The sequence below is a fragment of the Alosa pseudoharengus genome, unplaced genomic scaffold (assembly GCF_046254945.1).
Source record: "Alosa pseudoharengus isolate Yale_2024_CS ecotype anadromous, Long Island Sound unplaced genomic scaffold, YU_APseudo_1.1 YU_APseudo_1.1_scf_3, whole genome shotgun sequence".
Taxonomy (NCBI): domain Eukaryota; kingdom Metazoa; phylum Chordata; class Actinopteri; order Clupeiformes; family Clupeidae; genus Alosa; species Alosa pseudoharengus.
The window spans coordinates 7301847-7446025 of NW_027468718.1; the positions used below are offsets into that span (position 1 = coordinate 7301847).

At 41.7% G+C, this 144179-nt stretch overlaps 9 protein-coding genes across 9 annotated transcripts in view; 4 read left to right on the forward strand and 5 right to left on the reverse strand.

The window, feature by feature from the left end:
• The first annotated feature begins 1151 nt into the window (after positions 1–1151).
• Positions 1152–6738, forward strand: LOC143100117 (zinc-binding protein A33-like). Its single transcript, XM_076263061.1, has 6 exons — positions 1152–1775; positions 1898–1993; positions 2614–2844; positions 5204–5226; positions 5318–5436; positions 5931–6738. Exons 1-6 carry the CDS (start codon positions 1374–1376, stop codon positions 6470–6472), a joined length of 1413 nt encoding a protein of 470 aa, XP_076119176.1. The 5' UTR covers positions 1152–1373; the 3' UTR covers positions 6473–6738.
• A 674-nt stretch (positions 6739–7412) lies between these two features.
• On the forward strand, positions 7413–17062 carry LOC143100118 (E3 ubiquitin-protein ligase TRIM35-like). The gene is made up of 6 exons (XM_076263062.1): positions 7413–10486; positions 10609–10704; positions 11437–11667; positions 13665–13687; positions 13777–13895; positions 15176–17062. The coding sequence occupies exons 1-6, from the start codon at positions 10085–10087 to the stop codon at positions 15709–15711; spliced, it is 1407 nt and encodes a 468-aa protein (XP_076119177.1). The 5' UTR covers positions 7413–10084; the 3' UTR covers positions 15712–17062.
• Positions 17063–43506: 26444 nt separating this feature from the next.
• On the reverse strand, positions 43507–49263 carry LOC143100114 (zinc-alpha-2-glycoprotein-like). The gene is made up of 6 exons (XM_076263058.1): positions 48994–49263; positions 47719–47979; positions 46611–46877; positions 45278–45547; positions 45073–45189; positions 43507–44984 (listed from the first exon to the last, which is right to left on the reverse strand). Exons 1-6 carry the CDS (start codon positions 49085–49087, stop codon positions 44890–44892), a joined length of 1104 nt encoding a protein of 367 aa, XP_076119173.1. The 5' UTR covers positions 49088–49263; the 3' UTR covers positions 43507–44889.
• Positions 49264–55449: 6186 nt separating this feature from the next.
• On the reverse strand, positions 55450–62424 carry LOC143100120 (major histocompatibility complex class I-related protein 1-like). Its single transcript, XM_076263063.1, has 6 exons — positions 62019–62424; positions 58510–58770; positions 58088–58375; positions 57579–57854; positions 57335–57484; positions 55450–57090 (listed from the first exon to the last, which is right to left on the reverse strand). The coding sequence occupies exons 1-6, from the start codon at positions 62140–62142 to the stop codon at positions 56948–56950; spliced, it is 1242 nt and encodes a 413-aa protein (XP_076119178.1). The 5' UTR covers positions 62143–62424; the 3' UTR covers positions 55450–56947.
• Positions 62425–65545: 3121 nt separating this feature from the next.
• Positions 65546–70940, forward strand: LOC143100115 (E3 ubiquitin-protein ligase TRIM35-like). Its single transcript, XM_076263060.1, has 6 exons — positions 65546–66481; positions 66604–66699; positions 67313–67543; positions 68533–68555; positions 68643–68761; positions 70095–70940. The coding sequence occupies exons 1-6, from the start codon at positions 66080–66082 to the stop codon at positions 70634–70636; spliced, it is 1413 nt and encodes a 470-aa protein (XP_076119175.1). The 5' UTR covers positions 65546–66079; the 3' UTR covers positions 70637–70940.
• An 11685-nt stretch (positions 70941–82625) lies between these two features.
• On the forward strand, positions 82626–102439 carry LOC143099517 (zinc-binding protein A33-like). The gene is made up of 11 exons (XM_076262479.1): positions 82626–83468; positions 83695–83790; positions 83877–84107; positions 84406–84429; positions 84537–84636; positions 86296–86696; positions 95992–96399; positions 96626–96721; positions 96808–97038; positions 97624–97795; positions 98837–102439. Exons 1-11 carry the CDS (start codon positions 83064–83066, stop codon positions 99391–99393), a joined length of 2721 nt encoding a protein of 906 aa, XP_076118594.1. The 5' UTR covers positions 82626–83063; the 3' UTR covers positions 99394–102439.
• Positions 102440–105026: 2587 nt separating this feature from the next.
• Positions 105027–111582, reverse strand: LOC143099518 (E3 ubiquitin-protein ligase TRIM35-like). Its single transcript, XM_076262480.1, has 6 exons — positions 111170–111582; positions 110905–111000; positions 106115–106348; positions 105827–105918; positions 105626–105739; positions 105027–105102 (listed from the first exon to the last, which is right to left on the reverse strand). The coding sequence occupies exons 1-6, from the start codon at positions 111377–111379 to the stop codon at positions 105027–105029; spliced, it is 822 nt and encodes a 273-aa protein (XP_076118595.1). The 5' UTR covers positions 111380–111582.
• A 2137-nt stretch (positions 111583–113719) lies between these two features.
• On the reverse strand, positions 113720–117876 carry LOC143100122 (E3 ubiquitin-protein ligase TRIM35-like). Its single transcript, XM_076263066.1, has 6 exons — positions 117218–117876; positions 116490–116585; positions 116173–116403; positions 115267–115289; positions 115061–115179; positions 113720–114517 (listed from the first exon to the last, which is right to left on the reverse strand). Exons 1-6 carry the CDS (start codon positions 117617–117619, stop codon positions 113970–113972), a joined length of 1419 nt encoding a protein of 472 aa, XP_076119181.1. The 5' UTR covers positions 117620–117876; the 3' UTR covers positions 113720–113969.
• A 22707-nt stretch (positions 117877–140583) lies between these two features.
• The window catches only part of LOC143100121 (zinc-binding protein A33-like), an 11445-nt gene continuing 7849 nt past the window's right edge, over positions 140584–144179 (reverse strand). Inside the window, exon 6 of the mRNA XM_076263064.1 lies at positions 140584–144179. This exon is cut by the window's right edge and continues 1263 nt beyond it. The gene's annotated coding sequence lies outside the window, so the exon portion shown is untranslated.

Genomic DNA, 144179 nt, shown 5'->3' on the forward strand with positions numbered 1-144179 from the left:
AATTATTGTATCTTACCACAGCGTGCACAGGTGCTAAAGGGTCATTGCAATAGCTTGCCACTAGCTACCCAGGATAAAGGGTCATTGCAATAGCATGCCACTAGCTACCCAGGATAAAGGGTCATTGCAATAGCATGCTACTAGCTACCCAGGATAAAGGGTCATTGCATGCCACTAGCTACCCAGGATAAAGGGTCATTGCAATAGCATGGGGTCATTGCAATGGCTTACCACAGTCACAGGTGCTACCTGGTCCTTACTGCAGTAGCATACTAAAGTCTACCCAGCCTAAAGGGTGTGTCGCCAAAGTCCAACGTACATCTCAGTACAATGTTCAATACTGACTGTAAGTGTAATAATAAAAAAAAATACTTAATGCTGTAGAATAGTAGGAAGTACCCACTCTCGTAATTATTCCACAAGTACCCACTCTCGTAAGTATTCCACAGGGGACAACCTCCTTCATCAGTGCTTCAGTCATATGTGTCCCACAACGCGCCCAGAGGGCTAATCAGTCCAAGTCATGTTGCAGATGCAGCTCCAAAAGTTCTTTCTGACACCTAATTCTGCTAATCTTTTGTAAACTTGCCGGACTCATAATCTTGACTAAGATACCAGTTCCTACCTCCCCCCCCCCCTCTTGAGAACAATCTGTACAACAAGGCAATTGTGGGTTTTCCTTTTTACCTTAGTTCAAAGAAATGATCATTTATGCTGACAAAATGGATCTGCTGATTGGTTTATTTCAATGCAAGCCAAATTAACCAAGTAATATCCTTCAATTCAAATAATTCTGACGTGTGAAAGGAAAAGAAGAAAACAATTACAATATTATTGGTTAAATGCTTTTGTGTGTTTGCAATGATTTTATGGATGAATTTGTAGGCTTTGCACTTTCTCTAAATAACCAACTGCTGTGTTCCTTTATTCATGGAGAAGATTTAAAGGAAGAAATTAAGGGCCATTAAAAATCATCCCACCTGTGAGTAAACTATAACATGAAATGTCAAGTTATTCATACCTGTCAATCATCAGAACAGGAGTTTCACTCCCTATAGCAAAACTGGCCAATCAGAATCCTCTTCGGCCAAAGTCCCTCCCTCTGGCTCAACTCAACCTTGTTCAACAAGGAAGTGGGGAACTGAGGAAGATCGACTGGCAGATTGTTTTTCTGTGAACTTTGAACAGGTACAAGGGTACTGGATACTTTTATATTCAATTAACAAACCAAATACATGCCTCAAATGCATGTAGATGGACATGACAGCCTTGTGGATTTACAATTCATGTTGTAACTAACAGGATCTTCAAGCTAATTTATAAGTGAAAGCAAATTGTGTAAACAGCAATCAGTAAGTATTCAGTATTCTACTATGGCATCGGAATCTTTTTCCGAAGAGGACTTCACCTGTCCTGTGTGCTGTGACGTCTTCAAGGACCCTGTTGTCCTCTCATGCAGTCATAGTATCTGTAAAGTCTGTCTGCAGCAGTTCTGGGGAACTAAAGGGTCCAGAGAATGTCCCGTCTGCAGGCGAAGGTCATCAAAGGAACATCCTCCTCGTAACCTCCACTTAAAAAACCTGTGTGAGACCTACTTACAGAAGAGAATTCAGAGAGCTTCAGCAGGGTCTGAGGTGCTCTGCAGTCTGCACAGTGAGAAACTCAAGCTCTTCTGTGTGGACGATAAACAGCGTGTGTGTCTGGTGTGTAGAGACTCCATAAAACACACTGGCCACAAATTTCACCCTGTTGATGAAGCAGCCCTTGACCGTAAGGTAAGATGTTTTTCGTCTTGATCATGATATGAGATTTAATCACCTGATTAATTGGAGATTAATGAACAACTGGTGTAAGAAAAGATGATGCCATATTCACTGAAGTCTGTTATTCATTCCAGGAAGAGCTCAAGATCAAACTGCAGCCCTTACAGAAGAAACTGAAGACCTTTGAGAAAACTAAAGTCACCTGTGATCAAACAGCAAAACACATCAAGGTAAGTAGAGGCACATTTTATGTAACATCTGTAGAGAATGTGAATCATGTAAGATGTACCTGTCAGCTCATTATTTGTGATGAGTTGGGTTTTACATAATTGACTAGCTGTAATGATGCAATTTGTTGCATAGAATCAGCAGAGATGTGAGTCACATGCACTTGTCATTACAAAATATTCTTAAAGGAACTGTGTGTAGTTTTTCCACTGTCATGTTTGCATTGGTTTGTGTGCAGTCCTCATATACTCCTCAAATTCATGTTGAAACAAAATACTCCAAGTTGGAACAAAATAGTCAGATGTCCCCCACTGCTGTATAGCCTGTTTTGTGCACAGATGCCCTCTGTTCATGGAGCTTGAACTCAAACAGCTGGCTACACCAGACACGAGACACTGCACACGGTAGAACAAATTAGACCAGTCTACTAAAATTTATTTGTACAGTCCGTGAACAGAAAACTTCACAACTGATATAGACCCCACCATGATGTTCTATCATGTTCCAGTGCACTTACCACTGCTCTGCACTTCTGATGCCACTCTATGTCAGGCTGACTGAAGTAGTGTTGTGCTGTGCTTATTCTTTTTCTAAATGAGTAAACAGCATGAATATTATTCAGACTCAGGTCCTAAACACGGAGAGGCAAATCAAGGAGGAGTTTGAGAAGCTTCATCGGTTTCTATGTGATGAAGAGGCAACCAGGATAACTGCACTGAGGGAGGAAGAGGAGCAGAAGAGTCAGATGATGAAGGAGAAGATTGAGAAGATGAGCAGAGAGATCTCATCTCTTTCAGACACAATCAGAGTCATAGAAGAGCAGATGGGAACTGATGACATCACATTCCTGCAGGTAAGAACCATCCACTGACTGTAATGGTGTTAAATCTGAACATCTGATTACTGGTTTACTGTAATGGTTACTGGTTTACTGTAATGATTACCAGTTTACTGTAGTGGTCAGGTGGTTCAGTGGTCAGTGGTCATATTTGTTATTATGACAGAGTGCTGCAGGAACATGTCATTCTATTAGCCATCATTCTACACATCATGTTATTAACATTACATTACATTACATTACATTACATTTGGCTGACGCATTTTTAGCCAAAGCGACTAACAACATGGTAAACAGTTTAAGTTTAGAGCAATTCTCAACAATATTAGGACAATTTAAAAAACATTAGAGTACAGTAAGAATAAGTGCATCAGTGAGTGCTGTTTTTAACAGTTACGTGTCAGTTTAAGACGGCTGGTGAGTGCAAGGATCAGCAAGACTTGTTGTAAGTGTTGCTATGAGAGGAGATGTTCTCTAAAGAGCTGGGTCTTCAGGAGTTTTTTGAAAATGGAGAGGGATGTCCCTGCCCTTGTAGGAACTGGCAGTGTGTTCCACCAGCGAGGAACAACAGATGAGAAAAGTTTGGATTGGCCTGAGCGTACCGGAGGTAGAGCTAGACGTCGTTCGTCTGAGGAGCGCAGCGGTCTGGAGGTAGAGTATGTCTGTATGAAGGCATTCAAGTAGGTGGGAGCAGAACCGGAGACTACTTTGTAGGCAAGCGTTAGAGCCTTGAATTTGATGCGGGCCGCCATAGGTAGCCAATGTAGCTGGATGAGTAGCGGGGTAACATGTGCCCTCTTGGGTTGGTTGTAGACCAGGCGCGCCGCCGCGTTCTGGATCATCTGAAGTGGTTTCACTGCGCAGGCTGGGAGACCTGTCAGGAGGGCGTTGCAGTAGTCGAGTCGTGAGATGACTATTGCCTGAACCAGAAGTTGGGTGGCATCTTGATTTAAGTAAGTCCTGATTTTCCGTATATTGTAGAGTGCGAAACGGCATGACCGGGCGACTGAGGCAACATGATCTGAGAAGTTTAGTTGGTTGTCGAGAACAACTCCTAGATTTCTTGCAGTCCTGGTAGGTGAAACAGACAGAGAGTCAAATTTGATGTTGATGTCGTGGTGTATGGTAGGTTTAGCTGGGAGGACCAGCAGTTCAGTCTTTGAGAGGTTCAGCTGGAGGTGGTGTGCCTTCATCCATGTAGCTATGTCTGAGAGGCAATCCGAGATCCGTGCTGAAACCAAGGGGTCATCAGGTGGAAAGGACAGATAGAGCTGTGTGTCGTCTGCATAGCACATGTGTCGTCTGCATTAACCACATACTGCAGGCCTATTCAATATGATCTTTCCACTCACTACTAGCCAGCTTGCCTCATTGATTTTGAACATGATTCTAGAGCCTAAATGGCAGAATGGATGAAAGAGCTGCATTAGTGTTCCTTCTTACATGATGGATGCAGCAGTCTGATGCTAAAGGAGCTGTTAAGTAAGGGATAACGGCCGCCGAGGTGTCCTGTTATACGGAATTAATGGAATTAATGGACGGGGGCGAGGGGCAAAGAACTCCCCGATGCACAGCGGCGCGCAGGTCAACCGTCGTCCTACTATCGTTGTTATAGTTACCATTCATAAGCATTGATATGGAACGGCGATTAAACTTTTTTTACCAGATCTACTTCATAGGTGTCCCGTTATTCAGAATTAAAATCCACCCCACCAGCCAATCAGAAAAGAGTATTTCTTCTCTCCGGGTGATAAGCGCTCCTACTGTCCTGTGCAGGGATTGGCCATGATGGAGGCCAGTGTGTCCAACATCCTCCTCTGATCTGAAGTCCAGATAGCAGCCCAGGACAGAGCCAGCTTATTCAGCCTCAATGTAGTCCAGAGAGCAGCCAAGGACAGTAGTATTGTCACATACTGTGGTCTGTTAGTGAGGTAGTTGGTCTTACATGCAGCCAGGTGTCAGTCCACTTCTAGTTCTGTTTCACCTTCACCCAGAATGCTGAATTGTATTGAAACGTTTGAAAAGGTCTCTCACGTGACGTCAGCATGTGGCTTATTAGCCATATATGGTATGCATATTTCAGTTATTTCTGGCCTGTTTGCCTCACTGATTAATTATAATTACCATATCATTGGATTTACTGTATATTAGGACATTTATGGCTTGTGTGTTTCTTTGATCTTTATAACACTTATTACATACCTGTTTGCCTCACTCTTTAATTGTATGTATTAACCAGAAACTGTGTATAATATAATATGAATGTGTGTGTGTGTGTGTGTGTGTGTGTGTGTGTGTGTGTGTGTGTGTGTGTGTGTTTGGTTGTATTAAATATTCCCTTGTTTATTACATTTCACTCTTTATATTTTTCCAGAACTACAAGATCACAGTGGAAAGGTGAGTGATCTGCCTCCTGTCTCTCTCTCTCTCTTCTCTGTGGTTCTGAACCCAAACCCACAGCAGCACTGACTCCTGAATGTTATTCCAGAGCCCAGTGCACACTGCAGGATCCAGAGAGGGTTTCAGGAGCTCTGATCAATGTGGCAAAGCACCTGGGCAACCTGAAGTTCAGAGTCTGGGAGAAAATGCAGGACATTGCTCAGTACAGTGAGTAAAACAAAAACACACAAACTGTGTGTGTGTGTGTGTGTGTGTGTGTGTGTGTGTGTGTGTGTGTGTGTGTGTGTGTGTGCATGTGTGTGTGTGTGTGTGTGTGTGTGCGTGCGTGTGTGTTAAATCAGTAAGAATGTGACTATTGTTGAGATATTCTGATATTCTGTATATCAGAATGTATATGGACACTTTGACTTGTATATGGGCAACAACTCCAAGCTGTTAAAATAGCTCGAACCATACACACACTCACACACACACACACACACACACACACACACACACACACTCACACACACATACTCTCTTACACATACAAGTACACTCACACACACACTCTCTCTCTCACTCCACACATACACACACTCAGACACATTTTTGTTTAGCTGTTGGTGTGTGTGTATGTAGCTGTGTCTCTGTGTGTGTGTGTGTGTGTGTGTGTGTGTGTGTTCTCTTTTCACTCAGACCATTCTCGTTCCTCTCTGCAGCTCCTGTGACTCTGGATCCCAACACTGCAAACCCACGACTCCTCCTGTCTGAGGATCTGACCAGTGTGAGATGGGGTGATGAGGAGCAGCAGCTTCCTGATAACCCAGAGAGATTTGATTGGGCTGCCAGTGTCCTGGGCTCTGAGGGCTTTAACTCAGGTACTCACTGCTGGGATGTGGAGGTTGGAGAGAACACAGTGTGGCATGTGGGTGTGATGGCAGAGTCTCTCCAGAGGAAGGGAGACTTTAGATCCATGAGTGGACAGTGGCGTGTGGGGTGTACTGGTGCTGCATATGCAGCATGTGCTCCTCCTCGTGCCCCCACTCGCCTCACAGTGCAGCAGAAACTCCAGAGGATCAGAGTGCAGCTGGACTGGGACAGAGGAAAGCTGTCATTCTCTGACCCTGATAATAACACACACCTACACACTTTCACACACACTTTCACTGAGAGAGTGTTTCCATACTTTAATAGCTGTAGGATGTCTCCTCTGAGGATCTTACCAGTGAAGGTCTCAGTTAGAGCCGAGCAGCCCAGTTAGAGCTGATAGTGTCTCTGTGTGGACCAGAACTGATCAGCATGAGGAGATGAATCAGTTAGAGGAGACTCTGAGGACTGAGAGAACACAAACATGAGACAAACTGACTTTTTTTTAAATTCTCAATTTGTTGTATGGATGTCACTGTATAAAATATGTTTAAAGGGCTAAAGGTTTAATAATATGTAAGCAAATGATTAACACTATGGAAACGTTTAGTCATTTAACTCATAAATGCTGTTTCAAATAAATTTACCTAATCACAGAGATCATTCAAATGTTGCTAATAATGAATTGCCCCCCCCCCCGACACACATTTTAAAAAATACATTTTTATAGCCTATAATTTAGTATCAAAAGTATTTGTTTTTAAATATCAATTGCTTAAAAATACTGCTAATTTGATGCTGTTTAACAATGTATAAATTGTGCACTGTCGCATTAAGACAGTCGCTTTAATTCACGTTTATTTCTCAATGATCTTCTGCCCGCTCCGCTATGGCTGTGCCCTCTCACAGTTTTTAAATGGTCAGTAGTGGGAACTACTGTTGCCTTCATTATTTCCTTTTAAAAGTTTCTTATAAGGAGATATCAATTATCAACAATGACAAGCCAGCTGGAACCTGTCGTTCTCTCTCCCTCTCATGAGTGCAGTTGCGTTCCCAATTAAATGGATCGCATAATGTTCACGTTAGATCTGCTGCAAAGGAGATAACAAAGAGTAGGCCTATCATCTCTATTTAATGATGTTTTGACATTGACATTGTAAACGTTATCTAAGGAGAGTGAAAAGCAGTTTGCAGTAAAGCTAACCAACGTCGTCTCTATCGCAGGAAAGAAATAGCGAGCAGCCTGATAACCTAATTAAATGCTCGGCGGGCCTCAATAAAGTGCTTGGTGGGCCGGATCCGGCCCGCGGGCCGCAGTCTGCCCACCCCTGTTCTATAATAACGATAGATAGATAGATAGATAGATAGATAGATAGATACTTCATTGATCCCCAAGTGGAAATTCAAGATCTCAGTAGCATACAGACATCACACACAACATTACAGCAGAAAGGATAAATATAAGTATATACATATAACCAAACTTCACTGTACAATAGAGACAGTAGAAGATAAGAAAAACTAACAAAACTAAATACTAAATATACTATATAAATTAAATTAAAAAATCCACAGTGTGCTTGAGGGTGATCAAGCATGAGACGCTTGCAGTGACAGGGCCGGGACTGGGCCTGTAATTCTGTGTGCATGGTAAGGTGCTCAAGAGAGGGAGTGTCATGGTGAAGGTGCAAAAAGTAGCCCAACAGTAGTCCAACAGTGCAACAGTGCAAGAATAAGGTCTAGAGACCAGCATAAATAATATGGACAAATAAGAGAGTAAAGTATAAAGTAGACAAGGTAATATAAAAAAACTATAAAAAACTATGTCAGTGCAAGAATAGGTTGAGGTAATAGGGTTACAGCCATTCAGTATTGTAGCAGAAGCCATTGGTCATGTGTGCTAATATAGCATGAAAAACAGTAGCAGTAAAACAGTAGTAAAACATTAGGCTGTGGACAGTAGTAAAACAGTAGTAAAACAGTAGTGGGCAGTCAGTACTCAAACATGGAGAGGGTGGAGAGGCAGACAGACTATGCAGAGAAGTCTATCTCTCCTCTTCCCTTTAGTGAAGCATTGAACAGTTCAATGACCCTGGGGACAAATGACTTCCTCAGCCTTTCAGTTGTGCATGGCAGTGAGCGCAGTCTCTTGATCAAGCTCTTTTGCTTTATAATAGTGCTGTGGAGTGGATGACATTCATTGTCCAAGATGTTGATCAGTTTGCTCAGGGTCCTTTTATCTGATATTGAAGTGATGCACTCCAGTTCAGCTCCCACGACAGAGCCAGCTTTCCTTACTAGCCTGTCTAGTCGCCCAGCATCCTTCTAATTTGTGCTTCCTCCCATTCTATGTCATCTTTAAGAGAACACTGCTCTCCTGGCCAGCTGAATAATATTCACCCTCTTTCATGTAGTCCAACAACACTTCCACACATTTTCACAAATAAGCCAATTAGCTGCCATATTACTGGTGGACACAACAGTATGCTGCCATATTACTGGAGGACATAACAGTATGCTGCCATATAATGTTATCTCACTTTATTGTGAAATTGTATCCGGAAGTGAACACCACAATAGGTTTTGACCATAAATATTTCTGCATATAGTTACTCATTGAGAGACCAATTAGGAACATAAGATCAGTCAAAAACAATTGTTTCAAATATAGTTGCACTGCTGCTTTATTTGGTATTTCCACGTGTCACACTAGTTCACCTGCACATAGTCAGAAGCAAGAGGACAATCTCACTTCATAAGAGAACTGAACATTCGGACACACTTACAGGGAGGAGATGTTCTATAACGCCACAGCAGCTCCAACGTCCATGAGTCAAGCAGGAGGAAATGGGCCAACAGTCACTGTCTGCAACCTGCAGATTACCACAAGGGGGCAGCAGAGTGCTACACACTACAGTCCTCTGCAGAGATGGACTTTTGCCCCATAATCTCGTACCACATGGACCTTCACAATGATGTGTCCCACCTCTTGAGAACAATTTGAACTACAAGGCAATTGTGGGTTTTCCTTTTTATTTCAGTGCAAAGAAAGGATAATTTATGCTGACAAAATGGATCAGCTAATAATTATTGGTTAATTTCAATGCATTTAGCCAAGTAATCTCATTAAATTCAAATAATTCTAACATGCAATTGGGGGTAACACTTTACTTGAAGGTATCTACAGAAGAGTGACAAGACACTGTCATGACTCATGAACCCTAACCCTAACTTGTCATGACGAAAACCGAATGACACTTGAGGGAAATTTGGTCTCTGCATTTACCACAATCCGTAAATTCAGCACACAGTGAACACACAGTGAGGTGAAGCACACACTAAATAGAAGTAGAAATTAAGGGCCATTACAAATCATCCCACCTGTGAGTAAACTGTGAGTAAACTATAACATGAAATGCCAAGTTAATTCATACATACATCAGCCGTGGCCTACTGGTTAGCGCTTCGGACTTGTAACCAGAGGGTTGCCGGTTCGAACCCCGACTGGTAGGCCACGGCTGAAGTGCCCTTGAGCAAGGCACCTAACCCCTCACTGCTCCCCGAGCGCTGCTGTTGTTGCAGGCAGCTCACTGCGCTGGGATTAGTGTGTGTTCACTGTGTGCAGTGTGTTTCACTAATTCATGGATTGGGATAAATGCAGAGACCAAATTTCCCTCACGGGATCAAAAGGGTATATATACTATACATGTCAATCAGCAGAACAGGATTTTCTCTGTTTCACTTCCTCTAGCTAAACTAGCCAATCAGAATCCTCTTTGGCCAAATTCCCTCTCTCTGACTCACCTCAACCTGTTAAACAAGAAAGTGGGGAATTGACGGAGATGGACTGGCAGACTGTTTTTCCGTGAACTTTGAACAGGTACAAGGGTACTGAATACTTTTATTTTCAACTAACTAAACACATGTATCAAATCACATGTTAATTTTAAAGTGAAAGCAAATTGTGTATACAGCTATTCAGTAAGTATTCAGCATTTTTTCTACTATGGCATCAAAATCTTTTTCGGAAGAGGACTTCACCTGTCCAGTGTGCTGTGACGTCTTCAAGGACCCTGTTGTCCTGTCATGCAGCCATAGTATCTGTAAAGTCTGTCTGCAGCAGTTCTGGGAAACCAAAGGGTCCAGAGAATGTCCAGTGTGCAGGCGAAGGTCATCAAAGGATCATCCTCCCTTTAACCTTCATTTAAGGAACCTGTGTGAGATCTTCTTACAGGAGAGAAGTCAGAGAGCTTCAGCAGGGTCTGAGGTGCTCTGCAGTCTGCACGGTGAGAAACTCAAGCTCTTCTGTCTGGAGGATAAACAGCCTGTGTGTTTGGTGTGTAGAGACTCCAAAAGACACACTGGCCACAAATTTCAGCCTGTTGATGAAGCAGCTCTTGACCGTAAGGTAAGATGTTTTTCCTCTTGATTATGATATGAGATTTTATCACCCGATTAATTGGAGATTAATGAACAACTGGTGTAAGAAAAGATGATGCCATATTCCCTGAAGTCTGTTATTCATTCCAGGAGGAGCTCAAGATCAAACTGCAGCTCTTACAGAAGAAGCTGAAGACCTTTGAGGAGGCTAAAGTCACCTGTGATCAAACAGCAACACACATCAAGGTGAGTAGGGTAGGGCCACATTTCATGTAGCATCTGTAGAGAGTGTGAATCATGTCAGATGTACCTGTCATCTCATTCTTTGTGATGTGTTGGTTTTTACATAATTGACTAGCTGCAATGATGCAATTTGTTGCATATAATCAGCAGAGATGTGAATCACCTGTCATTTCAAAATATTCTTAAAGGAATTGTGTGTAGTTTTTCACCATCATGTTAACATTGGTTTGTGTTCTTTACAATCCTCATATATTCCTCAAATTCATGTTGACGGTTGAAACAAAATAATTAAATATGCCAAGTTGGAACAAAATGTCCCCCCATGTATAGCCTGTCTTGTGCACAGTTGAAGCACTCTGTTCATGGAGCCTGTCCTGAAACAGCTGGTTACACCAGACACGAGAGCACTGCGCATAAAAAATTAGACCAGTCTACTAAAATGTGTTTTTACGCTGCGTGAACAGAACACTTCTCTTGTGCACCTGATGTAGACCCCACCTGTCATCATGTTCCAGTACACTACTACCACTACTCTTTGAATTTCCCCTTGGGGATCAATAAAGTATCTATCTATCTATCTATCTATCTATCTATATATGTATATCTATCTATCTGTTTATCTATCTAGAAATCTACTCTGCTCTTCTGATGCCACTCTATGTCAGTCTGACTGAAGTAGTGTTGAGCTGTGATTATTCTCTTTCTAAATGAGTAAACAGCATGAATATTATTCAGACTCAGGCCCTAAACACGGAGAGGCAAATCAAGAAGGTTTTTGAGAAACTTCATCGGTTTCTATGTGATGAAGAGGCAGCCAGGATAGCTGCACTGAGGGAGGAAGAGGAGCAGAAGAGTCAGATGATGAAGAAGCAGATTGAGAAAATGAACAGAGAGATCTCATCTCTCTCAGACACAATCAGAGCCATAGAAGAGAAGATGAAAGCTGATGACATCTCATTCCTGCAGGTAAGAACCATCCATTGTCTATACGGGTGTTAAATCTATCGCCATTAAATCTATCTTAAGCAGTGTTTCCGCTAGATTTTTTTTTAACAGTGGCGGCAGCAATATTTTCATCTCCCCTAATTCTGAAGCAGTGGCACCGCTAAATGAATGCTTTAAATAGGCTACATCAATACAATATATAATATGTGAACTGAAACTGGACGGGCCATAATAACCTCTGACTAGTTTAGGCTACTTATTGTTAAATTGCAATGTGAGCGGCAGCCAGCAGGGGAGGATACGTCGCAGGATTATTTAAAAAGCAAATGTGCGTCTGCCCTGATTCTGATACCGTGGCGGTATTAATTAAACCGTGGGGGGCCGCCATGCTGAAATAAACGTATTGTATTCAATATGATCTTTCGGTTACACTTTACTTGACAGTATCGACACAAGTGACATGACACTGTCATGAATGCGTCATAAACAAGTCATAAACTTTTATACCATAACGCTTCTGTTATTAAGTGACATTCGTTTTTTGTCATAACAATTTAGGGTTAGAGTTAGGGTTAGGGTTAGGATTAGGGTTAGAGGTTGGGATTAGGGTTAGGGTTCATGTGTCATGACAGTGTCATGTGTTCATGACAGTGTCATGTCACTCTTATGTCGATACTGTCAAGTAAAATGTTACCGGCCTTTCTACTTATTACTGGTCTGCTTGTCTCATTGATTTTGAACAAATGATTATAGAGCCTAAATGGCAGAATGGATGAAAGACTTGCATTAGTGTTCCTTCTTACATGATGAATGCAGCAGTCTGATGCTAAAGGAGCTGTTAAGCGCTCCTACTGTCCTGTGCAGGGATTGGCCATGATGGAGGCCAGTGTGTCCAACATCCTCCTCTGACCCACAGTCACAAAGTGTCACAGTTTAGTGAGGTAGTCCATGCAGCCAGATGACAGTCCACCTCTAGCTCTTCCCACCTTCTCCCTGAGCAGTGCTGCTGAATTGTATTGAAAGCTTTGAAAATGTCACTCACAGTCAGTGTGCGGTTTATTAGCCATATAAGATATGAGCGTTCCAGTTATTTCTGGCTTGTTTGCCTAACTGATTCATTGCATTTACTATAATTGTATTTACTGTGTATAATATGCCATTTCTGGCATGTGTGTTTCTGTGATCTTTATGAGTGAGTGTGTTGCTGGTGTGTTGTGTCTTGCATGTAGCCTGGCTAACGTCAGACCTCATCTCATTGAGATGGGGTCTGGGAACTAGACATTCATTTTCTCGTATTTGAAACGTGGTTTACGAATGCCCTGAGCCGTTTATTGGGCGCTACGAATGTCTATCAAATGCGTCTGTACGTAGCTCATAACGGCTTTGGTGTGTCGTCATCGTCTTGCTGCCCTCCCTCCGTTCTGTGATTGGTCCCCTAACTGAGGCGAAAATTTGCTCCATTAAAATCCAGGCTGCCTAGCAGCGTGAATAAAATTGCGCGCGTAAGGCAGCATGGGAAAACCCAGGCTATCTGGCATGTGTTTTTCTGTGATCTTTATGAGTGAGTGTGTTGCTGGTGTGTTGTGTCTGGCATGTGTGTTTCTGTGATCTTTATGAGTGAGTGTGTTGCTGGTGTGTTTGTGGGCCTGTGGAACCATGTGGTGTGTGGTGACATGTTCCGTCTGGAAGGTGAACCAGGTGAACAAATAATGAGGGACACAGAGAAACACTGATGAGTGTGTGTGTGTGTGTGTGTGTGTGTGTGTGTGAGTGTGTGTGTCTGTGTGTGTGTGTGAGTGTGTGTCTGTGTGTGAGTGTGTGTGTGTACATCTGTGTGTGTGTGTGTGTGTGTGTCTGTGTGTGTCTATGTGTGAGTGTGTGGCTGTGTCTGTGTCTGTGTGTGTGAGTGTGTGTGTGTGTGTGACAGTGTGTCTGTGTGTGAGTGTGTGTGTGTGTGTGTGTTCAATGTCAAAGAAGTATGCAGAGTTTAATACTTTTCATCTTTTCTTATTTCACAGAACTACAAGAGCACAGTGGAAAGGTGAGTGATCTGCCTCCTGTCTCTCTCTCTCTTCTCTGTGGTTCTGAACCCAAACCCACAACAGCACTGACTCCTGAATGTTATTCCAGAACCCAGTACACACTGCAGGATCCAGAGAGGGTTTCAGGAGCTCTGATCAATGTGGCAAAGCACCTGGGCAACCTGAAGTTCAGAGTCTGGGAGAAGATGCAGGACACTGTTCAGTACAGTGAGTGAAACACAAACTGTGTGTGTGTGGGTGTGTGTGTGTGTGTGTGTGTGTGTGTGTGTGTGTGTGTGTGTATTCAGGAGGGAACAACATAATGAAAACATAATGAAAACACAAACAATATATTCCAAATACCCCAAACATCACCATCATAGATACAGTATGACTTGTAAAAATGTGACTATTGTTGAGATGTTCTGAAATTATTTTAATTTGTGTATGAACACTTTGACTTGTATATGGACAACAACTCCAAGCAGTTAAAATACCTCGTACCATACACACACACTCTCACACACATTTTGTACACCACACATGCGTGCACATACAAACACATACACTTACACAGTTAAACTCACAATCATACTCTCACACTCCCACTCCCACACTCTCACACACACACACACACACACGCACACACTCTCTCTCTCTCTTTCACATACAACTACACTCACACACATACTGTACTCTCTCTCTAGCCTGTGAACCTCTGATTTTCAAAGGGGAATCACGGCCAACGCAGGGGGCAACTCTTCTCTTCAATTTCCCTTCCAAATTACTTTTTATTGTCTGAAGACATCGATCGCAAGAATCTAACATTCTTAGCAACAGCAAAGCAACTTCACTTGCATTTGTAGGTTAGGCCTACTACAAATCTCAAGCTAACCAAAGTGCAGTCGGTTCTCCCGCCATGGTTTTGGAAATCACACACCTGCTGCATCTGAAGGCCCACGCATAATAAGGCCTAGGCTATGACTATCACTCTACACGCCCCCTGTTGCACGTCACATTTTAATTTGCTAGCTGATCCTGCCTTCTGGCTCCCCAAAATGCCGCATCATGTGAACAGATCAGCAGGCCGGCAAATTTTCACCTCGTTTTCAGACACGCGTTGCGGCAAAAAGACGCCTTCTCTTCCCGCAAATTTAACGTGATCTCTGTGTGAAAAGGCCTTCTCTCTCTCTCTTTCTCTCACACACACACATACACACATCTGGGACAGGAGTGGGCAGGAGTCCGTCTTTGCATGAGGATTGCTGTAGTGTGCAGGCCTTGTGGCTATCTGGAGGTTGGATCCAATGACTGTCATCCCCAAGAACACACCTCCTCCTCCACAGGGCCTACTGTATACACACACACACACACACTCTTACACATACAAGTACTCTCTCTCTCTCTCTCTCTCTCTCTCTCTCTCTCATACACACACTCAGACACACTTTTGTTTAGTCGCATGTGTGTGTTCTCTTTTCACTCAGACCATTCTTGTTTCTCTGCAGCTCCTGTGATTCTGGATCCCAACACTGCAAAACCCAATCTCATTCTGTCTGAGGACCTGACCAGTGTGAGAAAGAGGAATGAGGAGCAGCAGCTTCCTGATAACCCAGAGAGATTTTATCATTTTGCCTGTGTTCTGGGCTCTGAGGGCTTTAACTCAGGGACTCACTGCTGGGATGTGGAGGTTGGAGAGAACACAGTGTGGAATGTGGGTGTGATGACAGAGTCTCTCCCAAGGAAGGGAGACTTATCCTCCATGAGAGGACTGTGGTATGTGGGGTATACTGGTGATGTATATGTAGCATGTACTCCACCTCATGTGTCCACTTTCCTCACAGTGCAGCAGAAACTCCAGAGGATCAGAGTGCAGCTGGACTGGGACAGAGGAAAGCTGTCATTTTCTAACCCTGATAATAACACACACATACACACTCTCAAACACACTTTCACTGAGAGAGTGTTTCCATACTTTAATACTGCCTTTCCACTGAGGATCTCACCAGTGAAGACTGCAGTTACTGTAGAGCCGCTCAGGTAGAGTTCACACACCTGCTGCAGTATCAGTAGAGCAGCTCAGGTAGATTTCACACACCTGCTGCTGTTTTAGGCAACTGGATGTTTGATGCAACTGGACACAATTATTTTTATTTTAATTTTATAGATTTATAGTCATTGTATAGTAGTTGTTTGTACTTTCATTTTAAATCTTTATCTTTCATTTATTTTCATTTAATTAAAAACAGTCTGTTATTCCGTATGGAATGTGAGTGGTAGACAAGAGGCGATTGCTCTCATCAGCATCCTCTAAAAATATCACAGAAAATCGCATCAAAAAACACTATTACATTAGCTTCTAGAATAATATTCTAACTAGAACATGCTGAAAACATGTTCATCTTCATGGCTAGTTTGTTCAGCAATACGGTTTTGCCGGTCATTTATCGTGCTTTCGTACCCGTAATACATTGCTGTGACGACACAATCCATCAAAAAAATATGCAAAAAACCCATAGACGCTCAGCTTCACTGGACTTTCAATGGCACTACAGAGTGGGCTGATCTCAGTGCAGAAAACCTAGACGTTTATTGGACAAGCGCCACAAAATCATCATTTCCAGGGAAGCCCGGCATCTCTGGGAGTGAATGGGACAGTGGGATGGCCCGGACGCCGAGCTTCTGTATGATGATTGGAGGAACTGTCATAGAGGCTGGACTCTTTTTGATTGACAACATATGTCGCGATCTGACTGGAAATGGTTCAAGTTCAAGGAATGCGTTAACGTTAGTGTTGGCAGGTGAAGTCGAGAGGCAAGGCAAGTTGCAGCTCAAATTCTCATAATTTGTGAGCAATACAGTCGGTTTCTATTTGTCTTTGTAAATAGCATACTGTAAATAAAACCGTAATGTGGAGTTACAGGGTTTGTGACTTACTTTTGTTCAGTGGTGGAATGTAACGAAGTACAAATACTTCGTTACTGTACTTGTATTTGTACTTTACTTAAGTAGAATCTATAGTGCATACTTTTGACTTTTACTTCGTTACATTTTGTTCTGTGCCCTGAGTATATGCTTGCCTTTCTCTGTCTATTATCTGCAGCGTTAGGGCCTCCTCTCCGATGAGATTGCTAGTCTGCAGAGCAGCGAAGTTACAGGCTATGCCCAATGTTTCTGTCACACGTCTGATCGTTTGCGGCACAAATGAATGGTAGACTATTATAGAACCGCTGGCCGAAAAAAACTAAACATTTTCTAGATTAGGAAATATTTCTTAATTGTGTGTGATCAAATAAAGAGGCATAGCCTAGGGCAGAGGTGGAAAAAGTACGAAAATATTGTACTCAAGTAAAAGTACCAATACCTTGATGAAATATTACTCAAGTACAAGTTAAAATACCGATCTGAAAATTTACTCAAGTAAAAGTAAAAAGTAGTTCATTTAAAATGTACTTTAAATAAAAGTTACTTAGTTACTTTTTTTTTGGGGGGGGGGGGGGGGTACCAGAACAACCAGTTTTACCAAAGACTTTCTAATGAGGAGATACAGCACTCAAAAAATCCTCCATAGTAATGCATGGGGTTAGTTTGTAACGCCAATATGGCAGTTGTCTACACATCATATGTCTACACATATCACAACCCTTCCGCGGCAAAACGTCGACATGTGAATACATTGAGCCAATCATGTGGTGTGCTGTGAAGACATCGTGTCAATCATCTGTTGTGATCTCGCTGCTGGAGCAAGATTGGTGTCGTGAAGCCTTACGCACACGCATTTCTGCTGAAATAGATGCACGATAAGTGCCCAAAAAGTGTTGCAATATGGCCGCCGAGTGGAGGTACTTGCCTGAAAAGGACATTGAGAAATGGAGATCTATGTGAAAAATCACCGGAGTTTTCCTTTAAGTTTGAGCAGTAGTTGATTTTCAAAGTTAGTTGCACTCATCCTTGTCTCACTTTGCAGTGAACAGTAATCCAGCACAACTGAAAAGCCCCTCACAGGCAGCTGAGGCAGGCAGGCCAATATTGAGTTGCAGAGAGTTTTTTTTATATTTGTAAACGAGCAGAAGGTTCAGCAGATTAAAGGGCTTCGTACTGGGGGGAAAGTGGGAAGTATAGGGCCCCAATGGAGGAGAGGGCCCGTGAAAAGTGGAATACAGGGGGCACAACATTTTCACCAGGCATTAGTAATAACTCAGGTAATCCACACATAAAAAATCCAAACAACTCCATAAGTAGAGTCATGTAATGAAGTGGAATAACACAGGGGAAAAGTATTAAACACGCTACAAAAAAGCACTAAGGCAAGGAAAGGGAAGGAACGAGCTGGAATCTGTATAGAGTAGTTATCCTTTCTATCTGTGCAACTTAATATAAGCTTGGTTAGTAGCCTACATATTGATGGGCTATAAAAAAAAGTTTTTCATTACCAAGGTGTCACACAAAAGACATTTCATAATGGATAAAAGCAAAAAGCTCTCCCAAGACCTTTGCAACCTTATTGTTGCAAAACATATCAATGAAACTGGTTACAGATGCATTTCAAAACATCAGAATCTTCCAGTAAGCAGCATGGGAGCCATTATCTGCAAGTGGAAGAAACATCACTGCATCATCAACCGGCCATGCACAGGATCTCCTCGTAATATTTCTGACCAGGGAGTCAGAAGGATAGTCAATTCCAAGAGCCAAGGACCACTCGGAGAAAGCTCCAGAAAGACTTGAAGGCAGCCAATTCAATTAAATTCAATTAAGCAGTTCTGGAAGTAACTAAAGATCAGGATTCACAAGAGGGACCCCTGGAATCTGTTTAGAACAATGGGCCAAAATCAGACCTGATACTGCGACCAATAAGTTTTGTCATACAGGAAATGTCTTGAAGCTGTCTTTACAAACAAAGGCTTTTCCACAAAGTATTGAAGAAATTTCAGTAGGCACGTTCAATACTTTTTTCCTGTGCCATTCCACTTTAATACACAAAACTCTTATGTTTGGATTTTTTTATATGTGTGTTAATATATGTGTGGTAAAAATTTCGAATAGACTCACTGGAAGTTTAGGCTAATTACTGGAAAAAAAAAAAGCGTTCAATACTTATTTCCACCATATATTTATTTTACCTGAATATTTTAACTTCCAAATTAAATTTCAAAATTAATGTCAGACGAAATTTTGAAAAGTTTGACTGACTGGATTTTGTATACAAAACATAGTGACAACTGTGTAAGGTCACTCTCACTGTCCCTTGCTAAAGAGCTAAATGGTTTAGTCCGCCTGCACGATTCATAGGTAGTCTATCTTTTGTTTATTTAGTTGAGCATCGCTAGTAGTGGACCGCTAATTGTTTTGCTGCTGGTGCAATGTCTTTCTCCAAGAAAGCCAAGTCAGGTTACTAAAAACAAAGGCCAAAACAGGAAAAAGAGAGACATCAAAATGAGGGGAAACAACTGCTAATAAACTTCTTTCCAAAGAAAGGTGAGCACAAACGTCAAAACACGAAATCCCATGGTGTTTGCTTAAATATCTCTGCAATCATTAGTGCTAAAACGAACTGAGACAACCGATTGGAATAGCGGAAAATACACTTTCATAGGTTAGGCTAATCTGATGCATTTCGTGATCCAGTCTCCATATCACTTTCAGAAAGACTGCATGGCGCCAGCTTGATTCATGTCCTGTTGTAGGCTACATGCTGATCATTATCACTAGGCTAGTGGTTTAGGGCGCGATTTTTTTCTCTCCCTTTCCGTTTTCGTTAGTCTTTTTCTGAATTCATGTTGATTTTTTTTTTCTGAAACAATTAATATGAATCAGCGATTTTTACTCAAGTAACGGATGGGATTTTTGATGTAGCGAAGTACAATACTTCACTCAAAATGTAATCAAGTAAAATTTAAAATACCGATTTTATAAACTACTTAAAAAATACAAAATACACAGAAAAACTACTCAATACAGTAACGTGAGTAAATGTATTTCGTTACTTTCCACCTCTGGCCGAGGGGTATGTGAGCGCTCATTCAATTTCTATGCGCGTCTATTCTGGGTTTTGGGATAATTTTTGCCCTCAAAGAACAATATAGCACATTAATAATTGTGATGGTCGCCATAGCGGCCACACACCAAAGGCACTAACTCTCCCCTTTTCATTAAATCTTACATTGCTTTTTCATAATTATATGCTCACACATTTTGATGTCCACATATCTACATTCATATTCAAACGTATATTCACAGACTTTATTGCTTAATTTAATGGTACATAATTGTGTGGTTGAGTGCACACAACTTATTGATTGTGTTCTGTTACTTATACGTTTAAGTTTGTTATTTAACGTTATTTGTTTGATTTACCATGCATCATGTTCGCGGTGTTCCAGTTTGAGTGCATCGACTCCGGGAGCTGTGTGCATCATGGCATTTGGTCCGGGCAAACTTCCTGACTGTCAAGACAGAGTGGCACTTCCGCTGGTTTAAATGATCTATGGCCACATCCATTTCACGTCTATGCCATGGGGAAAAGGAGGAGCATTTTGTGTTTATATTGGAGCTTTCTGGTTGGATTATTTTGTGTTTATTCCCAAATGTCTTTTTGTGTAGTTTATTTTTTTGCTAGCAAATGTGTGGTCTCTTTATCTTTCTGAATGTGTTGGTCTGAAAGTTAATTGATTTTGTCGTGTTCCCCTTTTAGTTATTCATGGTCTGGCCAGTCTGTATTTAAGTTCCCCTTTGTCAGTTCTTGCTGTGTGTTCATGTCGGAGGTTTGCATCAGAGGTTAATGTTTATTCTGTTTAAATACCCTTATTTTGGGCACAGAACTTTATTTAAATAAGTCATTTATTGATTTTTGGTAATAAAACTATCAAAACAATCCTGTATCCCTGTGTCGACTGCTCGATCCCTCACATAGCAAGAAGCGTCTGTGTGTCTGTCTGTCCTGATGTCTGTGGCACGCATATCTCGCTGAACATTTGTCAAACTGATTTCAAACTTGACAGGTGTCTTGCTACGGGCATGAGTAAGTGCAGTGCCAAATTTGACGTTGTTTAACCCATTTAGGCCTAAAACGCCTGGAAAAAATGCCTGTAAAACCTAAGGCTGATTTCAGAAAACCCCCCTAAAACCTGAAGTTTTTCTGGAAATTCAGCAATTGTGTCAACACCTACTGAATGATTGATTTCTCAGCCTCTGTAGCAGATAGGAACAAAATGTAAAAAGTATTTGAGAGCTTATACCTGTGGCTTTGCTAAGAAATTGGGTTTATTTAGTTACACCTTCACAAAAATAAAACGTGTAATGTGTCAGTGCAGGAACAGCACTATTTTACCAGAAACCAGTGCACTTTCCACAGCTTGTCATTCTGGTTGACATCTACTGCCTGGTTATATGTATTATTGGTATGTTCAGAAATGACTGATAGGCCTACACAAGCTGAAATAGTTTCAAAAAGTGTAACTGTGTTTATTATATTACAAAAACATAGGCAAATTGGGGCCACCACCACCTTGACACTTATCAGTAATAATGAATACTGTGATTATTCACAGTAGTGGTGATCCTAGTCTCTGCTCAACCCTCCATACACACACAAAATGATGGCTTGTCATGTTTCTATTTCATATTTTGAATTCATAAACTTTATATATTTTGTATTTTATGATCTGCATAATTACTTATAGCTAAAAATATTCAGTAATTTGAATACATATTGATTTTTAAACTATTGCACTTGTCTTTAATGACATTACAGTGGTAATATGTAGGTCTAATTGAGTGCCTGTCACTTTAAGAAAAAAACGTGAAAGTAATTAGCTTTCATTCTCAAGGTTGTAGGCTAGAGGAAAATAATCGCTCAGTCCCAGGATATGTTTTCATTATTATTCTCTCTGTCGTTAGATAAAATAAATGTTCGAAAAACTAACAAGCCAAAAAAAAATATTTTTGAGATCATAGAAGAGATAAGTGTCTTGCAATGTTAATTTCTATGATTTTGGTGAGCACTAATGATAAGACATGACGCACAACCTAACAGAATAGTTACCTAGAAGGAACTCTTTCAAGATGTAAAAGTTTGCCAATAGGTTTTGTAGCTTATTTCGGAATTGGCATTAAACCCAAAAGTAGGCCTAAACAAACTAAATTCCATAGCCTAGGTAGGTTACCGTGGCATTGTGTGTTGTCCCATTGACTACGGGCTATGTGCTTATATCTTAACTTACCCTACCATAACTTGGAGTTTGCTATTTCTGTTATTTTGATCCAATGAGTGAGACCTAGAAAGTGCTCAAAATAAAACTTTACGGTATTCTCTTGATAACGTTAGTGAAATGGATTTAATGTGAACGTGCACATAAAAAGACGCAGAGTGGCTACATAATACAGCGCACGTTTTGCAGTGATGTTCCGCCTTCTAAAAGCAGGTGTAGCCTAATCCGAATCGGGGTTAAATCCATCAATTAGACAAACAGAATCAGTAGGGTACAAGTTTTGTAGCCTACCAGGGCTATGTCAAAAGCAGGCAACATTAGGGAGGGGAGAGCGCGTTCAAAGTCATCAGCAATAATGTCATCGAAGCTGAGAATCTCCTTAAAATCATACCTTCCGAAATCTCCTCGCTATCAAAGTCCTCCACGCTTGCTCGAAGAAATTTCAAAACAATGTCACGAGGACGACACTCTCTCGTGTGACGACACTCCCTCATGTCTATTCTGATGCATTTTATTGGCCCAGAGGCCGATAATTGGTGCAAAAAAAACCTTATACGCGGAAATTGACGTATACGCTTTCCCAGCCTCAATGGTAGAATTACGCAACAGCGCTCCTGGCTTTAATGGTAGAAATGCGCCAATGCTTTCCCGGCCTAAATGGGTTAAATAAGAAATGCAAAAGATATCGTTAAATATATCGGAAAAAGAAGCACATTGGCTTTCGCCGCTAGCCACTCCCCCTCCCACATAAAAAATGATGTGCAACGAACGTAAATGACGCAAATGACGTAAAAAATGATGTGCAACAAACGTACACTTCCAATAGCCCAGGCTACTTTGGACTGTCTTTAGACTTTGAATAAGCAAACGACAATTCCAACTGCAAGGTCCTAAATTGAAACAAGCGATAATGGTCCCGAATTAAAGAACGTCTCAGAATGCCACACATGCAAAGCATAACCAGCGACAAGCAACGAGTGGCAGACAGAGTGTGATGTCACTTATAGGCCACCAGAGACTGTTTTTGAGTCACACCGTTGCAAATTTCATATGATGATGCATCATTTTACAAAATGGTTTGTTTTCTCTATCATCAAGTTATTCAATAGGCTAAGCATATAGCCTTGACTCAAAACAGCTGTTAGGATTATGTCATTTTGATTTGTAAAAAATGTCACATGCAGCTATGCTCACTTCACATTTATTATGTTATTATATTATCTGTATTCATTATTGAGTGCTTACCTGGAATTATGTTTTTCCCTATGTTTTTCCCTATCATCCTATTTTTAAAGCAGGCCTACCTGCAGGCATGTAATTGGGCTACAGGAATAGCATGTTTGAACGGGCACTACACTAGTAATATTAATTTAATAATTTACCATTTTTATCAGAGCTTCCCCTATTCCAATGAGCAGCAACCATCACTGGTGGTAGAATATCACTGCAGCACTGATCCTCCATAGATACATGGATGGATGGATGGATGGATGGATAGATGGATGGATGGATTGGGTATCATGGTGCACGTGTAGCATACAGAGCACATGCTCCTCCTCATGAGCCCACTATTCTCACAGTGCAGCAGAAACTCCAGAGGATCAGAGTGCAGCTGGACTGAGACAGAGGAGAGCTGTCATTCTCTGACCCTAATAATAACACACACCTACTGTACACACTCTCACTCCTCTGAGGATCTTACCAGTGAAGGTCTCAGTGAGAGTAGAGCATCCCAGTTAGAGCTATTTGTAATGTCTGCTCTTAGAGCTCCGCCTAGTGGCCACATTAGGTAGCAGTTAGAATAAGCTGTGTTGTTTTCGTAGTTAAGGTTACGGCATCCATATGTTTGAGTGCTGAATTCAAGTAAAACACTGGAGATTACACATCTTTGGTTCCGGCTTCTTCAGTAATCAGACTTCTGTTTAGCTATCTGTCGAGTTGTGAATGTGACGTCCACAAAAATGTTACCTTTGTTTTGTGAATTGTAATTTACTTTAAATATATTTTTCTGTGAATACAAGGTAATGTTTTATTTTGGTGTAACAATGGTTGCTGAAAAATACATGTAAAATGTATGCATTTAAAAAGTGTGATTTCCTTTGTAAAATGGACTTGTCGTACTCGTTCCATACCAGCAGGGGGCAGACTTGCGGTAGCGATTTCCCTGTGCATTGTTTGAAAATTCTCATAACTCCAGAGACTTCGAACGTATCAAGAAGCTGTTGCCCTGTCTCATCCTTCTTTCCTGATTTTCAGGTTGGTAAAGTGTTACACAACACTAAAATAGTATGAAACCATGTTAGAATGTTAGCTAACTACTCTGGCCAAGTAGTTTTGTAATAAGAAGGTGGTTTTGTCTATGTTTGGTATCCTGAAACGGAAATGCTAATTCTAAATGATTGGAGCTAGCAAAGGACGTTGATGCATTCACTTTAATAGTACGGATTGCTATCGTGGCGCACACGTGTTCTCCCACTTTGTTCATGAATATAAATATGTGCCTTGTGGTTAATGTTAGCGCGGCTCGCGCATGAAGCCTTTTGTTAAGCGTGCAAATGTGTATGTGAGTTTATGTTAAGATGGTCAGTAGTTAATACGGCCATTACATGTATGAAGATAACTGAACGTGAAGTTGTCAATAGTGGCTCTGAGCATTTGATACAGCGAAGTGTTAAATTAGTACTTTCATGACATGTATTGTCACATCCTGATCTTAAAAGCCAATGAATGTATTTAGATTTGCTATTGGGTTAATTAGACCATGATTTGATATTAAGCACAATGTAAAAGAGAGAGACAAAGGAATAAGAACATGTGTTTAATACTGTATAGAATATATTGCTATGGGATTTTGTATGAAAATTGCAATTGGAACTCATTCTAATGTGAACATGGATTTAACAGATGATTAATGAAACAAATGCACTTACTGAAAGAAAATGTGAAATAAAGATAACTCCAGAGACTTTGAACGTATCAAGAAGCTGTTGCCCTGTCTCATCCTTCTTTCCTGATTTTCAGGAGTTACTCTATCTGCTAGCACGGTGCCGCTACTGCGGTACCCGTTACATGAAGCTACATACAACAGGGGCAGAATAGTGAAAAAACGTATCATCTGTGGGCGCTCATCCGGCCATTCTACAGTGTGCAGAGGGCTCCAGTCACGTTCTTCGTATCTTTCAAGTAAGACCTACACAAATACAGTCATGGAGGATAAGGGAAACTCTGAAACAAGATCACAGGCAGCACAACCGGCTAAGCATTCAAACTGATCAACTGTAAGCTTGCAGGCAGCCAGGGTGCGAGCTAGAGCAGAGGCAGAGCGTGCACGCGCACACTATGCTAAGAAAGAACTTGAAGTTAGAATGGAACAAGTCCGTATGGAGGGCACTCTCATTGCATTGAAGCACGAAAAGGAGGCAGCTGCCGCAATGGCTGAAGCCATAGTATTCCAAGAGGCTGCTGAGTCTATAGGCGAAGGAGCCTTAAGTGCTAGACAAAGTTTAGCTTCTGCTGAAGATCCCATACAGCGCACAAAAGATTTTTTTGGAGCAGCATTCTAATGTAACACCTCCATGCGATCAATCACATACTGAAGGGAATCTTAATCACAATGTGTCACCTATAGCTCCGAATAGCCATATTGATGATACTGCAGAACTGCCTCAGAGCACCCCACATCAGCACTTACCCCCTCCACGCTCTAATGTCAGGAGGCAGCATGTTACCTTAATGCAAACCCCAGAGGATGTGAGAAGCGTGCATAATCCATGGGCTAACAGCCCGTCTGAATTCAAACCTTTGCCACAACACTTTGCTTCCCCTCTTCCACATCCACCTCTCAGCGGAGAGGAAGCCATGAGTGACATAGCTCAATTTCTGGCTAGGCGTGAGCTCATTCATGCTGGACTTGCCAAATTTGATGATCGCCCAGAAAATTATTGGGCGTGGAAGTCTTCCTTTGTTAATGCCAAACAAGGACTGTATCTCACAGTGAGTGAAGAACTCGATCTCTTAATCAAGTGGCTAGGTAATAGTCCTCTGAATATGTGAAGAGAATAAGATCTGTGCACATAAGATATCCAGACATTGGGCTCAAGACTTCATGGGACCGCCTCAAAGAGGTTTACGGCGCTTCAGAGGTAATCGAAAATGCGCTCCTTGACAGGATAGAATCCTTTCCAAAAATAACTAAGCAAGATCCTTTGAAACTACGCAAGTTTGGTGATCTCTTACGAGAAGTCCTTTCAGCCAAATCAGAGGGCTTCTTGGCTGGTCTTTCTTACTTGTATACGTCAACAGGTGTCAACCCAATCGTTGAAAAGCTGCCATATCCCTTGCAGGAAAAATGGATAAATCAGGGTTCACAATATAAAAGAAAACATCATGTGTCATTCCCGCCGTTCTCATTCTTTACAGACTTGTATGCACAGAAGCGCAGGCGAGGAATGACCTGAGCTTTAACTTCAGCTCTGGCATGAGCCAAGCAAAACCTGATGTCGGCTTCAAGAAACAGCCTCAAAGGAAGATAGCCAGATGCTCACAAAACTGAAGTAGCATCAACAGTTGAATCTCCACCTGCTTGCAGTGCCTCTGACACACCTGATGATCCTGGCAAGCACTGTCTCTTGCACAAGAACAAGCCCCACCCTCTCAAGCGATGTCGGGGATTTCGGGCAAAGCCCCTGGAAGAGCGTAAAGCCTTTCTTAAAGACAATGGGGTGTGCTATCGTTGCTGTTCTTCCACTATGCACCTAGCTAAAGACTGCAAGGCGGTTGTTAAATGTAATGAGTGTGAGAGTGTTAAGCGCACACAATTGCACTTCACCCAGGACCACCACCCTGGCAACGAGAGAACGCTGCAGGAGAGCATGGCGGGGAGGAAAACGCACAACCCGCTCCTGAGGTCAGCGCGAGCTGCACTGAAATCTGTGGTGCAGGGGCGAGCCCCAAGACCTGCTCCAAGATTTGTTTAGTTAAAGTCTTTCCATGTGGCTACGAAGAGGATGCTGTCAAGATGTATGCAGTTCTTGATGAACAGAGCAACCGCTCACTAGCAAAGTCTGAGTTTTTCGACCTATTCAAGGTTAAGAGCGAAAGTCACCCTTACACCCTCCGCACTTGTGCCGGCATCACAGAAACAGCTGGGAGACGTGCAACGGGGTTCCAGGCACTGTCATTGGACGGCAAGACACAGGTGCTTCTTCCGACACTCATAGAATGCAACTACATACCTGACGATCGTTCAGAGATTCCTTCACCAGAGATTGCCCACTATTTCACTCATCTGAAACCGGTTGCGCATGAGATTCCAGCTATTGACTCAGAGGCCAAAATCCTGCTGCTTTTGGGAAGAGATATCTTTTGCGCTCACAAAGTTAGGGAACAACGCAATGGCCCCTACAATGCCCTTTACGCACAACGGCTTGACTTCGGGTGTGTAATAGTGGGAAATGTCTGCCTAGGCTCTGCACATAAGCCAGCTGAAATCAACACCTTTCACACAAGCATTCTTATGAATGGACGTCCAAGTCTGTGCACACCATGCCCCAACCGGATACAAGTCACAGAGAGATTCACTGCCAAGACCCACTCTGTCCCACCTGAACACAAGCAGAGACTCTTTCAATCTACAAGCACAGGGTGCAACTTTGTCAGCGACATCTTTGAGCAGACTCAACATGACGACAGTATTGCATTCTCCATAGAGGATAGGATGTTCATGGAGTTAATGGATAAAGAAATGTTTGTGGACAGCTCCAATAGCTGGGTTGCACCTCTCCCGTTTCGTCCATCTCGCCAGCGGCTTCCTAATAACAGAGAGCAGGCACTGCAGCGCTTCAGATCTCTTAGTCGAACGCTGGAGAGAAAGCCACAGATGCGTGACCACTTCTTCACATTCATGCAAAAGATATTCGACTGGAACCATGCAGAACTGGCCCCACCTGTGAAAGAAAATGAGGAAGTATGGTACTTACCTATGTTTGGTGTTTACCACCCCCGCAAGCCCAGCCAAATACGGGTTGTTTTTGATTCCAGCGCTCAGCATGAAGGTATCTCTTTGAATCATGTGCTATTTACCGGGCCTGACCTGAACAACAGCCTACTTGGTGTGCTAATACGTTTCAGGAAGCAGTTGCTGTTACAGCTGACGTGGAACAAATGTTTCACAGTTTTCTGGTCAGAGAAGGCCATCGCAATTTTCTCAGATTTCTCTGGCATGCCGACAATGACCTGTCAAAACCCATGGTGGAATATAGGATGCGAGTCCATGTATTCGGAAACAGTCCGTCACCTGCAGTGGCAATATATGGACTCCGTCGAACAGCCCAGTGTGGGGAGACTGAATTTGGGAAAGATGCCAGAGACTTTGTGGACCACAATTTCTACGTGGATGATGGCCTAAAGTCTCTTCCAACAGTAGACTGTGCTGTGGACCTCTTGAGAAGAACACAAGACATGCTGGCAGACTTCAATCTGAGATTGCATAAAATTGCATCGAACAACCCAGCGGTAATGGATGCATTCCCGGCAACGGATCACGCAAAGAAACTTAAAGATCTGGACCTGGAAGTAGACACTCCCATGATTCAGAGAAGCCTGGGTCTGAGTTGGGATCTCACAAATGACACATTCACTTACCGTATAGCCTCTGAAGACAAGCCCTATACACGTAGGGGTGTGCTGTCAACCGTGAATAGTGTATTTGATCCACTTGGCATCATTGCTCCTGTCACTGTGTATGGCAAGTTTCTGCTTCGCGAACTGACTGCTGGTTCTACTGATTGGGATACTGCGCTCCCTATGGAAAGGAAAGGTGAATGGACAGCATGGAAGAACTCCTTGCTAGATCTTGCGGACTTTGAAATACCCCGAACATACTGCAGTGTCTCACTCACTTCAGTACAAAGGTTCGAAGTTCATGTCTTCTCAGATGCCTCCACCATGGCAATCGCAGCAGTGGCATACTTAAAGGTAGTAGACTGTCACAGAACCTGTCATGTCAGCTTCATCCTGGGCAAAGCTAAGCTCGCTCCCCTTACCGCCCATACAGTCCCTCGACTTGAGCTAGGGGCGGCAGTCTTAGCAGTTGAGCTATCAGAGTTCATAGTCAGTGAGATGGGCATAACTCTGCATGCCCTCAAGTTCTACACTGATAGCAGAGTCGTACTAGGCTACATACACAACCAAAAAAGACGGTTCTACGTGTATGTTAGTAACCGTGTTCAGAGGATTCGGAAGTCAACCACGCCAGAGCAGTGGCATTATGTTCCAACCAGTCTCAACCCTGCTGACCACGCAACAAGATCACTCCATGTATCAGACTTGAAAGAGTCTACTTGGCTCACTGGTCCAGCCTTTCTCAAGAAGTTTACAGGAGAGCCTCCTGTCAGCATGGAGTCCTTCGTGTTAGTTGACCCAGACACGGATGTGGAAGTGCGTCCAAACTGCACAGCCTTGAGAACACACACAGAGGAGCCTCATCTCAGTTCTCAACGTTTTGAGAAGTTTTCAACATGGAGGTCTCTTGCTCGTGCCATTGGCCTTCTCATTCACATCATGGATTCGTTCAAAGTTCCTAAGGGTGGGTGAGTGTCATGGCTGGCACTACTGCACAAGACCTCAAACGCCCGAGCACCTCTCAAAGTCCAGAATGGTCATTATTAAGGCAGTACAGCAGGATGCCTACAATTATGAAATTCAGGAATTGTCCTCTGGAAGAGAAGTTTCCCGTGCAAGCACACTGAGGAAGCTGAATCCAACACTGGACCAAGACGGCCTCTTGAGAGTAGGAGGGAGACTTATGCATGCAGCCATAGAGAATGATGAAAAGCATCCCATTATAATACCTGGGAAAAGTCATATTGCCATCCTTCTTGTGAGACATTTCCATGAACGCGTCAAGCACCAAGGTCGTCTATTCACAGAAGGCTCAATCAGGAGTGGCGGATACTGGATTGTTGGAGCAAAAAGGTGCATCAACAAGGTAATCCATAAATGCATCATCTGTCAGAAACTTTGTGGAAAGGCCCTTCATCAGAAGATGGCAGACCTTCCGGCAGATCGACTCAGTATGGAGCCACCGTTTACCTTTGTTGGCTTTGATGTTTTCGGGCCATGGATGGTCATCACACGCAAGACTTGTGGTGGTTCAGCGAACTCTAAATGGTGGGCTGTCATATTCACCTGTCTCAGCATACGAGCAGTACACTTTGAACTAATTGAAACACTTGAGAGCTCCAGCATCATCAACGCACTGAGGCGGTTTTTCGCCTTGAGAGGCCCAGCGAACCCATGTCAGTGGGTTTTCAACCCTCCACATGCGTCCCTCATGGGAGGAGCGTGGGAGAGGCTTATCGGGGTAGCTAGGCGAATCTTGGATTCCATGCTCCTTCAAGCACCCTCTCAACTCACACATGAAGCTCTGTCAACGTTCATTGCAGAAGTGTCGGCCATAATGAATGCTAGACCTATTGCCCCAATATCCAACGACCCAGACTCACCTGCTCTGTTGACTCCGGCGACGTTACTGACCCAGAAGGTCGGTAGTTTTCCTCCTCCTCCTGGAACGTTCGACAAGAACCCCAGTCGTCAAAGGTGGAAGCAGGTGCAGCACCTAGCCAACACATTTTGGGAACGGTGGAGGAAAGAATACCTGGCCACTCTTCAAAATCGTCGGATATGGCAAGTGAGCAAGCCTAACATCAAAGAAGGAGATGTCATTCTACTAAAGGACAGTCAGGTGAAGAGGAACCAGTGGCCAGTTGGAATAGTCACCAAGGCCTTTCCAAGTAGTGACGGGAAAGTCAGGAAGCTCGAGTTAAAGGTCACTAAAGAAGGAAGCATCAAGACCTTCTTACGTCCCATCTCTGAAGTGATTCTTCTGATGTCTTCTGATACTTAAATAAGTCTTGTCATAGTTAAATTGTTGACTTATGCAGTATAAATAGTGGCATTCAATAAATACCAGGCGGGGAGTGTAATGTCTGCTCTTAGAGCTCCGCCTAGTGGCCACATTAGGTAGCAGTTAGAATAAGCTGTGTTGTTTTCGTAGTTAAGGTTACGGCATCCATTTTGTCTGCATGTTTAGTTTCTCTTTCGACCACATTTTGTATAAGCAGTCTTAACCTCTCTCTCTGCGTGGCTACAGTTTATTCTCTGTATATTTGGCTTATGAGAGCTCAAGAAACCATCGTTTGTAAGTAAATTATGTACTTTATGTTAGATTAATGACTTAGCATTTGTATTAGCCTGCAGTAAATCAGGTGAATTTTGGGTTATGCTAAAGAACATTTCCTAGCCTCATAGCTAGCAGCAAACTGTATTATTTGTGATCTTTATGGACATTTTTCTAAGACACATTCTTTATTGTGTTTCTGTATTTCAGTTTCACAAAATATGTTTGAGTGCTGAGTACTCAAGTAAAACACTGGAGATTACACATCTTTGGTTCCGGCTTCTTCAGTATTCAGACTTCTGTTTAGCTATCTGTCGAGTTGTGAAGCTACATACAACAGGGGCAGAATAGACTGTGTTGGTTAAATGAAAACTAATAGCATTTTCACAAATATGTGTATATGTTTTGACTGAAGTGTGTCATTTTGCAAACAATCTAGGAATTATGCAAATTGACTGTGGTGTTTGGATAATTGTGATTATATTCTGAAAAAAAGAACCCGTTTTTCAAAATTGCATGTAAAAAACTGTAATATGCAGTCCGTTTGCACCTGTTCATAGTAATAGTATGAAAATGGCACATAGAACCAGGGCCGTAGTCACCATAGACATTGAGGGGGACGTGTCCCCCCAATATTCAAATATGATCAAAACGTCCCCCCCAATATACGGACATATAAAAATAAAGAAAGAATAAAGCGCTGTACTAGGCCTACAGGAAACCAACACGCATCTGAAATGTAATCAAACGTAAATAACGCAAAAATTAGTGACCTATTGTTCCAGAGTGGTTTGTCCTGGTGATTTTCCGTTTTTCGTTAGTGGCGTGTGCTATCAAAAGCTTCCATTTACTGCACCCTACTGCGGTGAGGTAGGGCTGTCAACAATATCGCAAAAGCTACCGGTACAATTTTCACAAAACTTCTTGGAAAGGTGTAGCACAGGCTAAGAAAATCCCATGTTTGGAGCCGATCAGACTGAAAGGGAACATTTTCCATATTGTAGCCTATTCCCCACTAACACAAAACGTTAAGGGAACGTTCAGGAACGTTAGTGTATGGTTCCCTAAAGGGTAGTTCGAACCAAACCAAAAACTAACGGTTAGGGAACGTTACCTAAGGGTTCCTTAACGTTCCTAAACGTTAAGGGAACCAACCAACCAAACCGTTCTCCTATGGTTGCACAGTACCTTCACACAACGTTCCCGTTTGGTTGTTTTTGGTTGTTCTGAGTGCTGTTTTGACATGTTTATTTTAACCAGCTCCGTTTAAGTTTTTGAAGTAGGCCTAGCATGTAGGCTACAAGGTTTGCAGTCACTTGATATTCACTAAAAATGATTGGCCTTATGTAATCAAATTAAGATAAGGAGTAAGAGAATATATTTATTTTTAGGCTGATATCAATTTTGCTATAAACAATACTTTTGAGCTTGATTTCAGTTTTGTAACCGTATGAAGTGAAAATGCTTAAAACACGAATCTATCAATAAAACAATTTTCACTTCTACATTTCACATTTCACTTGGCTCAATATAAAAGTCCAACCGTTACACCCCCACGCCAGTAGGGGGAAGACAACGCCTGGTCTGCATTCAGAACCGATTGCAGTTTCACATTGGATTAAACAAACAATAATACTTCGGTAAATAAAATATAAAATATTTTTATAATAGTTTTCTGCTATCACTAGAATACATTCAGAACATGTTTCATTTGTTCCTGTAGCCTACCATTACCATTTTACATTCACACATTTTACATTATTTGCATTCGAGGCTTCTGATTAGGTGGCAATGACGTCAATGCGTCTCTATTCACTTCAGTTCAATCAGACAGGCTCTTACACGTAGGGCTACCCCCACGCCAGTAGGGGGAAGACAGCGCCTCTGCTTTCAGGTGATCGATTGAAGTCTTGTCCTGACTTCCGTAAACGGGCTCTGTTTGAATTCTGTGATTCTTGAACACCGCTGGAAGAAGTCTTGCATTACACTCGTCTTGAATTCGATCTCACGAAAGTAAGTGAAATATGTTACAGTTTCATGATGTAGGCCTAGTGGTTGTAATGCAAGGGATTGAGGTTTAACCTTAAGTCCTTTCACTTGTAGGGCTTTGTTATATTCCGATTCTGCCAAGTTTGTAATTTACCAGAGCACATTGCTCGTTCGTCTTTGTTTGAGCTGTTCTCAACGTGTTATGTTTTGTGTCATCGTGTTAACCTGCTCGCGTTGATGTTACAAATAATAGCACTAGGCTACCGTTTCTTTTAATTAGTTTTAGTGTACAGTCAGTCCTTTTAGGCAAGTCACTCGGCAGCAGTGGTGTAGGCTAGTGGATATAGGCCTACTTTATGTAGCTGGATCTAGGCTACTGTGATGTAGGCTAGTAGTTAGCTGTAGTGGGTAGGCTATACTGTGATCAACCCCAAATGTATCCTAGTCTATTTTAAGTGGGTATACTGAGATGGTGATGCTTTTTAAGTGGGTATAACCTACTGAACAGTCCTGCATATGTAGGCTACACTAGAGCCATAGAGATGGCTATAGATAATGTATACACTGTCGGCGGCCATCTTGTAACACAGTTGATCGGATAGACGATTCAAGTGAATAGACCTCTGAATTTTGCCTTCAAAAAGCTGAGATCCGGTAGCCTATCTTGCAATTTTTGCTATGGGAAAATAACATGGGGAGAGAATTATTGCACTCTCCCGGGGACGAAGAAGTCTGAAATGCAGACATTTTGCTCAACACACGTTTGTCCTCTGCCTTCGAGTGGTATGCTAACTGTGATCTTCAACAGGCCTACGTTAAGACAGCAACTTAGATTTTTGCTACCCCAGACCTAACTTGCAATGTAACTTGTCATAGGTAGTTAGGTTAAATTAACACCCTGATCTCCTTATAGGCAAAGATGGCAGTTTTGGTTCCTTTTTGTAGGCGAACTTCAGAGGTCTGTTGGGAAGCATACAGGAAGGGGCGGAATGTGTGTAGTAGGCTATACACAGCTGCCATACTGGCTTTACAAACTAAGCCCATGCATTTCTATGGATGCTGTGTCTCCCCATTAGAAATTCTCTGGGCTACAATACAAAAATCAAGTCAAAAGCTGGGCCAAATATCCAGTCAAGAAAATCTGGTTGTGTACAGATGACTGATTGCTGCAATACTATCAATAATAGTTTTCTCTATATGGAAATACTGCTTTGCTCTACTACTGGCTCACAAAAACGTTGTTCTCTTAACGTAGATTCATACACCAAAGCTATGGAAAAATGTCAGCGGCTGATGGACACTTCTAGCATTGAGGCGGAAGAAGATGCGAGCGTCCACAAAAGGCAGTGCATGGTCACGTGATGGTAAGACCTCTTAAATACAGACTACATTATTTGCACAATTCAAATATTCTTTTTGCAATCAGTGCAGATTGTATGGTCTTTTATTTCAGATGAATCCGTTCCGCAAGCAAGAAAGCATTCCAGGATGGTGCGTGTGCCTGGAAGCCCTGTCTGTAAGTTAACATTTATACATGTATTATTTAAGAAAACCAGTTGAGTCATATTTCCTACCATGGAACTACTGACATTCATGTTTATTAACCTAGTGCATATCATGTTACTGTTCTGATGTATTTGTCTCTTCCTGCCTTTTATTAGGTCAGCAGATGTCACTGCCTCCACCACCTGCATGTGAGTTTTTCTTTTTAGCGATTGTTTAATGTAACAGCATAGGTTTATCTTTTGCAAATGTCATGTGCAAGAAACCTACCATAAATTAACTGACCAATATTCATATTTACTTTCTTTTTAGATGAGTCAACACCACACAGGCAACCAGCTCATTGCCCAGAGCTGGATGGGTCTATTATAACGCCTGCCACTTCATCTTGGGACACAGTTGAAGGTACAGTGTCTTTGAATTTTCCATTTCCAAGTAAATACAATTTCATGACAAGGAACTTGAGAGTAAGTAACTTTTTTTTTGTTGTAAACAGCACAAGTGACTCATCACACAGAGGGAGGTGGCTTGGCCATGGAGACGGAAATAAGAGGTAAGAACACTCACTTAATTTCTTCACATATGCAGGTATATAATGTATTTAACAACTAAAACTAACACCATCCATTTTCCATAGCAATAAGGACAACCATTACCGCATGGCACAGCGAATGGACGCATTTGAGGAGAAGATGGATGAGCTGCTCGTGCTCTTAAGGAGCTCCCAGTCACCTCCCTCTGCTCCAGTCGATGACATATTGCTGTCGTCCTGCTCGACAGTCACTGAGCTGCAGGAGAGGAGGAACAAAATGCCCTCCCTCCAGGACTTGGGTGCCAGTTGAAGGTACAGCGGCTTTTTTCCATTTCCAATTAAATGCAATTTCATGACAAGGGATTTGAGTGTAACTTAACTTTTTTGGTTGTAAATAGCAGAACTCGTCACACAGAGGGAGGTGACTCCTCGCCCAGTCGGTCGCCCAGTGCTGGATGGGTCAACTTTGACTCGCCCTTCTTCACCTTGGGTGCCAGTTGAAGGTACAGCGGCTTTGAATTTTCCATTTCCAATTAAATGCAATTTCATGACAAGGGATTTGAGTGTAACTTAACTTTTTTGGTTGTAAATAGCAGAACACGTCGCACAGAGGGAGGTGACTCAGCCATCGAGATGGAAATGAGAGGTAAGAAGACTCGCTTAATTTGTTTACATATGTAATTTTATAATGTATAACAACTAACACTATCAACTTTTCCATAGCTGTGAGGACATCCATGGTCCGCATGGCACAGCGAATCGACTTGATTGAGGGCAAGATCGAGGAGGTGCTCAGCCTCTTAAGGGGCTCACAGTCACTTCCCTCTGCTCCGGTTGAAGACCTTTTGCTGTCCCCCTGCTCGACAGTCACCGAGCTGCAAGACTTGGACCAGAGTCTTGGTAACCAGGAGAGGAGGAACAAAATGGTAATTAAATGGCCATAGTCCTACAATATGAGATTGTATAAGCTCTCCACTTTCTATATGTTGTTCTATATAATTTGTATTTCTATGTTTTACAGCTACTTTTCTTGGCGTCCCTTGGAGGGTTGACTCCAGGTGCTGCCATCCGTCGTATGCTACGGCGGGTGGCAACCAACAACGTTCTAAAGGAGTACAGCCTGTGGGGCAGGAAGGCCAAGAAATCCTTTCAGGACCTAACCCTCTGCAGGGTTTTAACAGGCAGGTGTTATTTTATTGTTCACATCAGTATTATGCTTAACTTGGCTGATAAGAAGTTTTAATTTGACTTAACTTTTCTCATTTGTTGATTTCTACTATAGCTGCGGCCCAGAAAACCTTCCCTGCGCTAAATGCTGCAGAGGCGGAGGACCTGATTGGGCTAGCACTCAAGTTTGCCCCACACAGACGGTAAATTGAAATTTGTTCATAACAATCAAAGGAATGGGAAAACTACTTTTTTTGTGATCAGAAAAAAAAGGGTTGTTAGTAAGGCACTTTGTCTTGTTTTTTTCAACATGTTCATTCTTAGTATGACATCAAACTTTTTTTTTTTTCTTTTTAGGCAAGCTGAGGACTGATCTTGTTGAGACTCGACTCGGACTTGAAGGACTGGAGCTCTATTTTTTTTAATTATTTTTAAAGCTTTTGTATTTTTTTTTTTTTGTATTAAACCTTTTGTATTTTTCTTTAATTAAAGCTATAGTATTGTCTATCAAAGCTATAGTATTTTTTTGTATTACAGCAATTGTATTTTTTACACACAAAAACAACCACACACAGGAGCAGCTTCTTTTGCACTGTTATCACTCTGTGGATAAGTGGAGTCATCCCCACTTTGACCACACCTGCACATTACTTACTTTATCATTCCAATATAAGTCTTGCACTCTACATTTGCACTATTACTTTGCACTCAACAGCCCACTCCATGTGTACTTGTATTGGTATTATGTCTTTGTATATTGTGTTGGTATCTGCCACAATGTATATTGTTGTCTATTGTACAGTGTGTCTATTTGTTGAATGTAGCACCTACCAAAGTCAAATGCCTTATGTTAATATACTTAGCTAAAACTAAGTCTAATTTATATATATATATATATACAGTTAGGCCTTTTATATTGTATTATTTTGTCTTTTGATAATTTTATATTAAAGTTATAAGTTCCATCGATTTTGCCTGTTCATTCTTTCCTGCTAATATATAATAATGCATTCCTGCTCGTGCTGTTTAAAGTAATTGGTATGCAAAGGTTGCAATGTTAGGGGAGGGTTCCCTAAAGGTTGCAATATTTAGGGAAGGGGACGTTCCCTAAATGTTAGGGAACGTTATGGGAACAGTTAGGGAACGTTAGGGGAAGGTTTCTAAAGTTTGCAACGGTTAGGGAACGTTAGGGGAAGGTTTTTTAAAGTTTGCAACGGTTGGGGAACGTTAGGGGAAGGTTCTCTAAAGGTCAGGGAACGTTTTGTATAACCAAGAACTAACGTTTCCGGAACATTCAGCAAACTTTCCATGGGAACCAAAACTTACTCAAAAACTAACTTTAGGGTAACGTTTGGGAACCAAAAACTAACGTTTCCGAAACCAAAAACTATGGTTCCCAGAACGTTTTGGAAACCATAAAATGTTAGCTGGGTTCAATGATAGCGAAAGTGAAACGTTTTATTTTAAATGATGAATTTGTGCAAGCCTGTGTCATTTCTTTCACGTCTTTCAACATAAATTATGCCTTCATATGCTAGTAGTAATGCCAGAAATTACCGTTTATAGGCCTCTTAGAAATGATTGTTGCATCTAGATGCGCACTCAATCGCGCATCCATGCAGGCAAAACGTGATCAAATGTGGCGACGGTGTTACATGGCAACTGGCTCCCGTGTTAACTGGCTGCGTTGATGACGTTTCATGATTGATGAGTCTTTGACAGATGTGGCCGCTTGCAGATTTGTCACTTTCTGATACTAGAGACGCACACAAATATGCATGACATGTTAAAAAGTCAAAAATGTATGTACTGTAGTACTACATGCACTGGGCCATGAATATGCCATCAAAAAAACCCACCTAAATAGTATAAATTAACTTCACGTGGGTATCAAACCACGAATAATTTGACCGGTTTGCTTGTTAATCAGACGTCTATCGACAGCACTCGCAGAAATTGACTTCAGTTGTATGATTAAAAGAAGTCAGCTAACGTTATGATAATTGTAACAAGTTAACATAGCTGTTAATGTTATCTGGCTACCATGTTATCATGCTACCGTTGCCCAAGCCATTTAGTAGGCCTTCATGGTTAAGTATCATGGTTAAGTTTTACAAACGTTTCACTGAGGTTAGGCTGTGGCCGCCCCTACCTGACGTGTCTGTAGAGCAAATAGATCAGCAAATAAATCAAATAAAAATGCGTTGCCTAATTGTGTATCCTTTTGTTCAGCCTATTCTTTTAAGAATTCAGTTCATGAAACACAGGCATTGAAACCCACACTGCAATGGGCAGGAAAAGTTTATAACGTGTCCATATTTTACACAGAATTTGCGCACAGGGAGAATCAAAATTCTTAGGCTTATAGGCTATTAACGTTAATGCTGCTGACATGTAAACATGGGTTTGATATTTTATTGATATTTTATTTAGCCTACCAATTCACACATTTGTGCTTCTCCTGTGGCGCAACAGGTTAACGCCTATATGTTGCTTTTACACGCAGTCGACATGGGTTCAATGCTCCCCATTACACGTTTTTTAATTATTATTTATTTATTTTTAGACCAGCAACGCTTCCTCAATTTAGGCTACTGTAAAGGAATTATTATTATCATTGTATAAAACACCTGTGTAAACAGATAAGTAAATCATCTCTGTAATCAAGAATATTATGCTGAGTTTCAAGGACACAGAGTTCGAGTTGGGACACACAGGAAAAGGCCCCCGCTTCTCTGTGTGTGTGTGTCTGTGCGTGGGTTTTGAGGGAATCAAGCTGAAGGAGATAGATGTCTGGCATCCTGTTTCTCTGTGTGCATCTGTACAATAAAAGACACTGCTTTTTGGGCTGCAGGTTCAGAGACTGATGGTGAAAGGTTCCATACCTTTCACTAGCACCCTCTCCTCGTAGTTCCGGATGCTGCGAGTGAATCCATACTACGTGTTGTGGTTCTTGTGTCTATGTTGAGGTAAATTCCATGACATTACTTGGTCCTTTCGCGCCGGATCCTAAGACACCCAAGATCCTGGGACTGATCGTCGGAAGTTGAAGACTGTGCACAGCCCGCGGTCCGGGACCGTGGAAAGCCCAGTACGGTGAATTCCGTGCTGGCCAACCGACGGCGACCAGGCCCTGGACTGGATTGACGGGATCCGAATAGCAACAGAGCAGAACCATAACAGCGTGAGTAAAAACTAGTCTGGGACTATGTTTAAAAGGGAAAGATCGCATTAAGTTGCTCTTTTCTGTATACAGTACTGTTAAAGTAGGCCTAACGATAAACTAAGTACTACAGGGGGGTTCGAGTCCCACCTGAGTTTATCGGGAGAGTACTACAGGGGGTTCGAGTCCCGCCTAAAAGTCTCTCCAAGAAAGGGAAAGTTTTGAATGTGAGTGAATGAGGGGATTATCTGTAAGTTAAAACGAACAACAGAATCTGTGTGATCACCCAGAGAAAGCCGGGTGTTAGGTTAACACCTGACATCTAGAAGCTTGCTTTCTAGATTTGTTGTTTGCCCATTTGAGGACGATACAGTATAACCCCCTATTTGTAAAAATGGGTAATGCCCAAGACAAAGAAAATGCTTTGAAAGGCGATGCCAAATTTATGTCCAAAATTCACCCAGGAATTGAAAATTGGCTAACACAATGGAAAGATAAGTTTGAATCTGAAGGGAAATTAACAGTTCCTGGCTGTTCGAAATTGTTACGCGACATAATGATGCACCACTCGAAAAAGAAAAATGGTATAAAAACACAGCACCAAAAAGAAATTGATGCAGTTAAATTGTGTTTGGAGGAGGCAAGAAAGCGCGAAAATAAAATAAAAGAACGGAAAAAAATGTACCGTAGCGTATGTAAAAGAGGAAGACAATATGCCTTACACCTCACCACCTCCTTACAACAGACCACAACCACAAGCAGCTGTGGTTAGTGCCTCCGTGTCTGCACCGTCGCCCGCGGCAGCTCCTGTAACCTTGAATCCCCCTGTCCCGACGCCAGCCAGGGGAGGGGAGGAGAAAACGCCCCAAAGACCTAGACAACTGACGCGGTCCCATGGTGAACGTTTAGAATGGGACACCAGGATGTCTGGGGACGTAAATAAAGTTTTAAAGACAGGAACTAGAGCATCCGCAAATCCAGTTATATTAGACGTGGTAAATCTCCCACTATATCCCCGTCTCTCTCCAGGTCTTCACCTTTCGCCACAACCGCCAACTTCACATACACATCTGTATGATGATGACGTTGATGATTTTGATTATGATGACAAAACGCCAAGCTGGCCTCCACAGCCGTCTAAAATAAACGCGTTCCCAATGGTAGAATTACCTAATCCAACATTTAGACCAGGCGAACAAGTAAGTGCTGACAACCGTCGAATAATGCATGTCTACAGGACATGGACCCAAGAGGACGTGAAGAAGGCAATTGAGGGAGTAGCCTCTCACAAAGCACAGATCAACGAATTCTGCGACGAAATGAAAAATATAATACTTGTGTACCACCTGAATGGGTTCGAGGTCGAAAGGATGTTCCGCTGTAAAATGGGCTCCGATTGGAGCCGCGTGAAAGACAGTTTTGTAGCCCATACAGGTGGTACAGCATATGCCCCCGGCTCCATGGAACTAAACCAACAAGTTTAGAACTTAGAGGATAAATGTAGACTAGTGTTCAAAAAACATTGCGATTACACCAAAATATATGCCACAATACAAAAAGATAATGAGGACGTTTGGGAGTTTAGAGACAGATTTGAAAAAGTGTTTAAAGCCTATAGCGGTTTAAAAACAGATACTGAAGACAATAAGAAAATCTATGAACAACAATTAAAACAAGCATTACTCCAGAGTTTCAGGCCAAAGATAAAAGGGTGGATAGAAAAACATTTTGTCACTTTTAAGACAGCAAAAACCAGAGAAAGTGATACATATTAATGCCAAACCTGTAATCTTTTTATGTGATACTGGAGCATGCAGAACTGTAATGAAAGACATAGATGGCCTGCAAAAAACAGAACAAGCTATTCTCGTAAAATCAGCCAACAGTCATGTGCAAAAACAATATTTCAGTGAGCCTGTGGCTGTCAAGCTGACAGAAACAGGAAGCACTGTTTTCGCCCCTGTAGTCATGGCCCCCGGCTGTCCCTACAACCTGTTAGGACGAGATTTAATGGTGAAATTAAAATTAAGCATCTATCCAAATCTACAGGGGGGTATGGAGGCTAGGACATGTGATAAAATTGACATACACTTAGTCGAGGGGAAAGGTACGCCATATTACGTCTGGGCCCTAGAGCCTTCGCACCAGGACCCAGGAAAAACAATAGAGACGATAGTGCAAAAGGTTAAGGAAAGAATTAACCCACTGGCTAGCATGGTACCCCCTGACGAATTAAGAATTGACCTGAGACGCAAACCTACACCTGGGCCAGACCCAGAGTATGACAAACTAGTGCATAAACTAGGACCTACTAGGGTGACTTTGACTTATTTGTGTTGGTTGGACAGAGAATCTTTTTGTCAAACAGTTCTGCCACCGCCCGCGCAGAAACTGATGAGTTGGGAACTAAAACCCCACATGCAGCTGTCCACTAGCCCAAATGAAAAACAGTCACGTCTAGACAAACATGTGAACTTTATAACACAAATACAAGATTGGAGAACTGAAACTCAAGATGTTGAAAAAAAACCCCACCACTTGTTGGAGGCGCACCAGTCTAAATTATGTGGTGACTTTTACACCAACAGTAATACTACATGACAAAACAGAGACATGATTGATGGTTTTGACAGAGGCTGAGGATCAAGCGCTAAAAATAATTCCGTCAAGCTTATGGTCAAAAGGACCTACGGACGTGGGTCTGATTAAAGACATAGAGCCCGTGCGAATTAGAGCAAAAACAGGTTATTATCCATGCCAAAAACAATATCCCTTTAAACCTGACGCAGAAGCGGGGATAAAACCTGTGATAGCAGAAATGATTAAAGCTGGGGTTATTGTGCCATGCCCTAAGTCACCGTGTAATACGCCGATATTTCCTGTCAAGAAAGCGGCCCCATCTACTGGTTGGCGCATGGTACAAGACCTCCGAGCCGTAAACAACCCAGATAGCAATTTCCTTTGGGCCGGATCCGCATAAAAGCCTTTAGATCCGCCTGTAGCGGACATACGGTATCTGGCTGTGGGCCAGATCTGCTCCTGATAGAGGTTTCAGCTCTGCTAGTAATGCTGTTTTATCACCGGTTTACAGATTTGTCCCAGGTCCGATTTCCGCAACTCAACTGGAAGTCAGGAAATGCGTTTAAAATACAAAACACTAATTTGGCCCAAACCTGTGATACGGATATGAGCCGAAGGACCATTTTTTTTTTACAGCAGACCCAGGTGGTAATGATATTAATTAAGGTGCGGATTCTGCTAAATTGACTGTCCTTTCCCTAGCCTACTTCATTGTCAACTGGCTGCTAAAGAAAAAAAAGGTATTTTGGAATGGCACAAATTTAGAAGCCATGGGGGTGCACTATGTTCCCTTGGCCACTTCATTTCTACAGTAAGGCTGGAAAAGAAGATATAGTTGGCTCAATATTGATCATATGCTCGTTTCATTATTTGTATTATTACAAATTATAAGTCCAAGCAGTAATGTTAATCAAGGATCTTTGGTTTGCGCACTATCAATCTTTTGACATGATTTGCCAGCCTGGGGTTGGACTAGGACACAGCTCAACTTTTCAAGGTAGGCTATCTGCTTTTTATCTCTGTTGGTTTATTCAGAGACAACAACAAGCAGCCGAGCGATTGATAACTTTAGGCCTACTGTAAGTTTATACTATTATTTTACAGCAATATAGGCTAGCTTAGCTTGAGCAAAATAACTCACAATAACTAGCCTATTTTGGAAAAAACAGTGATAAAGCTAACAGGATCACTGATGATAAAAAACGAGTGTAATTGTCTTAGCCTATTTTCAAAAAGGAATAAATGGCTAATGTTTTGTGTTGTTTCAGATTGACCATGGAGATGACTGGAAGACAGCCTGAATATCGATGGGAACAGTGGAATTAACACGACTTAAACTTTGTCTGGGATTGCGCTTCTACAGCCAGATTGTTGAATAAAAAAAATAATAAGACACTTATTTGTAAAGTTTTTTTTACCCCCCTATTGTGTTTGTAGCCTAGCTTATGTTTATTAGTTGAGCTGTTGGGAAAACGTTACGAACTTTAGCCTGGGTGAACCTATAACGAACCTGTTAGCTAATGTGTAGTGTAGCAAACAGATTTTCAGGATAATTAGCCTAATTACCAATCACATTTCACATGTCAAATAAAGCCAGCTGATATCTGATAAACGGGTCCGTACCACACACAGTAAGCGGACCCGTATTGCATATGATAAGCAGATCTGGAACACGTCAGTAACACAGACTCTCATACGGAACTGGGCCAGTCTTAGCCCTTATTGGAACCAGATCCGTCAAACGGATCCAGACCAGTTTTGGACCGATGTGCGTTTGGACGCCGGATCAGGTCCATTATGCAGATCCGTGCCGGACGTTGTGGTAGGTGTGGCCCAGTTCCGTCCCAGTGTATGTTTGCTATCTGGGTTAATATCCATTTCTATACAAACCAAGACGGCGGACTCCTAAAGAAACGCAACCACCCACACTATAGGTGTATCTAAATTAGCTATGTACCAAAAATTACATTTTACCGTGACTCGAAGTGCTGTAAACAGTGTTGTAAGGCTGCGTGTACACAACCGCTTGGAGCTCCAGTGGTTTTGGGAAACATGCCCCAGAGTAGTAGAGAAAACAGAGTGGTGACACTCACATAAGAGAAAAAGATGGCAGCACTTTTCCATGTCAACATTAAACCTACTAATCACTTGGTCAGTAGCCCATGACTTACTACATTACACACACTAGCATCCAAAAAAACACCCCGCCCCACTGCAATACAGCCACAGACCTCTGAAGTTTGTCTACAAAAAAGGAGCCAAATCTGCCATCTTTGCCCATATACTGTAAAGAGAATCAGGTGTTAATTGAAGCTCAAGGGCAGAGGACCAATAGCCTGGGTTTTCCCATGCTGCCTTACGCGCACAATTGTATTCACGCTGCTAGGCAGCCTGGACTTCCATGGACTTCGTTTTCACCTCAAAGTAGGAACCTATCACAGAACGGAGGGAGGACAGCAAGACAATGACGACACGCCGAAGAGGTTATGAGCTACAGACACATTTAATAAACATTCGTAGCGCCCAATAAACGGCTCTGGACATTAATAAATCACGTTTCAAATACGAAAAAATGTACATGTAGTTCTCAGACCCCATCTCAATGAGATGAGGTTTGGCATTAGCCAGGCTAGAGGACCAAAGTGTGTAGAGAAAAAAGTCTGCATTTCCAATCACTTACTCCCCGCAAGTTTAACAGGTGCGATAATTAAAAATTACCATGTTATCGCAAGATATCAGATCTCCTTATATGGGTAAAGATGGTAGCTTTTTTGTAGGCAAACTTCAGAGGTCTATTCAGCACAGGGTTTTGGAACTATTGATTGTCATCAAAGAGTCACAACTTTCTCTTTCTATGGCTCTAATCATAACACCTGAAACACTTTTGACTGTGCAGTTAGTTAATGCTGTATCACACATAGTTGTTTTCTTCTGATTTCTGTGAAAGTTGAGCCTGAAGATGAGGAGTTTTCATCAGTTGAGGCTCGTACGAAACCTATATGTGGCAATTAGAGGCAGTAATCAGTAATAGTGAACCATCAGTAAAACACAATACTGTTTAGCTGAAACACAAAACACCTCACCTGCTCTTTGCCGCCACCAACGTATTACGGCAATAAGCACAATGACACATGTAACAGTCCCAACGACAGCAAATATAACAGTCCCAATCACAGTAATCTGGTGAGCTGATTGGTCACCTGTAAAAACAGAGTTTACAGTTAAGGACTTCTGCTTTTAGTGGATACGGTGTTAATTAATTCCTATTTCATTCAAAGTTGATCTTACCAAAGACAACAGACTTGTTGAAAATTTCACTATAAACTTCACATTGATATGTTTTGCTGTTGTCCATTGTGATCTTAACCTGGACTCTCATCTGAACTGTTCCATCTCCATTGGGACGTGGTCCGATCAATTTCAGCTCACTGGCCAGAGGTACCCCATCTTTAGTTAACTGGATCCTCAGTCCTGATAGGTCAGAATCTGTCACATGACACTGCAAATATGTAACAGTTCCTCCTGGGATGTGCTTGGCAAATATATGTAGCTCCATACCTACAATAAAAAGTGGCATTTCTTCATTAGCAAATATATACGCTGTCATCCAATCAAAACATGGACGAATGGACCATTCATGCCATCTGGGAATATCAGGGACCGGAATGTTTAAAAAAACATGAATGTCTCAACAAAGGTTAAGATGATGTTTTCACTGGGAAAAATGTTTTTCCCATGCCCATGAACGCACCGTAACATAATATCTCAATTACAGCACTCAATATACCAATACCCCCATGCCTACGTTTAATAGCTGGTTACCAGTTAGAGCCATCACACACAGTACAGGGAAAAAGCTACTGCTAACCTATAGGTCTGTCTGAATCAAACATGGCAAACACCAAACCAATATTGGTAAAGCACAATAATCAAACTCAAAATCCCACAACACTGCCAGTACTAACTGATGGAAGGTGAAGCAAAAAAGCCAGATCAGAGCTCGGAGTTGGTCTGATTGATTTAGATCATGAATATTCACATCCTGGTCTAGGGCCCATTTGCTCCACCCTCATTTCCCTACTCAGGGGCTGGACAAGATAGTAAGCACTGTGAACACACACATAGACTACGTTTACACGAAGCAGGGTATTTTCCTAAACGAATATCTGGCCATCTACGTTTGCAAATAAAACTGCATTTACACGAGACCGTTTATTTTTAAAATGTGTTTACATGAACCCGTGTACATACATGCTGTCATGAGCACGCCAAACCACAGTGGCAGTCTAACGATAAACTCAAGCTCACATTAACCAATCAGAAACCTAAAAAGTCGCACGTGAGAATATGTAAATGTAAACATTGGTCGCACATTTGGTGTACTTCTGTCGCATACTGTGACGTTGGCCGCCCAAAACTCCGTTTACCACAGTTTAGAACCAAACGCATAAACGGAGTTTTCCAAAAAAAAACACTTTGGCCGGAGTTTTTTTGGATAACCATTTTACGGGGCGAATTCTCCGTTTGCGTCTAAATGAAAGGCTCAAACGTAGGGAAATGTCTTCGTTTATAAAAATACACATGCTCGTGTAAACGGGGTCTTAATTTTCACATAATGTACCTGTGTGTGCATCATCACTGGGCCTTGCTGCTTGCTCCTTCTTCAAAATGTGGACCTTGCTACACAAATTTTGACCAAAACTTTTGTAAGCACGGTTTCTCAAGTCCTGTGTATTCCACTCTGTTGCTAAATGGCTGGCCTCATCAGTCTGTGGTGTCCATTTAAGAGTCTGGGGGTCAAAGGTCAGGAATTCTTCGCCATCTACAGCCCACTTATCAAATACTCCTGATCTGTTGGTTATACAGCCACGACGTCTCTGAACAACCCCTGTAATAGTGTCAAAAGAATGCATAATTTATTATTTTCTATTATTATATTAGTTTTTTTGAAGTCAATGAAAATAGACAGCTATGAAGAAAATATTCACAAATTGCTACAACAAAAAATATATTGTATACTTCCTTCAACACTTCTTTGTAATTGTTACTACATTGGTCATTCCGTGTCAAATAAGATTCAGTTGTCACTGCACCATCTCAGATTTTGTTCAAACCTTGTCTTTATCAAGATTGGGTCCCAAAACCAAAGAGTTTCAAATATTTCTGCTCAGATCCTATGTATTAACCCTTGATCGACCTTTGATATTAGTTTTACAGCCTGAAAATCACATTGTCTGGTAAGCAATGTTTGGGCATTAATACAATAAAACTTTGCAGAGTGGAAGACAAACATGTTCTTAGTATGACAGAGCCATTCAAAGCCCGTACAACATTCTCAGTGATTTTCTACAAGGCCCAAGATTTGAAAAAAAAAAAAGTTTTTCCCACAACATAATATACATGGGCTTTAAAAATAAGAGTGGGGTGGCATGAGATAATACAGTAATAAGTTAATGCTAAAACACGGCCTCCTTTCTGAAAGTGTAAAAAAGATACAAAAGGGTGAAACAATGCATGAAACATTGGAATTTAGCAAAAATATTTTACAGTTCTTAGTGTTGGGACCTTAACATTAGATAGGCAAACTTTAACAAAATATAAGATGGTGCAGCAACCATTTTCTTGGTTTTTGTTTGATTTGGCATGGAATGACCCCCATGTTATTTATTCATTAATCTATTTATTACAGTAATTTGTTTGATTGTTTGATTGTTTGTTATTCCACTGACCTGCTGTAACAGTGATGGTTTCATCTATCTTCTCAAACCAAGGAAAGTGCTCATAACACTGACTTGCACACTGCTGGTGTCTGTCCTCCAGTTCCTCTTGGGTGAATGCGTGTGTTACCCAGTCCTGTTTTGGTTGATCTCTCAGTGTTGGGCTGCTACAGGTAAATATCACGTGTCCATTGAACAGAGTCGTTTGCTGAAACTGCAGCTTGCCACCTGGGCCACGATACACTGTGTACTGGACCTCAAGTGTGTCAACATCTGGGGGAAGAACACACAAGAGAGTATCCTACAGTTGAGGCAGATTCCTTACCGTGGGTGGTGTCAACAGGGGAACATAACAAACACATTCCCCACATTCCCACTGAGACATGAGAAATAATGAGGAAGGGAAATAATTTCCTAATGTGGTATAACTGGTTGCTTTGATGTGTCTCTGTGTATGAATGTACCAACAGGCCCAGGAGCGGTTTTCTTCCCCAACGCATGAACACTCATGATACCTTGCCTGGCCTCACCCCACCACTCCCATCCCAACCCCCTCCCTCTTCACACCCACAGAGCACTTATCTCCCTTTTTTACAACATGGCTCTTTGCACATGGAATCTCTACCTGGACTGTCTACACCGGGTCTGAATTGTCATCCTGGTGAATTATTACCCATTTATCCACATTTTATACCCTGTAAACATAGGAGGCACTAGGCTATTTTGGGGGGGTACTCAAGCCCAACGTTTTCCACTGCTTTTTGTTGTACTGGTATTCTACTTGTGCAGTGACTATACAATTAAATCTAATATTTATGACTATTTGTCTATCTTTCTGTATTCACCCTCTAATGATGACCCATTAGCAAATACACTACATATCACAACAGGCCAAGCCCAATCAAAATTACATCATAGCAGCAACATCAGACCAAACTGGTTCATCTTGATCTGATAAAGTAAGGAGGAGTGTATCTTTCTTGTCCTGAGAAAGTTCACAACACTAATCTTTTACTTTTGCCCCATACGTACATCCTGTTTTGGGGATTGAGGAAAAGGAACCTTGCTGACAAATCGTTTTCATAACAACGCCATGTTCAAAGTGTAAAATCTCAGCCGAAGTTGCAAACACTCATTTCAGGTATTTTGGCAATATAGTTTGTGATGTCATGAGTGAGTTTGTATGAAAATAAGCATAAAAGTGAAAGTAATGTTTCAACCAGTATTGGTTTGTTCTGACAAGGAATACTTATATTGATATGAAAGGTAGACAAAACTGTAGCCTACCTGATCCGTTTGATAGATGCCAGCAGATAAGTAGACACAGGTAAACACACACATGAGTCTCAGATGAACCGGACCCTGCGGAGATTATTCCCATTTCTTCTTGTAGCCAACATTTGGTGCTCAGATCGTGTCAACTCAAGAAAACAAACTGGCACATTTTTCAGTAGCCTAATCACTCATATTCTGCACATAAGTCAAAGTTTGATAAGATAGGCTAAAGACACCACAATAACAATCGTGTACAGTAATTTATGTCTTGCCGGTCAGACTGTCAACTGCTTCACACAAGTGACAGGAAGTGAGCACACTTCCTGCCACCCAAACCACTCCCATATCAGCTGAGAGAGTTCATCGGTGGTGTGCCCACCTCTCAGTATTACTCAGCCTGTCAGACAATGTCAGCTAAAGGCAAATTAGTCAACAATATTGTGAGCTGTGCACCCCTGATGTGCTTAAATGTGGACAATCTGTCAGTCTGTTCTCTTTAAGATGCAGTGGAGCCAAAGTAAAAAGTCCACCAAAATGTGCATGCTTTAGGTAAGTAGATACTTGAAAAGATTATTTAAGTACAGTTGCAAATGACTGTCCACCGCTGGTGAATGAGGCAGGTGGTAAGAAATGTCCACAAATGTCCACAGTCTGATGCTCTTGTGGCTGATCATGCACCTCTGATCAGCCACAAGAGGGCAGCAGCAGACACCTGGTGAGTGAGTGAGGCCTGATTGAGGAGCCTGATAGAGGAGCCTGTGTGTGTGTGTGTGTGTGAGGTCTGATCAAGGAGCCTGGGTGAGTGTGTGTGTGTGAGGTCTGATCGAGGAGCCTGGGTGTGTGTGTGTGTGTGAGGCCTGATGGAGGAGACTGGGTGAGTATGTGTGTGTGTGTGAGGTCTGATCAAGGAGACTGTGTGTGTGTGTGTGTGTGAGGTCTGATCAAGGAGACTGGGTGAGTGTGTGTGTGTGAGTTAGGCCTGATGGAGGAGACTGGGTGAGTGTGTGTGTGTGTGTGAGGTCTGATCAAGGAGACTGAGTGAGTGTGTGTGTGTGAGTTTGGCCTGATGGAGGAGACTGGGTAAGTGTGCCCGGGTGTAATTCTAATGTACTCCTTACACACATGAAGGTGTTCTGCCAGGACTCAACCCTTGTTCTAAGAGCTAACCTGTGTGTTCCGACTCAGCTTGGCGACCTTAGCGAGGTCACTGGACCAAGCAGGTCAATGAAATAATTCCTGAAGAGACCATTCTTTAGTCATGTTGCTGCTCCATATGCTAAATAATAATGTCTTTGTTTTCATGACGATAACAAATCATAACATAATCCTGAAAGCACACAGTCAAAAGGATGCACGTCTCCATTGATAACTGCTATTAAATATTGAATGACGTAAGCAGGTAATAAAAGTCATATAGGTTATTAGATATTGACCTCTGTTATCCACAACTGATGCTGTTGGGGAGCGCAATGTTCCAACCTTCTATTTGTTTACTATGCGAGAGTAGGGGAGAACTGACACAATCGTAACACTTTTCTATTCTCTCCGTTCAACTCGATTTACACAAAGACGTTTGACTTGAAAGCTGTGGAATTTGGCCAGAGAGGAGTCATACATGTTTACTCCATGAAAGTTGGAACAGAATTAAAAAATATGTTCTATAGTTTGTTAGGAATTTAACTTAACAGCGACATGTAGCCTAGAGCATACCTTTGTAACCTGACGCAGCCATTAAAACGTGCGTTAGCCTACCGTTGTATCAGTAGTAGCGTCATAAATGTATCAGTTAAACGCTATAGCCTTGTTGACAAACTGCTTATTTCTTTCATGTCTAAAACATTTGGTCCAGTGATCAATGATAAGTTGCTGTGGCTGTCTAAAGTTTAATTGGCTTTGATAGCCAGTGTTGTGCCTGAACGCGTTAATTGAACGACAGTTCATGAACTCGTTCATATTTTGAGCGAACGTGAACTGAACGTAGCCTACTGTATTACTGCCTGATGAACGTTAATGTGAACTCACTCATTCTGGTGTCTGTGAACGGCACGCTCTTTCAGTTTAACTTCGTTTAATAGGGTGCCAGATTTCTACAGAGCCTTCCACGCGAAACCCCGGCTAAAACACACCGTAAAAAGGCCTTAATATGGCAGCATGCAGGTCACCATTTCTCAAACTATGGGCCGCGGTCCGCAACGTGGACAGAAAAATAAAACAAACGTTTGTGCAATTAGTAGGAAATACTTGTTAATTTGGTCGTGGTATGAGCGTTTATTCAATGCATGCGTGTGCACGTTGGTAGCAAAGCTAAGCTTCAACCTATTGGAAGGCTATTTAATTATGAAACGACATTTAATAGAACAACGTGGATTTATGCAACTTCCATAAAAAACAGAGCACAGACTATATAAAACACTGTCTAGCATTAAGTATTAAAGTCAGCCAAAAGCTATTATAGTCTTAGTTAAAGATAGTTAAAGATCTCCAGATCAGTGATTTACGCATGATCTGATCCGCCATTTACCATTCACAAAAGCTGGTATTGTGTTAACTGAATCCTTACATTCAGGCATTCAAATGAAATGTAATTAAATAGCATATATATATTCTATCAGTGTATGATGTTTGCATGAGGGAAACATCCCAAACAACGGCACCCATATAATTGCTGTTGTTTTGAGAAATGCAATGAAACTATTGTAGGGCTAATTATATTTTACATTAGTAAAGCAGTACTCTGATGTGCATGTTTCCACAAACATTTGTGAACAATCTTAGCATTTTAAACATTGACTGTTTTGAAGTACATGTATAGCAATATAGTATAAAAATAATAATAATTATGATATGATATCATAATGATAATTTGATGGGGGGTGGGTTCATGTAGGTGGGCCCTATGACCCCAAAGTATGCCTTGACTGGGCCTCAGGTCAAAGAAGTTTGAGAAAGGCTGATGTAGACGACAAAGCAGCAAGGAGGCGTTGTATGATCATTTAAACAAGTTTTATGACAAGGTCGGTGAGGATGGGAAAAATCGTACATTTCTGTGCAAACTGCCCGCACTTCAGTCACATCCACAGCAAACCTGAAACGGCACATTGAACTGAAGCACCTGGCTAGCCTTTCAAGGTATGTTCAAGCCAATAAAAAATCAAAAGACTGTCAAGACAGATCCTCAACCCAAATTAACTGCATTCTATATGAGCTGTGGCAATAATTTTGAAAAATAATAGCTCGCAGCAACATATGAAAAAAAAAGAACTATGAACTAGTTCATTTTTGGAAAGTGTGAACTTAGTTCAAAATTTTGAATTATGAACTATGAACTGAACTAGTTCATTTTAAAATTTGTGAACTGAACTTTGAACTAGTTCACGTAGAAAGTGAACTTTCCCAACACTGTTGATAGCAACATAACATGCATAATCCATAACTCGCAATCTATACACACACAACCTCTTTGTGGCAACAGAACCATGATGGCAAAACCTGTTTGAATGGTTGTTATGGCTCAGACTCTGCGCTGACTGTATGGGCAGTCACTCGTGTAATGGAAGCCAATTGGTTGAGAACCAATCTCCGATGTGTGTCAGTCTCAGCACTGACAGTGCTGGTCAATCAGAATTGACCCAAGCCCCTTTCCTCTGCTTCAGCCTTGTTGAATGAGGAGGTGGGGAACTAAATTGCATTTAGACGTAAGAGCAATTTAGTTAACCTTGGTTCTTTGCAATAGTTGATGATTTTCCTAAACAAGACAAATAAAAAAAACAGATGGCAGCTAATCTGATCCTAGCTGCCTCCACTGCCAACAAATGACCATAAGCACAATGGCACATTCCTTACATAACAGGCGTGTTTTGCTTGGTCCTTTTCATTTAAAAAAGTGTCTGCTAATTAAGTAGCGTTTTTGAGGGCAGCCGTGGCCTACTGGTTAGCGCTTCGGACTCGTAACCTAAGGGTTGCCGGTTTGAACCCCGACTGAAGGAACAGCTGAAGTGCCCTTGAGCAAGGCACCTAACCCCGAGTATACTTATACTTATACTTAATTCAATTCAATTCAATTCAATTCAAAAAACGTTATTTATCCCCGAGGGGCAAATTCCTTATGGATGCATAGTGACATAAACCGTAACACAGCATGTGAGACAGTACAAAAGAAAGAACAGGGAGGTATTCCAAGTACGTAGTTTAGTGACAAATGATTGTGTGACTTCCTAACAAAACAATGCCATAGAGCTCTTGTTGTAGCAGGTTTACCACTCACTCTGAGTCAACTTACACAGGTTTGTCACTAAACCACATGTAATACTTGAAATACACCCCAGGACAGACAATGTTGTAAGTAAGTGGGGGAGATTAGTCCCAGGAGAGGGAGGATATATAATATAATATATATACATAAAAATATAAACATAAAAATAAACATTAACAAACACAACTTCCTGCACAATCACTGAATGCACCTCTCTCTTCCTCTCTATGCTACATTGCCTTCAGTTTCTGTTGTTGACAAGAGCTCACCTGTTGCCCACTGTTTGAGTTTACAGTTAAACACCTAAGTGTTTTCACACCCGATAGCTGTGTTTCAACAGTTGGGTTTAAGTTGTGTATTTTGGAAGGTAGTGCCTTGAAATTGCAAAGATGAGACATTATTTGAAATTGCTGTGTCTTGAATACAGAAATGTGTTTTGCAAACAATGTTCGGTTGATATAATGTGCTTATAGTTGTGCAAATCTGGTTTGATGTTTTGCTCCTTGAATCGTGGTAGTGGAAGGTTTCGCTAAAAAAAAAAACTGTAAAAGGTGCCTGTGCAATGTGCATACATGGCCTCCCAGTGGTCATAATTACTACAACAATTTATGTGCCTAATAGTTTGACAACATATTCAAAGGCCTAATAGTACTGCTCTTGTAAAGTGTTAGTGACCCCAAAATCATACACAGATATGGGGAAATGTGCCTTTGCCTAAATGTAGTCCATACTGTATTATTATAAACTCGCTCTTTGACTAAAGCCTTCCTTACACCAGAAGACTTTGCAAAGATTTGGGAAATATTCCTGAAAGACTGTAGTCTTTTGAGTGAAGCTTGAATAAGGGGCAATAGTTAAGACTCATCTTTCCCAAATCTTGTCAAAGTCTTCTGGTGTCAGGATGGCTTAAATAGTGTATTACGTGTAACCTCAAGATTAATGAGATTAGGCATGGTTGTCTTACAATGAGTCTATTTGATGTGTGACTGGCATCTCATGAGCCCATTTGACTTGACTGCTTTAATTCTTCCACATGTTTTCCTCTTCTGCAGCATATTTTGTTTTCATTCTGAAACTGTCTGGACCCACACCCCCTTCACATCTTTGTCTTATACGTGCTCAGCTTAATCATTTCACTAGAGCTTAGGGTGAAAGGTCAAACCTCACACTTTAGTTGTTGCTGTGCATATAATTGGTTACTTCACATCTAAACGACTATACACTTATAGTATATGCACTTTAACCTGTAACAGTTTTGTTTCATAATCTGTTAGTGAGCAGAGTTCCCACACATGAACTATGTGAAATGTGAGACCTCAAAGCAGACCCACCAATGTGTGTGCTTAGGATCTTGCTCCTGGTATTACATTCCAAAGTCGATTTTGCAGAGTTATTAAGTTAGCTTTGGTCAGACTTTAGATTTTGCGCATAAATTAATCTATATTCACCTAAAATACACACTCACATACACAGACAAAGAGCTCTTCGCATTGTGTGTGTGTGTGTACACTGCAACAACTGCAAGAGGTCTTTAAAAAAAAAAAAAAACAGTGCAAAAGTTGACCCACACAAATCTCCAATCAGGTTTGGAACTTCTGCCAAGACTGCAGGTTGCAGAATCAAGCAGAGAACATAAATGCGGCCAAGTGAAAGTGTACTGAGAGTCTAGTGAACACAACACAATAACAACACAATAACACAACACATTGTGTAACTTTAAGAACCTTCAGCTTATCCTTATAGGACAAATGCTCCTTTGTTTTTGCTGTTAAATAAATCACAAGTGACAGGAGAGAAGACAGTGCCCTATATGGTAACAGAACAGATTATGTGCAATAATCTTAGAACTTATAATATAGTAGAAAAAGAACCATTACCACATGTGACGGTTTATACTTATTAGTTATTCAGAATTGCTGAACCAGATATATTTCAGGAATACACAATCAGCTATGAGGGCCTCATATAATCTATCTCTCTCTCTCTGTGCATGAGGTCATGTTGTGACAAAAAAAAAAAAAAGAATCGCAAAAGTTGACCCAGAAAATTCTCCAAACAGGTTTGGATGACTTATGTAAACCTCCAAGACTGCAGGTTCCAGAATCAAGCAGAGAACAGCTCGGAACAAATGCAGCTGAACCTGTTTTAGGGACTTGAGTCAAGTGAAAGTGTAAAAAGACTCTAGTGAACACAACACAATAACACAACACAGTGTGTAGATTTATTCAAGAACATTCAGTTTATTCTCATAGGGCAAATGCTGCTTTGTTTTTGCTGTTAAATGGATCACAAGTGACCGAATACTTTAGGTGCCCTATATAGTAACTGCTTCAAAAACAGATACATAATATGTGTGTAGAATTAGCTTAGAAACTTATAATATAGTTAAAAAAACATTACCACATGGTTCATACACATATTTAGTTATTCAGAATATTCCTATATTTAAGGAATACACAATCAGCTATGAGGGCCTCATAGAATGGTGATCTCTCTCTCTCTCTTTCTCTCTCTCTCTCTCTGTCTGTCTCACCTCCTCTGGCTCCATCACAGCTTACCAAACACGATCCCCTTTATCCTCTGATACATTGTAAGAGAACACACTTAAATATAGCATACCACTGGCTATCCAGGCTAACCAGGCTAAAGTGGTATTAATATTGCAGCATACCACAGCTTACTCAGGCTAAAGGGTAATTCTATAACATACCCAGAATGAACTGCAATTATTGTATCTTACCACAGCGTACACAGGTGCTAAAGGGTCATTGCAATAGCATGCCACTAGCTACCCAGGATAAAAGGTCATTGCAATAGCATGCCACTAGCTACCCAGGATACAAGGTCATTGCAATAGCATGCTACTAGCTACCCAGGATAAAGGGTCATTGCATGCCACTGGCTACCCAGGATAAAGGGTCATTGCAATAGCATGCCACTAGCTACCCAGGAAAAATGGGTCATTGCAATAGCATGCCACTAGCTACCCAGGATAAAGGGCCATTGCAATGGCTTACCACAGTCACAGGTGCTACCTGGTCCTTACTGCAGTAGCATACTAAAGTCTACCCAGCCTAAAGGGTGTGTCGCCAAAGTCCAACGTACATCTCAGTACAATGTTCAATACTGACTGTAAGTGTAATACTAAAACAAAATACTTAATGCTGTAGAATAGTAGGAAGTACCCACTCTCATAAGTATTCCACAGGAAGTACCCACTCTCGTAATTATTCCACAAGTACCCACTCTCGTAAGTATTCCACAGGGGACAACCTCCTTCATCAGTGCTTCAGTCATATGTGTCCCACAACGCGCCCAGAGGGCTAATCAGTGCTGTCCTGCAGCCCAGACCCACCTCCCACCATAAAACAAGTCATGTTGCAGATGCAGCTCCAAAAGTTCTTTCTGACACCTAATTCTGCTAATCTTTTGTAAACTTGCCGGACTCATAATCTTGACTAAGATACCAGTTCCTTCCTCTCAAACGCTTCATTGTTGGTGTCCCAACTCAGGTCAATTAAGTTAAAACTATGTGTCAACCTCACAGCAAAAGTGCAATGTTTGGTCTCATAGCAGTCATTATACAGCACTTTACTCTACACAAAGGTATCAGCAAATATCATCTAGCAAGTTGAATCATTAAACAATTAAAAAATAAATCACAAAAATATAATCTGCTCCATTCTCAAAATAAATGTTTTCCTGGTTCCATAGTTACAGTCGCGTGCGTTTCAAAACCATTTCGTATTTACCGTAGAAGTTATCAGCAATCTTCATCCATTTCTCATATTCCTCCTCGGATAAGACAAACTGGAGATACAATCTGATCTGCTGCTCAACAGATACACATCGTACGTCTGGTGGAGAAACACACAACAATAACAAAAACAAGAGTCGTGACAAAGTTTGTTCTTCATTTCTGAACCCCAACAGCCTCATACAGTGACACATTTTTAGTAATGACACAGAGATGGTCTTGGAAGCTACTGGTAATCGTTCCAGTAATGAAACACACCCAATAACACCTAGTCATGAAACACACCCAATAATACCTAGTCATGAAACACACCCAATAACACCTAGTCATGAAAGACGTCTTACTTGGCAGTTTCTGCAGGTTCAGTCTTATGAATGTATACACAACAATGGCCACAAGAGCCACTGTGCACACAAGCACACCACAGACAGTCTGCTGATCGTGATCCAGGGCCTTTGATGAGGAGTCGGACCTTTGCTCTGGTGTTTGTCCATCTGTCACAGAGGAATGCACGTATTTACCTGAAACATTACAACCTGTGGCAGCATGATCATAGAATACACATGATAACCATCGGCCACAGCATACCCCATGTGACCGTCGTCTGATTTGCGTCTCTGTGGACGCAACACTGGAGTCCCTCTGATCCCTTTAGTGTCTGTGGAACCTGAACCTGGACCCTCATCTGAACGGTTCCGTCTCCATTAGGAAGAGGTCCGGTCAGATTCACCTCACCGTCCAGAGGAACCCCATCTTTAGTTAACTGGATCCTCACGCCTGATAGGTCAGAGGCTGTCACATGACACTTGAGATATGTGTCAGTGCTTCCTGGGATGGGTTTGATGAAAACCCGCACATCCATATCTGCACGAACAGACAAGTGTAAAAATGTCTGAGCTTTTCAATTACATGTTGCGTTGTAGTGTGTTGACATGGTGAATGTAATGAGACAAAATTATGTGAACACAATGTATATAGGTAGTGTAGTGGTTAACCCTCTGTATGTGGGGTGGTGGTAGTGTAGTGTGTGTGTGTGTGTGTGTGTGTGTGTGTGTGTGTGTATGTGTGTGTGTGTGTGTGTGTGTGTGTGTGTTCACCTGAGTGTGCTGCTCTGTGGCCCTGCACCTGCTTTTCTCTCTTCACCAAGCTGTGGGACGTGCGACACGCAGTCTGACAGAAGTCTCCGTACACGTGATTCCTGATCTGCTTCTTCAGATCCAGTTGGTTCCATTCCACTGCTGCCGAGGTTGCCTGTTCACTTTGGGGCGTCCATGTCAGTGTTTGGAGGTCAAAGGTCAGGAATGCCTCTCCGTTGATGGCCCACTGGTCAAATGGAAAGAGTCCTGAGCCGTTGATGATACAGCCACGTCGTCTCTGGAGAATCTCTAAAACATTGCATTTTTTTTATTTATAACGATAAAAAAGAACACAGTTTGATTAAATATAATATAATATAATATGATACAATATCATATATTATCATATCATATTATATTATATTATATTATATTATATTTACCTGCAGTCCCATTGATGATTCTATCTATCTCCTCAAACCACTGCAGGTGCTCATAGAACTGCCTCACACAGAACTTGTTTTTGTTCTTAAGTTCCTTTGGGCTGAACGTGTGTTTGACCCATTCCTGTCTTGGCTGGTCTGTCAGTGTGGGACTCTCACAGTGGAAGATGATGTCTCCATTAAACAGAGTGGTCTGGAGGAACCGCAGGTCACTGTTGGGGCTGCGCTGAACTGTGTTCTGGACCTCAAGCGTGTGGCGGCCTGTAAAGAAGAACAACCAACATCGGTACAATCCACAAACCTGTTTGGCAGGTTCAGGACAAACACATAATACATACGTGTATGATACATTACTACATGATCCATAGGTGTATAATACATTACTACATGATCCATAGGTGTATGATACATTACTACATGATCCATAGGTGTATAATACATTACTACATGATCCATAGGTGTATGATACATTACTACACGATACATAGGTGTATAATACATTACTACATGATACATAGGTGTATGATACATTACTACATTATCCATAGGTGTATAATACATTACTACACGATGCATAGGTGTATGATACATTACTACATTATCCATAGGTGTATAATACATTACTACATTATCCATAGGTGTATAATACATTACTACATGATACATAGGTGTATGATACATTACTACACGACGCATAGGTGTATAATAAATTATGCAGTAGTGTCTGTATTACTTGCAGCGGTATTCGTGAGTGAGATTTTAACTTAACATTTGACCGAGTGTGGCTCACTACTGTTGGTAAAGTGCAAACATCCCAACCTGCAGAAAGCAAGGAGGTAAAAACTTTAACTTACCCTACTTAGATATTGCAATACAGATTCATTTTCTTTTATTGTATTGTATTATTTTATATTTATTCATTTATTGTCTCTCGTCAGTACACCAAACTAGATGTACCGCAGAGCGGTACAAAATATGACCGCCGCCCAGTCCAGCACATTTTTTCCACTAAAAGAAATCACGCTGAAAGGCCTATATGATTCTAACTGTCTCACTAAATTGCATTATCCACACTCAATTCTCACTGGTATCTGCTAGACAACAAGTACCAAAACATGATTAGTTCATAGATTTCACATGTAAAATGAATTTTATACAACCCCACCTCCATCTTGCCTGTTCATAATTCTGAGAAATTCTTGATTGTTTGTGTTATGTTTATGTTATGTGTGTGGGTGTGTGTGTGTGTGAGTGTGTGTGTGTGTGTGGGTGTGTGTGTGTGCGTGCTTGTGTGTTTGCCTGCGTATGTGCCCGTACATATGTCTACTGTGTGAGTATGTGTCATACGTATGATTACTGTGAATGTATGTGTGTGTGTGTGTGTGTGTGTGTATCTGTTTGTGCACATGTGTGCACATGAAATGGGTTAACATGACCCCTGGAGGCAAACATACGGAAAAAAATGGTCATCCTAGGCCCTACAGTTCTCAAGAAATTCACAGAGAACTGTGTCTGCCCTACCCTCCTTTCGGGGGGGTCCAGTCCAGCGGGGGGCTACAGATCAAAACGAAAAATGACGGTTCCATGCTATCCATGTGGGGGTACATGCCCACCAAGTTTTGTGTACCCCAGTCTTTCAGTGTCCCGGGAATCCTTGTTGGTGTACGTCACTAAATGTACACATAAATTATTTTATTGTAAGGCCCCCCATGAACGAAAGTACACAAAACTTGGCATGCATTCGGAGGGTGTCATAATGATCCTACACTTTTAGTTTCATTTCGTGCAGTTTTGACCTTGTCAGCCAGAGATATTGTGATGAAAACACCTAATTTTTTGCTTTTTAATTTTTAACTAGGTGGCGCTATAAATGAAATAAGTGGTAATGGGATGGGTTGACATGCCCCCTTAAGACCAACATACATAAAAAAGGTGGACCTCCTAGGCCCTACGGTTCTCGAGATATTCACAGAAAACTGTCTCCGGCCACCTACAGGCCAGTTGGTGTATAGTATCATAAATTAATTTATTGTGTGGCCCCCCATGAACGGAATTCCACAACATTTGGCGTGCATACAGAGGGTGTCATAATGATCCTACACTTCCAATTTCGTGCAGTTTTGACTATGTTAGGTCACAGATACCTTCAATTACAACACCACAACTTTTTTGTGTTTAACTAGGTGGCGCTATACATGAAATGAGTGGTTATGGAATGGGTTGACATGGCCCCTTGAGATCAACATACAAAAAAAAAATGGTCCTCCTTAACCCTACGGTTTTCGAGATATTCACAGAAAACTGTGTCTGCCCTACCCTCCTTTCGGGGGGTCCAGTCCAGCGGGGGGGGCTACAGATCAAAACGAAAAACGATGGTTCCATGCCATCCATGTAGGGTTACATGCCCACCAAGTTTCGTGTACCCCGGTCTTTCAGTGTCCCGGGACTCATTGACGGAAATTTGGGCATGTGAAAAAGAAAAAAAAAAAAAAAAAAAAAAGAATCTGACTAAACCTTCGCTGCGCGGCGGTCATAATAAGGAAGGCCTATAGATATAGATTGTCGTAATAAAATATGTAGATTTTGGCAGTTTGGTCTTTTTATGCAGCCTTTGCAAAGAGCCATCTAGTATAGGTCTGAACAATATGCACACTTTGTTAAACTCACCTCAACATGTCTTTTGCAATCATTTAACCCATCATGCTGGCCAGTGCTAAAGTCACCGTTACAAAAAGTGCAGTGTACAAGACTATCATTATTGTTTACTCTTATGAGACAAGGGTACACTTTTGTGTAGTCTGATATGAAATAGGCCTTGAATGTCCCTTTTTTGGGGGCACTCTGCCTCTGCCATGACGCTTCTGTTCACTAAACTGATTAATTAAGTTCGGGAGAAAAGAGATAAAAGCCCACATACGCTGAAAACTGATTGGTTGATTTAGCGAAACAGGCACACACGCACCACCTCTCTCTCTCTCCCTGTCCGTCGTGACACACGATTTGAAGTTTCGGTCTTGCGAGTGAGCTCTTGCACTTGATTCCGGGAGATTTTATCTAATTTGCGGGCATCAGGGAGACGTTATCAATATGCGGGAGTCTCCCGGAACTTCCGGGACACTTGGGATGTCTTTGAAAACAGGTTACTGTTCAAATGAAGAAACAATGTACATATGTTTTTTATTATTATTATTATTATTTTGTTAAAGGTAACTGATTCATGACAATACATTTTAAATCCTTTTGGAGCAGTTTAAAGAAATACCATGCTTTTTTACCATTGTATGTATTAAAACATAAAAAAACTGATCTTGTCTAGGAAACATCCTTACTGTAGATTTCTGGGTGTTCATTCAGTTCTGTAAGTGTCTTATCATATGCCATTTTCCGTTCCATATAATTTGTACAGGTCTGTACATACAGTAGTTACTGTATACAGTAGTTACTTTACTATACAGTAAATATACTATTTAAGGTAGCCCATTCTCTACATGTTGATGGTACTCACTCACCCCAGCCTGCAGTGGGGGTCACGCAGGTCATCACCAGACACAGCAGAACGCAGAGCCCCGGACCCCATCCTCGCTGGACTGAATGGATCCCTCCAGGGGAAAAGTCCTGATTCCTCAGACACATGCGGAGTGAGCCAGAACACAAACCTGCCCGAAGTTCAAAGATCCAAACCTCTTCTGGACTACCTATACTCGCCCTGTCCCTAGTTAGAAATTAAAATAAAACTTGCAGCTAAAATCTCAGTATTTTCTGTTCTGCCGTGAGTGACAAGTGGGTGATTATGGGTACACAATGTGTCACACACTAAGTGAGCCACATGTGAACTTGTGGCCCCATAAGCACTCAGATCTCTCCTCCTGACACAAGCTCCTCTGCAGCCGACAGCAACTCAGTCTCTACTGGCGGAGGTGGAACGTAAGAATAATATTGACAGTCCTGCCCTGATCCCCGCCCCTTGTGTGATGGACATGATGCAGAGACCTGTCGCAGCTCACTGGTTACCTGTAGACACACCTTACCAGGCCTGACTGACTGTTGTTTTCTCAAGACCCAATGTCTCAGCAATTTATACATTGTCCTTTTTGTAATGGTTTTAATTTTTATTTTTTTTCAAACATTGTCTAGGTGCTAGTACCTAAACAACACAATTGTGGTAAAGAAAAGAAAGAAAAAACTACCACCAACACCAGAGGTTTGTTTTTAAGCATGGCAACAGTTGCTAAGTTGTTAAGGGTGCATGCACTGCCTAACATTCTGAGACAGAACCCCAGTCCGGAGTGTGCTGTGTGCAACTCCAACAAGGAGGAAAAACACTCAAGGTTGTTGAGTGAAGTTAGTGTTACTATATTTGGAAGATGCATTGTGCAATCTCATCCTGCATCAACTTGTTAGGCAAGTTGAACCTCCTGCTGATAACTGAATTTGTTTAGAGTTCTTCAAATCCCTCTTTGAAGTGATGATTACATTACAATCCACACCACATCTACAACCTGTCATATGTGCTTTTTAACATTGTTTGTTCTGCAGGCTATTTCTTAAAAGGCCAGATGCAAATATGGAGCTATGGTTAACTGGACTCTGTCTTGTATACGAGTCAATATAGCATAGCACAAGATAGCATAGATTCTACTATTGGACAAGTCACTGCTCCCCCTGTTGGGGAGATTAAGTTATTTGTATTGAACAGCAGCACCAATAAGTATAAGTATATATACTCTTTTGATCCCGTGAGGGAAATTTGGTCTCTGCATTTATCCCAATCCGTGAATTAGTGAAACACACTCAGCACACAGTGAGGTGAAGCACACACTAATCCCGGCGCAGTGATCTGCCTGCAACAACAGCGGCGCTCGGGGAGCAGTGAGGGGTTAGGTGCCTTGCTCAAGAGGAGAGCAAGGGAGAGAGGAGATGTTCTATAACATATCAGCATGTATGAGAGGAGATGTTCTATAACATATCAGCATGTATGAGAGGAGATGTTCTATAACATATCAGCATGTTCTGTGGATGCATTGTGTTCAGTCTGTCTTGTGTACCTGGACAACTGAATGATTCCTCCCTCAGCTCTGCTGCACAGAGAAGATGGTCACTAGGTTTCATGATGTCCTCCCCTGCTCCTGATGATGCTGCACAGAGAAGATCCCTACCCGAAGGTCAGTAGGTTTCATGATGTCCTCCCCTGCTCCTGATGATGGTCAGACCACCTGAGCCTGTAGAGCAGCGCTCCACTCCTCACTCCTGGTGCTGAATAGACGTGTAGAGCAGCTCCACTCCTCACTCCTGGTGCTGAATAAACCTGTAGAGCAGCTCCACTCCAGGTGCTAAATAGACTACAGCGCTCCACTCCCCAGCCCTGGTGCTGATAAGACGTGTAGAGCAGCTCCACTCCCCAGCCCTGCTGCTGAATAGACCTGTAGAGCAGCTCCACTCCCCAGCCCTGGTGCTGATTAGACTACAGCGCTCCACTCCACAGTCCTGGTGCTCTGTCATACCACAGCAGCTCCAGCGTCCATGAGTCAAGCAGGAGGAAATAGGCCGACAGTCACTGTGTCCAACCTGCAGATCGCCACAAGGGGGCAGCAGAGTGCTACACACTACAGTCCTCTGCAGAGATGGACTTCTGCCCCATCATCTCGTACCACGTGGTCCTTCACAATGATGTGTCCCCCCTCTTGAGAACAATTTGAACTACAAGGTAATTGTGGGTTTTCCTTTTTATTTCAGTGCAAAGAAAGGATAATTTATGCTGACAAAATGGATCTACTGATTGGTTTATTTCAATGCAAGCCAAATTAGCCAAGTAATATCATTCAATTCAAATAATTCTGACATGTGAAAGGAAAAGAAGAAAACAATTACAATATTATTGGTTAAATGCTACTGTGTGTTTGTGTCACGCGGGTCTATCGGCTTGGTTTACCCGTGACCAGGCAAACAATTTAATCAACAGCAGGGAATGTGGTGGGCAGGCGAAGGATACCAAGACAAGGATTTAATATTATTTTGTTCAATTTATTAATCAGTTATGTTCTAGGCAGAAGATATTAAAACATCACAAGTGGATTATAATCCCATTCATGTCAGGATGGCAGTCACAAATTCCTAAAACAGTCTTCAAGTAAAACAATCAAGAGTCAAAACCGCGTCTAGCCACTAGGAGCGCTGTACTCCTTCCGACCACCGCACCAGCACAGTGAAGCGTAGAGCAAACGATCCCGTTTCCCAAACAGCTGACGGTCAGGTTGACCACGGCTAGCAGTTACAAGCTAGCGGCCAAAGTTCAAACACCCACAACTAGCATAGCGTGGCAGCAACAGACACAGCGGCAGGAGTAGTAGTAAGAGGCAAGCAGAGCAAGCAGGAGTTCCGTCCCCCAACGGAGTAGGCAAGCAGGCGGCCAGTAGAGCAAGCAGGAGTTCCGTCCCCCAACGGAGTAGGCAAGCAAGCGGCCAGCAGAGCAGGCGGCAAGCGGAACAGCAGGGTAGCCTACCGTCCTTCCGTATGGTTCGTCCTCCGTCGGTAGAGGTCCCAGCCGCCTAAACCGGGCACAGACATAGTCTGAGGCCCGGAGATGTGACGAACGCTCGACTCTCTAGTACAGCAGCCGGATATTCCGATCGCGGCCTCTCATCCAGGATCAACGTGAAGGGAACGATGCTATCACCCTGGAGTTTCTCTGCCGCTGTTGGTGCTGGGTGACTCTCCAACTATGGTACTTTTCGGACCACAGCTGGAGAATCACCCTGCTACACCCATCAACTCGATGCTGTCGCGTCCCTTGAGCATCCCTGGTCAGGGGATAAAGTAGGAAAGCCCCTCCCCCAACACACCTGTCCCAAATCTCATTTAACCAGCCACCCGCCAGGATTGGTGGAAATTATGGGTCCATTATCCCTCATTATCAGTCAACATTGGGAGCACCAGGGAAGGGTAATACACAGCACACAAGAACACACATGTGAATTGACACAGCACACAAATAAAAGCACAGCAAAATAGTTCCTAAACAACCAAAATATTCACACACGTGACATTTGCAATGATTTTATGGGTGAATTTGTAGGCTTGACTTTGCACTTTCTCTAGATAACCAACTGATGTGTTCCTTAATTCATAGAGCAGACTTAGAAGTAGAAATTAAGGGTCATTACAAATCATCCCACCTATGAGTAAACTATAACATGCAATATCAAGTTATTCATACCTGTCAATCATCAGAACAGGAGTTTCACTCCCTCTAGCAAAACTGGCCAATCAGAATCCTCTTCGGCCAAAGTCCCTCCCTCTGGCTCAACTCAACCTTGTTCAATAAGGAAGTAGGGAACTGAGGAAGACCGACTGGCACATTGTTTTTCTGTGAACTTTGAACAGGTACAAGTGTACGGGATACTTTTATATTCAATTAACAAACCAAATGCATGTCTCAAATGCATGTAGATGGACATGACAGCCTTGTGGATTTACAATTCATGTTGTAACTAACAGGATCTTCAAGCTAATTTGAAAGTGAAAGCAAATTGTGTAAGTAAGTAAGTATTCAGTAAGTATTCAGTATTCTACTATGGCATCGGAATCTTTTTCCGAAGAGGACTTCACCTGTCCAGTGTGCTGTGACGTCTTCAAGGACCCTGTTGTCCTCTCATGCAGTCATAGTATCTGTAAAGTATGTCTGCAGCAGGTCTGGGGAACTAAAGGGTCCAGAGAATGTCCAGTCTGCAGGCGAAGGTCATCAAAGGAACATCCTCCTCGTAACCTCCACTTAAAAAACCTGTGTGAGACCTACTTACAGCAGAGAAGTCAGAGGGCTTCATCGGGGTCTGAGGTGCTCTGCAGTCTGCACAGTGAGAAACTCAAGCTCTTCTGTCTGGACGATAAACAGCCAGTGTGTGTGGTGTGCAGAGACTCCAAAAAACACACTGGCCACAAATTTCACCCTGTTGATGAAGCAGCCCTTGACCGTAAGGTAAGATGTATTTTGTCGTGATCATGATATGAGATTTAATCACCTGATTAATTGGAGATTAATGAACAACTGGTGTAAGAAAAGATGATGCCATATTCACTGAAGTCTGTTATTTATTCCAGGAGGAGCTCAAGATCAAACTGCAGCTCTTACAGAAGAAACTGAAGACCTTTGAGGTGACTAAAGTCACCTGTGATCAAACAGCAACACACATCAAGGTGAGTAGGACCACATTTTATGTAGCATCTGTAGAGAGTATGAATCATGTCAGATGTACCTGTCAGCTCATTATTTGTAATGAGTTGGTTTTTACACATGGACTTGCTGTAATGATGCAATTTGTTGCATATAATCAGTGAGTCACATGCACTTGTCATTACAAAATATTCTTAAAGGAACTGTGTGTAGTTTTTCCACTATCATGTTTGCATTGGTTCGTGTGCAGTCCTCATATACTCCTCAAATTCATGTTGAAACAAAATACTCGAAGTTGGAACAAAATAGTCAGATGTCAAATATGTCCCCCACTGCTGTATAGCCTGTCTTGCACAGATGCCCTCTGTTCATGGAGCTTGAGCTCAAACAACTGGTTACACCAGACACAAGACACTGCACACGGTAGAACAAGTTAGACCAGTCTACTCAAATTTATTTGTACACTCCGTGAACAGAACACTTCACAGCTGATATAGACCCCACCATGATGTGCCATCATGTTCCAGTGCACTTACCACTGCTCTGCACTTCTGATGCCACTCTATGTCAGTCTGACTGAAGTAGTGTTTTGCTTATTCTTTTTCTAAATGAGTAAACAACATGAATGTTATTCAGACTCAGGCCCTAAACACAGAGAGGCAGATCAAGGAGGAGTTTGAGAAGCTTCATCGGTTTCTACGAGATGAAGAGGCAGCCAGGATAGCTGCACTGAGGGAGGAAGAGGAGCAGAAGAGTCAGATGATGAAGGAGAAGATTGAGAAGATGAGCAGAGAGATCTCGTCTCTTTCAGACACAATCAGAGCCATAGAAGAGGAGATGGGAGCTGATGATGTCACATTCCTGCAGGTAAGAACCATCCACTGACTGTAATGGTGTTAAATCTGATTACTGGTTTACTGTAATGGTTACTGGTTTACTGTAATGATTACCGGTTTACTGTAGTGGTCAGGTGGTTCAGTGGTCAGTGGTCATATTTGTTATTATGACAGAGTGCTGCAGGAACATGTCATTCTATTAGCCATCATTCTACACATCATGTTATTAACCACATACTGCAGACCTATATGATCTTTCCACTCACTACTAGCCAGCTTGCCTCATTGATTTTTAACATGATTATAGAGCCTAAATGGCAGAATGGATGAAAGACCTGCATTAGTGTTCCTTCTTACATGATGAATGCAGCAGTCTGATGCTAAAGGAGCTGTTGAGTAAGGGATAACGGCCGCCGAGGTGTCCTGTTATATGGAATTAATGGACGAGGGCGAGGGGCAAAGAACTGCTAATGGACTAAGAACTGCTAACGACTAATGGACTACTTTTTTGCACCTTCACCGTGACACCCACTCTCTTGAGCACCTTGCCAGGCACACACAACTAGGGACTATGGTTGGACTACTGTTTGCACCTTCATCACGACACTCACTCCCTTTAGCACCTCCCCAGTCCTGGCCCTGTCACTACAAGCGTCTTATGCTTGATCACCCTCAAGCACATTGGACTTTCTTAATTTAACTTATATAGTGTATTTAGTATTTAGTTTGTTAGATTCTTATCTTATCTTCTACTGACTTTATTGTACAGTGGAGTTTAGTTATATGTTTATACTTATACTAATGTTTACCATTTCTGTTGTAAGTGCATGTTGTGTGTTATGTCTTTACGCTACTGAGACCCTTGAATTCCCCCTTGAGGATCAATAAAGTATCTATCTATCTATCTATCTATCTATCTATCTATCTATCTATCTATCTATCTATCTATCTATCTATCGTGTGTGGTTGTATTAAATATTCCCTTGTTTATTACATTTCACTCTTTTTGTTATTTTCCAGAGCTACAAGAGCACAGTGGAAAGGTGAGTGATCTGCCTCCTGTCTCTCTCTCTTCTCTGTGGTTCTGAACCCAAACCCACAGCAGCACTGACTCCTGAATGTTATTCCAGAGCCCAGTGCACACTGCAGGATCCAGAGAGGGTTTCAGGAGCTCTGATCAATGTGGCAAAGCACCTGGGCAACCTGAAGTTCAGAGTCTGGGAGAAGATGCAGGATGTGGTTCAATACAGTGAGTTCACACACACACACACACACACACACACACACACACACACACACACATACACACACATGTGGCATTGAATTAATAGATGATACATAAACCTTAACACCTAAATGGAGAGAGATGGAGACAGAGATGGAGTATGCAGTAATGACCCCCCATCATTCCACTACCACCCCTGTTCTGCTGTGATCCCTTCATCCTGATGACTAAAGAGCATTTCACTCTTACTACTTCTCCTGCCTTTACACTTGGTAACACCACTATTAATAATGACCATCATTCACATCCTCATCATACATCACTCAGCCCTATTGATAATGACCATCATTCACATCCTCATCACACATCACTCAGCCCTATTGATAATGACCATCATTCACATCCTCATCACACATCACTCAGCCCTATTGATAATGACCATCATTCACATCGTCATCATACATCACTCAGCCCTATTGATAACGACCATCATTCACATCCTCAATACAGTGAGTACATAGACACACACACACACACACACAAACACACACACACCATACATGATATTGTATCACAAACAATATTGTATCTTGCTCCCCAAGAAAATGTTAACAGGGATGGCTAGAAAAGTCCATTGCAAATCTTGGGTTGGACACAAAAAACCCCATTTCATTTCCAAAGTTAGTTTTACATTTCAATTAATAGTACCCACTGTAAAATGCCACATACATGTATATTAGTACTTTGAGGCCTAGGCGGTTTTCAGTGTAGATGTTCTATTACTTATCTTGGTCATTGTAAGGGTGTTATCTATATATTAAGAGTTTGGTTCCAAAAAGCTATATCCTCCAGTGTAAAGCATTTGTTATTATTCTGTTTTCCAAGCAATTTCAGTGAAGCTGTTATTGGGTTATTGTTATTTAATTTAAATTTTGATTTATAGGGTTTTGAAAAATAGCTCTTCATATGCTAGCTAGGCTATATCATTTTCAAGATAGTATAGGCTACCCATATCTGGGAAAACTTTTATATCAAGGAAAATATTTTGTGTCTCATGATTGTTTTGCATTCATCTCATCTGAAGCGTGCCGGTAGAAATATCTATTCAAAAGCACAGTTGATCTGTGTATGCTATGATCAACTTTTGATTCTTTAATATAGAAACTAAATTCATTATTTTGGGCTGTTATTATATTATAGAATTTCAGCCCAAATTTGAATACCATGTAGACATTTGCTACAATTTAAAAGAACGGGTTACTCGGGAACGGCTTACTGTACATGTAAGCATGTACAAGTGTGTGTGTGTGTGATTGTTCTTTTTTCACTCAGACCATATGTGTTTTTTTCTTTACAGCTCCTGTGACTCTGGATCCCAACACTGCAAAACCCAATCTCCTCCTGTCTGAGGATCTGACCAGTGTGAGACGTGTTGATGAGGAGCAGCAGCTTCCTGATAACCCAGAGAGATTTGATGAGTATGCCAGTGTCCTGGGCTCTGAGGGCTTTAACTCAGGGTCTCACTGCTGGGATGTGGAGGTTGGAGAAAACACAGGGTGGATTGTGGGTGTGATGACAGAGTCTTTCCAGAGGAAGGGAGACTACACCTCCATGGGTGGACGGTGGTATGTGGTGTGTAATGGTGTTGTATATATGGCATGTGCTCCACCTTGTGCCCCCACTCTCCTCACAGTGCAGCAGAAACTCCAGAGGATCAGAGTGCAGCTGGACTGGGACAGAGGAGAGCTGTCATTCTCTGACCCTGATAATAACACACAAATACACACTCTCAAACACACATTCACTGACAGAGTGTTTCCATACTTTAATACTGGTAGTGTGTCTCCTCTGAGGATCTTACCAGTGAAGGTTTCAGTAAGAGTAGAGCAGCCCAGTTAGAGCTGATAGTGTCTCTGTGTGGACCAGAACTGATCAGCATGAGGAGATGAATCAGTTAGAGGAGACTCAAATCACCAGCATGAGACACACTGACTAAATTCTAAGATTTAAACATGCAATAATGTGTTGGCTGTTGTATAAAAGTAACTGTATCCATTTTTTTTAAAGAGCTACGTTTCAATTGTGGGACACTGCAGTCATTTAACTCACAACATGCAAGAATGTTTAATTACAGAGGTCATGCAATCATATTCAGTTTTCTGTTTCTAATAATAAAATTAGATTGTGAACATGCAAAAGCACAGATGAGTGTCGATGAAAATTTGATTGATTTGTGACCCATGTGTCAATACCTGGACATTGGATTGATGATTTATGGTGTACATGTCAAACTTGATTGATAGTCCAACCAAGTTGTAACTAAGCGTCATTCATATATCAAATGGTTTTGGTTACCTCTCTCTCTCCAGTCAGTGAAACTTGGTTTCCACCACCTTGGTTCCACCACCTTCCATTGCCCACCATTCCATTGCTCTTATCAGTGTGCCTTCCACAAACCTGAGGGGGTGGGGGGTGGGGGGGGGGGTCTGTGTCTTGTCAGGGATAGAGTAGAGCTATGAAAGGGTCAATTGAGGTATTTTTTTATTCATTCAAACCAATTTTTAAATTGCCTCTCTTTAAACAAATCACAGAACAGGGGAAATGTGTGTACAAAAAAGCACGGTGGAAGTGGAAGGAACTAAATATAACTTGATTCTAGCCTTTATCAAAATACTATTACTATGTAATGTTCTGCATGGTCCATAGGTTTTTTATTATTTTTATTAAATATTTTCGTTGTGTGTTTTTTTTTTAAATGTTATTATTATTATTTTAGTAAACCAAAACATTCTCCACAGCCTTTTTGTTAATTATAACACAAGTTTTTCAGTGGGTTGTGTGACCATTGTCCATTGTCTTCAGGGTTCTGACTATATCTAAATGATTTGAAGACAATGCATTCAGAGCAAGCCATGCAACTAGTGCTGTTTCATGGCCATGTAGTCCTAATGAATACCAACATAGCTGCACCTGTTCACCATCTCCATTGTCTTTGGCTTCTGACTATATGTAAATGATTTGAAGAGCTTGCAGGCAGAGCAAGCCACACAATAAGCACTGTTTCTGGAGCCATGACCGGGGTAGAGTTCATCATGAGTTCATGATAGTTCAGGGAAAGGGTCAAATGTGGTATTTTTTTATTCATTCAAACCAAGGTACTTTTTTGAATTAGGCACTTAGGTCTAAACAAAACACTGAACAGGGGAACTGTGTACAAAAAGCACAGCACAAACTGAGTGGAAGTAAGTAAATATAACATGATTTTAGCCTTTATCAAAATAGTATTACTTTGTAATGTTCTATATGGTCCATAGGTTTTTTATTTAGTTTTTTGGGGAAATCAAATTTGCTTTGTGTGTTTTTTATTTTGGGAGTTGTGTCATGGTGGGGGTTGTCATGGGAGTGTCATGCATGAGCAATTATGAGCGGTGTTGTTAGGGAGAATAAAAGCGGTGTAAAAGTATGGGTAAAGATAGCAAAGTAAGCATGGCTGGTCTGACAACTCCTGAAAATGCTGGGTCTAGTAGCGAGTGGCTAAGTGGGGCTTCTAAGAGAAAAAGCTCTGAAAGCTATAGGCTTTCTTGCACGCAGGAGCCAGATGTTGTTGAACTTGCTATCAATTGAGTGTGTCGTGAGGGTGTGTGTCATGTGTAATGTCCGCAAAAAAATCCAATTCATACTCCACATTCCATAAAAGATGGGGCAGTATACCTCCAGAAAGTGAGTTGGTCTACCCTAGAGTAACAACCGAGACACGTGTATTGCAGTTTGGCTGGCGGTTATGTTGCCCGCATACCGCCTCCCATGGCCGAAACTGGTATTATGACACCTGGCGGGCTGTGGCTAGTAATTTAGAATGCTAATTCAGGTTGATATCTATGCAGCACTATACCTTGTCATTTTTTAAATTATTTCCTTATTTCTTCTCATTCTTTTGATGCGTGTAGCTAATTTTTTGGATATTTTTACCTCAATTCTTACACATGGCACCTTTAAGTTTTAAGTGTTATTGTAACAGATGCCAGCTAGCGTAGCTGTGCTTGTGGAAGAGTGCTGCTGGCATGCGAGCCAGTAGCCTGGGCTATTGGCGTTCACTTGGCGCAATTGTTAGCGCGCTCGCCTCCCGATCCGAGGTGCTGCTGTTCGCGGGTTCGAGTCCGGGCGTGTGCAGGGCTGAATCGCGCAGATTCAACACAACGCAGGTTACATTATGAACGTGAATAAAAGAATCAAGGATTGCCAAGAGTCTAAAAAAGGTTTCAGCCATGTTTCTGTGAACTAAAATAAAAAAAATAAATAAATCATACATTTAAGGTTCAGAGGTAAGCGTGTCTAACGCCATGGCTCCAGGGCCCTGAGGGGTAGGTTGCAAGTTTGTGTGTGTGTGTGTGTGTGTGTGTGTGTGTGTGTGTGTGTGGATAGATGGATTTGGTGTATTTCACCATCAATGTTCCCTCTAAGCTGCGCGCAGGCCAGTCGAAGTGGATAGATTTTTCAGACCGCACACATTTTTCAGACCGCACAAACAATTTTTTTTTCAGGGGTTAAAAATCTGAGCATCAAAGCCGATGTAGGCTAGGTAATAAACATTTAAAATACTGACATGTCTGACAACCAAGCCGGATGTACGTTAGAATGTTTACATACAAAGTATCCTTTAGGCTACTCCAGGCAGGCCCTATGATGCAAACTTCTGGGTACTCAGATTAGGCAGGCCCTGCTCCAGTAGACACAAAAAATAGACACATAAAAATAGTCAAAATCTTGGTGTATTAATTGTATTGTAATTGTATATTAATTGACAGTGATCTAAATTTCAACAGCCACATGAAAGCGATAACTAAATCAGCTTTTTACCACCTCAAAAATATTGCCAAACTCAGAAGGCTGATGTCAAAATACAACTTAGATTCATGCATTTATCTCCAGCAGGGTTGATTACTGCAATGGACTGTTCACAGGCCTTCCTAAACAGCTTCAGGTGTTACAAAATGCCGCAGCTAGAATTTGAACAAAAACTAAAAGAACTGACCACATTACTCCAATTCTTAAGTCCTTGCACTGGCTTCCAATAAGTCACAGAATTGACTTTAAAGCACTATTGCTTGTTTATAAATCAGTAAATGGAGCAGGACCTAAATACCTGTCAGACATGCTTCAGCAGTACACACCTTCTCGTCCTCTCAGGTCCCAGGTGAAAAATCTGCTAGTAAAACCTACTGTTAGAACTAAACATGGTGAAGCAGCTTTTAGCTCAGCTGTGGAACCAACTTTCGGATGACATCAAAAAGGCCCCAACTGTAGCCAGTTTTAAATCTAGACTCAAGACCAAACTGTTCTCAGATGCTTTCTGCTAACTGTGCCGAGTTACAAATTCTGAATCTGCCTTGATAATTATTCTACCTTGTCTTTTATTACTTTTTTACTATATTTGCCTTTGTTTTTGCTTACTAATTATTCGTTATTTTTAAATTATTTTACCTTGTGTTTTATGTTTTCTTTTTATTATGATCTTTACCTTTTAATTATTCTTTGACTATATTGCCCTTATATGCTTTTATTTGTTATTATTGTTTGGTTTTGTTTATGTAAAGCACATTGAATGACCTCTGTGTATGAAATGCGCTATATAAATAAACTTGACTTGACTTGACTTGACAACATCCTCATTTGTAGCGCATTTGGTTCAAAATCTGAAGCCAAAACCCTTTTTCGGACAGCAGTCATATTGAATTTAGGGAATATGGGGGGTCCTGATATACCCAATCATAAATGTAAGTATTCCTATGGGTTTCCAATCATCAAAAAAGGTAAAATAGACATTGTTTGCATTTGTATCTCATCTGGTACCAAAGCTATAGCCGAATCCCTTTCAGGCGACAACCATTTTGGATTTGGCTGCCATGTTGGTCTCAGGGACCATTGGCTCGGGGGGGCTGGCTAAATCATTTCAGTATGCTCTCAGCTGCATCCGTGCCAAATTTGTTACTTGTAGATTAATTTGCAGGAACAATGGGGTGCATGGACGCAGGAGGCACGGGGGACGTGGGGGATATGTCCCACGCAGTGCTGAAGAGACATCCGTCGTCCCCCTCACTTTTGATAAGGAAAAAAAGCCTTATAGGTACGCTAAATAAATAATAACATATAGGATTTGCGCTAACTATGTAAAACTCCCCATTAACAGCATCACATCACTAACCACAGCCATCTACAGTACTGTAAGACTGCACAATCTCATATTCACTCTGTTGGATATCTGAAGCCAGTTTGTCTACTAACAATCATAAAACTAGATGTACCGCCGAGCAGTACAAAATATGACCGCCACCCAGTCCAGCACATTTTTTCCACAAAAATAAATCACGCTAAAAGGCCTATATGATTCTAACTGTCTCACTAAATTGCATTATCCACACTCAATTCTCACTGGTATCTGCTAGACAACAAGTACCAAAACATGATTAGTTCATAGATTTCACATGTAAAATTCATTTTATACAACCCCACCCCCATCTTGCCTGTTCATAATTCTGAGAAATTCTTAAATTGTGTGCATGTGTGCGTGTACATGTTTATGTTTATGTGTGTGTGTGTGTGTGTGTGTGTGTGTGTGTGTGTGTGTGTGTGTGTGTGCTTGTGTGTTTACCTGCGTATGTGTGTTTGTGCATGTGCATGCAAGCGTACATATGTCTTACTGTGTGAGAGTATGTGTCATACGTATGATTACTGTGAATGTATGTGTGTGTGTATCTGTTTGTGCACATGTGTGCACATGAAATGGGTTAACATGAACCCTGGAGGCAAACATACGGAAAAAAATGGTCATCCTAGGCCCTACAGTTCTCAAGATATTCACAGAGAACTGTGTCTGCCCTACCCTCCTTTCGGGGGGTCCAGTCCAGCGGGGGGGCTACAGATCAAAACAACGGTTCCATGCTATCCATGTGGAGGTACATGCCCACCAAGTTTCGTGTACCCCGGTCTTTCAGTGTCCCGGGAATCCTTGTTGGTGTACGTCACTAAATGTACACATAAATTATTTTATTGTAAGGTCCCCCATGAACGAAAGTACACAAAACTTGGCATGCATTCGGAGGGTGTCATAATGATGCTACACTTTCAATTTCGTGCAGTTTTGACCTAGTCAGCCAGAGATATTGTGATGAAAACACCTAATTTTTTGCTTTTTAATTTTTAACTAGGTGGCGCTATACATGAAATAAGTGGTAATGGGATGGGTTGACATGCCCCCTTAAGACCAACATACATAAAAAAGGTGGACCTCCTAGGCCCTACGGTTCACGAGATATTCACAGAAAATGGTCTCCGGCCACCTACAGGCCAGTTGGTGTATAGTAACATAAATTAATTTATTGTGTGGCCCCCCATGAACGGAATTCCACAAAACTTGGCGTGCATACAGAGGGTGTCATAGTGATCATACACTTCCAATTTCGTGCAGTTATGACTATGTTAGGTCACAGACACCTTCAATTACAACACCTCATTTTTACTTTTTTGTGTTTAACTAGGTGGCGCTATACATGAAATGAGTGGTTATGGAATGGGTTGACATGGCCCCTTGAGATCAACATACAAAAAAAAATGGTCCTCCTAAACCCCACGGTTTTCGAGATATTCACAGAAAACTGTGTCTGCCCTACCCTCCTTTCGGGGGGTCCAGTCAAGCGGGGGGGTTACAGATCAAAACGAAAAACGATGGTTCCATGCTATCCATGTGGGGTTACATGCCCACCAAGTTTCGTGTACCCCGGTCTTTCAGTGTCCCGGGACTCATTGACGGAAATTTGGGCATGCGAAAAAGAAAGAAAAAAAAAAAAATCTGACTAAACCTATATGACCGCCGCTTCGCTGCGCGGCGGTCATAATAAAATATTAAGAAGAGGTTATTTCATTGACATAAATCAAACAATGTCTTCTAGTGGACTGATGGCAATTGTTGGTATGGTAGGCAATTGTTACCCCGTCTTGTATATGGGAACCTGCCTTTATTTGTCCTGCTATAAATAGAATCAATCCCGGGCATAATTTGAGGATTTATGGTAGCCTAGTGCTCAACTCCTCCTGCTCAACATGACGTTAGCTGTTATGTTTATGATAACAAACTCAACTAGCCTATCAACTCGTTTTCACTAGCATAACTATAAAATAGAAGTCTATCAACGTTTTTGTTCTAAGACATTTATTTCAAACATAATTTCAAGACACAAATTGGATACTTCAGTTACCTTGGTGCATAAATCCCAGAGAGTAGGCTACCACACCCCAGAGTGATGGGCCTAGCGTTCTTATGCGTTCAGTGTAGGGTATAAACAAGCTGAGAATTTAGCGGTGTCACGTCTGCCTGTCACAGACGTGGGGAGTTCTTTGAAGCTTGGGATAATGTGATACAGTCACTAAAGTAACAGTATTTTATTTTACTTCTTATGTATTTTTTTTTTTCAATTTTATAAATGCTTTGTTTAAATGCTGTTGGAACAAATAGTTGATTATAAAGGCAACTTTCTGTTGCAATTTTCTGTGTGTTCTGGACTGGTAACTTGTTAAGCCAACACTTGTTAAGTTCTAACGTTGCATAAATATTAACTGCAAACACACAGTGGAGAGTTGATTTGGTTTATACCAGACAATTTAAGTAGGCCTAACTAGGCTATTTGATCATGTAGTCTATGTTTGGATCATAGGCATGATGATTCATTCATGGCTTCATAAAATATCAACATCCCATGTTGCTTTTTTCTACCATTAGCCCAAGTAGTGACCAGTATTCTACCATTGGCCCAAGTAGTGAAAACAATTGTTTGAAAACAATCAATGGTATTATCTTAATATTCTGGCAAGTTTAAAATATGATGGTCGAAAGTGGGCCAGAGGTGGCAATCCGATATCTGGCTCACTATGGGTTTGTGTTCACAATTTGGTCCCCCTCACTTTCAAAATATCTCCTGCGCCCCTGATGGGGTGTAAGGCCCCATACTACAGCCAAAACTGCTTTTTTGGACAGCGGCCATATTAGAATTGGAGGAATAAGGGGTCCAGATGCACCGGGTCATAAATATTAACATTACAATGTATTCCCCATGATCAATTAAGCTGAAAAAGATATCAAGTTTGTATTTGTAACTCATGTAGTTCAAAAGTTATAGCCGGAACCCTTTTCGCGCAGCGGCCATATTGGATTTGGCCGCCTTCTTGGCCCCAAGGGTCGCTGACAACGGCGCCCTGCCTAAATCATTTCAGTATGACCCAAGCTACATCTGTGCCAAATTTGGCGCTTTTAGATGAATTTGTGCGAAAATGTGCTTAAGGCCCCCCACTATAGGGTTGTTTCTCACACAGGTGAGGCGGAGATGGTTCTCCTGTTGTTGTTCTTGTCCTCCACTGTGTCCGTTCTGCAGGGACAGAGAGCGGTGCTCCACTGCCGTCCTCCCTCCTCCATCCTGCTTCTGTTCTCTCGCTCTTCCACCCTCCTCTCTCTCCCTCTCTCTCTCTCCTCCAGCCTGCTTCTGTTCTCTCGCTCCTCCACCCTCCTCTCTCTCCCTCTCTCTCTCCCCTCCATCCTGCTTCTGTTCTCTCGCTCCTCCATCCTCCTCTCTCTCCCTCTCTCTCTCTCCTCCATCCTGCTTCTGTTCTCTCACTCCTCCACCCTCCTCTTAGTCTAGAGGAATACGCCTGGATTCAGGGGAAAAATAGGGCAGGGAGAATGTCTCTTCTAACAAGGCTTTTCTCAATAGCCGATTAGCCCATTTCACAAGATGGGGCCGCTGTGTAAATCAACTTCCTGTGGAAGAGCACTGTCCCATAGACAGCAAAAGAAAAGTCCACAGGAAAGACAGAAACAGGAAGACGTTTTACCCTGCCAATTAAGGTATCATTAACATCAATGAGGCCGGACGCCTGGACACTTTGAAATTGGTCTATCGCGGAGAGGTGGCAGACGTTGTGAATATGCACATGTACTGGGTGTTTCATGAAAATACCGCCTGGCATCTCTGGCTAGCCTTTGCTTATGGAAAATGAGACATAACTTCTGCAGAGGTTTAAAGCAAATGTTTCGACGGACTTCAATTTCTTCAAAAATCGACTCGAGGAGTTCAGGCATGATGGTGTTGAACGCCGAGCTGAAGTCCACAAACAGGATCCTGGCATACGTCCCTGGGGAGTCGAGGTGGTGCAGGATGAACTGCAGTCCCACATTGACGTCGTCATCTGCTGACCTGTTTGCCCTGTAGGCAAACTGCAGGAGGTCCAGCAGGGGTCCTATTCTCTATATCCACATATTTACACATAAAATGCATGGATACAAATGTATTCCATTTTGTCCACTATTTTGTATTTTCTGAAATTCCTCATGTTTATCATCTTGACTTGTAGCTCCTATATTTCCACATCATGTAAACTGGCAAGAACTCGGCCAAACAAATATACACAGCCAGGATGTTTGTAAGGAAGAAAAGAGGTTTCCTTAGTTGATAGTCTTTTTTCCAGTAAAACACACTCCTGATGGTGCTACACTGAAGACTGAACACAAGCTTCTCAAACTCTGGCACATTATATGTAAATGAATTAGGCTTCTAATGCCTAACACAACCAAACACACCTAACACACACATACTACCACACATTTTTCTTCCTTCCTTTCCCACCTTCTCCTACCTCCTCCTCTCCTCCTACACTTTGACTTTGACCAGTACTTATAATGTCTCCTCTCTTATCCTCTAGTAAGAGTGTTGCCTGATGTTGACTAGATAGATAGATAGATATACTTTATTGATCCCCAAGGGGAAATTCAAGGTCTCAGTAGCATACAGACATCACACACAACATGCACTTACAGTAGAAAAAGTAATAAACATATAAAAAAACTCCACTGTACAAAAGAGACAGTAGAAGATAAACATGATACTAAAATACTATATACTAAATATACTATATAAACTAAATCAAATATCAACATAGTGAATAGGATGATAAAGCATGACAGGGCAGGGACTGAACCTGTGATTCAGTGTGCAGCTGAGGATGATCGCTTCCATGTTGTCCCTGTGAAGGGTGCCATGGTTGTGGACCCCTCAACAGACACAAACAAGATGCAATATACAATTGAAAGGGTGGGGATGTTAATATGGACAGAGAATAATGTATAATGTAGACAAGATAATATAACAAAACTATGTCAGTGCAAGAATAGGTTGAGGTAAAAGGGTTACAGCCATCGGTCGAGTATTGAGTATAAGGAATTAAGCATCAAGTACGCCAACACTAGACTAGTTCTTAATGTCTGCGCTCTTATCCTCTAGTATTAATAGTGTTGCCTGATGCAGTAGTGTTTCCTAGATAAGGTCTCCTCTGTATTCTAGCTTGAATCATGTTATTCTTTGTTCTGTAGCTTGAGTGTTGTTCATTGTTCTGTAAGTCGTTCTGGATAAAAGCGTCTGCTAACTGAATCAATGCAAATGTACTGCCATCAGCTAACAATGTGGGTGCTAACTGAGTTTCGGTGGCCGTCTGGCTGTGATGGCTCTGCCCACACCTCCTCCTCCCCCTCCTTGTATGACTGATGGCCGTCGTTTGGCCTTTTCTGTCTCCAGGTGAGAGCCTGACGCTAGAGAGGAAACCTTTATCTAACATCAAAGCACCATGTGGCAGACAAGACAAGTCATCTGCAAAAACTGATTTCTAACCAAGTTTTATTAATATTATATTAAGACTATAAGACTACAAATCTAGTTGGTATTGATTTCAGCATAAAGGGACTTACTTAGAGCTCTCTTGCGAGATTATTTTGACTTAATTTAATAAATAACAGTTTAGGTTTAACAATTTATATTTATTTTAAGGACTTTAAAAACAACACCATTTGACCAAAGTGCTGTACAATTGAAAGTGCAGGGGGAACAGTAAAACAGCATAAGTGAAAGCAGAATCTGCAGTTATATAATTAGATTCAACTTATATTCAACTTTATTGTCATTGTGCAGAGTACAAGTACAAAGCCAACAAAATCGGCTGCCGTTTGGCCTTTTCTGTCTCCAGCCTGACAGCAGACCCTTTATCTATATGCATTAACATCAAAACACCATGTGGCAGACAAGTCATGTCAAGTCTATGTATAAAGACCTTTAAACACAACACCAGCTGACCAAAGTGCTGTAGTATAATTGGAGGTTCAATAAATTACCAATCTACCTATCTATCTATCTATCTATCTATCTATGTATCTGTGTCTATCTATCTATGTATCTGTGTCTATCTATCTATCTATCTATGAATCTATCTATCTATCTATGTATCTGTGTCTATCTATCTATCTATGAATCTATCTATCTATCTATCTATCTATCTATGTATCTGTGTCTATCTATCTATCTATCTATGAATCTATCTATCTATCTATCTATCTATCTATCTATCTATGTATCTGTGTCTATCTATCTATGTCAGGATCTGGCCCGGACTTCTGAGTTTGTTCCACCCTGGTGGCCATTTTGTGTCCTGTGTTTGTCTTGCCTGTTTCCCATGTGCTTTGTGTTTACCTGCCTGTCACCTGTCTTGTCTCCGCCCCATCTCCTTATTTGGTCATGCTTCCTGTCTCGTTAGTTTTCCCTCCTTTTCTGCCTCTTCACCTGTTCCCTGTTATTGTCTCGTTGGTTTCGTCCAGTCCTCTGTCTCTCTTGTTAATTGCTCTGTGTATTTCTACCCTCCTGTTTCTTTGTTCCCTGTCGGATCGTCTCTCTGTTTGTCTTGTCGAAGCCCCGTATGTCTGTAAGTAGTTCGTAGTTCATAATAAAAGTGTTTTTTTGTCTGTAATTCGGCCTGGAAGAGTCTTGCATTTGGGTCCTATCCGCATATCCTGACAATCTATCTATGAATCTATCTATCTATCTATCTATCTATCTATCTATCTATCTATCTATCTATCTATCTATCTATCTATCTATCTATCTATCTATCTATCTATCTATCTATCTATCTATCTATCTATCTATCTATCTATCTATCTATCTATCTATCTATCTATCTATCTATCTATCTATCTATCTATCTATCTATCTATCTATCTATCTATCTATCTATCTATCTATCTATCTATCTATCTATCTATCTATCTATCTATCTATCTATCTATCTATCTATCTATCTATCTATCTATCTATCTATCTATCTATCTATCTATCTATCTATCTATCTATCTATCTATCTATCTATCTATCTATCTATCTATCTATCTATCTATCTATCTATCTATCTATCTATCTATCTATCTATCTATCTATCTATCTATCTATCTATCTATCTATCTATCTATCTATCTATCTATCTATCTATCTATCTATCTATCTATCTATCTATCTATCTATCTATCTATCTATCTATCTATCTATCTATCTATCTATCTATCTATCTATCTATCTATCTATCTATCTATCTATCTATCTATCTATCTATCTATCTATCTATCTATCTATCTATCTATCTATCTATCTATCTATCTATCTATCTATCTATCTATCTATCTATCTATCTATCTATCTATCTATCTATCTATCTATCTATCTATCTATCTATCTATCTATCTATCTATCTATCTATCTATCTATCTATCTATCTATCTATCTATCTATCTATCTATCTATCTATCTATCTATCTATCTATCTATCTATCTATCTATCTATCTATCTATCTATCTATCTATCTATCTATCTATCTATCTATCTATCTATCTATCTATCTATCTATCTATCTATCTATCTATCTATCTATCTATCTATCTATCTATCTATCTATCTATCTATCTATCTATCTATCTATCTATCTATCTATCTATCTATGATCACTTTGACGGATTTTGTAAGGCATGTCCAAACATTGTGAATGTCCATTGATCTGAATGTAGTCTAATCATTTTCAATGTTTATTTGTTCTGGATGTAATCTTTGACTATACTACTTTGCTTTACACATGCATGAGACTACACTAACCAATCAGAATCATTCTGTCACTTCATGGCTCCTCCCTCTGATTCGTGTGAGAGCAGGTGAACAATAGGCTCAATCACTTGGCCAGAGATGACCAACCCACCCCTCAGACTGGAGATCTGAAAGACTGAAGGAAGAATTTTGCAGAAGGACTCAGGACTCTACATTCCATTAGGACTCAGGATTCTACTTTCCATCAGGACTCAGGACTCTACATTCCATCAGGACTCAGGATTCTACATTCCATCAGGACTCAGGGCTCTACTTTCCATCAGGACATCATTGTTAGGGGTCATCACATACTTTACAGTGAGCTTAGAAAATGGCCTCCAAGCGTTTTTTCTCCGAAGAGGATTTCTCTTGTCCTGTGTGCCAGGACATCTTCAAGGATCCTGTCATCATGACATGTAGTCACAGTGTGTGTAAAGTCTGTCTGCAGCAGTTCTGGGAAACTAAAGGACACCAAGAATGTCCTATATGCAGGAAAAGATTCACAAATTCAAATCCGCAACTTAACTGGAACCTAAAGAACTTGTGTGAGACCTACTTACAAGAGAGAAGCCAGAGAGCTTCAGCAGGGTCTGAGGTGCTCTGCAGTCTGCACAGTGAGAAACTCAAGCTCTTCTGTCTGGAGGATAAACAGCCTGTGTGTTTGGTGTGTAGAGACTCAAGGGAACATAAGAATCACAACTTTAGTCCTGTTGTTGAGGTTACACTTGATTATAAGGTAAGATGAGTTCCAATGTTTTATTATTTAATAAATCTCCTTATTTAATCTCATGATATTGGGGTTCATTCATAAAACCTCATACTAAGCCTTTGAGACTTAACCATAACTGCTCTAAATAGAAAGCTGATTTTGTTCTTTGTATTTCATCGTGGCAATGTACTGAGTTTGAATGCATGTTTATTTGTGTTATTGCAGCATAACTGTTGTATATTTCATGTGTCAGGAGCAACTGAGGACAGAGCTGGCCAAGCTGAAAGAAAAGATGAAGAAACATAAAGAAACTAAACTAAGCAGTGATGAAACAGCAAAACACATTAAGGTAAAGAGAAGACTCACAGAGGATATGCTAGTGGCATTTTGAATGTAAAATATTATACATGATTTTGACATTTTGTGCTATGGAAGACACAGGGCCTAAACACAGAGAAGCAGATCAAGGAGCAGTTTGCGCAGCTTCACCAGTTTCTACGAGATGAAGAGGCAGCCAGGATAGCTGCACTGAGGGAGGAAGAGGAGCAGAAGAGTCAGATGATGAAGGAGAAGATTGAGAAGATGTACAGGGAGATCGCATCTCTCTCAATCACAATCACAGACATAGAGGAGCAGATAAATGCTGATGACATCACATTCCTGCAGGTAAGAACCCTCCCCTCACATCTAACACACACACGCATGCACACACACACACACACACAGACACACGCATGCACGCACACACACACACACACACGTTCAGCTGCATATTGTTCATGTTTATTCAGTTGATCTACAGTCAGTTTAGTGTCGGTGTGATGATCTCCAGTGAGTGTGGGGTTGGTGTGGTTGGTTGGGGGTGGGTCTGCGAGACTCTGTCGCCTCTGGTGTGTATGTGTGCGTGTGTCGTCATCAGCAAAAAATAAAATAAACACATTCCGTTTATTTTGTTATTTTCCAGAACTACAAGAGCACAGTGGAAAGGTGAGTGATCTGCCTCCTGTCTCTCACTCTCTTCTCTGTGGTTCTGAACCCAAACCCACAGCAGCACTGACTCCTGAATGTTATTCCAGAGCCCAGTGCACACTGCAGGATCCAGAGAGGGTTTCAGGAGCTCTGATCAATGTGGCAAAGCACCTGGGCAACCTGAAGTTCAGAGTCTGGGAGAAGATGCAGGACATTGTTCAGTACAGTGAGTAAAAGTGGACACATACCCAGACATACACACACTGTCAAACACACACACACACACACACACACACACACACACACACTGTTGAATATATGGAGTATACCGTGGTGCATAAAGGAAGTGTACATAGAGCGCACGACCCCCCAACACACACACACACACACATCAGGGACACACACACACACACACACATCAGGGACACACACACACACACATCAGGGACGTCACTATTGAAAGACAATGTGGGGGAGCTGGTGTTCTGTCTCTAAAGACAAGGGGGCTTAGCCCCCAGGGTTGGAGGTAATGCGTGTGTGAAAAATATCTTAAAATGGCTTCAATGAATTGGTATTAACAGGGACACCATGCCATTAGTTTTCCCTTTCGCAATATTGCTGATTATAACATAACACTCTGCGGGGGCTGACATTGTATCTTGCCAGTGGCTCCCCAAGAAAATGTTAACAGGGCTGGTTAAAGGTCCAGTATGTAGGAAATAATGGAAAATAAACTGTAACCATTCCAAAAATGATCACCATAGGTTGTCAGAGAGTAAGGAAACACGATTAATTGAAGTAATGGCTTATTTGACAACATTACTCTAACCCGTAAAACCCATGAAAAAAAATGAGTTACGGGGCGGAATCTCTTGGAATTTTCGTTTATGTTTTGAACGATTAATTCTAGAATAGCGTATTAATAATGGGCTAGCGCGTCCTCCTATTTGGGTTGCCAAATTAGCAAAGGCCAACTGTCAACAGCTGTCAGTTGTAGTCATGAACGCCTACGAGAGGCAGGCAAATTTCCAAAATTAAAACAAGAAACACATTAAGTGGACATCGGAGGAGCTTCCTGAGATGGTGACGTCTTCATCAAACGAAGAATATCAAGTCTGACGCAGAGCTGGCCATATTTCTCCACAACAGGTAGCCTAGGCTAAACTTCATCTGCATCGCTAACTTCAGCTAAATATGTTACGTTGGTTAGAGAGGTATTTTTTGTTTTTACTGTTTCCGTAATGTGTAGCTGGGTCATGGTTGGAGAAACGTTAAAGCAGCTGCAGGTCAACTAACGTTAGCTAAGTCTTCATTACATCTGGCAACCCAGAAGAGGCTCGCGTCTGGTAGTCTTGAGAACGTTCACCAGTGTTTTGATTTTGGCCTACAGAACGTTTGGTAACAATCCTACAAATCGCACCTTTAAATAAATCCATTGCAAATCTTGGGTTGGCATACCAAAGCAGAACAACTTGGGGGGGGGGGGGGGGGGGGGTACTCTGTGCGCGCAATTCCAATTCAACAGAGAATACTGATGTGAATTTGGACACATAGTATTACTATATATTTTTATTTTTTTATCCTCTTAAGGTGGCTTCATGTACACGTCCATTCACACATTCACGTTCATACATACACACACACGTTCATGTACACGTACGGAAACGTACAGAAACACACACACATTTGTACACTCACGCATATACTCTCATGCATGTATTCTCACATATGCACACATACACACACACAAACACTTTTATTTGGTCATTGGAATTCATCTCAAATTAATCTCATTTTGTATGTGTGTGTGTGTGTGTGTGTGTGTGTCTGAGTGTGTGTGTGTTGTTCTCTTTTCACTCAGACCATATGTGTTTTTCCTTCGCAGCTCCTGTGACTCTGGATCCCAACACCGCAAACCCACGACTCATCCTGTCTGAGGATCTGACCAGTGTGATACGTGGTGGTCCGATACAGAAGCTTCCTGATAACCCAGAGAGATTTGATCACTTTGCCAGTGTCCTGGGCTCTGAGGGCTTTAACTCAGGGACTCACTGCTGGGATGTGGAGGTTGCGGAGAACACATGGTGGAGTGTGGGTGTGATGGAAGAGTCTGCCCAGAGGAAGGGAAACATATCTTCCAGGAGTGGACTGTGGTGTGTTGGGTATAATGGTGCTGCATATGGAGCAGCGCGTGTTCCACCTCATGCCTCCACCCCCATCACAGCATGTGCTACACCACAGCCCTCCACTCTCCTCACAGTGAAGCAGAAACTCCAGAGGATCAGGGTGCAGTTGGACTGGGACAGAGGAGAGCTGTCATTCTATGACCCTGATAATAACACACACCTACACACTTTCACACACACTTTCACTGAGAGGCTAACAAACCGGCCTACAAGGTCCCATTCCAACAAACCTGGCCCACCATAAGGTCCCATTTCAACAAACCGGCCCACCATACCTGCCAACATTTGGTTTTCAAAATCCGGGAGATTTGTGCGGGGACCCTTCGGCACGTAGGGGTTATGAAGACATAACTTAATTTATTGATATTTCTTTAGATTTTTTTCTGCGCTATCAACATTGCCATCTTCAGTTCAGCTTGCATCACGTTTTCTGCCTCTGTCTGTCCTTTCGTGATGAAGGATGAGATCGCCTGTGTGCCCTTACTGGCCTCTTCTGCGCGATGGTGCCGCTGTGTTTTAATGTGCTGACTAATGTCATTTTTCCCTCCGTGGCCTACATTAAAATCAACACGACACACCTTACAAAAAGCGTGGAGGTGGTCGATATGACTGGGTAAGATACACGTAAATTGTTGCGTCCAACATTGCTGAAATTTACAAGTGTACTTCGGTTTCTTTGCAGGGACACCGCGACCGCCTTCACCTGCCATGTCTATCGGCTCGCTTAAACGCGACTGCGCAACTGGGTTATAGGTTGCCAGGTTAAGGTGACAAACGGGTTGAAATTGTATATGGTGTGTGTGGGTTGTGTGAATATAATGCATTTGATACAATATCTGGCAACTGGTCAACATTAGACAAACATATTGGTCCGATTCATAAAGGAGTTTGGGCCATGCAAATTACGGGAGTTTCCCGGGAGAAATAACAAACCGGGAGGGGTCCGGGAGATAGGGCTAAAAACGGGAGAAACCCGGGAAAAACGGGAGTGTTGGCAGGTATGCGGCCCACCACAAGGTCCCATTCCAGCAAACCTGGCCCACTGCCTAATATGTGTTTGACATTATACCACTGCATGACAGAAACAAATTCAGAGTGGCATTTTGTTTTCATTGAGTGTAACATGTATATAACATGTATGACACTTAGGCCTATGCATGTATAATAAACTAGTTGTATGTATTACCACATATTGTGCACACACACACACACGTGCGCAGACACATAAATGCTGCACAAACACAGACACACAGACATTGGAGCGTACACATGGACTCGGAAACCACAGACATGTTCATTCCATTTCATTCCGACTCGTTGTCAACACAGTGTGGAAAGTAAACGCATACCAGACATTTCCCCCTCAAGCAGAATGCAAATCATAATCCAGACAGACAGGTGCCTGGCATACATCCTTATCGTCACTCTAAGGAGTAACTGTAGCACGTTCACTCTAGGATAGCATGCAGCCCCCGCAGATAAATCTCCACAGTCAGTGAGTATCTGTTGATTCTTGCCACTGGCCCAGTTCTCTGTGTGATGTGTAATCTCTTAGGAGTAGTTGATGCCTCTCCTCAGTGTATGTAGCCGTCCGTATGTTGGTCGTCCTGCAGATTAGACAAATATGTTCCTGTTTATACCTGTTATTTGGCCCAGAGCTAACTTGCAATGCAACTTGCCATAGGTAGTTAGCTTCAATTTAACACCTGAATCTCCTTATATGAGCAAAGATGGCAGCTTTGGTTCCTTTTTGGAGGAAGTCTTCAGCAGTCTATCTCCTACCTTTTCCCTACAATGCAATGGACGTTCACTACAAAACCCGAGAGAGACCATTCTGAGCTTTGTGCTTTTCTAGCTGTCAAGAAGTCAAATGGGTTGTAAATCCTACTTACCTACAACACAAGCTCACAAAAAGCCTTGCCAACATTGATTCAGTTGATGCAGAGAAAGGCTTGCAGCATGTCTTTGACAAAATAGTTTGTGGAGTGGTCCGATTGCCATAGGTATTAGCCTGAAGTCACTATACAAGCAGACAGGGTGCATATGAGTTCAATTGAATTTGTTTACCGTATTTTCCGGACTATAAGTCACACTTTTTTTCATAGTTTGGCTGGTCCTACTACTCAGGTGCAAACATATATATATATATTTATATATATGTTTTTTTCCTCTTCATGACACATTTTTTGACTGGTGCGACTTATACTCCGGTGCGATTTATAGTTCGGAAAATACGGTATATTAATTTACACTTTTCCACATATTTCATATGTTGTCAACATAGAAGAAACAAAAGAAGGCATTTATTTTATTTCAAAAGCCTTTATTCAGTGTGGGACATTACAGTGGACCTTGTTTCATCATATCTTCAACATATTTTGAGATAAAATGCTTAATACTTCACCAGAAAAACACAATGTATAATTACAGCATGCATGCAACATGCAAACCGATTGCCTTGAAATTACAGACTAATCTGGAATAGGAATTTCAAGTGCAATCGGTTTGCATGTTTGTTTTTTTAAACTAAGGTTAACTAACCTTTAACCTTTAACTAACAGGTAAGTAAGGTTAACAAACTAATTTTAAAGTGTAGCACAAACTTCAGCAATTCAAGTGCAGTTTACTTGATTATTTACTTCTCTACCTCAAAATTAACACTCATGTTACGCAAGTAATCTCAACAAAATTCTACTTACTAGAACATTTTAAGGAAAGATATTACTTTATCATTATGCTGAAGTATGGTATGTCTCAAGTGTTAAAGATTAAAAGAGAAAAAAACTCACCACAATATATATCTCATGTCATGAATGTACATTTGGTAGAAGGGTAATTTGTTCCACTTAAAATACAGCCATATAAATCATCAATCGTCCTCTTCACTGCAGCAGACCAGCAAAACAACCCGGAAGAAACCCATATGGACAACAATAACGACCAGCGTCAGGCGCACCACAACACCTGCAACACCTACTAGGACAGTGATGTAGTGATACCTGCTGTCACTAGGGGGCGCCCCTGGCTTGTCTGATGGCTGGTCTGGGAGGGCAGTGGAAGCGTTGGCTGCAGGCTGGTGCTCAGTGACCTCTGATGTTGTATTCTGGTGCAGGGTCTGATGGGTAACGACTCCGACCTCCTCTGTAGGCACAGGACAGAGATTTGCATCCTGAGCTCAAACATGTACACATAACATTTCATGTTGCACACAAACATTTTACACAAGTAAAATGGAACCATGACATCCAAAACAGCATACATGTTTCTTTCTGCTTCGCACACCAAGACAAAGGACAACAGACATTGCACACACACACGCACGCACCTTACTTCCCGAGTCCCGACCGTTGCACTCCTCAAATGGACTACGTCTGGGTCTGCCACCCGTACACTCAAGCTTGTCTCATCTGTTCCCTGTTGGTGGAACAAAATACCAGTTCCTACCAGTGCAGGGGCATCCCTCTCTACCTTCAAAAAACTCCAGAAGACCCAGCTCTTCAGAGAGTATCTCCTCTTGTAGCTGCTATCTATAACTAGACTTGCTAATTGTAGCACATATACCACCTGACTAGATCTGACACTGACGGTATGGAGCACTCACTGCTGCACTAACTTGTCCTTATCACACTCTACCTTGATGGTTTCCCTTGCTGGAAGTCACTTTGGTTAAGAAGTGTCAAGCCAAATGCAAGGTATTCATTATAGTCATGTACACCTGAATATAATATGTGACAGCATTGCCTTGAAGGTAGCTTTTTGTGTTTTATCAAGCTGTTTGTGTCAGCTGTGGCATCAAGTTTTGCCAGATAATATTAAGATTTTAAGCCTGTTCACCTGTAGCCTAATTTATCCTTGCATAGACATGAACAGGGTGAAAAGACACCAAAGCTACCACGAATGCAATAGTATCACTTATTCCCAAACTTCAGGGTGGTATACCATGCCAAAAATCACTATGAGACTTCCTCTCAGATGATACTGGCTCAAGGACTTTTTGTAAAGAACACATGGGCAATTTTCGGAACCTCCACTACCCAAAACAAATACAAACGTACACACTCACACTTGCATGTAGACACACAGGCACCCACATGCATGCACGCACACAGACACATTTGCACACAAATCACAGCTCTATCATCTTAGTGTTGCATGCTGCACGTCACTCAAAAAACATCACAAAAATAATATACACATATCTCAAACAAATACAAACAAACATGCGCAAATATAAGTAAAATAAAAAGTAAAAAAAGTAAAAAGTAAAAAAAAGTATATATACTTATACTTATACTATAAACACTCTCCTACGCGTCTTTCACACACCAAGTGCACACACAGTCGCACACAGTCATGATGACCCATTTGAGAATCTGACGGAGAATCAAGAGACTCACCAGAGCGTGCGGTCATCAAGAGCAGTCTCATAGTGACCAGCAGCACGGCCTTCCACTTTCGGAACATCTTCAAACTAATGTAAAACAAAACAAGTCAGATAGAGGTCTGTCCCCTCACACACACACTCAATCACACAGCACTGGTAGCAGTGGTGAAGACTTTAGCATGAGTTTTGATGGAACTCTAAAAGGAAATAAACCTCAACAGGCAGATGGAAGGATTCCTCCACAACCGTCAGGAAGGTTTCAGGAAGTATCCTTGTGAATCATTTGAAGGTAAAAACCAAATGACGCACACAGAGTCTTTGTCTGTTAGCGGTTAGCCGTGACTCTGCCCCCCCATGCTGGCGCCAGAGACATTCTAATGTGGAGACACAGCACTCAAAAAATCCTCCATAGAAATGCATGGGGCTAGTTTGTAACGCCGTTGTCTACGCATATCCCACCCCTTCCTCGGCAAAACGTCGACATGTGAATACATTGAGCCAATCATGTGGTGTGATGAGAATACATTGAGCCAATGGTGTGTTGTGAAGACATCTTCCCAAGTTGTGAACTCGCCGCTGGAGCAAGATTGGTGTCGTGAAGCCTTGCTCACACGCATTTCTGCCAAAGAGGATGCCCGATGAGTGCCCAAAAAGCGTTGCAATATGGCCGCCGAGTGGAGGGACTTGCCTAAAAGGACTTTGCTGGCATAATGCCTGGGCTCACTCCTCCCAGTCCACTATAGGAAGGGCGGCTTCAAAAGTGGCCACTCCACTGAAATGGCTCTCTTTCACAGAAGCCTTCAAATCTGGCAGTGCAGCAGGGAGGTCCTCAGTTCTCATCCTGCTTGACCTATCATCTGCTTTTGGCACAGTCAAATGCATTTTGCAGTTAATTGGCAGCTTTATTTGGCAACACATAGGTAGACATATTCATGTAGAATCTGGATGTTGTTGTCACTGTTGTTAGTGGTTGCAATTTGCCAAAATAAAAGCTCACCGAAAAAGAAGATGGGTTCACCAAAGATTGTTAAGGCGGAGCAAGATACTTCGTCGTAGTTCATGTCTATGGGTGCGAAATGGGGATCGAATCCTGTCTGCATAAAGAGGCGTGTCGATGACGTATTGATGAGCGTACGTTGCAATCCGCCAACAGCAGCGGCATAAATAACCGGCGCACACCTGATATAAAGTCGATTTTCTCCAGACTGGAATGCTCAAAAATGCTAAAAATGTACCTGAAATGTTCACAAGGGTTTGAGGATGAAAACGTGCCCGAAATTTACATTCCTAACTCTATAGAACTAAGACCTTAGCATATGTGGTAAAATTCTGAGCTATGGCCATAGACTTCAATGGAGCAGTCGCTGCCTCTGCTCTGCATAAAGGGGGATTTTGACCCCCCCCCTCGTGCGATCCGGGTTCCCGGAAGTGGCTCCTGATGAAGTATCTTGCCTTAACAATCTTTGGGTTCACTGGACTGTTCTTCTTCTTCAGTGAGTTTTTTAGCGGTTTGCAAACAGAGTGCATTACCACCACCATCTGCTGGACTGAGGTGTAATGGCAAGTGTACCCCTCAGACTGCTTCTGTTCTCTCGCTCCTCCACCCTCCTCTTAGTCTAGAGGAATACGCCTGGATTCAGGGGAAAATAGGGCAGGGGGAATGTCTCTGATTTCGAACAAGGCTTTTCTCAATAGCCGATTAGCCCATTTCACAAGATGGGGCCGCTGTGTAAATCAACTTCCTGTGGAAGAGTAGCCTGGCTAGTCCCACCACTTCTCAATGAGACGTGGTCTGGGAACCAAACGTTCATTTTCTCGTATTTGAAAAAAATGCCCAGATCCGTTTATTGGGTGCTACGGATGTCTATCAAATGCGTCTGTGCATAGCTCATCATCGTCTTGCTTTCCCCCCTGTTCTGTGATTGGTTCCCTATCTGAGGCAAAAAATTAGAGCGGTAGTTTCGCGCAAGGCAGCATGGGAACACCCAGGCTAGTGGAAGAGCACTGTCCCATAGACAGCAAAAGAAAAGTCCACAGGAAAGACAGAAACAGGAAGACGTTTTACCCTGCCAATTAAGGCATCATTAACATCAATGAGGCCGGACGCCTGGACACTGTGAAATTGGTCTATCACGGAGAGGTGGCAGACGTTGTGAATATGCACATGTACTGGGTGTTTCATAAAAATACCGCCGACAGCCGACTAACAACCAAAACGATGGCGTTTAGTTTGCCTTTGTAGACATAATATGGAAAATGAGACATAACTTCTGCAGAGGTTTAAAGCAAATGTTTCGACGGACTTCAATTTCTTCAAAAATCAACTCGAGGAGTTCAGGCATGATGGTGTTGAACGCCGAGCTGAAGTCCACAAACAGGATCCTGGCATACGTCCCTGGGGAGTCAAGGTGGTGCAGGATGAATTGCAGTCCCATATTGACGTCGTCATCTGCCGACCTGTTTGCCCTGTAGGCAAACTGCAGGGGGTCCAGCAGGGGTTCTCTATATCCACATATTTACACATAAAATGCATTGATAAAAAACTCCATTTTTTCCACTATTTAAAGTATTTTCTGAAATTCCTCATGTTTATCATCTTGACTTGTAGCTCCTATATTTCCACATCATGTAAACTGGCAAGAACTCGGCCAAACAAATATACACAGCCAGGATGTTTGTAAGGAAGAAAAGAGGTTTCCTTAGTTGATAGTCTTTTTTCCAGTAAAACACACTCCTGATGGTGCTACACTGAAGACTGAACACAAGCTTCTCAAACTCTGGCACATTATATGTAAATGAATGAGGCTTCTAATGCCTAACACAACCAAACACACCTAACACACACATACTACCACACATTTTTCTTCCTTCCTTTCCCACCTTCTCCTACCTCCTCCTCTCCTCCTACACTTTGACTTTGACCAGTACTTATAATGTCTCCTCTCTTATCCTCTAGTAAGAGTGTTGCCTGATGTTGACTAGATAGATAGATAGATATACTTTATTGATCCCCAAGGGGAAATTCAAGGTCTCAGTAGCATACAGACATCACACACAACATGCACTTACAGTAGAAAAAGTAATAAACATATAAAAAAAACTCCACTGTACAAAAGAGACAGTAGAAGATAAACATGATACTAAAATACTATATACTAAATATACTATATAAACTAAATCAAATATCAACATAGTGTGTTTAAGGATGATCAAGCATGACAGGGCAGGGACTGAGCCTGTGATTCAGTGTGCAGCTGAGGATGATCGCTTCCATGTTGTCCCTGTGAAGGGTGCCATGGTTGTGGACCCCTCAACAGACACAAGCAAGATGCAATATACAATTGAAAGGGTGGGGATATTAATATGGACATATAAGAGAATAATGTATAATGTAGACAAGATAATATAACAAAACTATGTCAGTGCAAGAATAGGTTGAGGTAAAATGGTTACAGCCATCGGTCAAGTATTGAGTATAAGGAATTAAGCATCAAGTACGCCAACACTAGACTAGTTCTTAATGTCTGCGCTCTTATCCTCTAGTATTAGTGTTTCCTAGATAAGGTCTCCTCTGTATTCTAGCTTGAATCGTGTTATTCTTTGTTCTGTAGCTTGAGTGTTGTTCATTGTTCTGTAAGTCGTTCTGGATAAAAGCGTCTGCTAACTGAATCAATGCAAATGTACTGCCATCAGCTAACAATGTGGGTGCTAACTGAGTTTCGGTGGCCGTCTGGCTGTGATGGCTCTGCCCACACCTCCTCCCTCCTCCTCCCCCTCCTTGTATGACTGATGGCCGTCGTTTGGCCTTTTCTGTCTCCAGGTGAGAGCCTGACGCTAGAGAGGAAACCTTTATCTAACATCAAAGCACCATGTGGCAGACAAGTCATGTCATGTCAAGTCAAGTGAAGTCAACACTGCAAAAACTGATTTCTAACCAAGTTTTATTAATATTATATTAAGACTATAAGACTACAAATCTAGTTGGTATTGATTTCAGCATAAAGGGTCTTACTTAGAGCTCTCTTGCGAGATTATTTTGACTTAATTTAATAAATAACAGTTTAGGTTTAACAATTTATATTTATTTTAAGGACTTTAAAAACAACACCATTTGACCAAAGTGCTGTACAATTAAAAGTGCAGGGGGAACAGTAAAACAACATAAGTGAAAGCAGAATCTGCAGTTATATAATTAGATTCAACTTATATTCAACTTTATTGTCATTGTGCAGAGTACAAGTACAAAGCCAACGAAATCGGCTGCCGTTTGGCCTTTTCTGTCTCCAGCCTGACAGCAGACCCTTTATCTATATGCATTAACATCAAAACACCATGTGGCAGACAAGTCATGTCAAGTCTATGTATAAAGACCTTTAAACACAACACCAGCTGACCAAAGTGCTGTAGTATAATTGGAGGTTCAATAAATTATCAATCTACCTACCTATCTATCTATCTATCTATCTATCTATCTATCTATGTATCTGTGCCTATCTATCTATCTATCTATCTGTGTCTATCTATCTAAATATACAATAAAATGTGGATCACTTTGACGGATTTTGTAAGGCATGTCCAAACATTGTGAATGTCCATTGATCTGAATGTAGTCTAATCATTTTCAATGTTTATTTGTTCTGGATGTAATCTTTGACTAAACTACTATGCTTTACACATGCATGAGACTAAACTAACCAATCAGAATCATTCTGTCACTTCATGGCTCCTCCCTCTGATTCGTGTGAGAGCAGGTGAACAATAGGCTCAATCACTTGGCCAGAGATAACCAACCCACACCTCAGACTGGAGATCTGAAAGACTGAAGGAAGAATTTTGCAGAAGGACTCAGGACTCTACTTTCCATTAGGACTCAGGACTCTACTTTCCATCAGGACTCAGGATTCTACATTCCATCAGGACTCAGGATTCTACATTCCATCAGGACTCAGGGCTCTACTTTCCATCAGGACATCATTGTTAGGGGTCATCACATACTTTACAGTGAGCTTAGAAAATGGCCTCCAAGCGTTTTTTCTCCGAAGAGGATTTCTCTTGTCCTGTGTGCCAGGACATCTTCAAGGATCCTGTCATCATGACATGTAGTCACAGTGTGTGTAAAGTCTGTCTGCAGCAGTTCTGGGAAACTAAAGGACACCAAGAATGTCCTATATGCAGAAAAAGATTCACAAATTCAAATCCGCAACTTAACTTGAACCTAAAGAACTTGTGTGAGATCTACTTACAGGAGAGAGATCAGAGAGCTTCAGCAGGGTCTGAGGTGCTCTGCAGTCTGCACAGTGAGAAACTCAAGCTCTTCTGTCTGGACGATAAACAGCTTGTGTGCCTGGTGTGCAGAGACTCAAGGGAACATAAGAATCACAACTTTAGTCCTGTTGTTGAGGTTACACGTGATTATAAGGTAAGATGAGTTCCAATGTTTTATTATTTAATAAATCTCCTTATTTAATCTCATGATATTGGGGTTCATTCATAAAACCTCATACTAAGCCTTTGAGACTTAACCATAACTGCTCTAAATAGAAAGCTGATTTTGTTCTTTGTATTTCATCGTGGCAATGTACTGAGTTTGAATGCATGTTTATTTGTGTTATTGCAGCATAACTGTTGTATATTTCATGTGTCAGGAGCAACTGAGGACAGAGCTGGCCAAGCTGAAAGAAAAGATGAAGAAACATAAAGAAACTAAACTAAGCAGTGATGAAACAGCAAAACACATTAAGGTAAAGAGAAGACTCACAGAGGATATGCTAGTGGCATTTTGAATGTAAAATATTATACATGATTTTGACATTTTGTGCTATGGAAGACACAGGGCCTAAACACAGAGAAGCAGATCAAGGAGCAGTTTGCGCAGCTTCACCAGTTTCTACGAGATGAAGAGGCAGCCAGGATAGCTGCACTGAGGGAGGAAGAGGAGCAGAAGAGTCAGATGATGAAGGAGAAGATTGAGAAGATGTACAGGGAGATCGCATCTCTCTCAATCACAATCACAGACATAGAGGAGCAGATAAATGCTGATGACATCACATTCCTGCAGGTAAGAACTCTCCCCTCACATCTGACACACACACATCTACCCACACACGCACGCATGCACACACACCCACACACGCACGCACGCATGCACACACCCACATACACACACAGACACACACGCACGCACGCACACACACAGACATACACACACACACACACACACACACACACCCACAGACACAGACACACACACACACACACACACGCACACGCACACGCACACGCACACACACAGACACACACACACAGACATACACACACACACACACGTTCAGCTGCATATTGTTCATGTTTATTCAGTTGATCTACAGTCAGTTTAGTGTTGGTGTGATGATCTCCAGTGAGTGTGGGGTTGGTGTGGTTGGTTGGGGGTATGATGATCTCCAGTCAGTCTTGTGTTGGTGTTGTTGGTTGGGGGTGGGTCTGCGAGACTCTGTCGTCTCTGGTGTGTATGTGTGTGTGTGCATGTGTCGTCATCAGCAAAAAATAAAATAAACACATTCCGTTTATTTTGTTATTTTCCAGAACTACAAGAGCACAGTGGAAAGGTGAGTGATCTGCCTCCTGTCTCTCTCTCTCTCTTCTCTGTGGTTCTGACCCCAAACCCACAGCAGCACTGACTCCTGAATGTTATTCCAGAGCCCAGTGCACACTGCAGGATCCAGAGAGGGTTTCAGGAGCTCTGATCAATGTGGCAAAGCACCTGGGCAACCTGAAGTTCAGAGTCTGGGAGAAGATGCAGGACATTGTTCAGTACAGTGAGTACACACACACACACACACACACATACACACACGAAGAGAAGATGCAGGAGATTGTTCAGTACAGTGAGTAAAAGTGGACACATACCCAGACATACACACACTGTCAAACACACACACACACACACACTGTTGAATATATGGAGTATACCGTGGTGCATAAAGGAAGTGTACATAGAGCGCACGACCCCCCAACACACACACACACACACACATCAGGGACACACACACACACACACACACATCAGGGACACACACACACACACACACATCAGGGACACACACACACACACACACACATCAGGGACACACACACACACACACACATCAGGGACGTCACTATTGAAAGACAATGTGGGGGAGCTGGTGTTCTGTCTCTAAAGACAAGGGGGCTTAGCCCCCAGGGTTGTAGGTAATGCGTGTGTGAAAAATATCTTAAAATGGCTTCAATGAATTGGTATTAACAGGGACATCATGCCATTAGTTTTCCCTTTCGCAATATTGCTGATTAAAACATAACACTCTGCGGGGGCTGACATTGTATCTTGCCAGTGGCTCCCCAAGAAAATGTTAACAGGGCTGGTTAAATAAGTCCATTGCAAATCTTGGATTGGCATACCAAAGCAGAACAACTTGGGGGGGGGGGGGGGGTACTCTGTGCGCGCAATTCCAATTCAACAGAGAATACTGATGTGAATTTGGACACATAGTATTACTATATATTTTTATTTTTTTTATCCTCTTAAGGTGGCTTCATGTACACGTCCATTCACACATTCACGTTCATACATACACACACACGTTCATGTACACGTACGGAAACGTACAGAAACACACACACATTTGTACACTCACGCATATACTCATGCATGTATTCTCACATATGCACACATACACACACACAAACACTTTTATTTGGTCATTGGAATTCATCTCAAATTAATCTCATTTTGTATGTGTGTGTGTGTGTGTGTGTGTGTCTAAGTGTGTGTGTGTTGTTCTCTTTTCACTCAGACCATATGTGTTTTTCATTCGCAGCTCCTGTGACTCTGGATCCCAACACCGCAAACCCACGACTCATCCTGTCTGAGGATCTGACCAGTGTGATACGTGGTGGTCCGATACAGAAGCTTCCTGATAACCCAGAGAGATTTGATCACTTTGCCAGTGTCCTTGGCTCTGAGGGCTTTAACTCAGGGACACACTGCTGGGATGTGGAGGTTGCGGAGAACACGTGGTGGAGTGTGGGTGTGATGGAAGAGTCTGCCCAGAGGAAGGGAAACATATCTTCCAGGAGTGGACTGTGGTGTGTTGGGTATAATGGTGCTGCATATGGAGCAGCGCGTGCTCCACCTCATGCCTCCACCCCCATCACAGCATGTGCTACACCACAGCCCTCCACTCTCCTCACAGTGAAGCAGAAACTCCAGAGGATCAGGGTGCAGCTGGACTGGGACAGAGGAGAGCTGTCATTCTATGACCCTGATAATAACACACACCTACACACTTTCACACACACTTTCACTGAGAGAGTGTTTCCATACTTTAATGGAGGTAGACTCTCTCCTCTAAGGATCTTACTACGTTTTGAGTAACGGTGGAGCAGCCCAGTTAGAGCTGATAGTGTCTCTGTCTGGACCAGAACTGACCAGCATGGAGAAATTAGGGCCCCTGCTTTTCTCTTTTTACACCACTTTATTAAAGGAGCACTTTGAGTCCCTTTTCTGGTTTGTTTTGGATGAACTAGAGTGGTGGGCACCGAAATTTTGACGATTGGTCCTGTCTCGACCTTTCTGACTCGTTTTGAATCGCCTATGACTGCTCAGGGTGGCTGCCAACAGGCATACTCTATGTAGTAGGCTACTCAAACATGCCTTAAAACAACCCTTAACGTTCATTTTCAAAACTGTGCAACTCACCGAGTGGCCTTAAAAAGGGCCTTAAAGTACTAAAAAACTGAATTTTCCTTTAAGTGAGACCATTCGCTCCCATGGATTGACTATCAGTGCTATGCGGACGATACTCAGCTTTACCTATCTTTCCCACCTAATGACCCTAAGCGTTTCCAATTGGATTTCTGCATGCCTTAAGGATATTTCAATCTGGATGAAAGATCGGCACCTTCAGCTGAGCTTTTGGTGTTTCCAGCTAAAACAGTTATTCCCCAACAGATTAACATCCAGTTTGACTCATCCTCACTGACCCCAACTAGATCGGCACGTAACATTGGTAATCGTGAGAACTGATGACCGACTTCTGAGCGTTGTAGCCTCAACTGCAAAATCATGTCGGTTTAACATTAAGAAGATCAGACCCTCTCTGACAAGATTCCACACAAATTCTTGTACAGGCCATGGTCATCTCCAAGCTGGACTATTGTAATTCACAGTTAGCTAGCCTATCTACTTGTAGTAAGATCGTTACAACTTATTTAGAATGCTTCATTCAGCCAAAAAGGACACATGTAACTCCTCTCCTAGTTAGGCTACTCTCCACTGGCTCGCTATAATGTCCAGAGTTAAATTTACATCTCTCATGTTGGCCTATAGAACACTGACTGGATCTGCTCCCGACTATGTTAATTCAATGATCAAGATGTATATCCCCAACCGCCAAACTGCGGTCTTCTGATGAGCGTCTATTGTGCCGATCGTCTATTCTATTGCATCAACGCTAAGTAAAATTCAAGACTCTTTTCCTCAGTGGTTTCATGTTGGTGGAATGAGTTGCCTGAGTCCTCTCAGGTTGTGCATTTATCATTCGTTCATTTGATATTCAATAAAGAATCCAAAATCTATAATTGTTCCTATGTCAATAATGAATTTTAGCCAAATCACATTTAGTTAGCCTATTGTAGTAGGGCAACATCAGATAATAGGTTGGTTGTCAACAGGTTTTATTATGTTTATAATGCTCAGAGGCACCTTGTCAACAGGCAGGGCAGGCAACAGCTTGAAGCCCCGAGCCGCTAGGTGGACCCCCGAGACCTGGTCTCAGCGCATTTGCCGGTGGGACAAGCAAGAATTTCGTCCATAGAGATGGAAGGATGGATTATGAGATTTTGCGTGCTCCTGTCCTCTTACACAGACAGTACATCTGTATGGGGCGTACCACCACCAAATGAGTCCAGTTTGACAAAATAAAACAAATGGTTTTATTGGATATTCATAGTTTAAAACAAGGGGTCATTTGTTCAAATCTGTTTAGCCAACTAAGAGATATTGGCCAAAATGTGAAGGCTATCCTCATCTAAGCAAAAATAACAAGTTTTGAGAAAATCAGCTTTAAAGTTTGAGGAGTGTAAATGAGTGCAGCTTCTAAATGCTCCATTCACGCAGGTTGTAAAACTCGTGAGGCTTGTGAAGTAGCCTATAATGTTCGATCAACTTCTGAAAACGAGGACAAAAATATGTCAATGAGTGATAGATAAGAGGTGTTTAAGAAATGTGTGTCGTGGGGCCTATAACACCTGCACTGGTTAGTCCTCCCAATTTGCACCACAACAGACAGATATGTTGGTAAACAGATGTATTAGTATTAGCAGGATAAATGGTTGTCTTTCAAATTTCCTCTGCACGCAATAGGATAGCGATACAACTGATAAGTCCCATGCATTAAAGCACCAGCAGAGCTAGTTGACTAGTTGATCAAACTTTTGCCAATTAAAAAAAAAGCTTAACTCGAGTCATGATTCAAAGACCGCTGTTCGTCAGCAACAGCATCCATCTTCTTTGTTTTCAATTAGCAGGGAATTCACGTGGAACCGTCGCACTCTATAGCCTACACAATGTGATTGGCCTGATAGAAGTGTAATGTAACAGCTGATTATCAATATGCTGCCACCACCTTTTTTTACCGGTATGGTCCGGTTGTCGTCCAAAGTTCCACACAAAACCAGCACAGACAAAGTTAGTATCAGTAAATCTGTTTATTAATGATAATTCATCTATCTATAAAGCAAGAAGCGTCTGTGTGTCTGTGTGTGTGTCTGTGGCACGCATATCTCGCTGACCGTTTGTCAGACTGACCTAAGATTTCGTATGTGGCTCGCGCGTGGCACAAAGGTGTGCACTCTTGATTTTGAAGATTTTTGAATGCATATTTCAAAATATGCTTATTTACGTAGGACGTTTATCGCTGCACTGCACTGTTTCCAAGGGGACCAGTTTCAGGGGAGCTCAACCCCATGGATCGTGTACTGACAGTAGCTAGGTCCAGAGAACGGGCTCTGCTAGGTCTCACTTTGATGATAGTCAGTCGCAATTTAAACGGATTACTCGGGAACCGCTTGTGGGTTAAGATGCAAGATGATTATCATGTCTGACCTCAACAATAAAGACTCCCTGTATGCAGTTTGCTTGCATAAAATGATTACTTGCAACAACACGCCAACAAACACGGACCCATGTAGTGACCACTTGAATAGCCCAGGCTACTTTGGACTTTCAAGAGACTTTGACTAAAACGACAATTCCAACTGCAAGGTCCCAAATTGAAACGAGCGATAGGCTAATGCCACATAGCTAACGTTAGACAAGTTGCAGACTGAGCGACGGCACTTATCACGCCATTAAACATGGGTATTTAGTGACCACTCAAAATAAAAGTATGTGCAAGCTTCTAATAGCATTAGGAAGGGGCGGACCTGGACACTTTGAGGCCCAAGGCAAAGGATTCCGAGGCCCCTCCGAGACCCCCCATCCCCCCCCCCCACACACACACACACACCACAACCCTAAAACTAAAACACTCTTTATTCTGTAATAATGGGACGCTGAGGCATACTCAAATACAACAAATATTTTTTGCCATAGATGACAATCAAGAAACGGTAGTAAAAACCTTTGAAAGTATTAAGCTACAATTATCAATGGTGTGTGTCTGTCTGTGTTTGTGTGTGTGTGAGAGAGAGAGAGAGGGTGAAGGCTAGGGGTTTGGGGTCTCTGTGTGTGAATATACTCTAGCTATGTACTGTATGAGAGTCTGTCCGTGTAGGCTATGTGTAGAAGAGAGGGAGAGAGTGAGAGTGAGTGTGTGCGTGCGTGCAAACTAAATGAGGTGTTCGATCTTCCAAAAAGCCGACATCCAAAACAATAAACAGCGTATGCCCTGACCGAATAAACTAGCCATTTTTCATGGTCATGTAATAATGTTCAACCGTGAATCTTCTGGGTGGTTTATCTGCATTTTTGGGGAATTCAAAGTTATTAATTTGCACGGGGCCTTTTTTAACGATTTCAACTCGCTCTGCATCTCTTATGGTGTCTTGCCATAACGCAGGGTCGTCACTGATAACTTAGTGCTACTACGTATCGTGTTAGGGCTACTCACGTTACTGGTTTCGTTGCACCCAAAGCTTCTGCTACTGAAATGGTGTCCGTAGCAGCACCAACAGCACCAGTGCGGACTTCGGCAGTGACAGTGATCTTGTCCCTCACGACTGTTTCACTTAGATCAACATCATAATCATCATCATCATCAGTAGAAGAATATGTAGTGCAAGTTGCCGGTGGTGGTGCATCAGTACCACAGCTGCTGCAGCTAGCATTTGCTACACCACCCAGCTCAACAGATGTTGCCGATGTTGTTGCATCACTGTCCAAATTACTTTCTTCCGTGGAAGAATTCTTCGACTGGAAGAAGTTGGTTAATTTAGGCAATTTCTTTCTAAATTCTTCCTCCTCGCTTTTTCTTTTTCGTTTATCACTTCCACTCTGGAAACGTGGCTGCTGTCAATCGCTCAACTCCACACCTCACCAAGACCTCGTTCAGACTAGCTAGTTGCTGCTATGGTGACAGGAAGCGGACCTGGAGTCATTTGATTTTATGATGAGTTTATGAGCAATCATGAGGCAAAATATTTTATCTTTATCATGGATTAGAATATATTGTTTGGATGCGGTGGTCATTTATTAAAAAAAAAAAAAAAAAACGATATGCAGAGCCATAAAACCGTCTATATAGAGATAGATACGGCTCTGACGATATGGGGATGACGAGGCCCCCTGGTGGCCGAGGCCCCAGGCAATTGCCTGACCATGCCTAATGGCAGGTCCGCCCCTGGCATTAGGAAGTTATTCAGTAAGCTATACACATTTAACCTTAACTCAAAACAGTTGTCATTATGTCATTCTGATCTGTAGAAATATCACATGCAGCCATGCCTAAATGTATTAGAGGCCACATTAATTATAGGCTAATATATTATAATATTCAGTATTCATTATTGAATGCTTAGCTGGAATGATGTTTCCCTATCATCCTATTTTTAAAGCAGGCATACCTGTTGGCATGCAATTGAGCTACGGGTTTTCTTCAGGAATGGCATGTTTGAACGGGCACTGCACTAGTTTATAAAAATACTAGATTGAAGCCAGTCAGCGGGAGTCCGGGTCTGTTATCAGATATATTATAAGCCACTTAACACCACTACAAATCAGAAACCATAGGCTAATTATTGCACACACACACACACCATAGGCCAATCATTGCACACCCACCCTAGGCCAGTTATTGCACACACACCATAGGCCAATTATTGCACACACCTCAAGGCCCAACAGGGGATAAACACACATAGAAACGCTAGGAGCTGAACTACGTAATAATTAGGCATTCCAAGTGTATCACAGCAATCATTAAATTCATGGCTGAAATAATCAACACATCCTAAAAACATCCCCAAAGAACCACCCGCGATTTTCCAATAGCCTAGCCTACTCAATCATAGTAGTTGTCCCTCCCCTCCCAAAACACACACACTACACACACACGCACACAATTCATGAAACACGGTTAAAACAATCGCCACTTTCCTTGTCCGGCAGCCTTCGAGACCCTCCCGTATGGTTGTATGTTCAGTCCGCGAGCACCGGCGTCCCGGATACCCACAAAAAAGAGTCACAAAAAATATAGCGTCCCACGTTGATTCTTGCCTTCCGATTTAGGTCAATAGCATCACTTTAGGTGTCCTGTCCATATAGCAACTAACTATGTCCACGCTAACACCTCATCTCTGCCTGTCTTCAGTCGTCTGCCCTCTCCTTTCTTTCCTTTTCTTTCACCAAGCACCGTGTACTCTTTTTAAACTTCTTTGATTGGCCTGATTGGCCTACATTTTTCCAGCTCGCAAGCCAACGGAGAGTTCTAGACTAGCCGCTAGGGTGCGTTTAGATTTCTAGGCTAGCACAATAACCCAGTGACACACAACTCAAATCAGTGTGGAAAATCATTGTGTAAAAGAGTTCGTCCTGGTCGGCTCCCTCTCGCTCGTAAGAACGCGCACCATAGTCTGTGAGTCCAGACTGTGGGATTCAGCCACAGAGCACACAATGAACACACAGTGAGGTGAAGCACACAATGAGCACACAGTGAGGTGAAGCACACACTAACCCGGAGCTGTAAGCTGGCTTGAACCGGCAACCCTTCAGTTCCAAGCCCAAACCCCTAACCAGTAGGCCACGGCTGCCCCCGATTGAATTTGTTTGATTAAGGATTTCCATTAGCAGAACCTAGAGGCACCGGCAATGAGGATCATCATCCATGTTTTTCCTGTCATGTGCTCCAGGTCATGTTCTCTCTCTCTCCGCTCCAGGTTTTGCTCCATCTATGTCTCACTGGCTTTCCTTGTGCTCTGCTGCACACCTATGGCTAATTGGGGGCCTAGCAGCAAAGCTACATAGCTCTCCCTCTCCCTATCATCCACCCATACCTCCATCCATCCATCAGGCCTTCCATGTACTGTAGTTATCATGTAATGTGTGTGTGTGTGTGTGTGTGTGTGTGTGTGTGTGTGTGTGTGTGTGTGCAACGGTGTACTTACTATACTGAACAGTCTCCTGCATCTTCTCCCAGACTCTGAACTTCAGGTTGCCCAGGTGCTTTGCCACATTGATCAGAGCTCCTGAAACCCTCTCTGGATCCTGCAGTGTGCAGTGGGCTCTGGAATAACATTCAGGAGTCAGTGCTGCTGTGGGTTTGGGTTCAGAACCACAGAGAAGAGAGAGAGACAGGAGGCAGATCACTCACCTTTCCACTGTGCTCCTGTAGTTCTGGAAAATAACAAATAATGGAATATGTTCATTGATGTAATTATGTCTTTCTGGGAAAAAAGCACATTCCTGAAACAAACACACACACACACAGAATTTGTCTGTTTCCCTCATTTTACCATTTCACCTGGTCTTAGTTTGATTACTGAACATTTCCCCACATGGTATCTTTCACAGACACACACCACACCAGCAGCAATTCATAAAGATCACTGATACAAACATGGCAGAACACTAACACACCTCATGACAGTGGAGCTCTTACCTGCAGGAATGTGATGTCATCAGCTCCCATCACCACCTCTTCTATGGCTCTGATTGTGTCTGAAAGAGATGAGATCTCTCTGCTCATCTTCTCAATCTTCCTCTTCATCATCTGACTCTTCTGCTCCTCTTCCTCCCTCAGTGCAGCTATCCTGGTTGCCTCTTCATCTTGTAGAAACTGGTGAAGCTTCTCAAACTCCTCCTTGATCTGCCTCTCTGTGTGCTGGGTCTGAGTCTGGATAAAACCAAATCACTTGAACGCAAAGTGATTAAATGTGGGGCAGAATAGAGCCCAAGCAACAGCAGGACAACAGAAAAGAACAAGCATACTCCATCTCCATCTGCCTGGTGTACAGGAAGTGCTTTTAAGCAGGTCAAAGTGCACTGGAATGTGACAAAGGCTTGAGGTAGGGCATCACTCAGGAGATTTCCTTTCTAAATGAGCTGCCCCCAAACACCAAAGAGCAGTTATCAGTACACAAGGGACATATACAGTATATATGCTTTGGTGGAACTTTGGTACTATAGCATTAATGTTGTAATGTTCCAGTCTGAAGCACTAAACTGCATTGCTGGTGCTATTGGGATGATTGGTGTATTTATTTGTCTGTGTATTCATCACATGGCCAGTATGAGGTTTTACCATGCAGGCTCGTGAACTGTTACCAAAATGTCATGTCAAAGTAAAACCATATGCTTATGTTAGTAAAGGAACAGATGCAGAAACAGGGCGGTCTGAACAGGGCACTTCAGCATTGAAAACGGTTGGTGTTTCTTCCGTTTGGTATTGGGTCATTCCGTGTCAAATCACCCAGTGGCTGGCAGGTCACCCTCTCCCAAAAAATCTGAAAAAACTCACAGGTGTTTGTAGACCAAACCTATGCATAAATCTTAAAGGACAATTCCGGCGCAAAATGAACCTAGGGGTTAATAACACATTTGTACGAGTTCGACCGTTCGCTGGGATTTATTTTCATGCTAGTCGAATGTGACCAGTTTTATTGCAAACCGCTAATTAGTGTTTAACGCTAGCCTTCGGGGCACACGTACAGTAGAAAGAAATCGCTATTTCTATACCACTAACAAGGCTCAAAATAGCACCACACTTACACAGTAGCATAATGAGGGTCTCTACATGTAAACCGAAGCATTGAGAACTTTGTAAGTGTACAGGCAGTTTATTAAAAAGAAACACATTACTGTTCACGTCTGGTTCACATACAGGCAGGCGCCTTGGGAAAACGAAACTCTGGGATGTGAAGTGAATCTCATGTGAAACGTTGTTGCTGAAAGAAAGGACTGTGCAAAAGAGAAGCACTGAACGCAACAGGAGACATAAGAGATGGCAGGCTATTTGAACAAATTTGAAGACATCGAGGATGAACCCTTATTGGACGTCGGAATATAGCCTACCAACGAAGAGCTGCGGAGCTCAGTGAAAGGGCTATGAGAGAGAGAGAGCTACCTGTAGTCAATGCTGCACACAGCCTCGCACTTCTAGAAACTGTAGGCTACCTGCGGACATTGTGAAGCTATAGCCACCGAAGAGGAGTGCCTGTGTTGCATGGAGTGGGACCTGTTGCGTCGCGACCCCCAAGAGACGCAGTGTTTTGTAGAGTCTGAAGATTTCCCCTCATTGATAAACAGGGCTGTAGTTGAAACTTTTTTCCATGTCCCGAAAAGAAATTGGAGGCGGCGATCCATACCAGAGAGACCAGATGGACATCCACTAAGTAAGTACACTATACAAGTTATGTTACATCGGAGCTATTATTTCTGATAGGCCTATATTGAGCAAATTACATGATTTTAGTTCACATCGCCTGCCTGTATATGTGAACAACCAGACGTGAACGGTAATGTGTTTCTTTTTTAAACAAAACTGTATGTACACTTACAAAGTTCTCAATGCTTCGGTTTACATGTAGAGACCCTCATTATGCTACTGTGTAAGTGTGGTGCTATTTTGAGCCTTGTTAGTGGTATAGAAATAGCGATTTCTTTCTACTGTACGTGTGCCCCGAAGGCTAGCGTTAAACGCTAATTAGCGGTTTGCAATAAAACTGGTCACATTCGACTAGCATGAAAATAAATCCCAGCGAACGGTCGAACTCGTACAAATGTGTTATTAACCCCCAGGTTCATTTTGCGCCGGAATTGTCCTTTAAATAGTATATATGTATCACTAATGGTTCCAAAACTACAGCCCTTTGAAGTTTCAAGTCATTTTAAGCATCGTGGTGAACAATCCTTTTTGTTCAACTTCCAACATTATTGGCTCTTTTGGTATTTCACACACATTAGTGAAACTATGTGAATAGAAGTACATTTTCCTGTTGAATTTAACAATCCAATCAAATCAGGTGTATCTTGTGTAATTCCCCCTCTGCAGAGCTCTGAAAATGGCTATAAATTCATTATGTGAAAAAACATCACCACCTTTGAGGGCTTCTCATTCAAAAAGTATGTGACACAAATTCATCAGATTTTTTTCCCACTCATGTATGGATTATAAGGTCATGTCCATGCATTAACTTTGGTTGTTAACATTATCACATTGTCAGAGCATTGTTATTAAATTGGGCTTGATTTTCAAAAAGCCCGTTTTCATCTTCTCATTTCACCACGTGGACAGTTAACAGGATTTTTTTAAATTTGACCATATATCATTCTGTATGTGAGGATCATCTGCCCAAAATTTGGGCTTGTTGCTGAGTTTCTTCATTGAGATAAGATTTTTTACAAATATTGTCTATAAATCCACTGAATTTGTACTTTATCTGCAGTACCACATTGCACCACATGTGGTGCTCTTTTAATACAATGGAAGTCAATGGAAGAGTAAGAGAGTCACTTGTTTGCTGCACATATCCAATCTAAACACACAGTTTATGGTTCATATGGTTCAAGTAAAAAGGGGTTTCTAAAATTCAGTACATTGTCAGATGCATAAAAATCAATACTAACGATTTATCATCTTTTTACAAATGCCTCTTGGATCCACGAGTCCTCAAACCTTGTTATGAATACTTGTGATGAAAACACACATGGTCATCTTCATCAAGTGAAATACCTTGATGAACTGAATTTTAGAAACCCATTGTTTCTTGAATATGTTCCTTTATGTCATTCATTTTCCAACTTCTTTCCCAGATCACATGGAGACGAAGCACTGATCTCCATATTGATGCTCTTTGTCTATGTATCACAGAGGACTGCATCCCATGCATATGACGATGGATATAGACTTTGCTTAACCAGTTGGCTAGTAATTATTAAAGTACTCACATAGGCACTGATAGGTTAAAGCTGGTGTAGAAAACTCATTACAAAGATGGTAATTATGCTAAATCCTCTTGCTGCATGTATGATGACAAGTCAGTCTTATGTGTGTATAATTTACTTGATCAGTTTATTTTCTCTAGATAAGATTTATGTATGAGTAGTATGTTGTTCATGTTGCAATAATTATTTGGACCAATTCAACTATGAACCATAAACTGTGTGTTTAGATTGGATATGTGCAGCAAACAAGTGACTCTCTTACGGCTCCCACACACAGCTGCGTTCCGTCAACGCATGCCAGTGGGTGTTCCCGACGGTAGCTATGCAAATGACTTGAAGTAAAACCGTAATGTGATTGGTTGGTGCCGTCTGTAGATTGGCTTGATTGGCCGGTGCCGTCTGTCGGTGCAGCAACAGCTGAACTCCTCAACGCAAGCGGCGGGAGAAACGCGACGCGACGGACCCACAATTCAGTTCGGCAACGGATCACGTGAGCCCATGTAAAGTGAATAGGATGCGTCTCCAGCAACGCGAAGCACGCAGCTGTGTGTGGGAGCCGTTACTCTTTCATTGACTTCCATTGTATTAAAAGAGCACCACATGTGGTGCAAAGTGGTACTGCAGATCCAGTACAAATTCAGTTGATTTATAGACAATATTTAAAAAAAATCTTATCTCAATGAAGAAACTCAGCAACAAGCCCAAATTTTGGGCAGATGATCCTCACATACAGAATGGTATATGGTAAATTTAAAAAAAAATCCTGTTAACTGTCCACGTGGTGAAATGAGAAGATGAAAACAGGCTTTTTGAAAATCAGGCCCAATTTTAAAAAAATGCTCTGAAAATATGAAAATGATAACAACCAAAGTTAATGCATGGACAGGACCTTATAATACATATATGTGTAGGAAAAAAATCTGATGAATTTGTGTCACATACTTTCTGAATGAGAAGCCCTCAAAAGTGATGATGTCTTTTCACATTATGAATTTATAGCCATTTTCAGAGCTTTGCAGAGGGGAAAGTACACAAGATACGTCTGATCCGATTGGATTTTTTAATTCAACAGGAAAATGTACTTCTATTCACATAGTTTCACTAATGTGTGTGAAATACCAAAAGAGCCAATAATGTTGGAAGTTGAACAAAAAGGATTGTTCACCACAATGCTTAAAATGACTTGAAGTTTCAAAGGGCTGTAGTTTTGCAACGATTAGTTATCCAGATATACTATTTAAGATCTATGCATGGATTTGGTCTACAAACACCTGTCATTTTTTTCAGATTTTTTCGGAGAGGGTCACCTGCCAAATTGTGCTGAAATTGGGTGATTTCACACGGAATGACCCTATTGGATGTTTGATTAATACCTCAAGAAACTATTTAAAGTTGAATGAAATTGATTAAAAAAGCCACACATGGTTCCAAAATTTTGAGTGGCAGGTAACATCTGACATGATTCACATTTCCACAGATTTTTATGTAACATGAGACTGGACTCACCTTGATGTGTTTTGCTGTTTGATCACAGGTCACTTTAGTCTCCTCAAAGGTCTTTAGTTTCTCCTGTAAGGGCTGCAGTTTAATCTTGAGCTCCTCCTGGAATAAATAACAGACTTCAGAGTGCAGCTCTACAGTCCAGCTACAGTGTCATTCATACATCATTCCTAAGAATGAGGTGATGTTAATTTATCTCCCAGTGAATCAGCTGGTGTTGTTGATGATGCTGCTGATGACCCATCATCATCATCAAGTGAAAATATCTTACCTTACGGTCAAGAGCTGCTTCATCAATAGGGTGAAAGTTATGGCCAGTGTGTTTTATGGAGTCTCTACACACCACACACACAGGCTGTTTATCCTCCAGACAGAAGAGCTTGAGTTTCTCACTGTGCAGACTGCAGAGCACCTCAGACCCTGCTGAAGCTCTCTGACTTCCCTCCTGTAAGTAGGTCTCACACAGGTTCCTTAAGGCCATGTTAGGAGGATAGTGTTGTCTTGAGCACTTTCTCCTGCAGTAGGGACATTCTCTGAATCCTTTACTCTCCCAGAACTGCTGCAGACAGGCTTTACAGATGCTGTGAGCGCAGGTCAACAAGACAGGATCCTTGAAGATGTCACAGCACACAGGACAGGTGAGATCTTTGTGCTGTGACTGCTGAAAGTGAAAGTGAAGCTGGCGATTGAGAAGCGACTTTACAGATCTTTTCTGTAAAGTCGCTTCTCAATCGCCAGCTTCACTTTCACTTTCAGCAGTCACAGCACACGCGTCATTCCCAAACTCAGATTCTTCTGTTTCACACTTTCATCCAGACAACTTTCAGCCTCACCAGCTTCAGACCCAAACTGTTTCTCTCATTACTTTTAAAAACAGTGTTTAAGTAAGAAGGTTCTAGCTAAAGTATCCCCACATTAAGGTGTCTAGTGGAGGGAACAAATCAACCTGTCACTTAACTTCACTTCCTGCTCCTGCACCAGTCAGGCAGAGGGAGGGACTATGGTAAGAAAGGATTTTTATTGGCCAGCCGTAGTTGCCAGCCCAGTTCCCTGGTCTCTGCTGCCACCAACTGGAGTTCAGTTCAAAGTTCCAGTTGTGGGTGTGAACCAGAGAATGTCTAATAAGGGGAGAACTGCCACTCTCGGAAAACTTCCGGTTTCTGAACTGGTTGCAGAATGAATGGAGGTCTATGGAGCTGTACCCCTCAAAATCCACTTTTCTCGGGATGTAATTTTTTATATTGTATTTGAAAGGGGAGGCAAAGAAAATACACTTGGTTGAGTATTATATTTTTTTAAAGTCACTTAATTGTTCTAAAAAGCCTTTCAAACGTGTCAATGACGTTATTCATTAGCACAATGCTAGCGTCTTATGGGCAACAACGACCCAACCTGTAAGAAATCAAAAGGAGATAATTCAACTTTTGACCTATAACCCATGTTGAGGTTATACAAACTACAATCAAATCTGAGATTTGTCAATGACAATCAAGTGAAAGAGACAAATTTAGCCTTCTAGCTCCATTGACTCCCATTCATTCTGTACTCTTGGCAATTGCCCCCAGTGGAACTGCAACGAAAAAATTCAGTACAATGGGACTTAATACGGAGTGGCCAGGCTCTCCGTAGACAGGCTCTGGTGTGAACTGTATGGGGTGACCTAGAACTCATGTGAATCTGAGGAGACTGCAAGGTCGAAACCTTATCTGCCAAATCATGAGAAAATAAACCCATAAAAGAGTACGAAGGAGTGTGTGAACTTTTTTCATAAAAAAACTTGACTTTTTTGTTCAGCACCTGGGACATTATAAAGGACATCTCATTTGTACAGACCACACATTGAGAATTTCACCTGCCTCTTTTGAACCTGAACACCAGGATCAGGGTCTGTGTTGGAGAGAGTGTGCAATCCACTGTTCTGGGGCCAGTCTCAGCGTTCAGCTAAATTGCGACTATGTGGGACTTACAGACATCTTGCTCTATTTCAATTTCTTACATTTACATTAATTTTTATATGTATTCAAAAACATCTTAATGGCCTCATCAGGCATTAGGGAAAGTCTTGCCTGTCTACTTGTAACCTGAACTCCATGAGTTAAGTATGGGGAGAGTCTGCACCCTACTGTTCTGGAGTCAGTCCCTGTGTCTCTAGCAGCTACAGTTCTAGGCTGAGTTCTAGGTTCTGTGCGCGTCCCAGGTACTGAACAAAAAAGTCAAGTTTTTTTTAGTCTTTTTTTATTTATGTTGTCTTTTTTCTGTCTGAATGATGGATAATTTCCCAAAACTGATTTGTCAGGACGTCCACCCTGAGACCTGACACAAGACTCCACGACCACACTGATACTCACCTGCTGTGTCCACTCACACACTGATATTCACCTGCTGTGTCCACGACCACACTACTCACCTGTGTCCACGACCACACTACTCACCTGTGTCCACGACCACACTACTCACCTGTGTCCACGACCACACTACTCACCTGTGTCCACTCACACACTGATACTCACCTGCTGTGTCCACTCACACACCTTGTGCTCTTTCACAGGCAGCTGTCTCACCTGTCAGGTGAGAGTGACAGGCAGGGTTGTGTGGAGCACGAAGAGCATTCAGAGTAACAATAATAACACGAGCAGTCAGGTTATTGCAGACCATCACCTCCATTTGACAACATGCGTTATGTGATATGTCTTAATTGGGCCTCATCAGATAGAGGAGATTGAATGATTTTTAATTAAAACAGCAAAACAATAAACAAAAGGACAAAGTCACATGATCACATACATGTAGCAGTTACTAATTTATTAAGTCACACGATCACATACATGTAGCGGTTACTGATTTATTAAGTCATATGATCACATAGCCTACATGTAGTGGGTACTGATTTATTAAGACACATGATCACATACATGTAGTGGGTACTGATTTATTAGGTCCTCAACCATTTGAAACACAATACAGCTTTACATAACTATATGAGGTGAGTGCAGCGTTCACTCGTTTTTATATATAGTTTTCTGCAGCTTCCCTCTGTGTGAGTCAGTTCTGTTTAAGAGGCAGAATCAGCTCTAACTGGGCTGCTTTACTGACACAGAGGCCTTCACTGGCAAAATCCTCATAGGAGACGACACCCTATCAACATTGAAGTATGGAAACACTCTCTCAGTGAAAGTGTGTGTGTGAGTGTGTAGGTGTGTGTTATTATCAGGGTCAGAGAATGACAGCTCTCCTCTGTCCCAGTCCAACTGCACCCTGATCCTCTGGAGTTTCTGCTGCACTGTGAGGAGAGTGGGGGGCTGAGGAGGAGCATGTGCTCCATATTCACCATCATTATACCACACATAGCACTCTCCACTCACATCATCACCATAGTTTCCTTTCCTCTGGAGAGACTCTGCCTTCACACCCACACTCCACCATGTGTTCTCTCCAACCTCCACATCCCAGCAGTGAGTCCCTGAGTCAAAGCCCTCAGAGCCCAGGACACTGTGATAGTGATCAAATCTCTCTGGGTTATCAGGAAGCTGCTGCTCCTCATCACCAGGTCTCACACTGGTCAGATCCTCAGACAGGATGAGATTGGGTTTTGCAGTGTTGGGATCCAGAGTCACAGGAGCTGCAGAGAGAAAGAACACACACATGAGCTGAACACTGAGTGATGTGTGATGAGGATGTGAATGATGGTCATTATCAATAGGGCTGAGTGATGTGTGATGAGGATGTGAATGATGGTCATTATCAATAGGGCTGAGTGATGTGTGATGAGGATGTGAATGATGGTCATTATCAATAGGGCTGGTACCAAGTATAATGACACCTGTAACTGGGCAGTTGTAGTTATTTCTGTAACTTACATGAAATTGATTATCTCTAGTAGGGAGTGAGATTACAAGCTTCTCTGTGAGAGGGGGATCATAGAGATGTGGAGTAGATGTTCCCACTGAACTGGGAATGCCCTCCATCCATCCATCCATCCATCATCCATCCATCAGGCCTACCATGTAGTTATCATGTGATGTTTGTGTGTGTGTGTGTGTGTGTGTGTGTGTCTTTATGTGTGTATGTTTGTGTGTCTGTTACTGTGTACTCAATGTACTGAACAATCTCCTGCATCTTCTCTTCGTGTGTGTGTGTGTGTGTGTGTGTGTGTAGAACTCACTGTACTGAACAATCTCCTGCATCTTCTCCCAGACTCTGAACTTCAGGTTGCCCAGGTGCTTTGCCACATTGATAAGAGCCCCTGAAACCCTCTCTGGATCCTGCAGTGTGCACTGGGCTCTGGAATAACATTCAGGAGTCAGTGCTGCTGTGGGTTTGGGTTCAGAACCACAGAGAAGAGAGAGAGACAGGAGGCAGATCACTCACCTTTCCACTGTGCTCTTGTAGTTCTGGAAAATAATAAAGGGTAAAATACAGTAAGTATTACATTATTATTTCAAATCAAACTTGCCTTTGCTATAATTAGTTGAAGTAAATATAAGCAACATCTGTGTTCACACATCTGCAGCACATCAGCTTTGAGTTCTCTTTGTCCAATCACACAGCAGCTACCAGTGACACTGAAGTTGTTGGGGAGAAATTGGCACAAACAAAGCGCATTTCTCACAAAGGTTCACGCTCAGCTTTTCACGTGTATGAACAATGGACAGGCTGGTGAGACATTTGGTAAGGTTATTTCGAGGAACAAACTTGTTTAATCTGACTCCATTTCATTAATAACTTGTATCTCGAATCAATTACCAATAGTTTATCAACTATGGCAAAGTATGACATGGCATAGACTATGAGAATTAGAGGTATGCAACTGGTAAATAAATTAACAATTTATTAGGCAATAAGCCTTGAGTGAATGTGAATGTGAATGTAAGATGTAACATAAAGTGTAAAGTGTAAATGTAAAGTAAATCTGATCAATACCACTTCAATTGAATGTAAACGTAACTCAGGTAGGTAAAACATAGCCTACTGAAGCAAAGTAACAAAGGAAGCTTACAACAAACTTAAACTTAACAAATTAACAAGTTCTCAGATTTCAGATATACTGTACCAGATAAGCAATATATCAAATAATATGATTACAAACCCAGAATTTTCTCCAAAGGGAGAGAGAGACAAAAGAGAGGGATAGAAAAAAAGGGAGAGAGAGGGGGGCTGAGAGGTCAGAGAAAGGAGAGAGTGACCCCCTGCCCCCGTCCCAGCAGAATACATTTACAGAGATTTCAGAGGTAACCAATACTGTATGATAATTACTTTGATAGGACTGCTTCTTACCTGTAGAAACGTCACATCATCAGCTCCCATCTGCTCTTCTATGGCTCTGATTGTGTCTGAAAGAGATGAGATCTCTCTGTTCATCTTCTCAATCTTCTCCTTCATCATCTGACTCTTCTGCTCCTCTTCCTCCCTCAGTGCAGCTATCCTGGCTGCCTCTTCATCTCGTAGAAACTGGTGAAGCTTCTCAAACTCCATCTTCATCTGCTTTTCTGTGTGCTGGGCCTGAGTCTTCAATGGCACATAACAACACATCACTACATCATCAACTGTAACTTGTGCAGTCCGGTAAGCCCAGTTGCTGACCCATATCTCACCTTAATGTGTGCTGCTGTTTGATCACAGATGAGTTTAACTTCTTCAAAGGTCTTCAGTTTCTTTGTTAGGGGCTCCTGTTTGTTCTTGAGCTCTTCCTGAAATACCAGCACATGTTACTGCAACTGTATCTGCAGATCTAACAGATTTACCCTTTAATGACTGAAATGGCCTATGTGCATATCCTCTTCATAATTCATTCTTCATAATGTAAATGTTGTGCAAGTCTGTAAGGATTTTAAAGCTTATTTCTGTAGCTTTTGGCTTTCACTGATAGGACAGTAGAGGTGATCAGGAAATGAGTGGGAGATAGTAGGAGTAAAATGACCGTAAAGGGCCGTTCACGCCAAGAAAGATAACTATAAAATAATAACTGCAAAAAACATCGTTCTAGCTCATATGAATGACAACATCCACACATGAAGAACGATATCGTTGGGGATAACTTCCAGAGCAATTTTGAGAAAGAAAATAAGCTTCAGACAGCCAATCAGAATCCATCACATTTTAGCCATCACATTCATCAACACAAAGAGAGACTTTCCTTATTGTTGGTCAGTGTGGACACTTTTATTGTTATAGTTACAGTTATCGTTATTGTTATAGTTACAGTTATCGTTATTGTTATATTTATGGTCCCTGGTGTGAAAGGACCTTAAGATGTGGTGACATTTGCACCATGGCTCCTCCAGGTAGCAGCTTATTGCCAGTATCACTTAATCATTCCTACCTTCATATCTGGTGCAGCCTCACTGATGGGGCTGAAGTTGTGACTCTTGTGTGTTTTAGAGTCTCTGCACACCAGACACACAGGCTGTTTATCCTCCAGACAGAAGAGCTTGAGTTTCTCACAGTGTAGACTGCAGAGCACCTCAGACCCTGCTGAAGCTCTCTGACTTCTCTCCTGTAAGAAGGTCTCACACAGGTTCTTTAAGTGCAGATTACATGGAGGACGATCCCTTGATGACCTCCTCCTGCAGACTGGACATTCTCTGGATCCTTTGGTGTTCCAGAACTGCTGCAGACAGACTTTACAGAAGCTGTGACTACATGACAGCACTACAGGGTCTTTGAAGAAGTCACAGCACACAGGACAGGAGAAATCCTCTTCTGAGAAAGGTTTAGATGCCATAGTCCTGTTACCGGTAGTCTCTAGTTTGCTATAGTTGTTTATAAAGTTTGTGCAGTAGTTTGCTTTCACTTTCAAATTCACAGTTTGAGGATCATGTCAGTCTCTGAAAAAAAAAAATAACAACACAATGACTCCACAAGACAGTCAGACTCTGTTACATGTATCTGGAATGACAACAGTTTGTTTATTTATGCAGTGTAGATATTTTACACCCTCATAACTTTTAAGAGTTCAGAGAGAAGCCGTCAGTCACTGCAGTCCGTCTGCCTCAGTTCCCCACTTCCTCATTCAACAAGGTCACGTGGAAGGAGGGACTTGGGTTGAGGATTCTGATTGGCCAGCTCTGCTGCAATACAAAAGATAGAATGAGAGGGATAGAGAGAGGGTGGGAGGGAGGGATAGAGAGACTTCTGGACTTCTGACCTGTCCGACCAAGATGTCACACATCTGTCACACCCAGCTATCTGCAGTGCACCACAACTGAACACAAACAAGTTATTTTTTTATGAATTGCCATAACTGCTCAGTAGCGTTTTCATTTTGACTTGTTGTGAGATGATCTGAACACAGTGTTTGGTTTTCAGCACAGGTACAACTGGTTTGAGGAAATTGTTCAGTTTTGCAGAGGTTGTTAGAGGTTTTGTGAATGCAGTTTGAGATTTGGGGGTTGTGTTCACAGTTTTGGGAAAAGGGTGGAAGGTTTTAGCAATTGTGAAAAATTGTCTGGGCACACGCTTTGGTCACCCTGACTACTTTATACGAAACACAGCAACTGTTTACAGTATTTTACAACTGTTTACACACATTTTCAAAACTCGGTGTCTATTTTTCAAAATTCTACACACGAAACACACTGTTGCTCATGCAATATATATGCCTCAAATCTCCAGCAAAATGAAAGACAACATTCAAAATCTTATAAACACATCTCTAAAACAAACATTCGCCTCACATTATAATCACTTTTGTCATAATATGACATTTTGGATACATCATGTACACACTTTTGCTCAAAACCTAAAGCTCTTCTGTCTGTCATGGGCTTCTATGTATGTGTCCATACAAGAGTGAAAGTCGTCTACAGAGAGAAGTTGATACACAGTACACAGTAAACGTAAGCAGTATTGAAACACAATCATGATTTTCCTTAAATAATTTGCTGTTGTCAATACAGGTTGTAACAGCCAACAAGAAAAAAGAAGCAAAATATAATGACCACTAGATGAACATGGAGTTTTGAAAAAGCTGATTTTGCGAAAGACAGAAATAACTGCATATCTATTCACAGGCCTATACTAAGGCAATGATCGGATGGTGTTCAGTAAAGTCATGAGTGTTTGTGCATTTAGGACTGAGAGTGAATAAGTGGAGAATACGTGTGCCATTTTGTTGTGTTGTAGGTTGTCTTTGAAAAACTTACTTCATGTTAGATTTTTGTGTGTTAGGTAGAAAATTGTGGTTGGTGTTTTGCAAAATGTATTTTAGGAAATTGAAAGCTGAGTCAGACACTGAGAATTAGTGTATGGTTTTGCAGACTTGGTGTGAGGTTATGGTGTTTGAAAGACCTGTTTAGTAAATTATGTGAAAAGCAAATAATTAGAGTCTAAGCAGTTAAACAAAAAACTGTATTGCAATAACACATGACTCTCTATGATATCTACTGTTCTATTGTGACAAAGCCTACGGCTCCACTCTGTCATAATGTTCCACTCTGTCAGGGCGTCGGCTGCTCTCTCCCGTCAATCTAAACACAGACTGGTATTTCTCAACAGCAGCTTCAGAGCTTTCAAATCATCCTTATAACCCCGCAAACCCCAAATCTCACACTGCACACGAAGAGGTCTCAAACACATTTGAAAAAGTAAAAACAATCAAGAAAACAAAACTAGTAGACAATATTTATTTTATTAATAAATTCCACACCACTCAAACATTGATCCAGTAGGGACCATACCCCATGATAAATATGAACCTGTCACCAGTGATCACTGATGTGGATGTTGTGTCTTTACCATCACCAGTGATCACTGATGTGCATGTTGTGTCTCCATCACCAGTGATCACTGATGTGCATGTTGTGTCTCCATCACCCGTGATCACTGATGTGCATGTTGTGTCTCCATCACCAGTGATCACTGATGTGCATGTTGTGTCTCCATCACCCGTGATCACTGATGTGCATGTTGTGTCTCCATCACCAGTGATCACTGATGTGCATGTTGTGTCTCCATCACCAGTGATCACTGATGTGCATGTTGTGTCTCCATCACCCGTGATCACTGATGTGCATGTTGTGTCTCCATCACCAGTGATCACTGATGTGCATGTTGTGTCTCCATCACCAGTGATCACTGATGTGCATGTTGTGTCTTTACCATCATCACTGATGTGCATGTTGTGTCTCCATCACCAGTGATCACTGATGTGCATGTTGTGTCTCCATCACCAGTGATCACTGATGTGCATGTTGTGTCTCCATCACCAGTGATCACTGATGTGCATGTTGTGTCTTTGCTGCACGCATCATGTGTGTATGATCACAATTATTTATTATTATTGATGTGTTTACATTGAAGTCTACGAGCAGGTCATCATCAACACACTGTACATATTGGGTCATGGGTCATCATCAACACACTGTACATGTTGGGTCATGGGTCATCAACACACTGTACATGTTGGGTCATGGGTCATCATCAACACACTGTACATGTTGGGTCATGGGTCATCAACACACTGTACATGTTGGGTCATGGGTCATCAACAAACTGTACATGTTGGGTCATGGGTCATCATCAACACACTGCACATGTTGGGTTATCATCAACACACTGTACATGTTGGGTCATGGGTCATCATCAACACACTGTACATGTTGGGTCATGGGTCATCATCAACACACTGTACATGTTGGGTCATGGGTCATCAACACACTGTACATGTTGGGTCATGGGTCATCAACACACTGTACATGTTGGGTCATGGGTCATCAACACACTGTACATGTTGGGTCATTGGTCATCATCAACACACTGTACATGTTGGGTCATGGGTCATCATCAACACACTGTACATGTTGGGTCATGGGTCATCATCAACACACTGTACATGTTGGGTCATGGGTCATCATCAACACACTGTATATGTTGTAGAGCCCCATTGTGTCTCTGCCTCTCACCCCACCCCTTCATCATGCCTGTTATGCTGTGGCACTCTGCCCCCTGCTGGTCTTCCAGTGGCAGTGCAACAGCCTTTGGGTGCCGTGGTAAAATTCTGGATTGTTCAAAACATTTCTCAAGCAGAGTCAGCAGTCAGTCAGAAATCTCAGAGTTGTATTCACGCTACCGGAGACCTACGCCGTGTCGCTAACAGACGCAGTCTCAAGATACAGAGCAAAGGCGCACTGCTCATAGGACTTGTCTCAAGACACAGAGAAAAGGCGCACTGCGTATAGGACTTGTCAAAGCTTACATCTCCCCTTGTGGCACGTCAGATATCCAATGACCACATCATCCATCTCGTCAACATTGTACACAAGGATGTATCCCTTAACAACCAACATCAGTGACATTTACCCAAACTTTGACATGAAGGCGCCAACCTCCCTAGTGAAGATGGCAGCTCCATCTCAGGGCCCCCTCTATCTTAACAAACCAGCACTTTGGCCCAATCACCTTGAGAAAGAATGTCACAAATGATAAACATCTCTCATCATCCCAATTTCTGTTCACTTATACACTTCTATGAATAACTTGCTCACAAACAAAAGTAAAATAGTGCATGAGTAAAATATACAGAACACACACATATGATTTCTTCCACACAGATCTGAAAGGTTAAAATGTCCTCAGACCATCAGACAGTCATCACCTGATTGTTCACACCTGACCAGGTGCTGACAGAACACAAAGCTGTTCCATAACTCTGTATCAGATTCTGATGGATGCATAAGTGAAATTTACCTAATTCATTTGACATGTCACAAACCTTTATCCCTTACACAACATTAAAACAGGTGGATCGTGTTCAATGAATGGCAAATTATCTCATGGGAGAAGAGGGTGTGTCTGATGCTGGTGATTTCTCTCAGTCCACAGTGGTGTTTTCTCTCAGAGTCTCCTCTAACTGATTCATCTCCTCATGCTGATCAGTTCTGAGACACTATCAGCTCTAACTGGGCTGCTCTACTCTAACTGAGATCTTCACTGGTAAGATCCTCATTGGAAATTTACCAGTGTTAATGTATGGGAACACTCTGTCAGTGAAAGTGTGTGTGAGAGTGTGTAGGTGTGTGTTATTATCAGGGTCAGAGAATGACAGCTCTCCTCTGTCCCAGTCCAGCTGCACTCTGATCCTCTGGAGTTTCTGCTGCACTGTGAGGAGAGTGGAGGGCTGTGATGGAGCACATGCTTTATATTTACCATCTTTATACCACACACGCCACTCTCCACTCACATTACCATAGTCTCCCTTCCTCTGGAGAGACTCTGCCATCACACCCACATTCCACCATGTGTTCTCTCCAACCTCCACATCCCAGCAGTGAGTCCCTGAGTTAAAGCCCTCAGAGCCCAGTACACTGTGATAGTGATCAAATCTCTCTGGGTTATCAGGAAGCTGCTGCTCCTCATCACCACGTCTCACACTGGTCAGATCCTCAGACAGGATGAGACCTGGGTTTGCAGTGTTGGGATCCAGAGTCACAGGAGCTGCAGAGAGAAAGAACACACACATGAGCTGAACACAGAGTGATGTGTGATGAGGATGTGAATGATTGTCATTATCAATAGGGCTGAGGGATGTGTGATGAGGATGTGAATGATGGTCATTATCAATAGGGCTGAGTGATGTGTGATGAGGATGTGAATGATGGTCATTATCAATAGGGCTGAGTGATGTGTGATGAGGATGTGAATGTCATTATCAATAGGGCTGAGTGATGTGTGATGAGGATGTGAATGATGGTCATTATCAATAGGGCTGAGTGATGTGTGATGAGGATGTGAATGTCATTATCAATAGGGCTGAGTGATGTGTGATGAGGATGTGAATGATGGTCATTATCAATAGGGCTGGTACCAAGTGTTCTCTTCATGAGTGACATGACCTGACAGTCGTTTGGTACCTGCAGCAAAGATGCTGCACAGCTCTGTACTGTGTGATATCATTACTCATTCTCCCACCTCCCTGTTTCAACACACCGTTTGGTCTGGCTGTATGTTAATGATTGATTTCAGCAGTTGTATGCAGTGCTAGAGTGTGTGTGTGTGTGTCCGTGTGTGCGTGTGTGTGTGTGTGTGTGTGTGATGTTTATTTGTTTGTGTGTGTGTGTGTGTGTCATGTTTGTTTGTTTGTGTGTGTGTGTGCGTGCATGCTTGTGTGTGTGTATGTATTTGTGTGTGTGTGTGTGTGTGTGTGTGTGTGTGTGTGTGTGCGTGTGTGTGTATGGAGAGTTTGGTTCAAAATGCTATATCTCCATTTTTTTTCATTAAAAAGTCATAAAGTCAAAAAGTCATGTTATTATGACCGCCGTTAGGTTTAGTCAGATTTTTTTCTTTTTCGCATGCCCAAATTTCCGTCAAGGATTCCCAGGACACTGAAAGACCGGGGTACACGAAACTTGGTGGGCATGTAACCCCACATGGATAGCATGGAACCATCGTTTTTCGTTTTGATCTGTAGCCCTCCGAATGCATGCCAAGTTTTGTGTACTTTCGAATGCATGCCAAGTTTTGTGTACTTTCGTTCATGGGGGGTCTTACAATAAAATAATTTATGTGTACATTTAGTGACGTACACCAACAAGGATTCCCGGGACACTGAAAGACCGGGGTACACAAAACTTGGTATGCATGTACCCCCACATGGATAGCATGGAACCGATATTTTTCATTTGATCTGTAGGGCAGACACAGTTTTCTGTGAATATCTCGAGAACCGTAAGGTTTAGGAGGACCTTTTTTTTTTGTATGTTGATCTCAGGGGGCCATGTCAACCCATTCCATAACCACTCATTTCATGTATAGCTCCACCTAGTTAAACACAAAAAAGTAAAAATGAGGTGTTGAAATCGCAGGTATCTGTGACCTAACATAGTCAAACCTGCACGAAATTGGAAGTGTAGGATCATTATGACACCCTCTGACTGCACGCCAAGTTTCGTGGAATTCCGTTCATGGGGGGCCACACAATAAATTAATTTATGTTACTATACACCAACTGGCCTGTAGGTGGCCGGAGACAGTTTTCTATGAATATCTCGAGAACCGTAGGGCCTAGGAGGTCCTCCTTTTTTATGTATGTTGGTCTTAAGGGGGCATGTCAACCCATCCCATTACCACTTATTTCATGTATAGCGCCACTTGTTAAAAATTAAAAAGCAAAAAATGAGGTGTTTTCATCACAATATCTCTGGCTGACAAGGTCAAAACTGCACGAAATTAAAAGTGTAGGATCATTATTACACCCTCCGAATGCATGCCAAGTTTTGTGTACTTTCGTTCATGGGGGGCCTTACAATAAAATAATGTATGTGTACTTTTAGTGACGTACACCAACAAGGATTCCCGGGACACTGAAAGACCGGGGTACACAAAACTTGGTGGGCATGTAACCCCACATGGATAGCATGGAAGCGTCATTTTTCGTTTTGATCTGTAGCCCCCCCCGCTGGACTGGACCCCCAGAAAGGAGGGTAGGGCAGACACAGTTCTCTGTGAATATCTTGAGAACTGTAGGGACTAGGATGACCATTTTTTTCCGTATGTTTGCCTCCAGGGGTCATGTTAACCCATTTCATGTGCACACATGTGCACAAACAGATATACACACACACATACATTCACAGTAATCATACGTATGACACATACTCACACAGTAGACATATGTACGCTTGCATGCACAGGCACATACGCAGGCACACACACAAGCACGCACACACCCACACACATAACATAAACATGTACATGCACACATGCACACAATTCAAGAATTTCTCAGAATTATGAACAGGCAAGATGGAGGTGGGGTTGTATAAAATGAATTTTACATGTAAAATCTATGAACTAATCATGTTTTGGTACTTGTTGTCTAGCAGATATCAGTGAGAATTGAGTGTGGATAATGCAATTTAGTGAGACAGTTAGAATCATATAGGCCTTTCAGCGTGATTTATTTTTGTGGAAAAAATGTGCTGGACTGGGCGGCGGTCATATTTTGTACCGCTCTGCGGTACATCTAGTTATATAACCTTTACACATTTGTTGAACCATGGTACTAATAAAAACTACAAGATAGTAAGAGCTGAAATGTTGCTTCATTTATCCAATTTCCAGCACTATGGAAAACGTGGGCCGGTCTTGGGCCTGAAACTCCCAGGCACTGAATTCTGGCAACTTTGAAAACCAGCTTCTTTTGAAGATGAACAGACACCTTTTCAGTTTCAACTAATGACTGGCATATTAGTAGCTGCTGGACATAGGTCGCCTGTGTGTGTGTGTGTGAGAGTGTGATGGTGACCTGGAGAGTAAGCCCTAGAAATGTTCATACCACATGACCAAAATTTTCTCCCTACAAGCAGGTCATTTTATTATGACCGCCGCGCAGCGAAGCGGCGGTCATATAGGTTTAGTCAGATTTTTCTTTTTTTTTAATTTTTTTTTTCTTTTTCGCATGTCCAAATTTCTGTCAATGATTCCTGGGACACTGAAAGACCGGGGTAGACGAAACTTGGTGGGCATGTAACCCCATATGGATAGCATGGAACCATCGTTTTTCGTTTTGATCTGTAGCCCCCCCACTGGACTGCACCCCCCGAAAGGAGGGTAGGGCAGACACAGTTTTCTGTGAATATCTCGAGAACCGTAAGGTTTAGGAGGACCATTTTTTTTTTGTATGTTGATCTCAAGGGGCCATGTCAACCCATTCCATAACCACTCATTTCATGTATAGCGCCACCTAGTTAAACACAAAAAAGTAAAAATGAGGTGTTGTAATCGCAGGTATCTGTGACCTAACATAGTCAAAACTGCACGAAATTGGAAGTGTAGGATCATTATGACACCCTCTGAATGCACGCCAAGTTTCGTGGAATTCCGTTCATGGGGGGCCACACAATAAATTCATTTATGTTACTATACACCAACTGGCCTGTAGGTGGCCGGAGACAGTTTTCTGTGAATATCTCGAGAACCGTAGGGCCTAGGAAGTCCACCTTTTTTTTGTATGTTGATCTCAAGGGGCCATGTCAACCCATCCCATTACCACTTATTTCATGTATAGCGCCACCTAGTTAAAAATTAAAAAGCAAAAAATTAGGTGTTTTCATCACAATATCTCTGGCTGACATGGTCAAAACTGCACGAAATTGAAAGTGTAGGATCATTATGACACCCTCCGAATGCATGCCAAGTTTTGTGTACTTTCGTTCATGGGGGGCCTTACAATAAAACAATTTATGTGTACATTTAGTGACGTACACCAACAAGGATTCCCGGGACACTGAAAGACCGGGGTACACAAAACTTGGTGGGCATGTACCCCCACATGGATAGCATGGAACTGTCATTTTTCGTTTTGATCTGTAGCCCCCCCGCTGGACTGGACCCCCCGAAAGGAGGGTAGGCCAGACACAGTTCTCTGTGAATATCTTGAGAACTGTAGGGCCTAGGATGACCATTTTTTCTGTATATTTGCCTCCAGGGGTCATGTTAGCCCAGTTCATGTGCACACATGTGCACAAACAGATACACACACACACATACATTCACAGTAATCATGACACATACTCACGCAGTAGACATATGTACGCTTCCATGCACAGGCACATACGCAGGCACGCACACACACACACACACACACACACACACACACATACACACTCACACACACACACACACACCCACACACATAACATAAACATAACACGAACAATCAAGAATTTCTCATAATTATGAACAGGCAAGATGGAGGTGGGGTTGTATAAAATGAATTTTACATGTGAAATCTATGAACTAATCATGTTTTGGTACTTGTTGTCTAGCAGATACCAGTGAGAATTGAGTGTGGATAATGCAATTTAGTTAGACAGTTAGAATCATATAGGCCTTTCAGCGTGATTTCTTTTTGTGGAAAAAATGTGCTGGACTGGGCGGCGGTCATATTTTGTACCGCTCTGCGGTACATCTAGTTTTTAAAGAAATAAGTTATTTATTTTTCATTTTTACCTGAAGTTCATACAAAAGTTTCTTTTTCTGTTTTTTTCTTTGATGTCAGCTCTAAAAATATGCTGTTTGTAGAATTGTGCCTGAAAAGTCCTAGAAAAGAATGTGATTTTGATTTGATGAGTGGGATTAAGAAGATATGGGAACCCTGAATATGCTTTATGCTTTACTATAAGAAAGCCAAAATAAAGTTCACAATAAAAGTTCAAAATAAAACCGCTTGCTTTTTACTTTTTACTTTTACTTCAAATACTTAAGTACATTAAATATCAGAAAATTACTTTTGATACTTAAGTACAGTATATGTATCAGATACTTTAAGACTTTTACTTAAGTAATATTCTAAAAGGTAACTTTCACTTCTACCAAAGTCTTTTTCTAGTGCGATACTTGTACTTTTACTCAAGTATTGCTTTCTAGTACTTTATACAACACTGGTTATTTTGCTCACAGCATGAAGCCACAACTATACATTTCACCAGTGTCAGTTCCACTTCAGCTCCAACTCAGACTGTTTCTTTTCTCCCAAAACGCCTGGACAACGATAAAAATGAATGTCTCACTCACACTTTTAACAATCTCTCATTAAATTCACAGTTGATCAAGTCAACAAAAAAAATAGGTGGAAACCCTATCCCACTTTTCAATTACTGCACAACCAAAACACCCCTCTGGTGATTTCTTCTCCTTTCCGTATCACTGTAGCACTAAGTTTAGTCCTAGGCCATTATACTAAACAAAGACCGTTGAGAAACAACCACACAGTTCACTCAACAAAATAATGACTGTAGAAACTCCTCCTATTTTCTCATTGGCACACGCACAGCATTTATCTCATAAAACTCACACAGCTTAACATGTAATGGCAGTACGGGAAAAGAAAAGATTTAATCCCCCAAGCTTGTCCGTAGTTAATCGATTACTTTTTTAATTTGTTCATGAATCTATCCAATTACTCAAAATATGTGTACACTTTGACCTTTTACTTTTTTCCAGAAAACTTCTTATATGAAATGACATCTAGAGCATCTAGAGGTATGTTACTTGTCAAAACACTTAATGACACAAACTGCAATACTCTCATTAATGTGCAGCTTTTAATTTCTAATGTAATCTAATAAATTAGCTTTGCTTTCGTTCTTTTTCCCGCATAAAGGAGTAAAGACTTTTTGCTTTCACCTGGTCAGAATGTCTTCACTGCATGCAGGGTGCGCAGTGCAGCAGTGTTTCCCCTCTTGGAGGCTTCCAGCTGGGATTCAGTCACGTCAATCAGGGTGCCAATGGACTTTTCTTACAGATGTTCAAGATCCAAAATCTGCCCCCGAAGTCTCTTTGAACCCGACGTCTCTTTGAACCCGTTGGATGTTCTCGTCTTTCTTCTCCTCTTGCGTTCGGGTCACGGAAACCAAATGTTGGATTCTCTGGTTGTTGCGTTGTGTTTTAGTTTTAATATCTGTATTGAAGATGGTCAATGAAGCTTGATGGCGGGATCAGGATCGGCGTTTAGATGATGATTTATTGTAGATGGTACAATAATGAATAACAGAACACAGGCTAAGTGTCGAACAGTAAAACTTCCTTGCTTCCTCGATCCGTCTCAGAGTCAAAACCCAAGACAAAGCCTGTTATACTAAAACATACAAACGTCAAGCATGCCAACGTGGCAGGGGCCAACCAGTGTACAAAAAACGGCTCTGGCCAGATGGAGATACTAGCCCGAACAGGCCGACATGCTGTCTCCCTTGGCCCATGTTATCACTGATGTTCCTCGGATGTTCCTAAACATCGGGCTGTATGACTTTCCTGCTGGTACACAGGCCTAAGGCACAGTTATGCACAATGGTATGGACCTCTCCCTGTTCTATGTTACACACAGAAGTAACATATGAACACATCAGAATACAGTGAGAATACCCCATAATTCTATACTATGAACTTCATGGTTGCACGTCTGATGCAGACTTTAAAGTTTACAGTTAATAAGTAAAGATGATGATTGACTGCAATTTGTTTATAGTCAGACTGAGGTCTTCATAATTATGAGGTTTACTATGAAGTTTACAGTTCAACTAAACATTTTCAACTTCAAAAGTAAATCACATTTCTGGGATAATACCAGACTGTATAAAATAAACCTCTACTTTTAAGCCTATGTAATGTTTGATGTGGTCATCAAATAGGCTACTGTATGTTTACTTACTCACATGTTATTCTACTTGTATCGACTAAAGTTTAACAACATGACAGAAAAACAAACTTTTCATTAAAGAACAAGTGTCATCCATTATCACTTATCATGAACACATCAAAAGCGGTCATGGTAGAACTGTTAATAAATACTTCATGGTTGAACTGTAAAAGATCCATAAGTTGACAGTGTTACTATGAACTATCATAGTGAATTTTACAGTAAAACCATCAAATTACCACAAATAAATTAATGAGAATACCAGCACTCTTTTTATGGAAGCCATGACACCATGTGTGCAGGAAGACCATCTTACTCAATTTAGCTCTAATATTCTCAGGGTCCTTGACTCTATATAGTATAATAGCACCTGCCAAGGTTAGAAAGACTTCAGTAAACCTAAAACACCATGGAGGAATATCACAACAGTAGCAAATCAGAAGAGAGAATGTAGGAAAGCTGAACGTAAATGGAGAAACACTAAGCTTCAGATGAACTATATGACATCTTCAAAAAGAGACTCCACATTCATAACTCTGAGGGCCAGGCATTCTTCATTAATTGTAACATTATTAACACATTAATAACCAGTGTTGCCACAGTTACCTTGAAAAAGTAATCTGATTACTGATTACTGATTACTCCTTTAAAAAGTAACTTAGTTACTTTACTGATTACTTGATTTTAAAAGTAACTAAGTTAGATTACAAGTTACTTTATTAGTTACTTTCAGCAGCTGCCGACAACACCCCCAACGCCTCAACATAAAAATGATAACGGTTTTGTCAATACTCAATATACTGGAAGTGCATTTTAACAGCAATGTATAGCAGACATCCCAACCTAACCTACTTAGATACTGAAATTCAGATGTTTGTTCAATAATGTCTAACCAAATAAGGAAGGCCTATTGATAGAAACTGTTATAGTAAAATATGTAGATTTTTTTTCATGTAGCCTTGGCAACTAGCCATCTTGTAGCCTATAGGCCTGAATAATATGCAAATGAAATTACACTTGTTAAACTCACCTCAACAAGTCTTTTGCAATCATTTAACCCGCCGTGAGCAATGCTAAAGTTGCTGTTACAAACAGTGCAGTGTGCAAGATTATCATTATGTTTTAATCTTTTGAGACAATTGGGTACACTTTTGTGTAGTCTGATGTGAAATGGGTCTTAAATCTTCCTTTTTGAAGGGCACTGACGCTGCCATGACGCTTCTGTTCCTAGATACACTGACTGAACTGATTAATTATGTTTGGGAGAAAAGAGATATAAGCACTTACACTGAAAACGGATTGGTTGATTTAGCAAAACAGACCAGGATGCTCTCTGTCTTGGATGCGCTTCAGGCACAAACGCAACACTCCCCTCTCCCTCTCCGTTGTGTGCGCATTAAGCTATGCACACGCGATTTGAAGCAAAGATTCTAGAATCTTTGATTCGAAGTCCGGTCTGGCTTGCGTGCTCTTGTTCGCTCTAGGTTCCGGGAGATTTTATGTAATTTGCGGGCGTCAGGAAGCCGCTATCAATATGTGGGAGACTCCCAAAACTTCGGGAGACTTGGGATGTCTAGCTAGACAGCACTTTGTCGCTAGCACAGAATGTACAATGTACCTTAATGTTGTCATGTTTAACTGACACAAACTCAAAGTAATGACTGATGAAATGTGCATCTCTCTCTCTCCCTCCATTGTTGTTTATGTTTGTGTCGCTGTGTCCTGAATTGTCCTCATGCTGAAAATGTGAGCATAGCCTCTACATGACATTAATACCCAAGACAAGAAGAAAGCAAAGGATATATCTTTTTATTAAGGAACATGACAAAAATAGTAACGCACAGTAACTTAGATAAGTAACTTTAATCTGATTACTGGTTTGTAAATAGTAGCGCGTTAGATTACTCGTTACTGAAAAAAGTGGTAAAAATAGACTAACGCGTTACTAAGTAACGCGTTACTGGCATCACTGTTAATAACTCCCGTGCTCTTTTTGCCATTGTTGATAAGTTAACAAGTTCCCCAACAGAGCTACCTCAAGATTTCAAGTCAACAAAAATGTTTAATGACTTTGGTTATTTTTTTCATCACAAAATTGAAAATATTAGAGTTCACCACAGGCCTAGACAAAATGTAGCCTCCTTATCTGAATTTACTGCTATGATGGCCAAACCCAGTAAGCCTACAGTAAGCCTCCTCTACATACTAGCTGCACACTGCCCCCCCTCCCTACATACACAGCACATTGTCTTCAGGATCTTCTCCAACACACATCCTCTACATACTTACAGCACACTGCCCCCACCTACCCACACACACACTACACACACACACACACAGTCACTGCTCCACTCCCCTCCCGCCCACACACACATCTTCACTGTCATCACTCACATACATCATACATACAGTACTCTGCTTGCAATAGTAAGTCCCTTCACCATACTTGCAGTACACTGCCCCCCCCCCCCCTCCCCTACATACACAGCACATTATTTCATCAGGAAGCTTCTCCAACACACATCCCCAACATACTTACAGCACACTGCCCCCCCCCCCCACACTGCCCTCTCCCCACATACACAGCACACTATCCCATCTCCCCTGTCATCCCCCCAACACACACACCAAGACCCCTGGCAGTTGGGTTAGCCCCTTGAGCCGTGGATCTGCCCAAGGTTTCTTCCTTGGTAAGGGAGTTTTTCCTTGCCCCTGTTGCTCTTGGGTGCTCCTTGTTGGTGCCCCCTCCCAATCCCAATCCTCCCCCACCTTTCTTATGCAGCCCTTGCCACTTAATCTACTATAAGTATAGTATATATATATATATATATATATATATATATATATATATATATAAGTATAAATACTTTTTTGATCCCGTGAGGGAAATTTGGTCTCTGCATTTAGCCCAATCGGTGAATTAGTGAAACACAAACAGCACACAGTGAGGTGAAGCACACACTAATCCCGGCGCAGTGAGCTGCCTGCTACAACGGCGGCGCTCGGGGAGCAGTGAGGGGTTAGGTGCCTTGCTCAAGGGCACTTCAGCCGCAGCCCACTGGTCAGCAACCCTCCGGTTACAAGTCCAGAGTGCTAACCAGTGGGCCACGGCTGCCCACTAAAACGATCGTGGCCTCCCCGTCGGGGAATCGAACCCCGGTCGGCCCCGGCCCCCCCCCCGCGCGCGTCGGCGGCGGGGATTCTTTAGCTAAACGGCCCTAAACCGTTTCCCATTCATTTCCAATGGTAGTCCTAAACCACTACGGATGTAATATTATTTTGGCCGCTACTTCCCTTTTGCCGCTGTTTTGCAGGGTTTTTTTAGGCCGTTTCCGGTCTCCTAAAATCACTACGGATTGGCGGCCATCTTTGATTCATTTGTTGTGGTCGGCGTTACCGATGACAGATATCGGACTGACTTTTTACTCTCAGGTAAGTTTGGTCTAATTATGTGCTATCCAATGAATGAAACTCGATATATTTTTGGATCATTTGTCTGATATTCATGATTTTACGTGATAATATCTTGTTAGCGCCGTACTGACACTAATTTTCTGCAACGAATTGGCTAGGCTAGCACCGCTTGTTTACATTAAAATAGCTAGGTTCGATCTCTCTGAAATGCGTTTAAAATGCGATCAGACTATTGATTTTACACGTTGAGACCTTGGAGAATGTACTACTACTGTGTGGACTCGAAATGTAAAGGTTAAATATGTTTTAGATGCGTTAGAATATCAACCGCGATCATGCAAATGCTAAATGCATTGAAAATGAATGAGCTACCAATCGCCACTGTAATGACCTGACGATCACTGGAAATACTTTAAAAACGTGATCAGACACCCTAGCTCACTTCTTAAGAGCATAGAGATGGTGTTACAACAGTTTGGAGTTGGAATTTGAGGTGTAGATATGCTTTAGAAGTGTAAACATGTCAACCGGGAATTCCATGCTAAAAACAGAGTGATGATTGAACTATTTTTGTTTACTACTTTTACGAGGGCTGAGGGTCTCTGTAAATGTATTTAAGCCCTCATCAGATCATCTGGCTAGCATGTTTAGACCCTCTAGATGTATTTACTACAGTGTGGAGTCCAAATTCGAGGTCTAAGTATGCTTTAGATATGTAAACAGAACACCTGATTTTTTAACGTGTGTTAATGAGTACACCACTATCAAACTAATAGTGATGGGCTATTATTACAACTCCAGGGATCTGTGTGTGTCTTCAAAATGGATTCTGTATGGTGTGATGTAAATTGTTTGTCTTTTCCTCGTAGAAAGTTGCATCTGTGCCCCCCTTTAGGTTTGAGCCCTCGTCCTCCCAACTGACCCCGTGGCCCTCCGCTGCAGCAGAACTGGCCCTTGAGTACCGCCAGAAGGGGACCACTACCTAGAAGATCAAGAGGGTGGACAGGGTGTACATGGAGGCAAGGGACACAGTGGCACTGAAAGGAGGTGACCCCAGAGCGTGATGTGCGTAGGATGATGGGTCGGGCGCCGATACAGCTGTGTGAGCTAAATCAAAGGATACTCTCTCAATGGTAGGTCAAATGTTTTAGCACAACGCTGTGGTCATATTCAGTTACCCGCTTTAAGGACTGTACATAAATGGTGACATTTAATTATTTGTACAGGTCCGTGAGAACACAGAGGGAGACAGAGAGGACTGTGGTGGCACCTTGACCAGGCAATGCAGACGGGCTCAGCAGGGTCGACCCAGAACCCAGCAGCATCGGCAACGTATCGTCCAGCAGCAGTGGACCCACAGCCCAGCAGCAGTGGCGGTGTAGCGTCTGACAGCAGCGGCCGGTTCTGCAGTGGCGGTGTATCGTCTGACAGCAGCCGACCCACGGCCCAGCAGCATCGACAGTAGGGCTGAACGATTTATTGCATTTCCGATAATATCGCGATATGATGAAACGCGGTTTTCAAACCGCAAAGGCTGCGATTCGTAATATGTGACGTCAACAAAACGCATTTATACTTGCGCTTGACGACGTGCCACCGACTCTTAACACCGACCACTGAAGAAGCGAAAAATGTAAACAAGAGGACCAGCTAACAGTGTAAAGAAAGGTCTGATCACTAGAGCTACTTTGGTTAAAAATAAACCTCTTCATTGCCTTTTGCTCGAACCTGCCATGCCCCTGGTTCTAGTTCATAAATACCCTGTGCTGCTACTCTGGCTGGTAACTTCGTTCACTTGTCCAGCTGACGATTAAAACTCCACGACTGTTTAGGCTGCACTTATCTGTGCACTGGGGACTTTTTTTACTGGAGTACAGTGACAGTGGGGGCATTTGCATTTGCGGCACAAACATTTCATCTCACAGGTAATGAATTGATGCATAATGTTATCCTCAAGTAGTTGACACAGCTAACCACCAAAAACCCAGCTGTTCTAACATTAGCTTACCAGCTAAGGCTCTAGGCTACATACATGCTGCTAGCTGCTGATAACTTTGCCTGTTGAAAGAGTTTTGTCTCCGCAATTGGCTTTGTTGTGATATGAACAAACTAGTTAATTTGCATGCATGCGTATTGCGCTGCGGTGTTGATGCTAACCTTTAGTTAACACCGAGCCGAACGGTCATTCGGCCGCATTTATTTGCGCTACAACAATCTACAGTAGTTTGTTCCGACTTTGTGTGTGTGTGTGTGCGTGCGTGCGTGCGCGCGCGCGTATGGAGAGCACAGGACAAGGAGAAGCCGTGTCAGTGCCACTACATGTAGACCTATTTTTTAACTAACGAAAGAAGATCATATCTACATGAAATAGAAACAACATAGAAACGTATCAGAATCATTAAATGTTTACAAGGCTGGAAGTTCAACAAATATAGGTCTACTAATGTGATTAAAATAGTTAAATAAAAAATATTTCATTTATCAATCTTATTTAATGACCTAATGCCATCATAACATAGGCCTGGGCTCCAGGAAAGAAAAGTTTATGTTTAACCTATCTAATTTTCTGTTGGTCATACTATAGAATAATATATTGCTTGTCTTCGTTGAATAAGACAGAAGATAAAGAGCTTAAAAATAATCGCATATCGCATCGCAATCGCAATATTGGTGAGAAAAATCGCAATTAGATTTTTTTCCAAAATCGTTCACCCCTAATCGACAGTGTATCGTCCAGCAGTAGCTGACCCAGGGACCAGCAGCAATGGCGCTGTATCGTCCAGCAGAAGCAGACCCAGGGCCAGCAGCAGTGTCAATGTATCGCCCAACAACAGCGGACCCAGGGACAGCACACACACGCGCTGCCACGGCTACACAATGCGCACACAAACACATCAGCACTCTACTCTCCCTCTCTCACACACACACCTTTTGATTTTGTTTGGTTGTTTTTTGTCATCTTTTACTTATGATACTAGCTACCCAGCTTACTCCTCGAACACACTACGGCATACACAAACACACACACACACACACACACACACACACACACGCACACACACGCACACGCACACACACACACACACATCCACTCTCATACCACACCACTACTGCTCTGTACACACTGAATCAAACACGCCTTGAACTCTCACTCTCACACACACCTTTTAATTGTTTTGTTTTACAGTCTTTTTTTGCAGTGTTACTATGCCATAGAAACCCTGTATTTCACATTCTCACTGCATCCTCCACACTACACACTTACTGTACATGCACCAGACTTCCTCACACATTCTGATGGTCATAGGTATTCATCACTCACTCCTCAAACACACACACACTTCATCATCCATCAAGTCAGACATTCATTCAGATCTCCCTACACACTGCAACAACAAAGCCACACACAGTCAGACACAATTTGAAACATACACACACTTTATCCATCAGATCTCCCTAAATCCACTGAATCATCCACACATTACACTAGACACACACACACACACACACGCATGCCCTTGCACCTTTTTCTAACACCTTATATTGACTTTAAACACTTTTATTTAGAATGTTATGTACACATTTTCAGTGATAACAGGATGTTTCTTGCAATACAATGCTTGAATGGCCTACTGTTATGATCCACATTAATCATTCAAGCACTTATGTGAAATTGTAAGGTTAAACTAATAAAGTTGTCCTCCGTAGAGGGGGGGTGGTGGTGGGCCAAAATAGTTTCATAGCAGTATTGCTTTATTCTCACTTGAATTGTTTGTACTTGTTACCATCTGTGGAGTGCTACCAGCACCCCATAACTAATGTACATGATTATTCATAAATAAAGTTTATTTCATGAAAATTCTGCCTGTGACTTTTACATTGAAATGATCTGAACCATCAGTACCTATCAACAAGATAAAATATACTATTAAACACTGTCTCAATCATGGAGAAAGGAAAGATGACATTATAATATACATATAATATACATTATATGACTATACATTATAAGACTTTATTTTACATTATAAGACTTTATTTTATAATATAATACAAAGTTAATGTTAAGGGAAATAAAAAACACAGGACATTAAAATATTGGAGGAAAGCTCTTCCAGTATGGAGAGGGGACCAATTTGTTTACCCTGCATCTGTAAGACAAATGGAGAGAAAGGGAGGGGTAGAGAGAAGACAGTCTCAATACAAACACTCAGCAATCAGGTCTTTTAGAATTGTTCACATTTCAAAAGGTATTTCAAGAGTTTTTACAACATTTACACTCATTTCTACATTTCTACATACTCGTTTTTACATATTCGTCATATATTTTGAATGCTTCTGTCGGGATTCGAACCCGCGATTTCGGTGGAAAATTGACACGATAATGATATGCGCACGTCAGATTAAGGCTTCGATTTGATTGGCTGTTTCTCCGTTACACCTATACACGGCTGGCCCCCGCGTTAAAGTTTACAGTTAATAAGTAAAGATGATGATTGACTGCAATTTGTTTATAGTCAGACTGAGGTCTTCATAATTATGAGGTTTACTATGAAGTTTACAGTTCAACTAAACATTTTCAACTTCAAAAGTAAATCACATTTCTGGGATAATACCAGGCGGGGATACTCACCACTATACTAACGAGGACGACTCTCTACTAAACCCCTCTTCTACTGCACTTACCCCCCCCCATAAATGCACAAATAGGCTGACACCAGACATAATTTCACTGCATTTCTTACTTCCAGTAACTATACAGTATGCATGTGACAATAAACTTCCTTGTATCCTTGCATCCCTTGAAAAAACTGTGCTGCAACTTAGTTCATCTACAGTACCTGCTGTCTTGACGCTCTGCCTACAAACTTCTTTAAAAGTGTTTGCAGCTGTTTGGCATTTGAGCTTTTGCAAATTGTGAACCATTCTCGCATTTTCCCAGCAGCACTTAAGACTGCAGTTATCAAACCTCTCCTGTTGTGTTTGCGGTCAAATGTGACCGATTGACAATTATTTTCTCTCAAAAATATTGTTACCTTATTCTGACTACCATGAGGCGGCATGACTTAACACAGGGCATCTGAACACACAAAATAATTTTTGATCATTTTCATGACAATTTGAGTGTTTTATTTAACACTCATGTGTATTCCCGTTCTCAAATATGACCGGCCATTAGAAATGAATCAGTGTATAAAATTGAATCCAGACACATACTTATTGATTAGATGGACTGTATGTGTGCTTCTGTACATTAAAACACCCTCACTCCCCCTCTTTGCTTCTATGCCAGCCCCCACTGGAACCTTTCCCCAATAGAATCTATCCTTTTCTGACTTGCATGAGCTCAGGTCAATGAGGCCTACAGGCCATAAATAGCAAATGGAAGTTCAATAGGTTATATCTATAGAACACACAGTCATACAAAGGTCTATCACAACATTAGATGATAATATATGTGCTACTTTGGGTGCTGAGATATCATGCAAAACATGAGTGCCTTGTCTCACACCCCACAGCACAGACAAACTCTACTCTTTAACATAGACTGTAAAAAATAGCTCTTTAAAAACAGCCCCTACAACATTCTTGGGGGTGGCTTTGGGGGCAAGCCCCGAATCTTTTGTTTGTAGCCTACGTGTTTTCAATTTCCAACGATTCTAATTTCTAGAGAATCAAGTCCAGTTGGAGTGCTACCAGGAACTTTGTAAAAACTTTCTAAAGATGGTGCTCTTTGGTGACAGGCTTAGTTCATTTTAGAAAAGTTGTAGAATACCAAGGCACTCATCTTCTTTGTAGTTAAAATGCCTTTATTTTAATGGGCACAACATAATTAAAACACTTCGACGCGTTTCGGCATGAAGCCTTCGTCACGAAGTGAGCAGTGTCTTGTGTGGCATACTGAAATAAAAGACATCAATTCCATGAGTGTTCTCAGGTGTGTGGGTGGGACCAATTAGCTAATGGCAAACCCCTCATTTACAAAGGTAAACCCACAGAAAAGCAGAAAAACAAAAAAACAAACAGGTATTGATGGTGGTCAGCAGGGGACGTCATTCCACAGTCTCTACAGACATAACAGAGTATTTAGAGAACAAAGAACATGCATGCAATACATATATACAACAATAGAGCATTTGTGTTTACAGGAAATGGCAATATTCCAACTCATCATTTAAACCTGGATATAAAGTAGCTTTTAATTTAAAAATCCAGTAGCTCTCTCGCTGGTTTAATTGTTTCAATCTATCATCCCCTCTCATTGTTTGTGGTATATGATCTATACCTATAGCTCTTAAAATAGCAGGGTCACTATTGTGCTTGTCTTTGAAATGACGAGCCATTGGATAGTTCTCATTTTTTGTTCTTATCGCATATTTGTGCTCTGAGACTCTATCTTGTAACCTTCGTTTGGTTCTGCAGGTGTAAAAAACATTACAGAGGGGACATTCCAGTTTATAAATCACAAATGTTGTTTTACAATTAATAAAATGCTGTATCTCATGTGTTCTTTGACTATGTACATCTTCAAATGTTTTCCCTTGAACTACAGTAGGGCAGTGATTATAATGACCACATTTGAAGCTACCTTGTGGTTTCTTTGACAGCCAAGTGTTTTTAGAGGGTGGTGGTAGATAGCTGTGGACAAGTTTGTCATTTAAAGTAGGAGCTCTTTTAAAACTGAAAACAGGGGGCTCTTGAAAAATATTTCTCAGAGAAGCGTCACACTGTAACAAATTCCAGTTTTTTCGGATTATGTTTTTAATGTGATTTGCTTCAGTGCTAAACCTTGTGGAAAAGAAAACTCTCCCAGAACTTTGTCTGGACTTCCCACTTCTTAACAGGGATTGTCGGTCTAGGTTCTCAGCTCTGTGCTTAGCACTCTGGATGGTTTTCTTTTTGTAACCTCTTTGAATAAATCTATTTTCCATTTCATTTGCCTTTACCTCAAAAGAATCAGTTTCATCACAAATTCTTTTCAGTCTCTGGAATTGACTGTAGGGTATGTTATCCTTTAAATGTTTAGGGTGGAAGCTTTTTGCATGCAAAATAGTGTTGCGAGAGGTAGGTTTTCTATAGATGGTAGAATGTAAGAAACCTTCCTTATCTTTGTATATTTCCAAATCCAGAAAGCAAATGCTTTGTTTGTCGAACTCCAGAGACAGTTTGATGTTTTCATTGATGCCATTGAGGTAAGCATGGAAAGACAATAGTTCAGTTTCAGATCCATCCCACAGTAAAAATACATCATCAATATATCTCCCATAATAGATTATTTTGTTCAAATAAGAATTTTTAGTAGAATTAAACACAACATCATGTTCCCATTTACCCATGTATAGCCCTGCATAGGAGGGACTGTAGCAAGCTCCCATTGCACATCCTTTAGCTTGCTTGAAAAGGCGGTCTTGAAAAATAAAGATATTATTATTTAGTGTCCATTTTGTTAATTTTAAAAGAAAATGTGCAGGGGGAGTTTCTGTTTCTAGCTGGTCCTGTAGAAAAAACTCCAGTGCTGCTAGCCCATCTTCATGTACAATTGAGGTGTAAAGTGACTCCACATCCATAGTTACTAGTAAAGTATCTTGCCCAATATTGCCTAGTTCCTGGATCTTATTAAGGATAGCTGTCGTGTCTTGTATGCTGGAATCAGAGGCAAAATTGGCTTAATGAAGTAATCTATGTATTTTGAAACAGGTTCAGTAAGACTGTCAATCCCAGAAATGACTGGTCTCCCTGGGGGGTTTTCTAGGTTTTTGTGTATCTTAGGGAGGAGGTAAAAGGATGCCAGTTTAGGATGCTCATTGAAAAGAAACATTCACCATCAGAAATCCAATCATTTTCTTTAGCTTCAGTCAGCATGTTTTTTAACTCCATTTTCAAGACCTCTGTAGGGTTGTGTTTCAAAACCTCAGTATACAGGATCATTCAGTTGTAGCGTTGAAGTGTTTTAATTATGTTGTGCCCATTAAAATAAAGGCATTTTAACTACAAAGAAGAACTACAAAGAAGATTCTAAAATGATTCTAATTTCTAATTTAACTTCCCCTCAGTTTCTCTATAAATGTTACAAAATGTAGGCTACTATTACTGAGCAAATATCCCTTATTTTCAAAGCCCAATATACAGGTACAAATGTGGACCTTTACACAAAGTTGTTTATTGAAAGGACACGTGCATAACTCCAAAAGTCACAATGTGTCAAGCAGAAAGGCAACTTTGAATCATACTTAGCATATTAAGGGAATTACATAGAAATCATCAGATGCACTCTTCAAACTCTTAATTAGTGCATTTGTGTACATGTAGGATTACAAGTAATCAGCATGAAATAAACAAAACCAGTGAGAAAGACAGTAATACAACACAGTGATACAATACATTCATATACAGGAATGAAGTTCACCCTCCTTTGCATCCTCCACTCATGTGAAAGTGAAGAAATTGGCCAATATCATTTGTACATCACAAATTATGTACAGGTACAATGTTTAAAACATTACACTTAATTTCACAATTAACATATTGTTTAGTGTAAAATAAGTTGCACAACACAAACTCTCTGGGCCTCAGATGGCCATAACCTCATTGTCACAAATATATTTATACAATTCATACAATTGTTATTGATACATACAACGCTTAGTCCAAATCTACTCTGCCATGGCACATGTGATCACACAGTAATCCACTACTAAGCACACATTGCTGTCCACTACTATGTGTAGTCAGAAATAAAGCACATGTGCATGTCTGTCTTTGGCCCAAATCCCATTTAGGAGCAAAACAGAGGTGCTGTAACATGCTCAGTTCACTTCATGCAAAGGCTTTTGGACAGTAGGGAAAAACAGGACAATAGCAATAATAAACAATAATGTGAATGCAATATCAATGGCCAATAAATGGAAATCAACAAATACTACAACATACAAACAATGACTCTGAGGAGCCTAATAAGTGCACGGTGAACAAATATGTATTTGCACCCCTCTTGAAAGATGCAAATAATGTGAATGTGATATCAATGGGCAATAAATGGAAATCAACAAATACTACAACATACAAACAATGACTTTGAGGAGCCTAATAAGTGCACGGTGAACAAATATGTATTTGCACCCCTCTTGAAAGATGCAAAAACACAGAGAGCAGACAACGAGTGTTTTTATAACACATGTATTAAGCAATCAACATTTCCAGATGTACTGTTTTGTTCTTTTAACTTTAGTAGTAGTTGTGCACAGGTTGTAACATACAGTAATGATAAATACATGCTGTCACATTATGAATATATATGCAACAATTAGCACGAATGTAGGTTATAATGAAGAACCATTTGGTGACATAACATAGCGAGGTTATACAGGAGTGTCTATGTGAGTATTCAGCACTTCTAAGAAGTTGTTAAAAGCCGCCACACTCTGGGCCAGATGTACTAACGCTTTTGCGCCCACTTCAGGCGTATTTGTTTCGCAACATGCGTGTAAAATCATTGCGAGGTATGTAGGCCTACCAACAGGCCGCAATGATATTTAAGCGCAAACTGCCTGTCGCGGGAGCTGAAAATTGCACATTGCATTTTTCATGTCATTAATATGCATTCATGGGAGGATCCAAGGGAAGGTGGGAGTTTAGTGTAAAGAGATGGGAGGGGAAGCATAAAGAGTGCCTAATTAGGCTATGTATTTTGTGGTATGGACTGCTCGTGAAAGCGCACTAAATACTTCCGCCTTGTATCGCAATTTAGAGCACCAGTTTTGTAAGTATTTGTACTATCAAAAGCAACTTTAACTTTCGTTGGCCTTTCGAATGTCTTACTTTCACTTTCTCGTCATTCACTTAAACTTTCCTAGGCTACATTTGACCAATATTCCATAGCCTACGTGCACAGGTAGTTTGAGTAGAACTAGCCTACTGATCTTAATTATCTCCCTGTTTGTTGACATCATGTATGGTATTATTTCATGATCGCTAAACGTTTGATTCTTTTTAATGTTGTCATCAGTGAACTTCATACAAAACTGTGCTTGTATGTAGGCTCTGCCGTTCAGTCGTGGACGTTCGTAAATTGCGATAATGGGCGGAGTAAGGCAGAGAAAGGAGCAGTTTACACTATGGATTAAAAGTTTGATAAATACAATGGAAACTTGGGTCTGACAGTGTTCGCAATCTGCGGTTTGGATAAAAGCAGCTTCTCCGCTTTGCTTGTGGAGCCTTTTGGGCACAATTAAAAAAATTAGCATTTGGAAGATCTAAGGTTCTTTTGTGGTTGATAGGATATTAAAAGCTCAAGAAATATATGCAGGTATTATGTAATTTAGATCTTTGTAAGTCATTAACAGAACCTTAAACTTCTATAGGAAACGGAGTCTGTGCAGTTCAGCTAACACAGGGCTGATGTGTTCCCTCTTCTTGGTCTTGGTTCCCTCTGCATGCAATAGGATAACGCTACAACTCATGAGTCCCATGCGTTTTCCCACCAGTGGAGCTAGTTGGCTAGTTCAAACTTTTGCCAACTTAAAAAAAGCTTAACTCATGTCACTGTTCACCAACAGCAACATCTACCTTCTTTGTTTTCAAGTAGCAGGGAATTCACACCGAACCATTTCAACTTTGCCATCAATCATTATGTTAAGCCCACCTAATGACTCTATACACAATGTGATTGGCCTTATCGAAGTTTCATTTTTCCAGCTCGCAAGCCAATGGAGAGTTGCTAGACTAGCCCGGGCAGCAAATTAAATTTGCTTTTCTAGGCTATGGTCTTAGTTAATAGTCTAGCAGCAGAGTGCTGTTTCTTTATATGCTTTTTTGGAAGACCAGTTAAAGTAGTCTAACCTACTAGTGATAAAGGCATGGATTAATGTCTCTGCATATTGTTCTGTTAAAAAAGGCTGCACTTTTCCAATGTTTCTCAGGGCTTGAAGCTTAACGTTGTATCTAAGATGCACCAAGGCTTGTTACTTTGACTTGGTGTGCCAGGTTCCCAAGATTACTAAGAACGGTGTCTCATTTTGATTTTGGTCCAACCAAAAGTATCTCTGTTTTATTGTCATTTAGCTTTAGCTTTAAAAAGATGTTTGGAAACAGTTTTAGAGAGACCAACCCATTTCGGAAGGCAGTGAATTAAAACGTTATGATCAATGGTGTCGAATGCTGCACTCAAATCTAGAAGAATAATGATTGAAACTTCATTAAAGTCAGTAGCAAGTCTGAGATCATTTACTATTTTTACTAAGGCTGTTTTTGTGTTGTGATTTGGTTTCTTTGAGGAAGGTATTAAGTTGATTACAAACGTTTCAAGTACTTTGCTCAGGATATGAAAGTTTGATATAAGCATGTACTGTAATTACTCAGGGTAGTTTGGTCAAGATTTGACTTTCTAAGTATAGAGGTAAAGGGGAAAGAGTTCAAGGGCAAAGTTGGACCTCTTCCCAAACACTCAATACATTGAGCAAAACATTACCAGAGTAACCGGTCATCCCATTTATATGTAGGCATTTAAAGGGACACCAGGCAACGTTTTCGTGTTAATTACTCATCTTCGTAAGTCGGTATATGGTTAAATGATTTATTACAGGGCGAATGAAGACTCTCTTGCCCGCCCCTACTGCCTGTAGGAAGAATATCCCGCTTGCAAGTTCAGTGTATCGTACCCGGCGACTGAAGCAGTTTCAGTTTCCATCCTGCATCCACAGCACAGAGGGAGGCTAACAAAACGCTAGCGATTGTTGCA

Excerpts from the sequence above, each read along its gene's own strand:
- LOC143100117 (XM_076263061.1), top strand. The coding sequence starts at position 1,374 with ATGGCATCGGAATCTTTTTCCGAAGAGGACTTCACCTGTCCTGTGTGC. Across the intron at positions 1,994-2,613 it reads AAACAGCAAAACACATCAAG|ACTCAGGTCCTAAACACGGA; the intron begins GTAAGTAGAGGC and ends AATATTATTCAG. Across the intron at positions 5,437-5,930 it reads GCAGGACATTGCTCAGTACA|CTCCTGTGACTCTGGATCCC; the intron begins GTGAGTAAAACA and ends TCCTCTCTGCAG.
- LOC143100118 (XM_076263062.1), top strand. The coding sequence starts at position 10,085 with ATGGCATCAAAATCTTTTTCGGAAGAGGACTTCACCTGTCCAGTGTGC. Across the intron at positions 10,487-10,608 it reads AAGCAGCTCTTGACCGTAAG|GAGGAGCTCAAGATCAAACT; the intron begins GTAAGATGTTTT and ends TATTCATTCCAG. Across the intron at positions 10,705-11,436 it reads AAACAGCAACACACATCAAG|ACTCAGGCCCTAAACACGGA; the intron begins GTGAGTAGGGTA and ends AATATTATTCAG.
- LOC143100114 (XM_076263058.1), bottom strand. The coding sequence starts at position 49,087 with ATGGGAATAATCTCCGCAGGGTCCGGTTCATCTGAGACTCATGTGTGT. Across the intron at positions 46,878-47,718 it reads AACCATCACTGTTACAGCAG|GGGTTGTTCAGAGACGTCGT; the intron begins GTCAGTGGAATA and ends ACACTATTACAG. Across the intron at positions 45,548-46,610 it reads CAGTGATGATGCACACACAG|GTATGGAGCTACATATATTT; the intron begins GTACATTATGTG and ends TTTTTATTGTAG.
- LOC143100120 (XM_076263063.1), bottom strand. The coding sequence starts at position 62,142 with ATGTGTCTGAGGAATCAGGACTTTTCCCCTGGAGGGATCCATTCAGTC. Across the intron at positions 58,376-58,509 it reads AATCATCAATGGGACTGCAG|AGATTCTCCAGAGACGACGT; the intron begins GTAAATATAATA and ends GCAATGTTTTAG. Across the intron at positions 57,855-58,087 it reads CCACAGAGCAGCACACTCAG|ATATGGATGTGCGGGTTTTC; the intron begins GTGAACACACAC and ends CTGTTCGTGCAG.
- LOC143100115 (XM_076263060.1), top strand. The coding sequence starts at position 66,080 with ATGGCATCGGAATCTTTTTCCGAAGAGGACTTCACCTGTCCAGTGTGC. Across the intron at positions 66,700-67,312 it reads AAACAGCAACACACATCAAG|ACTCAGGCCCTAAACACAGA; the intron begins GTGAGTAGGACC and ends AATGTTATTCAG. Across the intron at positions 68,762-70,094 it reads GCAGGATGTGGTTCAATACA|CTCCTGTGACTCTGGATCCC; the intron begins GTGAGTTCACAC and ends TTTTCTTTACAG.
- LOC143099517 (XM_076262479.1), top strand. The coding sequence starts at position 83,064 with ATGGCCTCCAAGCGTTTTTTCTCCGAAGAGGATTTCTCTTGTCCTGTG. Across the intron at positions 83,469-83,694 it reads AGGTTACACTTGATTATAAG|GAGCAACTGAGGACAGAGCT; the intron begins GTAAGATGAGTT and ends TTCATGTGTCAG. Across the intron at positions 97,039-97,623 it reads ATGACATCACATTCCTGCAG|TGTGGTTCTGACCCCAAACC; the intron begins GTAAGAACTCTC and ends CTCTCTCTTCTC.
- LOC143099518 (XM_076262480.1), bottom strand. The coding sequence starts at position 111,379 with ATGGCCTTAAGGAACCTGTGTGAGACCTACTTACAGGAGGGAAGTCAG. Across the intron at positions 111,001-111,169 it reads AAGCAGCTCTTGACCGTAAG|GAGGAGCTCAAGATTAAACT; the intron begins GTAAGATATTTT and ends TATTTATTCCAG. Across the intron at positions 105,103-105,625 it reads AAGATGCAGGAGACTGTTCA|TCTGGACTCACAGACTATGG; the intron begins GTATAGTAAGTA and ends TGAATCCCACAG.
- LOC143100122 (XM_076263066.1), bottom strand. The coding sequence starts at position 117,619 with ATGGCATCTAAACCTTTCTCAGAAGAGGATTTCTCCTGTCCTGTGTGC. Across the intron at positions 115,290-116,172 it reads ATGATGTGACGTTTCTACAG|AACTACAAGAGCACAGTGGA; the intron begins GTAAGAAGCAGT and ends ATTATTTTCCAG. Across the intron at positions 115,180-115,266 it reads TACAAGAGCACAGTGGAAAG|AGCCCAGTGCACACTGCAGG; the intron begins GTGAGTGATCTG and ends ATGTTATTCCAG.